The 127,091-nt window shown below is 40.0% G+C and overlaps 1 protein-coding gene and 2 long non-coding RNA genes across 9 annotated transcripts; 2 read left to right on the top strand and 1 right to left on the bottom strand.

Annotated features, from left to right (window-relative positions):
* Positions 1–8,460: 8,460 nt before the first annotated feature.
* LOC137205611 (uncharacterized) lies at positions 8,461–13,414 on the top strand. Its single transcript, XR_010934219.1, has 2 exons — positions 8,461–9,675; positions 12,848–13,414. It is a non-coding gene; the product is annotated as an uncharacterized lncRNA (long non-coding RNA).
* Positions 13,415–38,484: 25,070 nt separating this feature from the next.
* EVA1A (eva-1 homolog A, regulator of programmed cell death) lies at positions 38,485–116,118 on the bottom strand. Of its 7 annotated transcripts, none has more exons than XM_067704559.1 (6): positions 115,831–116,118; positions 113,499–113,560; positions 75,241–75,363; positions 67,067–67,185; positions 65,706–65,877; positions 38,485–47,284 (listed from the first exon to the last, which is right to left on the bottom strand). In XM_067704559.1, the coding sequence occupies exons 5-6, from the start codon at positions 65,749–65,751 to the stop codon at positions 46,911–46,913; spliced, it is 420 nt and encodes a 139-aa protein (XP_067560660.1). In that variant the 5' UTR covers positions 65,752–65,877; positions 67,067–67,185; positions 75,241–75,363; positions 113,499–113,560; positions 115,831–116,118; the 3' UTR covers positions 38,485–46,910. The 7 variants fall into 7 exon arrangements, with proteins under 7 accessions (XP_067560660.1, XP_067560659.1, XP_067560656.1 ...); XM_067704558.1 differs by lacking the exon at positions 113,499–113,560 and adding an exon at positions 77,141–77,173; XM_067704555.1 differs by lacking the exon at positions 113,499–113,560.
* On the top strand, positions 115,215–125,990 carry LOC137206031 (uncharacterized). Its single transcript, XR_010934412.1, has 3 exons — positions 115,215–115,386; positions 120,505–120,574; positions 125,309–125,990. It is a non-coding gene; the product is annotated as an uncharacterized lncRNA (long non-coding RNA).
* Positions 125,991–127,091: the final 1,101 nt, after the last annotated feature.

Raw genomic sequence — 127,091 nt, 5'->3', positions numbered from 1 at the left:
GCTTCAGCTTTGGTTTTGGCCCCTCCTCTGCCTGTAGGCCACCCTCAGGCATGTTATTAGGGCTCTCTTGCTCACTCAGGCCAGGGAGAGGGAGGGGTATGGTAGTCGTAATTGGAATGCCGTGCAAGCCTGCAGTGGCAGAGGCTGGTTTGACATTGCAATGGCCTGAGGCATGCCATGTGTTATCCCGGGGAAGTTGTCCCTTGGTCTCGGGACCCTGGCAGTGGCATGCTGCACAGGTTCCCAGCGGGATGTGGTTAGTGACCTGCACTTGCACACAGGATTCTTGTTGGTGGCGGTTGTAAGGTTAACAGTTCATGCCCATCTCTGTGGTCTGAGCTGATAGCTGTGGCTCATGTCTATCTCTGGAGCTTGCTTAGGCAGAGCTCTGCCTTCTGTGGGCACATGGAGTACAAATTCCCTCTCCTCATGCACCCCAAAACAATGATCTCTTGCCTCTTCAGCAGCTCCAGACTTTTCCCCTGACTCCCTCCTGGCTAGCTGTGGCACACTAACCCCCTTCAGGCTGTCTTAATGCAGCCAACCCCAGTCCTCTACCTGGGGTCTGACCTCTGAAGCCAGAGCCTCAGTTCCCAGCGCCCACCCGACCCAAGCAGACAAGCGTCTCAGGTTGGTGAGTGCTGGTCAGCACTGATCTCCTGTTGCTGTTCTCTCCTCTGTGGCTCTGAAGCTTCTGCCCTGCCCACACCCTGTCCCCACCAGTGAAGGGGCTCCCTAGTGTGTGGAAATTTTTCCTCCTTCACAGCTCCCTCCCAGAGGTGCAGGTCCTGTCCCTATTCTTTTGTCTCTGTTTTTCCTTTTTTCTTTTGCCCTACCCAGGTACGTTGGGATTTTCTGGCCTTTGGGGAAGTCTGGGGTCTTCTGCCAGCATTCAGTAGGTGTTCTGTAAGAGTTGTTCCACATGTAGATGTATTTTTGATGTATTTGTGGGGAGGAAGGTGATCTCCACATCTTACTCCTCTGCCATCTTGAAGGTCTCCCCTTTGATATTTTGGATATTAACCCCTTGTCAGATATATTGTTTGCAAATATCTTCTCCTATTCAGTAGGCTGCCTTTTCATTTTATTGATAGTTTCCTTTGCTATGCAAAAGGTTTATAGCTTGATAGAGTCCCATTTGTTTATTTTTGCTTTTGTTTACCTTGACATATCCAAAAAAAATACTGCTAAGACCAATGTCAAGGAGTATACTGCCTGTGTTTTCTTTTAGACATTTATGACCTTACATTTAACTCTTTAATCCATTTTGAGTTTATTTTTGTATACGGTGATAGAAAGTAGTCCAGTATGATTGTTTTGCATGTAGCTCTCCAGTTTTCCCAACACAATTTATTGAAGATTGTCTTTTCTCTATTATATATTCTTGCCTCTTTTGTCATAGATTAATTGCCCATATAAGTGTGGGTTCATTTCTGTCTGTCTATCCTGTTCCATTTTTCTATGTGCTTGTTTTTGTGCCAATGCCATACAGTTCCAATAAGAGTAGCTTTGTAGTATAGATTAAATTAGGGTGTGTGGTACCTTCAATTTTGTTCATCTTTCTCAAGATCATTTAGTCTATTTGGGGTTTTTTGTGCTTCCATAGAAATTTTAGAATTATTTTTTCGAAATCCATGGGGAAAAAAATGTCCTTGATATTTTGATAGGAGGAATTGCCTTGAATCTCTATATTGCCTTGGGTAGTATGGTCATTTTAACAATAGTAATTATTCCAATTTATAAACATTATATCTTTTTATTTTGGGTGTCTTCTTCAGTTTCTTTCATCAATGTGTGATAGTTTTCTGAGTACACGCCTTTTACCTACTTGGTTAAGTTGATTCCTAGATATTTTATTCTTTTTGATGCAGTTGTAGATCAGATTGTTTTCTTGATTTCTCTTTCTGATTGTTAATATATAGCAATGAAACAGATTCCTGTACATTAATTTTGTAACCCTGAAACCTTACTGAATTCATTTATTAGTTCTAATAGTTCTTTGGTAGAGTCTATAGAATTTTCTATATATAATATCATGTCATCTGCAAATAATGACAGTTTCAATCCTCTCTTCCAATTTGGGTCCTTTTATTTTTTCTTGCTTATTGCTGTGGCGGGGACTTTCAATACTATGTTGAACAAAATTTGAGTGAGTGGGCATCCTTATCTTTTTCCTGATCTTAGAGGAAATGCATTCAGCTTTTCACCATTGAGTAACGTGTTGTCACATATGGCTTTTATGTTAAGTATGAGTAACATATTAAGATATGTTTCTATACCCACTTTTTTGAGAGTTTTAAAAATCATAAATGTATGTTGAATTTTGTCATAAGGTTTCTCTGCATCTATTGAGGTAACCATAAGATTTTTATTCTTCAATTTGTTAAGGTAGTGTATCACATCAATTGATTTGCAGATATGGAACCATCCTTGCATCCTGGGATAGATGCCACTTGATCGTGGTGTATGACCCTTTTAATGTATTGTTGAATTCAGTTTGCTAATATTTTGTTGAGGCTTTTTGCTTCTATGCTCATTAGTGATATTGGCCTATACTTTTCTTTTTCTGTAGTATCTTTGTCTAGTTTTGGTACCAGGGTGATGCTGGCTCTGTAGAATGAGTTTGTAAGCATTATTTACCCATCAATTTTTTGAAATGGTTTGAGAAGGATAGGTGCTAATTCTTCTTTAAATGTTTTATAGAATTCACCTGTGAAGCTGTCTGGTCCTGGACTTTTGTTTGTTGAGCATTTTTTGATTACTAATTCAACCTCAATTACTGGTAATTGATCTGTTCACATTTTCTATTTCTTTTTGACTCAGTAGTGGGAGATTGTATATTTATAAATTTATCCACTTCTTCTAGGTTGTCCATTTTATTGGCATATAATTATTCATAATAAATCTCTTATGATCTTTGAATTTCTGTGGTTTTGGTTGTAACCTCTCTTTCATTTCTGTTTTTATTTATTTCAGCCTTCTCTCTTTCTTCATGTCTGGCTAGAGGTCTGTCAATTTTGTTTATCTTTTCAAAGAACCAGCTCTTAGTTTCATTTTCATTTTTAATCTTTATTTTATTTATTTCTGCTCTGATATTTATTATTTCTTTTCTTCTACTACTTTTGGGTTTTATTTGTTCTTTTTCTAGCTCTTTTAGGTGTAATGTTAGATTGTTTATTTTGAATTTTTGTTTTTCCTGAGGTAGGCTTGTATCCCTATAAACTTTCTTAGAACTGCTTTTTCTATATTCCACATGTTTTTGGATCATTGTCTTTCCATTTTCATTTGTCCCCAGGTATTTTTTAAATTTCCCTTTGATTTCTTCAGTGACCCATTCGTTGTTTAGCATGTTGTTTAGCCTCCATGAGTTTGTGTTTTTTGTAGTATTTTTCTTGTGGTTGATTTCTAGTCTTATACCATTGTGGTTGAAAAATGTGCTTGATAGAATTTCAATCTTCTTAAATTTGAGACTTGTTTTGGGGTTTAACTTGTGATATATCCTGGAGAATACACCATGTGCCCTTGAAAAGAATGTGTATTCTGCTACTTTTGGATGGAATGTTATATATATATAAAGTTTTATATATATATATATATATATATATATATATATAAAGTAAGTCCACCTGGTGTAAAATGTCATTTAAGGCCAGAGTATACTTATTAATTTTCTATCTAGATGATCTGTCCATTGATGTAAGTGGGGTGTTATGTAATGTCCTTCTTTGTCTCTTGTTACAGTCTTTGTTTTAAAGTCTACTTTGTCCGATATAAGTATAGCTACCCCACCTTTCTTTCCATTTTCATTTGCAGGGAGTATCGTTTCCCATTCCCTCGCTTTCAGTCTGTGTGTGTCTTTAGCTCTGAAGTTTTATTTTTGTTTGTTTTGGTTTTTTTTGCAGGCAGCATATATACAGGTCTTATTCTTGTATCCATTCAGCCACTCTATGTCTTTTGGTTGGAGAATTTAGTTCATTTACATTTAAAGTAATTATTGGTAGGTATGCATTTATTGCTATTTTGTTACTTGTTTTCTAGTTGTTTTTGTTGTTCTTTTTTGTTCCTTTCTTTTTATTTTGCTCTCTTCCCTTGTGATTTGATGACAATCTTTAGTGTTATGTTTGTATTCCTTTTTCTTTGTGTGTGTGTATGTATCTAATATGTATATATATATGATTATTTTAAGTCGATCTCTTAATTTTGAATGCATTTGAGCAACCCAGCATTTTTACTGTTACACCCCACATTTAAAGTTTTTGACATCATATTTTACATCTTTTTTGTGTGTGCACACCTTAACTACTTATTGTGCCTATAGATGGATTACTGTTTTTTTCTCTTAACCTTCCTATTAGCTTTATAAGTGGTTGATCTACTTCCTTTGCTTATATTTTCCTTTACCAGTGAGATTTTTCCTTTCATAATTTTCATATTCTAGTTGAGGTCTTTTCTTTTTCACTTAGAGGAGTCCTTTTAACATTTCTTTGAAAGCTGATTTAGTAGGCAGAATTCTTTTAGCTTTTGCTTGTTTGTAAAACTCTTCATCTCTCCTTCAATTCTGAATGATAACTTTTCAAGGTAGAGTATTCTTGGTTAAATGTTTTTTTCTTCTCCTTTTATCACTTTGAACATATTATGCCACTTTTTCTGGTGAAAAAATTTCTGCTTAATAGTCAGCTGATAGTCTTATGTGAGTTTCCATTATTAACTAATTGTTTACTGCTTTTTGATGTTGTCATATTTTTCACTTTCTCCAGAGGTCAGGTCAGATCCATGACAGACACCCTGGGAGTAAGAAGACCATGTCAGTGATCTTTCTGTTCAGCTCATAGAGGTCCTTCCCACAGCCTTGACAGTACCAGTGGATGTTCTGAGAAGAACCCCAGCCATCATGCCAGTTTTCCAGAGGAGATATGTAAAGCTTTTGATATGGCAATAATAGCATGGATATAGTTACCAATCTCCCTAAAATGCCAATGTTGTCATGGTGACCTAGGCCAGGGAGGCCAAGACTTCTGCTGGAGGCATTACTGATCATCTTGAGGGAGTGGTCATACATCATGTTTCACTGCCATCACATTGAAACATCAGCTAGGCAGCATCAGCAGAAGGGGCAGAGGTGATGATCCTTTGGTATCTATACTTTAAGTGAACCCCAGGCTTCTATAAGGTAAGGAAGACACCAGTGGATTCCACATCATATTCAGCACTAGCATCACCCCCATTTGATATTTTAAGATGGAGATTTACTGCCATTGATCACAAGCTTTCCTGTCTCAGCTTAGACACTGCCATTGAACTTTCCATGGACACTAAAACCACAGATCATGTGGTTGAGGTCAAAGAGAGGACCAATGATGGTGACAATATTGCCTTTCCAGTGTTGAAAGAAGTACTCCCTGGTAATCATGCACCCTGTATGGCCAAATCTGTTTATTTTGACTTTCATCATCATGTCTTAGTGGAAAAGAACTTTCTCTTAAGGAGGCAAGATAGCAACATGATTCTATGTACCTAGTCTCTCCTTTCTCACATTTTCAATGAAGTAACCAAAGAGGAATTCATCTATATTAGCACTAGAACCTGGGGGTGGGTGTCAACACATGCACATGAAGAAATCTCTTAGATATATTGCGCAGACGGAACCATTGAGTATTGACATGAGATCCTCAGAGTAAACATAGTGGAGAGAATGAAAACGTGATGAAAAAAGTTCTCAAGGGCTTCCCTGGTGGTGCAGTGGTTGAGAGTCCACCTGCCGATGCAGGGGACACGGGTTCATGCCCCAGTCTGGGAAGATCCCACATGCCGTGGAGAGGCTAGGCCCGTGAGCCATGGCCGCTGAGCCTGCACGTCCGTAGCCTGTGCTCCACAATGGGAGAGGCCACAACAGTGAGAGGCCTGCGTACCGCAAGAAAAAAAAAAAGTTCCCAAGGCCAAAGCATTCAACCCCTAGTGGTTCATAGGAAATGTGTTTTACTTGTCTATTGAGTATCAGCTGAAAATTTTTAACCAGGGGTGTAATGGATATTTTTAACAGATTGAGAGACCAGTTATAAAACTTGGACTAGTAGAAATTTCTACTAATACTTGGTAGTAGAAATGGAATAAAATGGATGAATTTCCCAAATATATTGACAGTACAATGATAGGATTTAGTATTGGATTGAATGTTGAAAGTAGCTGTCTCTGGGTGATGGATTAAAGGATGATTTTTAGCCACCTCTTTTTTCTTTTATACATTTTACAATTTTTCTAACTGAACATTATTTCCATAATTTTTAAAAACTTTAAAAAAAATTTTCTTGAATACACCAAAAATGGATAACTAAATTATGTACAAGGCAGTTCCTAGAGAAACAACTTCCAAAGAATAAAAGTCCATAAGAGAAAAGCAAAACAGAAGAAACAAAGCAAGACTAGCAGATGGTAGGAATCTCTGTATCTCTGTATTTGGCTAGGCTGTTGTCAGAGTTTTTCTTCAGCAATGGAATGCTTTTCTTCTAATAAAATCTACACAGAGGCCCTGTATGTAACAGAAATCACAAGAGTACTATTCTGATTGAAGTGTTAGTAGACCCTGAGCCCCAACTACTTTACTTATGCTTGAGGTCACCCTCCCCTATTTCTCCCCTTCCCCAGGAACAAAAGACAAGGCAGTGTCTTTTGAGAGTGATATCAACAATGGTTGGCTTTTTCTTTTTTGTTTCCTTGGCTTTAGGGATTTAAGCAGAGGCAGGTCTCTTTGATGTAAGTGATGTACGGGTGACAGACAAAGCTGAGTGGAAGCCTGATTTCAAACTTTCATTGATCACAGCAATTATTGTGCACTGGATAGAAAAATGTATTTTGAAGGCAGTGCAGCACTGACTAGAAAATGCCTTAGATAGGACAACATTTTAGATGGAAAAACAAGAAAAAGAAATCTTTTATTTTTCAAGGAAAGAAAAGGCAAATGAGAGATGAGACCATGACTTACAAACAAAATGTTTGCACCAGGTTGGGCTTCCACCATATGTTTCTTTGATCTTCTGTGTGTACCTGGACACTTAAACAAGTCACAATGCTAAGGGAGCAGGGCCAATCCAGCGAAGGTAAGTGAGCTGGGCCATATGATCCACAAGCAGTCACTGCCCCTTGTCTGTTACCACTCAGACAATGAAGGAATGTAATTGTTCCTACCAAATTGAGTTTGCAACACAGCTCTAACAGTTTATGAATCAAGGTTGGCAAACCATACCTTTTAGACCAATTTATCTGGGAAGAAGTTTAATGAAAAACAAGTTTATGAGGTAATTGGTTAAGAATGCATTTTTTTTCACCCCTCACTCCTCTTCCTCTTCATCCTTATGGTTTCTGTGGCAGCTGCCTTGTTCTCTTAATAGTGTGCCCTTGTGGTCGAAGATGAAACAATAGGACTGAGCATAGACCCAAGTTAGACCAGTTCAACACCTTATCCTGAATTCTAACTGATTTCTCCAGGGATGGTGATCTAATTCATGATAGGCCTGTTAGTAACTCACAAGGGTTTCTGGATTTGAAACCAAGAACATCAATTAGTTATTTTCTTGCAACTAAAGAGATAAGCATTAAAACTTCATCTCATTCTACAGTAGCTGGATGGATTAAACAAAATTTGGTACATTCACACAATGGAATAATATACCTCTGTAACAAGGAAGAAACTAGTGATACATACATCAACTTGAGTTAATCACAAAGACACTATGGCGATTGAAGGAAGCCAGTTCTCCAAATTTACATACTGTATGATTCTGCTTATATTACATTCTCAAAAAGACAAAACTATAGTGATGGAGAACATATCAGTGGTTGCCAGGGGTTATGGATGGGGGCAAAGTGTGACTGAAAAGGGATAGCATGTGATAGTTTGGGAGGTTATGAAACCGTTCTGTATCCTGATGTGATAGTGGTTACACAAATTTATATGTGCATTAAAATTCACAAAATTCATAAGTATTTTTCAAAAGAAAAAAGTTCATTTTGCTATGATACTTTTAAAAATTAAAAAAAAATTAAATTATTACAAAGAAACTCTCTCACCTGCAAGGAGAAAGCAGAGATGGCTGATCTACAGAAGATAGAAAGTAGAGGCTACAACTGGTGAGGGGAGAGAAGATACGAGAGATGAACCAGGGCACTTTGAGGCCCTGCTTTTCCAGCAGGTGTGTTCTCATTCTTGGGTTCCATGAGACAATCTTATATTCCCCTTTTGTGTTTAAGCTAGTTCATCTAGGCTATTTCACTTGCAATCCAGAATCCTAATTTCTTAGGGACTGTCTGGTTAAATTTTGCATTAGCTGTTCTGGAGCTGGAGAGTAGCTTTACTCTCTATAAGTGTAGTAGTGAATGGAGAGCTACTTTACAGATAATGTCACCTCAGTATTTAAAGGTGACATTACTACTTGGACAATAAAACCCACATTCCCAATTGCTGACCCACTAAGTCCTAACCCTTTCCAAAAAGTCTCTCTCCCTAAGGTTGGCACACAACACCGGAAGTGCTCATTAAATCTAAGAAAATTAAGTGATATTTATTGTTTTACACAGTTTAGTTGACTACATGGTGGTAATTTTCACAAAACATGCCAAGAAAATTCCATGTTACTACATTGTTGGTGGAGTTTCCTTCCAAGGTGAAGGTTGAGGTGAGTGAAATCCAGAATACTTAGAGACCAGACATTCTTTTTGTCTAATCCCTAGAGTGACAAATACCTGGCATCTCCAACAAGATTATTTTTTTTTTCTCATGGAGATCTGTTCTATCTAATTCCACTAGGCAAATGCAGTGAGCATCTCCTTTATTCAGGACTGCAGTTTTCCTTGCTAGCAAAAGGGATAAAAGAGGGAACTATGCTAGGGACATTCATTCATATGATTACATCAACCATTAATAATGTTTTATTTCTCTCAGTGTGGCCAGCACTTTGCTTTAGTTTAGGAAACTAAAACTAGGATCAAGGAGATCACAACCATACAGGGAAATAGACTCTCCAATAAATATTTACATACTCGCAGCAGATCAATATTCCAAAATGACACCCAGGAAGAAGTGAAGAATTGAGGGTGGTACAGGGCAACTTCTGGGAGAAAGTGACACATGGGTTTTAAAGGATGAGAAGGAGTTTGCCATGCTTCCAAGTGGGGAAGCTGTATATACTGAGAGAACACATGCAATGCAAGGGGGCATGAAAATAGGCAGTGGATTTGGAGGCTCAAAGGAGTCTGATACATGGAGAGAGGGGAGCTGAAGAGACCAGAGGGTTCAAGGTAAAAAGCTTGGACTTTTTATCCTGAAGGAGATGAGCAACTGGGTGGAGTTTTAGACAGGCAAATGACATACACAGATTTGCAATTTAGAAATGTCATTTTGGTGGCAGTGTGGATGGCTGATGAAAATAGGGCTGAATCTAATGGGAGGAAGATAAATTGGAAGTCCTAGACTATAATCCAGGTGAAAGAATCCAGTGGTAGTATGGGCAAAATTGGGAGGATAAATTTAGAAGACAGAATTGATAATGTGTGGTGACCAATACTGTGTAGAGTTGGAAAAGAAAGAGACTAGGATGCTGCTCACATTTATGATTTGGCATTACAGGTGGACAGGGAATGATGGTGTTAAGGAACAAGAGGGAAGACAGAAGGAGGAACAAGGTGGGTAAGTTTAGGTGGGTATGAGAAACATTGAATTCAAGAGGGAAGCTCTCTCTTTCAAGACAAATAAATCAGTAGGGAGGTCTGCCATTGGAATCAGAATTTTATTTTGTCAACAGAGCAGTGCCCTGCACCATGTTTTATCTCTTGAAATTCATGTAGAAGAAACAAAGAGAGGCAGGATGAGGAACCCAGGGAATTTTTAACAGACTGAAAATTAAAGCTTTATCATCTTAAACACTCCTGGACAGCTAGTGAAAGGTGAAGCCACTCTGATTATGAGCAGCACACAAAGGTGAACACAAACTACTAAAAGAGGCTGATTATGCCCAGCTCAATGCAGCGATTTTCAAACTCAGCAATCTAACCACCCCCTGTGCATAAGATTAGATTTGGGAAAAGTTCAAAACATTTCAGAAACAGCAGAAAAGGCAAAGGTTCTCTTGACTATGAAATTTGCTCTTGGTCACCAAGATTTCGTGTAACATTAAGATCACTGTTTTAATATGAAATTTCACTTTTTACTAGAAAAAATGGGAAAGATAGGCTTTGTTAATGCCTTATTGCTCCTATTATAAACCAAAAGACAGGGGCAGCAATTCTGATAGATGGAGAAATAAATGTTTTATTTTAAATGTTGATGTTGCAAAACAGAATTCATGATTTAAAGGCAAGCATCACTAATTTATATTCTTAGGATTTATGTTATACCTCTCTTAAACAGTCTCAACTAATTAGCAAATAAAGCAATATACCTCACTTTCTTTGTAAAACACTCTGACCCACACTCAGTCTGCTCAGTTACTCTGTAAAATGTCCCCTCCCATTGAGTTGTGTACTTACAACAATGAGTATTTCTTCCTCATCTAATTCCACTTGTTATGTTATATGCGCTATAATTAAATATTCCATAATTTGACAAGTGTGACTTCATAAAGAAAATGTTTAATGCTTTAGAAAGATTCAGGACAAAGCTGCTTAATAAAAAAGAAGAAGAAGAAGAATTAGGTTGACAGAAACAACTATAAATAACCAAAAGGAAAAGTGAATCTCTAGAGAGAATATATATATAGATTCTTCGCAAGCATTTTTTGGCCTTCATTCCACTTTATAGAAGCTGAAAACTGGGAATTGCAGGTGCTTCATTCCAAGTATGAACTCAGCAAGAAATACCATGTAAAACTCTAATCACTAGACCTAAGTTTTTGAAAAGCCATAATTTTATATCAAAGATTGTCATGTGAATATATTTATTTTTTGAGTTAACACAAAATGTTTGGTAATTTTACATAAAATATGCCCTTTTGTTCTTCACCTTAATCAACATTTTGATTCTTGTCTACCTGCTGGTCCCATGACAACTATTGAGAGAGCACCTGCTAAATACTTTGCCCATTGGCTCATATAGCTTCAGTTATCATCAGAATACTGTCTCCAATCTCCTAACTTAAGATCCATTTATCAAATAGCTTATTGGCTACTTCCCTTTGTATATTTAGGGTATTAAAATAATAAACATAATATACCAAACATATACCAAAACATATTCACCCCCCACCCTCCACCTCAAAACTTCTCCCCATCCTGTGTCTCTTATCTCAGTAGACCCAACACTGTCCACATGAAGACTTCATCTCTGAATTCTTCCTAGCCCACTGTCACTAATCAATTCCTGAAGGTTGTGTGTGTATGAGAGAGAGAGGACTCCAAAATAATTTACATCTACCACACTACCACTTTTTTATTCAGGGCCAATTTAAACTCTCCTGGATTATGGCAACAAGTTCCTAATTGATCCTTCTGCTTCAATCCTGTTCCAATTCAATCATTCTCTTTTCCACAAAGTGACCTTTCAAAAATGTAAGTGTGATCATGTTAATCCTTTGATGAATATCTTGATAAAAATTATATGGTTTCCCTTTGTTCTTATAATAAAGTCTAAACTCCTCAACGTGGTTATAAGACCCCACAAGATCTATCCTCTAATTGTGGCTCCAGCCTCAGATATTACTACTCCCCTTTCACATTCTAAACACCAGCTAGAATAAACTTCTTCCCTTCTAGGAACATACGAGGCTCCCTCTTGTCTCCTGGGCTTTGAATAGATCCTTCCTTCTTGGTGCACCTTCCTGCCCTCTCCACCCCATCTCCCCCCAAAACATCTTCTCCTGGATTACTTCCACTCATCCTATAACTCTCATCCTATAACAGGCATCACATCCACAAAACACCTTTAGCACGAACCCACGTCCCCTGCACTGGCAGGCACACTCTCAACCACTGCGCTACCAGGGAAGCCCCAGACTTCCTTTTCAATTCAGTACTCCATCTGTTCCTACAGGGAAGTTTTGTTCTTTTTATTTTGAATAAAAAAGAAAGCTGGCATTTAATCCTGCTTCTTGCTTGCTTCTATTTGACAGCAAGTTTATGAAAATTGTCCCTTTTTTTCCCCTGGCTACTAGAAAATTCCAAGCTAAAGTCAATGCTCAGTCAAAATAACCAGATTTTCTTGGGCATTTAGTAAATTTGTTTCCTGTTCCCTCTCCTTATTTCAAACTATTTTTATTTCTACTTTAACAACTGTACTGCAATTGTTTCTATTCTTGAAAGCTGCCTTAAACTTTCTGGAAGTTTTATGTCGATATAAATTATGAATAAATAGAACTCCTGTGTCCATTTTCTCCCTCACAGCAATCTCTTAACCTTTGCCCTTACTATAGTCACATTGCCTCCTCCTTTGGCCTTTCCACAGTCTCCATAATTATCCTTTGTTACTGTTTGCTGCAGGCACCAACATACTCCTGGAACCTCTCATTCCCTTCATTTTCTCCTTGATTTCCACTTGCTGGCCTTGAAACTGGTTCCCATGCCTGCCCTGACCCCTAAGTTTAGTGTTCATTGTTCTTCCCTGGCTCTGATGCCTCAACTCTGTGTCCCAGATCTTGGCCACCATGACACCCATTCCACTTGAGTGGAATCAGAGTCACCTTTCTTTCCACAAAGAATTCCCCAAGAGAAATTGAGAACTTAGTTGAGGGGACCTAAGAAGGACTTAGTTCAAAGATCTTACACCTTGGTCCCAAACTCCAGGCAATAAAATAATTAAGGTTTCCCTTTGGATGCTGAAGAAAAAGAGGTGAAAAGTTGTGCTGAGTTTTTGTCTCTTCCAAAGATCAGGATTGAAGAATATGAGAAAGACATGGAGAAGATGAAGAACATAATTCCATTTGATAAGATGACCATTGAGGACTTGAATGAAATCTTCCCAGAAACCAAATTAGGCAAGAAGAAGTACCCCTACCAGCCTCACAAGCCAAGTGAAAATTTATAAACTCAACCCTGAGAGAAAGCTCTGGCCCTCGAATTATAAACTCTGCACATTAAAAAATAATTATATACTGCAAATAGTCATTTAAAATAATTTCAAAGAGACAGAAAGCCTGGATCAGATGGGCATTTTCTGTTAATCTTGGATGATAGATTTCTGTCTTATAAGATTCTCTCATATAAGAGAACACCTTAGTTACCCACAAAAGGCTCTGGTAAACAATAAATAATCCAGTGTGTTGGTGCAGGGAGCATCAATAAAACATTAAAGTGAGCATTACTGGTAACTAGAATGTACTTTGGTAAGGCCTCCCTTTGTATGAAGAATATTATGAGCACATGCTGTTCCACAAACAGCAATGAGGTGTTCTACTTTAAGAAAAGATTATTAATAAATGTGTGTTATTTTGAATGTGTATTTATCTGGCTTTCCGGCGCCATTGAGTCTTCATTCTCCCTAAGACTGAACACTTGAGGGATATGGACGTAGCTCCATGGCTGTTTTTCCCCAGCTGCCAGTGATCTCTTCATCCTTGGAAGTTCTAGCACATTGTATCTTTCAGTTTTACTCTTTTCATATTATACTTTGCAAAGCAGCCATTATGTACTTTCTTATCTCCTCTGGCAGACTCAGGTAGAGGACACAATTCTCTTGCTGTCTTGAACATACTAAATACTCAGTAAATATTTGTTGAAATGATGCCAGTGGAATCTCCAAAATCTATCCCAGTGAATCTCAGGGGTAAAAAAAAAAATGGATGCTTTATAAACATTCTACTCTTTCATATATTTTTCTCATGTTAACAGAATCTTCAGATACAACCAGATGTTATTTTACTTATTTGTTCATTTTCACCAAAATAAGACATTTTCCCTCTATTGGCAACTAAAACAGCCTGGCAGAAAATAACTCACAATAATACAATTAGTATTACATCCTTGTATAGCAATAGCAACAACACCAAAATTGCCTCTGAATTTCAGAAGAGCTTTTGGATGCTAAAAGTTAACATTTAGTCACAATGCATGTGTACTGAGCACATACTAAGGAAAGGCATTGTGTTAGGAATATTGAAAAGAAATTTTTTTTTTTACCTCATAGAACTTGGAATCTAGTGGAGGACACAGACAATAAGATATTACCTGTCAAATATCCTTTAAGTACTCAATGCATAAGAGAGGTTAAACTCAATTAACAAATTGCCTGCCTCTCCATTTGCCATATGTCAAGGTTGATCCTAGGGGTTCTGTTCCATATCCAACCAGGAAACACCAGCATTCTTGCATTCTTCACACATTCAATGTTAGGCAAAAGGGAAGAGTTGGGCATCCTGCATGTCAAGATCTTTAGCAACACCTGCTGCCTTCCTGGTCTCCAGAGAAGTATTGCATATGGTCCCCATCACCTAGAAGGAACCAATTATTGAGAGCTGCAGGCATCTTGGGAAAAGGGACATTGTGGGTCATTGCACCCACATGCAAGTTGGTTCAGGAAGTTCAAAAACTGCTCACATATCTGGAGAGAACCTCCAAAAGTAGCCTTGGATTTTCATGTTTTTATATTCATACTGTTCATAGATAATTTTGAATTGTAGGGTCTATTCTAGTATGGACCCAAATTTCTGAGAAAGCCTCAGGTATTGCATGTACTGGTATTTCTTCCAAGCCCTGGAACACTACTAAGAACTCACTCCAAATTGCAGGGATTTTAAAATTAATTTTTATTGGAGTATGGTTGCCTTACAATGTTGTGTTATTTTCTATTGTACAGCAAAATGAATCAGCTACACGTATACATATATACCCTTTTGTATTTCCTTCCCATTTAGGTCACCACAGTACATTAAGTAGAGTTCCCTGTGCTATACAGTATGTTCTCATTAGTTGTCTATTTTATACATAGTATCAAAAGCATATATGTGTCAATCTCAATCTCCCAATTCCCAAATTTCAGTTTTAATCTGTGTTTTACATTCTGTTTTAATGACTTAAAGAGATGTTTTCCAAACTGTGTTTTATGGACCTCTAGTTCCAAGGTGTAGTAATTGGTGATCTCAAATTGGACATAATTTGAGAAATGTTGTATTAAGAGATATTGGTCTATTTAGTGAATAGTTTCTAGAGTGAGGACATCATTTTGAACTCTAAGAGCTGTATCTGCAACAAATGACTGGTCACCAAGGTTACCACTGTGTGCAAATTACGGAAAACATAATAGGGAGATGGATTGTTAGTCGGAGGAAGGAAATTTCATTTGAATTAAGAGGCAGGTGGAGATAAATATTCCGTTTGGTAAGGAAGTCACAGGGCTTATATGGCTGACATAAAACACAACCTTAATAATTTTAAGAACTTTCTTCCCTTTTGTTTTTCTACCAATGGTGGCATCATTAGATTTCAGAGAGACACCTGGATAGCGGCCATTCAAAACCTGAGGTTAGCTAATGCAACTATGTCTCAACTCCCAGTTCCTTCAATCATTTACCTTCCCTTGACTTTCAGTCACATTCCACTCTACAGTTCTTCCTTCCCTGATTACAACTGAGTTCTTCCTTGGGTGCCTTTTCCAAATACTCTCTAAAACCAAAAATGTGCAATCAGCTACACTAAATTTCTCTCACAACTTTACCTCTACCTCTTGCCCAGCTTGCCTATAGGCACTCAATATATTTTGGGAGACTCTATGGTGAAGCCTAAAATTCTACCACCCAAGGAGCACAGGGCTGATAGATGTATTGGCTTCCTATTACAGCTGTGACACATTAATATTAAAAACTTGGTGGCTTAAAACAACACAAATTTATTATCTTATAGTTCTGGAGTTGAGAAGTCCAAAATGAGTCTTATGGAGCTAAAATCAAAATGTTGGCAGGGCTGGCTGTATCTGAAGACTCCAGGGGAGCATCTGTTTCCTTGCCAAGAGGAAGGCTCATTGAAACCTCTACTTCTGTCATCACATATCCTGTCTGACTTTGACCCTTCTGCCTCCCTATTAGATTGACCCTTGTGATTATATTGTCCATCCCCAGATAACTTAGAATAATATCCTATCTCAATATCCTTAATTTAATCACATCTGTAAAATCCTTCTTGCCATGTAAAGTAACATATTCACATATTCCAAGGATTTGGATGTTGATATCTTAGGATTAGGGTTAGGGTCAACCTACCACAGTTGGGGAGGAGAAAGAGTCCTGCATTACTCATATTCTCTACTGATATTTCAAGACCATTACTCTATAACAGGTGAAAGCAAACTTTTTCCATAATGGGCCAGATAGTAAATATTTTAGGATTTGTGGTCCAAGAGGCAAAATTGAGGATATTACATAGGTGCTTACATTTAAAATGTAACTATTTTAAGTTGTAAAATCAACCATTCTTAGCTTGAAAGTGGTAGGTATATAAACAGGTGATGGGCTGTATTTGGCCCATGGGTTGTAGTTTGCCAAATCCTGCTCTACAATCTCTTATAAAATACTTTCTTAGATGCTAATGCCATTCAGCTAATCGCCTCTACTTTACTTGATTTTTTACTTACAGATATCCTGGTCACTATTCAATACACATTGATGAACCACCCACTTGGAGAAGTATCCAAATAGGTAGAAACAGTCTCTTGAGTCCTGGATATGCAAAAGGCTAATTCCACAATGGAACAGCAACATCATAAAGAGAAAATATATTCCTGTTTATGCATCTCCCCTATCAAAAGTTCCTGATTCAGAAATGCATTCTTGGGACTTCCCTTGTGGTCCAGTGGTTAAGACTCCATGCTCCCAATGCAGAGGACCTGGGTTCGATCCCTGGTCAAAGAACTAGATCCCGCATGCTGCAACTAAGACCCAGTGCAGCCAAACAAACAAATAAATAAATATTTTCTAAAAATACATTCTTCACATTCAAGGAACTCACTTGGAAATACCTGATATTGCACTGAGTGGCAACAGTTTTTCCATTCCAAAGACATATATAAGACTTGGTGTAGTAACATGGTATAAAAGTCACTGTCCCTGAAAAGACCAGAGACTATGGATAAAAACACAAACTTTCAGGAATTCAAACGAAAAGTTTTAGCTCATCACTTGGTCTTTTAAAAATGTTTTTACTGAAGTATAGTTGATGTACAATATTATATGTTACAGGTGTATAATATAATGACTCACAATTTTTTAAAGTTATATTCCATTTATAGTTATTATAAAATATTAGCAAAATTACCTGTGTTGTACAATATATCCTGGTAGCTTATCTTATACATTATACTTTCTACCTCTGAGTCCCTTATCCCTTATTACCCCTCTCTCCTTCCCTCTCCCCACTGGTAACCACTAGTTTGTTCTCTATAAATATGTCTGCTTCCTTTTTGCTACATTCACTAGTTTATTGTATTTTTTAGATTCCACGTATAAACACCGCCTTTTCTTTTTGACTATGTGAGCTAGTTGCACCTTTCTGAGTCTGAATGGACTCCCAAATATGGGGCCTGAACTGTGGTCCAGAGAAATCTTTCTTCTTAGAAACTCAGAGGTTTCTTGTACTCTTCAAATGGGAGCTGGAAGTGTGAATCATTTTTAATTTCATTATCTTCACTGTTAGGCTCAGATCTCTGCCTACTGCCAAGAAAAAAAACAAAAAGGAACACATGGCAAAGAAAAGAGACTTTCATATGACAGTTTCCTCTCTCAGTGACTAAATGATGGTTATTCCTATAGAACAGAGATATTATTTTATTTTTTTAAATTTGTTTTATTGAAGTACAGTGGATTTACAATGCTGTTAATTTCTACTATACAGCAAAGTGATTCAGTTGTATATATATTTATATATACATTTTTTCATATTCTTTTCCATTATGGTTTATCACAGGATACTGAATATAGTTCCTTGTGGTATACAATAGGAACTTGTTGTTTGTCCATTCTATATATAATAGTTTGCATCTGCTAATCCCAGACTCCCAATCCATCCCTCCCTCACCTCATGCCCCCTTGGCAACCACAGGTCTGTTCTCTATGTCTGTGAGTTTGTTTCTGTTTGGAGATAAGCTCTTTTGTGTCATATTTTATTTATTTATTTATTTTTATTTTACATCTTTATTGGAGTATAATTGCTTTACAATGGTGTGTTAGTTTCTTTATAACAAAGTGAATCAGTTATACATATACATATGTTCCCATATCTCTTCCCTCTTGCGTCTCCCTCCCTCCCACCCTCCCTATACCACCCCTCCAGGCGGTCACAAAGCACAGAGCTGATCTCCCTGTGCTATGCGGCTGCTTCTCACTAGCTATCTACCTTACGTTTGGTAGTGTATATATGTCCATGCCTCTCTCTCGCTTTGTCACAGCTTACCCTTCCCCCTCCCCATATCCGCAGGTCCATTCTCTAGTAGGTCTGTGTCTTTATTCCTGTCTTACCCCTAGGTTCTTCATGACATTTTTTTTCTTAAATTCCATATATATGTGTTAGTGTACGGTATTTGTCTTTCTCTTTCTGACTTACTTTACTCTGTATGACAGACTCTAGGTCTATCCACCTCATTACAAATAGCTCAATTTCATTTCTTTTTATGCCTGAGTAATATTCCATTGTACACATGTGCCACAACTTCTTTATCCATTCATCCGATGATGGACACTTAGGTTGTTTCCATCTCTGGGCTATTGTAAATAGAGCTGCAATGAACATTTTGGTACATGACTCTTTGAATTATGGTTTTCTCAGGGTATATGCCCAGTAGTGGGATTGCTGGGTCATATGGTAATTCTATTTGTAGTTTTTTAAGGAAACTCCATACTGTTCTCCATAGTGGCTGTACCAATTCACATTCCCACCAGCAGTGCAAGAGTGTTCCCTTTTCTCCACACCCTCTCCAGCATTTATTGTTTCTAGATTTTTTGATGATGGCCATTCTGACCGGTGTGAGATAATATCTCATTGTAGTTTAGATTTGCATTTCTCTAATGATTAATGATGTTGAGCATTCTTTCATGTGTTTGTTGGCAGTCTGTATATCTTCTTTGGAGAAATGTCTATTTAGGTCTTCTGCCCATTTTTGGATTGGGTTGTTTGTTTTTTTGTTATTGAGCTGCATGAGCTGCTTATAAATTTTGGAGATTAATCCTTTGTCAGTTGCTTAATTTGCAAATATTTTCTCCCATTCTGAGGGCTGTCTTTTGGTCTTGTTTATGGTTTCCTTTGCTGTTCAGAAGCTTTGAAGTTTCATTAGGTCCCATTTGTTTATTTTTGTTTTTATTTCCATTTCTCTAGGAGGTGGGTCAAAAAGGATCTTGCTGTGATTTATGTCATAGAGTGTCCTGCCTGTGTTTTCCTCTAAGAGTTTGATAGTTTCTGGCCTTACGTTTAGGTCTTTAATCCATTTTGAGCTTATTTTTGTGTCTGGTGTTAGGGAGTGATCTAATCTCATACTTTTACATGTACCTGTCCAGTTTTCCCAGCACCACTTATTGAAGAGGCTGTCCTTTCTCCACTGTACATTCCTGCCTCCTTTATCAAAGATAAGGTGACCATATGTGCATGAGTTTATCTCTGGGTGTGTCATATTTTAGATTCCACATATAAATGATATCATATGGTATTTCTCTTTCTCTTTCTGACTTATTTAACTTAGTGTGATAATCTGTAAGTCCATCCATGTTGTTGCAAATGGCATGATTTCTTTCTTTTTTATGGCTGAGTAGTATTCCATTGCATATGTATACCACATCTTTTTTATCCATTCTTCTGTCACTAGACATTTAGGTCATTTCAATGTCTTGGTTGTTGTAAATAGTGCCACAATGAACACTGGGGTGCCTGTGTTTTTTAGAATTATAGTTTTCTAAAATGGAGATTTTAAAATGCATCTAAGGATCAAATGCCTTAGATCAAGTGAGACCAAGATGATCTTGAGAGCAGGAATAATAAAAGATATCTGATGTGACTATTTTAGAGGCACACTCCCAAGGTAAAGTTTCCCTTTACTTTTTCAATTCTGAGGGGCTAGAAAATTGGTAATCAGCTTAAGAACAATCATTGTAATTTCAAGAAGGAACACTCATTCTTTATTAATTTGTAAGAATTTCGTAAGATTCTCAGTGCTGAATTGAACTTAGAAAGTGCGCTGAAAGCCTGACCACTTCTGAGATAATATAGAAGATGGAAGAGATTCAAGTTAAAAGAGAAAAGGAAATGGTTAACTGTAAAGGAAAAAATAAATGAAGGCAGATAAAGCAGACCTTCATAAACTTAAGAAAATCATCTTTGTCACAAACAAGGTTTTGAGGCTCTATAGATCAGCACACTGCAATAAGCCCTATTTCCCATTCTCTGAGACTTTGTGTTGCTTTATTAATACAAAACTATTAAGGAAGAAGCTACTATTAGACAGATCTTGCATGCAACACTGAGTATACCAAGGTGGTTAAGGTATGATACACGTGTCAGTGGCTCAAAGATTAGGCACAGACAATAACAAGTGCAGAAAAATCACATACAGTGTGAGTGCATAGGGAACAGTGGGGACACCAAGGGATATTTGACTCTCATTTGAAAAGTGGAGGCATATATTCTTATCCTAGGGTGAAAGAGCAATTTATATCTTTAAAACTTAAAAAAAATTCATGAATTTTCAAATCTACAATTGTTTAGTGATAAAATGAGGTCATGATGCAGATTTTCAAGATGACATTGCAGGCTGATACTTCTGTACTGTATTTTTCTGTTAAATCCAATATTTAAGGCAAAGAAATAATGTATCCTAATCTATAAAGACCAATTTGGCTGTCAAACAATTAGAATATTGATACCCTTTTTCTGACCACAATTTTCAAGACGAGTCCATTTTGTGTCAATTTGTGCAATCTCAATATAGGTGAGAAGATGAGGAAATATTGAAGCAAGGTGTTTCTTTCATTTTGTGTCCTTATATTTGAGTGATGTAAATCAAGAAGTGCCAAAGAGAGATCAAGATGGCAGAGGAGTAGGAAGCAGAGTTCATCTCCTTCCATAGAAACATTGAAAATACATCTACAAGTGGAACGATTCACACAGAACAGCTACTGAGTGCCAACAAAAGACCTCAGACATCTGAAAAGACAAGAAAACACAGGACCAAAGGAAAAAGAAAAAGGAATCAAGAGGACAATCATGTGCTCCCCAACCTGAGACATTCCTCTGTTGGTGGAGATGGGGGTCAGGTGCTGAAGCTCAAACTCCAGAGCTTGGTCCCAGGGAGAGGACCAGGGTTAGGTGTGGAAAGAGCCTGAAGAGGTCAGGCTGTGGCAATTGAGGGTGTACTAGGAAGAAACCTGGGCCCACCAGAGAGGCAAGGCACAACACAAGGAGAGGAGTAGGACCACCATAAGAGCTTCTTTCCCTGTGAGTGCTCCCAGGCAACAGGACACAAATTACAGGACCTCCAGGGTGGGCACGTGTCACTGCTGCCATCTTGGGCTCCAGAGGGAGGCACTGGCCGCATCTTCCAGACCGATGGGCAGACACCAGCCCCATCCCCCACTGGCTCTGTGGAAGGTCATGGACAGCTCCTGTGATTAGGAATTCCACCAGTGGGCCACAGGACCTGCCTCTGCTGACCCAGAAAGGTGAAGACAGCTCCAGCCACTAGAAATTCTCCCAGTGAGCCCCTGAGAGTCACCAGGGCCAATTGCTGGTATACCCATAGTTAAGGCAGGACTAAGGGCAGTGGCAAAAACAGTGTACCTTGTGAACCTGCAAAATGGACGAAAGGAGACACAACAGAGCTCATTCACAGTTGAATAGCTCCAGAGGAGGAATACTCAGTGGCTTCTCTCCCAGAAGGAGTGCTCCAATCCCACCTACAGATGAGAATCACAGCTGTGAAACAGATCTGGGGGCCTCTGCTCCAACAACTAGGGATCAGACCCTGCCCCTAACAGGGCAGTGACAACAACAGAGCAAAGGGAGGCCCCACTCAATATCTAGGGTTGGCTCTGGTCACCACAAAACCAATCAAACCCCCTATCAAGGAAATAATGGCAGAAGCCTCTGGACCAACCTCATCCACCAAGGAGCAGACATCTGAAACAAAAGGAATTACGATCCTGCAGCCTGTGGAAAGGAGACCACAAACACAATAAGTTTCACAAAACGAGATGAAAAAGAAATATGTTGAAGACAAAGGAGCAAGATAATAACCTACAAGAACAACTAAAGGAAGAGGAGATAGGCAATCTACCTGAAAAAGAATTCAGAGTAATGATAATAAAGATGATCCAAGATCTCGGAAATAGAATGGAGGTAAGGATCGAGAAGATACAAGTCCAACAAAGACTTAGAAGAATTAAAGAACAAACAAACCGAGATGAACAAGACAATAACTGAAATGGAAAATAAACTAGAAGGAATAAATAGCAGAATAACTGAGGCAGAAGTAGATAAGTGACCTGGAAGACAGAATTGTGGAAATCTCTGTGCAAGACAGAAAAATAATTTAAAAAAAAAGAATGAAGAGAAATGAGGACAGTCTCAGAGTCACTGGGACACCATTATAGGCACCAACATTCGAATTATATGAGTCCCAGAAGAGAAAGTGTCTGAGAAAAGAGATGCAAAGAGATAACAGTCAAAAACTTCCCTAACATGGGAAAGGAAGTAGTCACCCATGTCTAGGAAATGCAGAGAGCCCCATACAGGATAAACCCAAGGAGGAACACATGGAGACACATGTTAATCAAACTAACAAACATTAAATGCAAAGAAAAAAAATAAAAGCAACAAGGGAAAAGCAACAAATAACATATAAGTGAATCCCCATAAGGTTATCAGCTGATTTTTTCAGCAGAAACTCTGCAGGCCAAGAGGGAGTGGCATAATATATTTAAAGTGATGAAAGGGAAAAAACTACACCAAAGAATACTCTAACAAGCAAGGTTCTTATTCATATTTGATGGAGAAATCAAAAGCTTTACAGAGAAGCAAAAGCTATGAGAATTCAGCACCACCAAACCAGATTTACAACGACTGCTACAAAAACTTCTCTAGGCAGGAAACACAAGAGAAGAGAACAAAAGAGGAAGGGAAGAAGAAAGACATACAAAAAGAAACCCAAAACAATTAAGAAAATGGAAATAGGAACATACATATCAATAATTATCTTAAATGTAAATGGATTAAATGCTCCAACCAAAAGACACAAACTGGCTAAATGGATAAAAAAAAAAAAATGACCCATATATATGCTGTCTGCAAGAGACCCACTTCAGACCTAGGGACACATACAGACTGAAAGTGAGAGGATGGAAAAAGATATTCCACACAAATGGAAATCAAAAGGAATCTGGAGGAGATATACTCATATCAGACAAAATAGGCTTTAAAATAAAGACTGTTACAAAAGACAAGGAAAAACACAACATAATGATAAAGTGTTCAATGCAAGAAGAAGATACAGCAATTGTAAATATATATGCACGCAACATAGGAGCACCTCAATATATAAGGCAAATGCTAACAGCCATGAAAGGGGAAATTGACAGTAACACAATAATAGTGGGGGACTTTAACACCCCACATACACCAAAGGACAGATCATCCAGACAGAAAATGAATAAGGAAAACACAACCCTTAAATGACACATAGACCAGGTAGTCTTAATTGATATTTATAGGACATTCCATCTGAAAGCAGCAGAATACACTTTCTTCTCAAGTGCACAGTCTCCAGGATAGATCACATCATGGGTCACAAATCAAGTCTCAGTAAATTAAAGAAAATTGAAATCATATCAAGCATCTTTTCTGACCACAATGCTATGAGATTAGAAATCAATTACAGGGGAAAAAAACCTGTAAAAAACACAAACACATGGAGGTTAAACAATATGATACTAAATAACCAATGGATCACTGAAGAAATCAACGAGGAAAAAAAAACACCTAGAGAAAAATGACAAAGAAAAAAACGATGAGCCAAAACCTATGGGATGCAGCAAAAGCAGTTATGAGAGAGAAGTTTATGGCAATACAATCTTACCTAAGAAACAAGAAAAATCTCAAATAAACAACCTAACCTTACACCTAAACAGAGAAAGAAGAACAAACAAAACCCAAAGTTAGTTGAAGGAAAGAAGTCATAAAGATCAGAGCAGATATAAATGAAATAGAGATGAAGAAAACAATAGCAGAGATCAATGAAAGTAAAAGCTGTTCTTTGAGAAGATAAAGAAAATTGATAAACCGTTAGCCAGACTCGTGAAGAAAAATAGGGAAAGGACTCAAATCAATAAAATTAGAAATGAAAAAGGAAAAGTTACAACTGACACCACAGAAATACAAAGGATCATAAGATACTATTACAAGCAATTATATGCCAATAAAATGGACAAGCTTGAAGAAATGGACAAATTCTTAGAAAAGTACAATCTTCCAACACTGAACCAGGAAGAAACAGAAGATATGAGCAGAAAAATCACAAGTACTGAAATTGAAACTGTTATTTAAAAAATTTCCAAAAAACAGAAATCCAGGACCAGATGGCTTCGCAGGTGAATTCTATCAAAAATTTAGAGAAGAGCTAACACCTGTCCTTCTCAAACTCTTCCAAAAAATTGCACAGGAAGACTCCCAAGCTCATTCTACGAGGTCACCATCACCCTGATACCAAAACCAGACAAAGATATCACAAAAAAGAAAATTACAGGCCAATATCACTGATGAACATAGATGTAAAAATCCTCAACAAAATATTAGCACACTGAATCCAACAACACACTAAAAGGATCATACACCATGATCAAGTGGGATTTATCCCAGGGAGGCAAGGATTCTTTAATATACATAAATCAATCAACATGATATGGCACATCAACAAATTGAAGAATAAAAGTCATAGGATAAGCTCAATAGATGCAGAAAAATCTTTTGACAAAATTCAACACCCATTAATAATAAAAACTCTCCAGAAAATGGGCATAGAGGGAGCCTATCTCAACATAAAAAGGCCACATATGACAAACCCACAGCAAAATCATTATCGATGGTGAAAAACTGAAGGCATTTCCCCTAAGATCAGGAATAAGACAAGGATGTCCACTCTCACCACTTTTATTCAACATAATTTTGGAAGTCCTAACCATGGTAAATAGAGAATAAAAAGAAATAAAAGGAATCCAAATTGGAAAACAAGAAGTAAAACTGTCACCATTTCCAGATGACATGATACTATACATAGAAAATCCTAAAGATTTTCTTAGGATTTTCTGAACTCCAGAAAACTACTGGAGTTCAGCAAAGAATCTGGTAAAGTTTCAGGATACAAAATTAATACACAGAAAGCTCTTGCATTCCTATATGCTAACAACAAAAGTTCAGAAAGAGAAATCAAGGAAACAAACTCATTTACCATTGCAACAAAAAGAATAAAACAGCTAGGAATAAACCTACCTAAGGAGGCAAAAACCTGTACTCAGAAAACTATAAGATACTGATGAACAATATAAAAGATGACACAAACAGATGGAGAGACATACCATGTACTTGGATTGCAAGAATCAATATTGTTAAAATGACTATACTACCCAAAGTAATCTACAGATTTAATGCAATCTCTATCAAATTACCAAAGGCATTTTTCACAGAATTAGAACAAAAAATTTTACGGTTTGTTTGGAAACACAACAGACACCGAATAGCCAAAGTGATCTTGAGAGAGAAAAACAGAGCTGGAGGTATCAGGCTCGATGACTTCAGACTATACTACAAAGCTACAGTCATCAAAACAGTATGGTACTGGCACAAAAACAGAAATATAGATCAATGGAACAACATAGAAAGCCCAGAAATGAACCCATGCACCTATGATCAACTAATGTATGATAACGGAGGCAAGACTATAAAATAGAGGAAAGACAGTCTCTTCAATAAATGGTGCTTGGAAAACTGGACAGCCACTTGTAAAACAAATGAAATTGTGGGGGGGGCTTGCCTGGTGGCACAGTGATTGAGAGTCCGCCTGTCAATGCAGGGGACACGGGCTCGTGACCCGGTCCGGGAAGATCCCACATGCCACGGAGCGGCTAGGCCCATGAGCCATGGCCGCTGAGCCTGTGCATCCAGAGCCTGTGCTCCGCAAAGGGAGAAGACACAACAGTGAGAGGCCTGCGTACGGCAAAAAAAAAAAAAAAAAAAAAATTGGAACACTTTTATCACTACACACAAAAATGAACTCAAAATCGATTAAAGACCTAAATGTAAGACTGAATACTATAAAACTCATAGGGAAAAACATAGGCAGAACACTCTCTGACATAAATCGCAGCAATATATTTTTTGACCCATCTCCCAGAGTAATAGAAGTAAAAGCAAAAAGCAAGGAGTGGGACCTAATTAAACTCAAAAGCTTTTGCACAGCAAAAGAAGCCATAATCAAAATGAAAAGGCAACCAACTAAATGGGAGAAAATATTTGCAAGTGATGCGACCAAGAAAGGATTAGTCTCCAAATTTTACAAGCAGCTCCTGTGACTCAATACCATAAAAACAAACAACCCAAGCAAAAAAATAGGCAGAAGACCTAAAAAGATATTTCTCCAAAGAAGACATGCAGATGGCCAAGAGGCACATGAAAATATGTTCAACATCACTCATTATTAGAGAAATGCAAATCAGAACTACAATATCACCTCACATCAGTCAGAATGGCCATCATAAAAAAGTCTACAAAACAATAAATGCTGGAAAGGGTATGAAGAAAAGGGAACCCTCCTACACTGTTGGTGGGAATGTAAATTGGTACAGCCACTGTGGAGAACAGTATGGAGGTTCCCTGAAAAACTAAAAATAGAGCTACCATATGAACCAGCTCCCACTCCTGGGCAAATATCTGGAGAAAACCAAGGTTCAAAAGGATTCATGCACCCTGATGTTCACTGCAGTGCTGTTTACAGTAGCCAAGATTTGGAAACAACCTAAATGTCTATTGACAGATGAATGGATATACATATATACAATGGAATATTACTCAACCACTAATAAGAATGAAGTAATGTTGAATCTTTTTTTTCTTAGGATCATGTTGGCTATTTGGGGCCTTTTGCCGTTTGATACATATTTTAGGTTATTTTTGCTCTGGTTCTGTGACAAGTGCCATTGATATTTTAATACAGTTTGCATTGAATCAGTAGATTGCTTTGGGTAGTATGAACATTTTAACGGTAGTATTCTTCCACTCCATGAGCACAATATATCTTTCTATTTATGTCATCTTCAAATTCTTTCATAAATGTCTTATAGTTTTCAGCGTACAGGTGATTCAAGTACTTGGTTTAATTTATTACTAGGTATAGAATTCTTTTTGATGCAATTCATAAATGGGATTTTCTTAATTTCTCTTTTTGATAGTTCATTATTAGTGTATATCAACACAACAGATTATATATATATATATATATATATAGTTTATTATCCTGCAAATTTATACTGAATTCATTATTAGTTCTAATAGTTTTGTGTGTGTGTGTGTGTGTGTGTGTGGAGTCCTTAGGGTTTTCTATATAAAGTATCTTGTCATCTGCAAGTAGTGACTGTTTTAATTTTCCTTTCCAATTCATCTCTTCCTTCTCTAATTGCTGTGGCTAGGACTTTGACTAATATGTTGAATAAAAGTGGCATGAGTGGGCATCCTTGTCTTATTCATGGTCTTAGAAGAAATACTTTCAGCTTTCCACCATTGAGTATCATGTTAGTTGTGGGTTTCTCATATATGACCTTTATTATGTTGAGGTATGTTCCCTCTTACACCCACTTTCTTGATAGTTTTATCATAAATGAATGTTGTATTTTGTCAAATGCTTTTTCTGCATCTATTGAAATGATCGTGTTTTTATCTTTTGTTTTGTTAATGTGGAGTCATGTTGACTGATTTGCAGATTCTGAGCCAGCCTGCATCCTTGGGATAGATCCCACTTGATCATGGTGTATGATCCTTTTAATGTATTGTTGAACTCCGTTTGGTAATGTTTTATTGAGGATTTTTGCATCTGTGTTCTTTAGGGATATTGGCCTTTAATTTTTTTTTTTGTAGTGTCTTTATCTGATTTTGGTTATCATGGTAATGTTGGCCTCATAGAATAAGTTTGTAAGTTTTCCTTCCTGTTCAATATTTAGTAATAGTTTGGAAAGATAAGTATTAAATGATTTAAAATTTTATAAAATTTACCTGTGAAGTCATCTCTGGTCCTGGACTTTGGTTTGTTGAGAGTTTTTTGATTAATGATTCAATTTTATTAGTAGTGATAAGTCTGTACAGATTTTTTTCTATTTCTTAGTGATTCAATCTTGGAAGATTGTACATTTCTAGGAATTTATCTATTTCTTCTAAGTTGTCCAATATTGGTGTAGATTTGTTTGTAGTAATCTCTTGTGATCCTTTGTATTTCAGTGGTGTCAGTAGTAACTTATCCTATATCTGATTTTATTTATTTGGACCCTCTCTCTTTTTTCTTGATGAGTCTGGATAAAAGTTTATCAATTTTGATTACATTTTCTAAGAACCAGTTCTTAGTTTCATTTATTGTTTATTTTAGTCTCTATTTCATTTATTTCTACTCTGATTTTTTTTTTTTTTTTTTTTTTTTGCGGTATGCAGGCCTCTCACTGTTGTGGCCTCTCCCATTGCAGAGCACAGGCTCTGGACGCACAGGCTCAGCAGCCATGGCTCATGGGCCCAGCCACTCGGCGGCATGTGGGATCCTCCCGGATTGGGGCATGAACCCGTGTCCCCTGCATTGGCAGGCGGGCTCTCAACCACTGCACCACCAGGGAAGCCCTCTACTCTGATGTTTATTACTTCCTTCCTTCTATTAACTTTGGGATTTGTCTGTTATTTTCTTCTAGTTCCTTTAGGTGTAAGGTTAAATTATTTATTTGACATTTTTCTTGTTTCCTGAGGTAGGCCTATATTGTTATAGGCCTATATAAAATTCCCTCATAGAACTGCTTTTGCTGTGTCCCATAGAGTTTGGAACATGGTATTTCCATTTTTTTATTTGTCTCCAGGGATTTTTTAATTTCCTTTTTTATCTCTTCAGTGGCCCATTTGTTGTTTAGTAGCATGTAGTTTAGCCTCCATGCGTTTGTTTTTTGCAGTATTTTTTTTCTTGTAATTGATTTCTAGTCTCATAGTGTTGAGGTTGGAAAAGATGTTCAATAAGATTTCAGTCTTCTTAAATTAACTGAGACTTGTTTTGTGGTCTAACATGTGATCTATTCTAGAGAATATACCATGTGCACTTGAAGGAAAATTCGTATTCTGCCATTTTGGGGTAGAATGTTCTGTAGATATCTATTTAGTTCATCTGGCCAAATGTGTCATTTAAGGCTAGTGTTTCCTTACTGATTTTCTCTCTGGATGATATATCCTTTGATGTAAGTGGGATGTTAAAACCCCCTACCATCATTGTATTACTGTAAATATGTCCCTTTATGTCTGTTAATATTTGCTTTATTTTGATGTGCCCCTATGTGGGTGCAAGGAAGAGCCTCTTAAGGGATGTTGTTGGGAGCTTCCAAAGGTACCTACACTTCCTAATGTCTTCTCAGATGTTTAACTGTTAGCTACTGCTTGTCTGTGGAACCATGGAAGACCAGGGAAACTGCACCAAAAATATCCTTTCCTTGCTGTCTTCTGAGCTCCGTAAGCTATGAAACTGTGACACACACACACACACACACACACACAGCCTGTGAGCTGTATGGGACTTTGATCAGTGGTGAGCAATTCAGTGCACTATAATGGTACATGTGTGCTACAGTTTCATCTGGTAGAAGAAAATTAGAACAGCAACAGAGTGAAGCAGAGATGAGAGCTGAGAGAGACAAACCTTCTGATAGCATTTGAGCCTCTGGAGCCAGTTATCTCTGAAGCAAGATCCAAGTCTGCCCTTCTCAGTTATATGAATAAACAAATGTTCTTAAGTTAGATATATTTCTGTTGCAAATGAAGGTGTCTTAACACAGAAACTGGAACCAAACTGTGAGTGACAGACCTAATGTGTAGAACTGCTTAAGTCAAGATAGGAAAGTTTTCCCTATGTTTGACTAAAAATAGGAACTTCACGAACTTGGTAGAAAGGTGTCAGAATATTGGAGTGTGAACTGGGAAAGCCTGATGCCCCAAAGCCTTTCCACACACTTACACCACTGCAACCCCTGTAGCCTCTGCCTAACATGTCGGTTCCTATCCCTCCTCATTACCAGCTTTGGACACATCTTGGGGGTAAAGGAAGCTCCACATTGTTATACTTTTTCTAAGAGATGTAGTTGGAGGAAGGATCAAGATGGTGGAGTAAGAGGACATGGAGCTCACCTCCCCCCACAAATACATCAAAAATACATCTACATGTGGAATAATTCTCACTGAAAACTAACTGGAAGCTCACAAAAGTACTCCTGTACAACCTAGGCTGTAAGAAAGATACACACATAATCAGTAAGAAAGGAAGAAAAACACTTGAGTTGGAACCCCTGCCCCTAGGAGGGGACTCAGAGGAAAAGGGAGATTACACAGGTGGACATCTGCCCTGGGGAGTGAGCGTTTCAAGCCACATATTAGGCATCCCAATCCTGGAGGCCTAGGCAAAAGAGATAAGCCCCCTTCCCTGCTTGAAGGACCACTGGGACAAATAAAAGGGCTGGGGGAAGGCTGGATTTTGCTAGTGAGGAGCATGCATGCACTGGCTAGCCCCTGAGGCATGGAAGAGAGAGATCTGCTCTAGTGGTTGCCAGTTTCCTATGACTATCTTGCCATGCACCTCAGCCCAAGCCAAAGGAACACTTCAGCCTTGCTCACTCCATGCCACAGTGCAACACTGGATCTGGGGCACCCACTATGAGGGAAAAGACTCAACTACAGGACACAGAGGTGAGTTGGTCCCAGGATAGAACCTGGATGGGACAGTGGCAGCCATTGTTGGTGTTTACTCAAGCAGCACCTCAAAAGAAGGCCAGATCTCTGATGGTGGCCACTCCAACACAGCTCACCTCCTGATACATGCCATGAGTCCACGTGGGCCCCTGCCAGCCCTGTGGAGTGGTTTCACAATAGGCCAGGGACATTGGAAATAGAGGGAAGTGATTGGTTGTGAGGGACAGAGGGGACTGGCACCTGAGGCTGCATCTGAGCAGAGCCACAGGTGCCTACATAAACAACACATCTGACCTCTGTCTGTACATGGGACCCACTTGCTTCAGCACTTCCCTATTCTGGGACAGAGTTTTCAGTATGGGGAGGGGAAAAACAGACACTTAAAGGGAACAGGACTACCTCAGGCCCGACCCTCAGGGTTTCTGATCCAGCAACTTGGGATCAGACTCCATCCATGACAGGGCAGTGATGGTCACTTAGCAGAAAAAGTCCCACCTCATACCCAGCACTGGCTTTAGATCCTCTATTTCCAGCCCTACCCCCTACCAAGGTGATAGCTGCCAGCACATCCTGAGAAAAAGGTGACTTATTTCACATCAAATCCAGCTCTTCCACCAATAGCATTAGAAGCACACAGTCTGTATAGGGACACTCCCACATAAGACACCCCTTCAAGACTGCATAGGTAACTGTTTTACCTAAACTCTTAGAGGCAAGAAAGTTAAGAAAAATGAAAAGGCAGAGGAACTACTCTCAATAGAAAGAGCAAGAGAAAAGCCCTGAAAAAATAAACAATGAAACAGAAATAAACAATTTACCAAATAAAGAATTCAAAACATTGGGCTTCCCTGGTGGCGCAGTGTTTGAGAGTCCGCCTGCCAATGAAGTGGACACAGGTTCGTGCCCCGGTCCAGGAAGATCCCACATGCCTTGGAGCAGCTAGGCCCGTGAGCCATGGCCACTGAGTCTGCATGTCTGGAGTCTATGTTCTGCAATGGGAGAGGGCACAACAGTGAGAGGCTCACGTACCGCAAAGAAACAAAAACCAAAACCCAAAAAAACATTGGTAATAAAAATGTTAACTGAATTAAGGAAAAGAATTGATGTAAACAGTGAACATTTTAACAAGGAACTAGAAAATATGATAAAGATCCAATCAGAAATGAACACCTCAGTAGCTGAAATAAAAAGCACTCTAGAAGAAATGAATGGCAGACTAAGTGATACAGAAAAACAAAGAAGTGATCTGGAAGATAGAATAATGGAAATCACTCAATCAGAACAGCAGAAAGAAAAACAAAATTTTTAAAAATAGAAAGCAATTTAAGAGATCTCTCGGATAATATTAAGCATACTAATATTCGCATTATAGGAGTCTCAGAAGAAGAGAGAGTAAGGGGATCAAAAAAGTATTTAAGGAAATTAAGGCTGAAAACATCCCAAACCTAAAGAAGAAAAGATTTCAGGCACAGGAAGCACAGAGGGTCCCAAACAAGATGAACACAAACAGATCCATACCAAGCCACATCATAATTAACTGGCAAGAGTTAAAGATAAAGATTCTAAAGGCAGCAAGAGAAAAACAAAGAATCATATACAAGAGAATCCTCATAAGGCTATCAGCTGGTTTCTGTACAAGTCAGAAGGAAGTGAAATGATATATTCAAAGTCTGAAAGGGAAAACCTTGCAACTTAGGATACTCTACCCAGCAAGACTGTCATTTAGAATAGAAGGAGAGATAAAGAACTTTCCACACAAGCAGAAACTAAAAGAGCTCATCAATACTAAACGTACCCTAAAAGAAGTGTTGAAGAGTCTTCTCTAAGTGGAAAAGAAGTAAGAATCTATAGGAAAGGGAAAATCTCACTAGAAAAGGGAAATATATAGTAAGGACTGAGGATCAACCACTGAAATAAGCCATTTTGTAGATTAAAAGACAAAAAAATTGTATAAGCAATTATAACTATAATAAACAGTTAAAGATTAAGCATGAAGATATAAAACATGGCACAAAAACACAAAATGTGGGGAAAGGGGTTAAAAATGTACCTTTTTTAGAGTTTGTTTGAACTTAAGTGACTACCAGTTTAAAACAAGCAGATATAATTATAGGTAAACATATATGAACCACATGGTAACCACAAATCAAAAACCTATAATAGATAAACAGAAACTAAAAAGAAAGGAGCACAAGCATACTACCAAAGAAAATTATCAAACCTCAAAGAAGAAAAGAAAAAGAACTACAAAATAACCAGAGAGCAAGTAATAAAATGACAATATGTACCTACCTATCAATAATTACTTTAAAGGTCAATGAACTAAATGCTCTGATCAAAAGACATATGCTGGATGACTGGATTAAAAAAAAAAGACCCTTCCATATGTGGCCTATAACAGACATCTTAGGACAAAAGACAGAGACAGACTGAAAGTGAGGGGACGGAAAAAGATATTTCATGCAAACAGAAACAACAAGAAAGCAAGAGAAGCAGTACTCACATCAGATAAAATAGACTTTAAAACAAAATCTATAATAAAAGGCAAAGAAGGGCATTATATAATGATAAAAGGATAAATACAAGAAGAGGATATAACAATCTTTAACATATATGCACCTAATATAGGAGCACCTAATTACATAAAGCAAATGCTAACAGACATAAAGGGAGAAATTGGCAATAATACAATAATAGTAGGGGACTTTAACACCTCACTGACATCAGTGGACAGACTATCCAGAAATCTGGACAGAAAATTAATAAGGAAAGAGTGATCTTAAATGATACAGTAGACCAACTGGATTTAATAGATATGTACAGGATATTCAATCCAAAAACAGCATAATACATATTCTTTTCAAGTGCACACCTTCTCCAGGGTAGATCACATGCTAGGCCACAAAAAAATTTCAACAAATTTCAAAGGATAGAAATTATATCAAACATTTTTTCAAACAAAAATGGTATAAAACTGGAAATCAATTACAGAAAGAAAAAACAAACATGTGGAGACTAAGCATGCTACTAAAAAACCAATGGGTAAATGAAGAAATCAAAGAGGAAATCAGAAAATACCTTGAGACAAATGAAAATGGAAACAGAACACTTCAAAATCTATGGGATGCCACAAAATCAGTTCTAAGAGGGACGTGTATAGCAATTCAGGCTTTCCTCTAGAAACAAGAAACATCTCAAGTAAACAACCTAACCTATCACTTAAAGGAATCAGAAAAAGGAAAAAAAAAAAGCCAAAGGCCAAAGTCAGCAGAAGGAAGGAAATAATAAAGATCAGAAAGGAAATAGAGATCAAAAAAGAAAAGACCAATGAAACCAAGAACTGGTTTTTTGAAAAGATAAAGTTGATAAACCTCTAGCCAGGTTCACCAAAAAGAAAAGAGAGGACTCAAACAAAATAAGAAATGAAAGAAAAATAATGACTAATACCACAGAGATATAAAAATATTATAAGAGAATACTAAGAACAGTTATAGGCCAACAAATTGGACAACCTAGAAGAACTGGACAAATTTCTAGAAATATACAACCAGCCAAGACTGAATCAAGAAGAAACAGACAATTGGAACAGACCGATTGCTACTAGTGAAATTGAATTTGTAGTAATTAAAAAAAAAACCTCCCAGCAAACAAAAGTTCAGAACCATATGGTTTCATAGAGGAATTCTACCAAACATATAAGGAAGAACTAGTACCTAACCTTCTCAAGCTAGTCTGAAAAATTGAAGAGGCCACCATTACCCTGATACCAAACCAAAGACACTACAAACAAACAAACAAAAAAAATTACAAGCCAATATCTTTGATGAATATAGATGCAAAAACCCTCAATAAAATATTAGCAAAGCAAATTCAATAATATATAAAAAGGATCATATATGATGATCAAGTGGGATTTATTCCAGGGATGGAATATTCACAAATCAATCAATGTAATACACCACGGTAACAAAAGGAAGGATAAAATCACATGATCATCTCAATAGATGCAGAGAAAGCATTTGACAAAATTCAACACCAATTCATGATAAAAACTCTCATCAAAGTTGGTATAGCAGGAACACACCTCAACATAATAAAGTCCATTTATGACAAATTCACAGCTAATATCATACTCTGGTAAAATGCTGAAAGTCTTTCTTCTAAATTCATGATCAAGATGCCCAGTCTTGCCACTCCTGTTTAACATAGTATTGGAAGTCCTAGCCACAATAATCAGACAAGAAAAAGAAATAAAAGGCATCCAAATTGGAAGGGAAGAAGTAAAACTGTCACTATTTGCAGATGACATAACACTTTATATAGAGAACCCTAAAGTCTCCACCCCAAAACTATTAGAACTAATAAATAAATTCAGCAATGTCACAGGATACAAGATTAATATACAAAAATCTGTTGTTTTTCTATGCACTAATAATGAACTATCAGAAAGAGAAAGTAAAAAAAAATCCTGTTTAAAATTGCATCAAAGAGAATAAAATACCTAGGAATAAACTTAAACAAGGAGTTAAAAGGCCTATACTCTGAAAACTATAAAACACTGATGAAGGAAATTGAATATGTTACAAAGAAATGAAAGATATCCCATGCTCTTAGATTGGAAGAATTAATAATGTCAAAAGTGCCATACTGCCCAAAGCAATCTACAGCTACAATGTGATTCCTATCAAAATACCCATGACATTTTTCACAGTATTAGAACAAATAATCCTAAAGTTCATGTGGAACCATAAAGGCCCCAAATTACCAAAGCAATCTTGAGAAAAAGAACAGAGTTGGAGGTATCATGCTCACAGACTTCAGACTATACTGCATGGTACTGGCACAAAAACAGACATATAGATAAATGGAACAGAATAGAAGGCCCAAGAATAAACCAACACACCTACGGTCAATTAATCTATGACAAAGGAAGCAAGAATATACAATGGAAAAAAGACAGTGGTCTTCAATAAATTGTGCAGGGAAAACTGGACAGCTACATATAAAAGAATAAAATTAGAACACTTCCACACACCACATACAAAAATAAACTCAAAGTAGATTAAATACCTAAATGGAAGACCATACACCATAAAACTCCCAGAAGAGAACATAGGCAGAACACTCTTTGACATAAATGATAGTAATATTTTTTGGACCTGTCTGTCTCCTAAGGCAAAATAAATAAAAGCAAAAATAAACAAATAGGACCTAATTAAATTTAAAAGCTTTGGCACAGCAAAGGAAACCATCAAAAAAAAATGAAAAGACAACCTATGCAATGGGAGAAAATATTTGCAAATGATATGACTGACAAGCAGTTAACATCCAAAATATACAAACAGTTCATACAACTCAATAAAAAAAAAACCCAAACAACCCATTCAAAAAATGGGCAGAAAATCTGAATAGATATTTTTCTAAAGAAGACACACAGATAGCAAAAAGGCACGTGAAAAGATGCTTGACATCAATAATTATTTGAGAAATGCAAAACAAAAATGAGATATCACCTAACACCTGTCAGAATGGCTATCACCAAAAAGCCTACAAATAAATGTTGGAGAGAATTGGGAGAAAAGGGAACACTTGTACACTGTTGGTGGACTGTAAATTGGTGCAGCCACTATAGGAAACAGGATGGTGGTTCCTAAATAAACTAAAAATAGGACTACCATATGATCCAGCAATTCCATTCCTGGGTATATATCCAGAAAAAAATGAAAACACTAATTCGAAAAGATACATGCAGCCCAATGTTCACAGCAACACTATTAAAATAGCCAAGATATGTAAGCAACCCCAGTGCCCCTCAACAGATGAATGGATTAAGAAAAGAATAATACTCCATTTTTTATACATATATATATATATATATATATATATAAAACGGAGTATTATTCAGTCATAAAGGACAATAAAATTCTGCCACTTGCAGCAATGCAGATGAACCTAGAGAATATTATGTTTAGTGAAATAAGTCAGACAGAAAAGACAAATACATATAAGATAGAACTTATATGTGGAATCTAAAAATAATACATAAATGTGTATATATATACATATGTATATGTTGGAATTACATATGCGAAACAAAAACAGACTCACAGATACAGAAAACAAACCAGTGGTTACTAGAGGGGAGAGAAAAGGGGGGAGTGGCAAATTAGAGGTATGGAATTAAGAGATACAAACTACTATTTGTAAAATAGGTAAGCAACAATGATATATTGTATAGTAAAGGGAACTGCAGACATTATCTTGCAATAACTTTTAATGGAGTATAATCAGTAAAAATACTGAATCACTATGCTGTACACCTGAAACTAATGTAAACCAAGTATACTTCAATTTTAAAAAAGAGGCAGAATTGCAACCCTCTTCCCCACCTGTTGGCCCCTGCCTCTGCAGAAACTGAGAGGGGTGCACATCAGAGCAAGCTCGCCCCCCACCCCATAAGCCAAGGCCTCCTTTTGCTGTGCAGACCCCAGCATGCCTGCATGCCACCCCTGCCAGGGCCTCCTGGGAAGTCAGCCCTAGGCACCCCAGCTTGATATGGGTGTCCACCAGTGCTGGCGGGGGCTGGGTGCTAAAGGGTGGAGTTAAGAGAGTGGACCTCGGAAGACGACAGCTGTTGGCTGCATGGAGACAGCCTGAAGGGATGGGAGTGATGAGATTGGCTGCATGGGGACAGCCTGAGGAGACAGAAGTGAGGACCTCCAGGGCTGGGAATGCTCCTGGAGGAAGCGTGGTCTGCCTTGGAAGTGAGGCACCATTGTTGAGTGGCATGCAAGGGGCAGGGCTGCCATCACAGACTCTCTCCCCACACGCCAGCCCCTGCCTCCGTGGGCACATGGAAGGACTCCCATCAGAGCGAGCACACCCCAGTCTGCTGGTCTCTGCTGCCATGGGCACTAGAGGGGGATCCCAGCAGAGTGAGTGCATGCGCCCCAGTCGTGGCTGCCTTGACCCTCCCCTGCCTGAGTGAGCACGTGCCCCCCAGTCTGTTACTGCTTCTTGCCCCTCCCACCTAAGTGAGCAAGCATGCCCCAGTCAGTCCTGCTTTCACCCCCTATCACCTGGAAGGGGAACAGATGCATGAGGGTGACTCATATGCAGAGGTGGGGTCAAAAGTAAAGCTGAGCCCCAGGGGCTGTGCAACTAAGGAAGAGGAACTGAAATTTCTCCGTGCAGCTGCACAAGCTACAGACTAAACCCTCACAATTGACTTGAGAAACCCAGCATCTGTGGAGCATCTGAATGGACAAAGAGTGCTCCCACAACTGCGACCTGTTTAGCTTTAGCAGCTGTGGACTTTGGGGGCAAGTACATGTGGGAGTTGGGCCAGGACAGAGTCTGAGATGCCCCCAAAGTGGGTACAGAGAACTACCTAAAGGTCTTGTAAGGTCTCCTGGGGAGGCAAGGGTTGGCTGTGGCTCACTGTAGGGGCAAGGACACTTATAGCAGAGGCCCCAGAAACATTTTATTTATTTTTTATTTTATTAAAAATTTTTTTCTTAATTTTTATTTTTCTATGTTTTATTTTATTTTATTTTACTTTTTGTTGTCTTGTTTGGGTTTTTTTGCTTGCTTCTTTTTGCTATTTTTTTAATTTTTCTTCTGGTTTTGTTTGTTTCTTTTTGGTTTTTATCATTTTTTGTCATTTTTGTTTTTTGTTTTCTTTGCTTTGCTTCTTAGTTTGCTTTCTGTTTTTTTTTTTTTTTTACTGTTTTGGTTTTTGAGTTCTTTTGTTTGGTTGTTTTCTTGTTTTTTGTTTCTTTGATTTTTTCATTTGATTTTGTTGTTTTTCTGTTTGTATTTTTGTTTTTGTTTGGTTTTGTTTTTATTATTTGTCTTGGGTTTTGTTTGGTTTCTTTGTTTTGTTTTTTCTTGTTTGTTTTTGTTATTTGTCTTGGGTTTAGTTTGTCTCTTTGTTTTATTTTCCTTTTTTTTTTTTTTTTTTGTCCATGCCACTTGACTTACAGCATCCTGGTTCCCAGGCCAGGGGCTGTGCCTGAGTCCCCAGGGTGGGAGCGCCAAATCCCAGCCCCAGGGAATATTAGTCAGTGTGGTCTCTCCCAGAGGTCCCCATCTCAGCACCAAGATCTGGATCCACTGAACTGCCTGCAGGCTCCAGTGATGGACACCTCAGGCCAAACAACCAGTAAGACAGGATACAGCCCCACCCATCAGCAGACAGGCTGCCTAAATTCATACTAAGCTCACAGACACCCCAAAACACACCCCCTGTCGTGGCCCTGCCCATCAGAGGGACACAACTCAGCTCCACCCACCAGAGCACAGGAACCAGTCCCCCCCACCAGGGGGGATTATACAAGTCCCTGGACCAACCTCAACCACCAGGGAGCAGACACCAGAAGCAAGAGGAACTATGACCCTGCAGCCTGTGGAAAGGAGACCACAAACACAGTAAGTTAGACAAAATGAGATGACAGTGAAATATATTGCAAACGAAGGAGCAAGTTGAAAACCCAAAAAAACAAATAAATGAAGAGGAAGTAGACAATCTACCTGAAAAAGAATTCAGAGTAATGATAATAAAGATGATCCAAGATCTCGGAAATACAGTGGAGGCATGGACTGAGATGATATAAGAAATGTTTAATATGGACATAGAAGAACTAAAAAACAAACAAACAGTGATGAACAATACAATAACTAAATGAAAAATGAACTAGAAGGAATCAATAGCAGAATAACTGAGGCAGGAGAATGGATAAGTGACCTGGAAGACAGGATGGTGGAAATAATTGCTGAGGAGCAGAATAAAGAAAAAACAATGAAAAGAAATGAAGACGGGGATTTCCCCATCCAGTGGTTAAGAATTCACCTTCCAACGCAGGGGATGCAGGTTTGACCCCTGGTTGGGGACTATATCCCATATGCCACAGGGCAACTAAGCCCATGTGCCACAACTACTGGGCCTGCACACGACTCAAGAGCCAGTGTGCCGCAACTACTGAGCCCATGTGCTCTGGAGCCCATGCACCACAACTAGAGAGCCCGTGTGCCACAACTACTCAGTGTACGCATGCTGGAGCCCACGGGCCACAACTAGAGAAGCGCGCACACCACAATGAAGAGCCCGTGTGCCACAATGAAATATCCCACGTGTCACAACTAAGACCTAATGCAGCCAAGTAAATAAATGAATAAATAAATATTTTTTTAAAAAGAAATTAGGACAGTCTCAGAGACCTCTGGGATAACATTAAATGCACCAACATTTGAATTACAGGGATCCCAGAAGAACAGAAAGAGAAAGGGTCTGAGAAAATATTTGAAGTGATTATAGTTGAAAACTCTCCTAACATGGGAAAGGAAACAACCACCCACATCCAGGAAGTGCAGAGAATCCAATACATGATTAACCCAAGAAGAAACATGCAGAGACACATATTAATCAAACTAAAGAAAGTTAAATACAAAGAAAGAATATTAAAAGCAGCAAGGGAAAACAAACAACATAGAAGGGAATCTCCATAAGGTTATCAGCTGATTTTTCAGCAGAAACTTTGCAGGCCAGAAGGGAATGGCAAGATATATTTAAAGTGATGAAAGGGAAAAACTTACAACCAAGACTACTCTACCCAGCAAAGACCTCATTCAAAGGAGAAATCAAAAGCTTTACAGACAAGGAAAAGTTAAGAGAATACAGCACCACTAAACCAGCTTTACAACAAATGCTAAAGGAACTTCTCTAGGTGGAAAAGACAAAAGAAGAAGAAGACCTATAAAAACAAACCCCAAACAATTAAGAAAATGTCAATAGGAGCATTCATATCAATAATTACCTTAAATGTAAATGGATTAAACGCTCCAACCAAAAGACACAGACTGGCTGAATGGATACAAGAACAAGATCTGTATATATGCTGTCTACAAGAAACCCACTTCAGACCTAGGGACACATGCAGACTGAAAGTTAGGGGATGGGAAAACATTACTCCATGCAAACTGAAATCAAAAGAAAGCCAGAATAGCAATATCAGACAAAATAGACTTTAAAATAAAGACTGTTAGAAGAGACAAGGAGGACACTACATAATGATCAAGGGATCAGTCCAAGAAGAAGACATAACAATTCTAAACATGTTACTAAATAGTCAATGGATCACTGAAGAAATCAAAGAGAAAATCCAAAAAATACCTAAAGACAAATGACTATGAAAACACAACAATTGAAAACCTATGGCATGCAGCAAAAGCAGTTCTAAGAGGGAAGTTATAGCAATACAATCCTACCTCAAGAAACAAGGAAAAGGACTTTCATGGTGGCACACTAGTTAAGAATCTGCCTGACAATACAGGGGACATGGGTTTGACACCTGGTCCAGGAAGATCCCACAGGCTGTGGAGCAACTAATCCTGGGCACCACAACTACTGAGCCTGCACTCTAGAGCCCGCAAGCCACAACTACTGAGCCTGTGCACCACAATTACTGAAGCCTGTGTGCCCTAGAGCCCATGCACTACAACTACTGAGCCCACGTGCTGAAACTACTGAAATCCACGTACACTAGGGCCTGCATGCTGCAACTACTGAGCCCAGGTGCTGCAACTACTGAAGCCTGTGCACCTAGAGCCTCTGCTTTGCAACGAGAAGCAACTGCAATGAGAAGCCCACACACCACAACGAAGAGTAACTCCCACTTGCCACAACTAGAGAAAGCCCGCATGCAGCAATGAAGACCCAATGCAGCCAAAAGAAACCCAAACAAACAAGAAAATTTTCAAATAAACAACTATCCTTACACCTAAAGCAACTAGAGAAAGAAGAACAAAAAAAATCCAAAGTTAGTAGAAGGAAAGAAGTCATAAAGATCAGACCAGAAATAAATGAAATGGACACAAAGAAAACAATAGCAAAGATCAATGAAACTAAAAGCTGATTCTTTCAGAAGATAAAATTGATAAACCTTTAGCCAGACTCATCAAGAATAAAAGGGAGAGGATGCAAATCAATGAAATTGGAAATGAAAAAGAAGTTACAATGGACACCACAGAAATACAAAGGATCATAAGATATTACTACAAGCAATAATATGCCAATAAAATGGACAACCTAGAAGAAATGGACAAATTCTTAGAAAGATACAACCTTCCAAGGCCGAACCAGGAAGAAATAGAAAATATGAACAGACTAATCACAAGTACTGAAATTGAAACTGTGATTAAAAATCTTCCAAAAGGGACTACCTTGGTGGTCCAGTGGTTAAGAATCTTCCTTCCAATGCAGGAGACGTGGGTTCAATCCCTAGTCGGGGAACTAAGATCCCACATGCCATGGGGCAAATAAGCGCACACGCCACAACTACTGAGCCCGCATGCTTTTCTGCCACAACTAGAAAAGCCCACACACCGCAGCTACTGACCTCATGCACTCTAGAGCCTCCGTACTGCAACTAGAGAAGCCCATGTGCCAGAACTAGAGAGAAGCCCGTGTGCCACAACAAAGACCCAGCACAGACAAAATTTTAAAAAAAACCTTACAACAAACAAAAGCCCAGGGCCAGATGGCTTCACAGGAGAGTTCTATCAAACACTTATAGAAGAGCTAATACCCGTCCTTCTCAAACTCTTCCAAAAAATTACAGAGGGAGGAAGACTCCCAAGCTCATTCTACGAGGCCACCATCACCGTGATACCAAAACCAGAAAAAGCTATCACAAAAAAGAAAATTATAGGCCAATATCACTGATTAACATAGACACAAAAATCCTCAACAAAATACTAATAAACCCAATCCAACAACACATTAAAAGGATCATACACCATGATCAAGTGGAATGTATCCCAGGGATGCAAGGATTCTTCAATATATGCAAATCAATCAATATGATACACCACATCAACAAACTGAAGAATAAAATCCATATGATCATCTCAATAGATGCAGAAAAAGCTTCTGACAAAATTCAACACCATTTTTGATTAAAAAAACTCTCCAGAAAGTGGGCATAGGAGAACCTATCTCAACATGAAAAGGCCACATATGACAAACCCACAGCAAACATCATTCTCAATGGTGAAAAACTGAAAGCCTTTCCTCTAAGATCAGGAACAAGACAAGGATGTCCACTCTCACTGCTTTTATTCAACGTAGTTTTGGAAGTCCTAGCCACAGCAATCAGAAAAGAAAAGGAAATAAAAGGAATCTAAGTTGGAAAAGAAGAAATAAAACTGTCACTGTTTGCAAATAACATGATACTATACATAGAATATCCTAAAGATGCTACCAGAAATCTACTGGAGTTCAGCAATGAATTTGGTAAAGTTGCAGGATACAAAATTAGTACACAGAAGTCTCTTGAATTCCTATACACTAACAGTGAAAGATCAGAAAGAGAGATTAAGGAAACAATCCCATTTACCATTGCATCAAAAAGAATAAAATACCTAGGAATAAACCTACCTAAAGAGGCAAAAGACCTGTACTCAGAAAACACTGATGAAAGTAATCAAAGATGTCACGAACAGATGGAGAGATGTACCATGTTCTTGGATTGGAAGAATCAATATTGTGAAAATGACTATACTACTCAAAGCATTCTACAGATTCAGTGCAATCCCTATCAAATTACCAATGGCATTTTTCACAGAATTAGAACAAAAAAATTTTACACTTTGTATGGAAAGACAAAGACTCCAAATAGCAAAAGCTATCTTGAGAAAGAAGAATGCAGCTGGAGAAATCAGGCTCCCTGACTTCAGATTATACTACAAAACTACAGCCATCAAAACAGTATGGTACTGGAACAAACACAGAATTATAGATCAATGGAACAGGATAGAAACTCCAGAGATAAACCCATACACCTATGGTCACCTAATCTATGACAAAGGAGGCAAGAATATACAAAGGAGAAAAGGCAGGCTCTTCAGTAAGTTGTGCTGGGAAAATAGGACAACTACATGTAAAAAAACGAAATTAGAACACTCCCTAGCACCACACACAAAAATAAACTCAAAATGGATTAAAGACCTAAATGTATGGCCACATACTATAAAACTCGTAGAGGAAATGTAGGCAGAACACTCTCTGACATAAATCACAGCAAGTTCTTTTTCAATACACCACCTAGAGTAATGGAAATAAAAACAAAAATAAATAAATGGGACTTAATTAAACGTAAAGGCTTTTGCACAGCAAAGGAACCATAAACAAAACAAAAAGATAACCTTCAGAATGGGAGAATATATTTGCAAATGAAGCAACTGACAAGGGATTAATCTCCAAAATATATAAATAGCACATGCATCTCAATATCAAGAAAACAAACAACCCAATCACAAAATGGGAGGAAGACCTAAATAGATATTTCTCCAAAGAAGACATACAGTGGCCAACAGACACATGAAAAGATGCTCAACATCACTAATTATTAGAGAAATGCAAATCAAAACTGCAATGAGGTATCACCTCACACTGGTCAGAACGGCCATCATCAAAAAATCTAGAAAAAATAAATGCTGGAGAGGGTGTGGAGAAAAGGGAACCCTCCTCACTGTTGGTGGGAATGTAAACTGATACAGCCACTATGAAGAACAGTATGGAGATTCCTTAAAAAACTAAAAATAGAGCTACTATATGATCCAGCAATCCCTCTCCCAGGCATATATCTGCAGAAAGCCATAATTCTAAAGGATACATGCATCCTGTTGTTCATTGCAGCACTATTTACTATAGCCAGGACATGGAAGCAACCTAAATGTTCATCGAGAGAGGAATGGATAAAGATGTAGTACATATATACAATGGAATATTACTCAGCCATAGAAAGGAACAAAATAGTGCCATTTGCAGAGAACTGGATGGACCAGATGATAGACTCTCATACAGAGTGAAGTAAGTCAGAAAGAGAAAAACAAATATTGTATAATATCACTTATATGTGGAACCTAGAAAAATGGTAGAGATGAACTTATTTGCAAAGCAGAAATAGAGTCACAGATGTAGAGAACAAACTTATGGTTACCAAGCAGGGGAGGGGGGTGGATGAATTGGGAGATTAGGGCTGACATATATACACTACTATGTATAAATTAGATAACAAATGAGAACCTAGTATATAGCACAGGGAACTCTACTCAGGGCTCTGTGGTGACCTAAATGGGAAGGAAATCGAAAAAAGAGCGGATATATTTATATGTATAACTGATTCTCTTTGCTGTACAGCAAGAAACTAACACAACAGTGTAAAGAAACTATACTCCAATAAAAATTAATTTAAAAAAATAAAAACTTGAAAAAGTAGCACAAGCCAATATAGATGGTGTTAATCTAAAGCCCAGGGGAATGGGATGATCCCTGCACTTGTTACCAAGGGACTGAAACCACAAGGGTAAGAACCCAGATTCAGACAGGCAGATTTAACAAGATTTTTGGCAGTTGTTACTAGCCAATGAGATCACTCAAAAAGGTATAATCAAGCCAGCCATTGAGGGTTTCAAGCAAACTACTGCCTCCTTGGGAAACAGATATCTGTAACCGTTCAGTTCTTAAGACAGACTTCCAAGCCCCTATCACAGATAGTGAGTTCCCAAAGTAATAGAGTGTCCAGCTGAGGAAGTCTCCCAACCGTCTTCTCAGGTATGATGACAAAGCCAATGAACGGGGGAAATCCACTAGGAAGGCTCTGGAGCATCCAGACAGGCTGACTAAGCAACCCACTGCATGGCCAGAGAAGCGATCTGACAGACTGATAGAATGCATTATTGCCGTCTATCAGGCTGTAGGATGCTGCTTCCTCCTCTGTAACCCATTTCTAAATGTGGTTCAGCCTTGCCCCTCTTCCTTCCTTACCAACTTCCCCTCTCAGTATGAGGCCACCATATTATTTCTAGCCTTAGGTAAGTCTTCTATTCCTCTATCAGCTTAACAATCACTCAACTATACTGTAATCATAACAGAAACATACAGAAAATGAAAAGCCCCTAGGGGCCATTTCTCCATTCTCCAGTTTCTCACAATTCTCCAGCTATTTGAAGGGCCTGGCAAAAGACCATACCCAACTATATAAAAGGGCTGCTGTTTAGGGTAAGTGTAACCACAGAGATAAACATAAAACAAAAAAAGATCTTATGTAACATTTATTTTTTATCCCAACTTCATTTTGGCTTTATTCCTCACCTCCCATTCCCATTCTTTTATTAGAAATCCAAACGGGATTTTTTTTAAAACAAATTGTTTAAAATCATGATTACCTAGAGTCATAACAAAATTTTCTTCTCTCCAAAAGGGGGAAAAACACAGCTTTTATTCTTGTGCTGCATTTTCAAATGCATGTAGCATTAATTGCATGTTAATATATTCTTTATAAGCTATTTAAAATAAAACCTTCATCCTTTGAGGTTATTGACATTTTTCTAGTTCACTGACACATCTCCTATAATACATTATTCATTTTCATGAGTGAAGTGGGAACTTTAATAAAAAATAGGATTTTAATCCCTGAGGTTGCCATTGCAACACAAGATTGAAAGAATAGACCTTAAACAATATAAGCATTGATCATGCTATCTGGATCAAAATCACCTCCATAGCATGGAGTCATTTAGAAAGTTGCATTTACTGGGTTAAGTTAACCCTGCACTTCCTAGCCCTCATGCTGTAATAATATTTCCTTTTGTAAAGAAATAACACATAGCAATGAAGTCTGCAGAAACTTCTGAGATCCTCAGAAATCAAGAGAAACCACAAGTTCCATTTCTCTAATCTCCATCCACATTGCTGGAGAAGGGTTTTCAGCACCATTCCAAGACCTGGAAAAGTTGATGAACCAACTTGTTTTTTCTACTTCTCCATAAATTTAGTAAAAAGGGAGAAATCAGTCCTCCTGGCTAGAAAATGGGAATGTCCTGCTTATTTCTGCCACCATAACATTAGCAGAGCTGCGTTCAACTCTTTGTGCCTGCCCTCCTTGTGGAACCCTTTCTCTACCAGGCGGCTAACAGCGGGGTGTGGATTCCTGCTCCTGTCCCTAGTAGTAGCGGTTCAGGCTCCTGGTGCCAGGAACCTCGGGCTGGCCATTCATCCAAATCTCCCTGATGATGCGTTCCCGCTCCTCTAGCCGCTGGGCACGCTCCAGCTCCTCCGCTGAGGTGAAGACGTTCTTGTTCAAAGTCCTCTCGAAGCGACGATGTCTCCTGACTGAGATGTCGGATGCCGCGTAGGAGCTGCCATCCTCGCTGTCGCTGCTGTTGCTGCTGCTTTCTTGGTCCTGCAGGAACTTCTTCTGGGGATGCTGCCGGCAGTCTGTGTGGCAAGAGATCCTCATCACCAGGGCAGCTACGGTGAGGACCAGCCCGATGCACACACCAGAGACAAAGTACAGGGCTGCTCGCTCAGGATTTTCTGGAGGAGGAGGAAGAAGAGAACATTTGAGAGATGACCACTATATATGCAGAGAGCAAATATGACTCCAGCACAGGATGCACGCCTCTCACCAGACCTCAAAGCTTTGATGGTTACAAATATTGCCTTTCCATGTGACAAACTGCATAATGTTTTTAAAATATAATTTTCAACAAATGGTGAATGTGGGTAAAGAGTGTATGGAATTCTCTTACTATTCCTGTAACTTAACTTCAAAATTATTTCAAAATGAAAAGTTAAAAAGAAAATATTATTTAGCATTTACTAGAAGCAAGTAACTGTGCCGTTTGCTTATACCAGAAAAATCTTTGCTTCTGAATTTGCTCCTGCAACCCCTTGAATTACCTTTTAATCATAGTTGTAGGTAACTTCTGAGATGACCCCCCACCTCTTGGTATTCATACTCTTACGCAAGCCCTTCCCTCCAAGGGCTGGACATAGTGGGCTGGACCTAGTGACTTACTTCTAACAAAAGTGATGGATGACTCGAGATCAGGTAACCCAAGACTGACTTCTAACTTACTCATGTTCTCTCTCTCTAACTTACTCACTTGCTTGCTCTGATGCAGTCAGTTCCCATGCTATGATCTGTACTACAGAGAGGACTGCATAGCGAGGAACTAAGGGTGGCCTCTAACAGCCTTCAAAGCTTGGAAGTGTATGAATATGTTTTGTGTATTTTAAATTTTATTTTGCTTAGCTGTATTTTTAAGTATTCTATTCTCATTGACATTACTTTTGTAATAAATAACGTTATTTTACTGGAATTTAAAATTTTGAAGTGAATCCTCTCCTGGTGGAGCATTGAGGTGGCCACAACCCTGGTCATGCAGTAGCCTTGTGGGACACCTTGAACCAGAGAACCCAGCTATGCCAATCCCAGATTCCTGACTTACAGAAACAGAGAGATAATTAATATGTGTTGTTTTGAGGTACAGATGGTCCCTGAGTTGCAATGGCTAGACTTATGATTTTTTAACTTTACAATTTAGTGAAAGCAATATGCACTCAAGTAGAAATTATACTTCTAATTTTAAATTTTGATCTTTCCCTGTGCTATCAATATGCAGTACAATACTCTCTTCTGATGCTGGGCAGCAGCAGTGAGCTGTACTTCCAGTCAGCCACATGATCACTTAAGCCATTCTGAACGTAGACAACCATTCAGTTTTTCACTTTCAGTACAGTAGTCAATAAATTACATGAGATATTAAAGACTTTATTAAAAAATAGGGTTTGTGTTAGATGATTTTGCCCCACTGCAGATTAATGTAAGTGTTCTGAACACATTTGAGGTAGGTCAGGCCAAGCTATGATGTTCCACAGGTTAGGTGTATTAAATGCATTTTTGTCAATATCAAAAGAAAAATCACAATCAAACAATGGGTAGAAGACCTAAATGAGCCACTTTTCCATAGAAGACCTTCAGATGGCCAAGAGGCACATGAAAAGATGCTCAACATCACTAATTATCAGAGATATAATTACATTGAGATATCACCTCACACCAGTCAGAATGGCCATCATCAAAATGTCTACAAACAATAAATGCTGGAAAGGGTGTGGAGAAAAGGGAACCCTCCTACACTGTTGGTGGGAATGTAAACTGGTACAGCTACTATGGAGAACAGTATGGAAGTTCCTTAAAAAACTAAAAATAGAGCTACCAATGAATCAGCAATCCCACTCCTGGGCATATATCTGGAGAAAACCATGGTTCGAAACGATGCATGCACCCCAATGTTCATTGCAGTGCTGCTTATAATAGCCAAGACTTGGAAGCAACCTAAATGTCCATTGACAGATGAATGGATATATATATATATATATATATATATACACACACACACACACACACAATGGAATATTAATCATTACAAAGAATGAAATAATGCCATTTGCAGCAATATGGATGGACTTGGAGATTATCATACTAAGTAAAGGTAAGTCAGACAGAGAAAAGACAAATATCATATGATATCGCTTATATGTAGAAGCAAAAAAATACGATACAAATGAGCTTATTTACAAAACAGAAACAGACACACAGACTTAGAAAAAAACTTATGGTTACTAAAGGGGAAAGGTAGAGGGGAGGGATAAATTGGAAGTGTGGGAATGACATATACAAATTACTATATTTAAAATAGATAACCAACAAGGACCTCCTGTATAGCACAGGAAACTCTGGTTAATATTCCACAATAACCTAAATGGGAAAAGAATTTGAAAAAGGATAGATATATGTATACATATAACTGAATCACTTTGCTGTACACCTGAATCTGATTCAACATTGTAAATCAACTATAGTCCAATACAAAATAAAAATTTTTTTAAATGCATTTTTGACATGATATTTTAAATTTACAATGGGTAAGTTGAGGAAGATCTGTAATTTGCTGTGCAGCAACAGATAACTTATACAATCACAGATTGAAAGCCAGTGTGGGCATTTTTGCAAACACTCATCAGGTTAATTTGTGGGGGAGTAATTTAAGCCCTTTCGTGGTGAGAGAAGAAAATAATCATTCTGCTGATGAGTAATATACTTAGTGGGCCCAGTGATGATCCCTGTATGATGTGTTCAACAGAATGAGCGCCTCTGAATGAAGAGCTCTCACCTTCCACATGTGAGAGCACTGGGACATGCCTGGCCTTGAGTCAAAGGGCGTGGTCAATCTGACCAGACCCAAGATTGACATCAGTAAATTAGATCCATAATCTATATTCACCTGTAAGTATGAATCAAAATGTATATATTGTTTTGTGGGTTTTTAAAGAATATAAATGGAATCATATATGATTTATATTTGCTTTTTAAATTTAAGAATATATCTTAGAGAGGTTTCAACATATGTCAATAGTATTCTTTCTGACTGCTGCATATTCTTCTGTAGTATAGACATCAAAGTTTAACCTTTTCCTTGTTGATAGCATATAAATTGTTTCCTATTTTTCACTATTACAATCAATGCTAAAGTCAGTATCTTTTTGTCCTTGTATATATCTCTTTATGCATTGCAGAATTATTTCTACAGTTTAGTTAATCTAGAAACAGAACAGCTGTATCAAAGGGCTTAGGCATTTTCAGGTTTTATACGTTTCAAATTGTACCCAAAAAACGTTCTATCAGTCTGAACACAGTATACTGAACACATGTGTTTATGATCCCTCCTTCTCTCTGAAACCTCCACTGAAATGACAGTGATGTGAGTAAAATAGATACAAAGTATAGGTACAAAGAAAAGAATAGAGAAAAAAATAGAAAACACGAATAGTCCAATGTTTACTGCAAGGGAAGAAATGTACGCATATGATTGAATACAAAAAGGGACGATGTGAAATAAAAACTGTTTAAAGAAGAAAAAAGAAAACACGAAGAGTCAACATAAGAGTAGTCAACAATGAAACATAGTAAAAAGGGACTGACATTAACATCATGGTAGTGTAAGACATCCTTACTTTTTGTACAACTAATGAGGTATCTATCCATAAACCACAGTGCCTCCGTGGGAATTGTGTGATCTAATATCATATGCCAAGGGACCAGGGAGAAATCTTGCTTACCTGTTCATCTGGTAATAGACAGACAAACACTGGTTTGGGCTGCAGAATCAGCAGAGCGAGCAAACCTGCCTCAACAACTCCCAGCCGTGATTGGGGAAAACCTGGAGAATGCTGACTTGGGCAAATACCCACAGATGAGAGAGAATTTGTAGAATTCCAGCCCCCTGGAGGTGATTAGAGCACACCACTGGAAGGAAAACACACACACACATACACACACACACATGAGTTTGAATGCAGCAGAGAGGGAAAGAGGAACTTTTTCAGCTTTGCCCCCTCCACAAGTTGACACAGTAACAAACTGAACTATCCCGTGGTGACCTGTCCACAGGTAAAAAGGAGAGTACAGTGTGAGTGCCCGGCTACCCCAGCTACGCTGGACGCTGCAAGAGAAACCCATTTTTCTCCAGCAACACTAGGAGTACTGGAAACAGGACCTCTATGACTGGGGGAAGGGAGAAGATCAGAAAAGGCTAATAAGAACATCAAAAGGCATTAAAGGGGCATGGTTCCTGCTGTCTGTGCTCAGGGCTTCAGCAGGAAGTCCACTCAAGAGCCCCTGGGATAACTTCAGCCAAGGATATCCCCACCAGCTGGTGGTTACCCCCAATGCCCCAAGTACTAAACCCACACCCCCCCTCACTCTGTGGTGGCTCCTTGTTTGCACTCAGAGATTGGCAGCAGGAGTGAGCAGGGTGAATGCAGTGCTATTAGAAAAACAGACTAGTATCTGTGGGCAAGAGAGAAAACACAAACTTGAGCTGTAGTGCTACCTTCTGGAAAACAAGAGAGATTTCCAGCAGCCAGCCAGGTGAGTTGTAAGAACCGCAGAAGACATAAAAGCTTAAGAATTCTGCCACAAGAGGGAGCAAGAAGTACAGAGCAGGTGTATAAATACAAGATCAGAGAGAACCCCAGATAGAACAGGATCAACAAACAGTATACCCTATCTGAGAGCAACTAGTAAAGATGTGAGGAGGTGTCTGAACTACAAGAAAGAGGAAGAATCAAGAAAACACATCATCACCAAAAGATAATAATCCTTCAATAACTGAACTCAAAAGCAAAAAATCTTATAATCTAGCTGATAAAGAATTCAAAATAGCTGTTTTGAGGAAACAGTGAGCTACAAGAAACACAGAAGACAATTCAATAAAATCAGGAAAAAAATACATGTACAAAGTGAGAAATTTAGCAAAAAGTTAAAAACCATAAAAAGGAACCAAACAGAAATTCTGGAGCTGAAGAATTTGATGATTAAAATGAAAAATGAAACAGAGAGAATCTGCAGCAGGGTAGATCAAATGGAAGACAAAATAAGCAACCAGGAAGACAGTAATTTTGAAATAACCCAATCAGTGGTGAACATAGGAAAAAGAATGAAAAAGAGGGAAGAAAGTGTACATGATCTATGGGATTCAATCAAACACACAAATATAGCATAACTGGAGTTCCAGAGGAGAAGAGAGGGGCAGAAAGTATTTAAAGAAACGCTAGCTGAGAACTTCACAAACCTAGGGAGAGTCTTAGACATCCAAGTTTATGAAAGTAATAGATCATCCTACTATCTCAATGCAAAAGACCGCCAAGAACATTATAATGAAATTGTCAAAAATCAAGGAAGAAGAGAGAATCCTTAAAAAGCCAGAGGAAGAAAGATAATAAACTTACAAAGGAACCCTCATTAGGCTATCAGAGGATTTATCAGCAGAAATGCTACAGGCCAGGAGAGAGTGGAATGACCTATTCAAATTGTTGAAAGAAAAATTGCCAGCCAAGAATACTTTACCTGGCAAAATTATCCTTCAGATATGAAGGAGAAAATATGCTAATTAGTGACATGAAAACACATTAAAGTATACAACACACTGGTAAAGGTAAATATACAATAAATATACAGTTTCAGATTTAGAAAACTCTAATGCTGTACTGTGAAGCTGTGTTAACCACTTAACTACAGTATAAAGGTCAAAGGAAAAGGGTACTAAAAATAACCGAAACCACTATAGTCTGTTAAAAAATACACAATATAAAAACAGGCCAATTGTGACATCAAAAATGTAAAGGGGTTAGTAAAATGGTGGAGGTTTTGTGATCAAAAAGCTTTCACCTTTCACCAATTAGTATGCTGTTAGCTGTGGGCTTGTCATATATTGCCTTTATTAAACTGCGATATATTCCTTTTTATATCCAGTTTGAGGGTTTATCATTAAAGAAAGTTGTATTTTGTCAAATGCTTTTTCTGCATCTATTGGGTTATCAAGGAAACAGGAGATGACATCACCATCTTAAAGAGATAGCTGCATTCTCATGTTTATGGCAGCATTATTCACAATAACCAAAGTATGGAAACAACCTAAGTATCTATCAACAGATGAATGGATAAAGAAAATGTGATATATATTACAGCATTATTCAGCCATAAAAGAGAAGGAGATCCTGCCATTTATAACATGGATGGACCTCAAGGGCATTATGCTAAAATGAAATAAGTCAGACAAAAGCAAATAATATATGATATCAGTAACACGTGGAATCTAAAAAAGTTGAACTCATAAAAACAGAGTAGAACCCTTGTTACCAGGGGCTGTGGGGTGGAAGAACTGGGAATATGTTGTTTAAAGGTACACGCTAGCAACTAGTAGATAAATAAGTCCTGGAGACCTAATGCACAGCATAGTCATTATAGACAACAATATTGTATTATAGACTTCAAAGTTGCTAAGACACTATATCTTAATTGTTCTCACCACAAAAAAAGAAGATAGTAATTATATGACGTGAAAGGCGTTAGCTAATGCTACAATGGTGATCATACTGCAATACAGAAATGTATCAAAGCAGCATGTTCTCACCTTAAATCTATACAATGTTCTATGTCAAATTATATCTCATTTAAAGAAAGAAAGGAAGGGAGGGAGGGAGAGAGAGAGTAGGGAGGGAGGAAGAGAAGGGAAGGGAGAAAGAATGAAAAAGAAAGAAAGAAAAAAGAAAGAAAGAGAAAGAAAAAGAAAGGAAGGAAGGAAGGAGGGAAGGAAGGAAGAAAGAAGGAAAGAAAGAATGAAAGAGAGGAAGGAAGAAAGAAAGAAAGAGAGGAAGAAAGAAAGAAAAAGTAAGAAAGAAGGAAGGAAGGAAGGAAAGAAAGAAAAAAAGAAAGAAAGAAGGAAGGAAGGAAGGAAGAAAGAAAGAAAGAAAGAAAGAAAGAAAGAAAGAAAGAAAGAAAAGAGAAAGAAAGAAAGGAAGGAAGGAAGGAAGGAAGAAGGAAAGAAAGAAAGAAAGAAAGAAAGAAAGAAAGAAAGAAAGAAAGAAAGAAAGAAAGAAAGAAAGAAAAAGCAGGGAGGGAGGGAGGGAAGAAAAGAAAGAAAGGGAGAGAGAAGGAAGCTGAAACTGAACTCTGTCCAGCCAACATCGAGCAAACAGATATTCAGCAAACACTGAGCGTATTGAGTGAGCTCTTTGCCTGGAGGAGCTTAACAGCCCAGCAGGGAAGATGGCCTTATCCATTGCAGTACCAAAGGGAAGTCCAACTACAGAAACATGAAGAAGGATTTTTGGAAATGCAAAGGTGAGTGGAAAAGCTAAGTTCAAATATGGGAATCTGAAAAGGCTTTCTAGAAAAGATGTACAAATCCATGCTTTTACCAGGGTGGAAAACCATCAGGCAGACCTGTATTTGAAGCCTCATCTCAGACTCTTCTTTTAAACAATGATAACACTACCAACTCTGCTGAATTGTGGTAAAGATATTACAGATGACAAGCATAAAGGGATTATCCCAGATCCTGGCAACAACTGATAACTTACTCTCACTCTATTTATTTTGTTCCCCTCTCTCCCTTCCTTCCTTCCTTCCTTCCTTCCCTCCTTTCTCTCCCTCTCTCTCCCCCTTCCCTTCCCTCCCTCCCTCTCTCTCATTCCTCTATCCATCTATCTGTTTTCCTCCCTCTTTCCTTCTCTCCCTTATTCCCTTCCTTTCTTTTCTCATCCCATCTTCCCTTCCCTGTGAATTAATGTCTCTTTTTCACAACCTGCCCTCACCCCACCTATAACATAGGTTAACTTGAAGATGGTTACTGAACTGAATGTTGGAAACCACTATTCTCCCTCTAGCGTAACTAGTCCATCCTGTCCTGTCTTAACTTCCCAGATCAGAAAACATCTTTTTTTGCCTACAATTGTCTCAGACACGGATTCCCAGAGAAACCCAGTAAAAGCAACCAGAGAGGGCAAGGAGTTTTTATTGAGTCTCACTGGATCCTGAGCAGGTGACTCAGGACTGATTTTCACAGCTGATATAATTTGTGTTGTTTCTCTTCATCATTCTTTTACAAAAATCAAACTGTAGTTCTATTGTGGTTGCTTTATCTCTCTCTGTTCCAGGTCACTTCCTCTTAGGCAATGATCTAACCTGTCTTGAGGAGATCCAGATAGCTGTTAATTGACCAAGAAGCAGAATAGAGAGGGCTATTGATGGTAGTTTTCCCTCAATAAATAAAAATAAATGTATTGCTATATCTTGCTTCCTGCAGGGTCATTGTTTTCATTGGCAGGAAGAGGGCCTATGGGGAGGTCCTGGGGCTAATTTCATTTGCACCCTTGGAAGTCAGATCATGCCCAACAGACTCAGTAGGAGAGAACAGTAACACCAGTCCAGGCCAGCTCAGCTGAGGTCTGTGCAAACGTAATCTTTTCCCTGCATGGACTTTCTTGTTGGTCCTACAGCTTGCAATCCCTTGAGTGGAAAAGAAAAGATTTTAAAAAATAGGCTTTAAAGAGAACAGTGTGACTTGTGTAGAATCAGGGAGTATTCAGCACAAACTCTTCTCTGAATTCTTAAGGCACTGTGAAGATGTCTCTTTATGGGATTCTGCCCCTCCCTATAGAAAAACAAAGACTCCCATTAACAATTCTGCCTTCTCTGAAATGCTGGAGAAAGCTTCCTTCCTTCTCTTTCCAGCTCTGATTTTTTCTTCCCCAGGAAGGAGTATTGGAGAATCACTGTGCCCACTAGGCTGGCTCTGGTGCTCCTTCCTTCTGGTGCTGGTTCTCCTTTGCTTTCACTTCTTTCAGCTTCCCCTCTCTTCTCCTACTCCCCTTCTCTTGCCCCCAGGCAAAAAACACCCCAGAAGAGGCCTTTCATTATTCCACCTCATCCTAATCCACCCTACTCACTCTTCTTTACCTGCAGTGGGAAAGACCTGCAGCTCTATAGCCCAGGACTCAAGGGCAGCTAGGTAGAAGGCCCTGACACATTATCTGATCTGGCTTATTTACTGGGCAAGTTGATACTGTATTCTGATGCTTTTCTGGCTCCTTGAGTATGGAAGGGAGGAGTGTAATTAGCTCCTCCAATCTAGGCACACTTTATATAGTTGTATTATAATCAGTTATGTAACCACTATATTCCCCATACAACAGTGAGAAATTTGAGAAGAGAATCCGTATGATTCACTTTGGATTGCCACAGCATCCAGCCAGTTCTTTGCTCACGGTGCCCATCTCTTAAGTATTTATTGAATTAAATCATGAATACACAATTTCTAAAAGTTCAATTATTATATGTGGATAAATAGATATATGCCAGTAAGGATATATGCATATATATGTGACAAATGATTTATGTATAATAATACAATATTAAAAGAGTAGGGAATAGAAAAAAATCTATCAAATCACCATAATCTTACAACCTGAATATAACTACACACTATGAAGTGCAGTGAAGTACATTTTCTTCTGTTCTTTCTTTCTCTTATATAAATTTATATTTACTTGGTTATAATCAGTTTATATACAACTTATATTTTTTTCTCTGGATATACTTTTTGTTTATTTTTAAGATGATTTTTTTAGAGCAGTTTTAGGTTCACAGCAAAATTAAGTGGAAGGTACAGAGATTTCCCATATACCTCCCAACCCCACACATGCAATAGCTTCCGCCATTATCAACATCTCCCATCAGAGCAGTACATTTGTTACACTTGGTATAATTTGGTACAATTATTATATTTGACACATGAACCTAATAGACATATAATAACCCAAAGCCCAGAGTTTATATTCGGGTTCACTCTTGGTGGTGTACCTTCTATCAGTTTCAAAAAATGTATAATAACATGTATCCATCATACACAGTATTTTCACTGCCCTAAAAATCCTCTGTGCTCCACTTATTCATTCTTTGCCCCAAGGATACACATTTCATATAATGTAAATGTCTTTCTGTATTGCTCCACAGTCTTCCAGTCAATCCTACTTAACAATGGCTGCATAGTATTCTACCCAGTGAATGCACCATAGGCTATAAAAACAGTTTCCTACCTTTGGATACTTAGGTTGTTGCAAATTTCTTTTTTAGTAAAAATGATGGAAGGAACATTTTTGTGCTTAACACTACTTCCTTTTTTGCTTGTTTGTTTCACTTACTGCTTTTATAATGGATTCTCAGAATAGAAATCTTCATGTCAAAAGGGTATATATTCTTATACCTCTTGATAGAAATTGCTAAATGAATGTTCAAAAATGGTACATTACTTTATCTTGCCAACAGCTGTGTATGAAAGTACCACTTTCACCAAACTCTCCGAAAGGGGATATTCCAACTGTTGGATTTTTTTTATTTTATAAGTCAATAAATGATTACTTTATTCCACAAAAATTTACTGTGAGTCAACAGTGCCTTTGGCCTGGAGACATAAAGGTTCTCAGCCTTCACCAGATTCCCATATAAATAATAGAATAATAATAATAGAAAACAGAAATTACAATACTTTCTTAAATCTCCAAATTTGTGACTATTAATTGAGTAATGTTGGTCTACTCTCCCTCATTGCTGAGACCACCTCCCTCATGCCAATCTCATAGGAAAAGTGATTCAAATTCTGGTTAAATACTACATGGTCTGCACAGCTATAGTGGCAGTTAAACATCCAAAGAATATTGGTTAAGTAAAAAAATAATCCCCCAAAACTTATTCAATGAAAAAAATTACTGTAAGCAAAGTTAAATGACAAATTGGGAAAAATATTTGAAATATGTAACAGAGACCTAATATATAAAGAGCACATAGAAAGAGCAAAAAAGACACCAATAAAGTAAATTGACCAAAAAAAGAAAAAAAAAAAAATCGGGCTGGCCAAAAATTTCGTTCGTGTTTTTCCATTGCATTTTACAGAAAAACCTGTACGAACTTTTTTGCCAACCCAATATTAATAGTTCACAGAAAAGTAATGGCTCTTAAACATATGAAAAGATGCTCACCGAAAGCAGGGGTTGGCACACTATGGCTCACAAGCCAAATCTGGCCAGCTGTCTGTTTTGTTATTGGCACATAGCCATGCCCATTCATTTATGTTTTGTCTATGTCTGCTTGCATGCTACAACACAGAGTTGAGAGTTAGAATAGAAACTGTATGGCCTACAAAGCTGAGAATATTTACTATCTAGCTCTTTAAAGAAAAAGTTTCCTGACCTATGACCTAGAGAAACAAAAATTAAATAACATTTAGATATTATTTTTTATCTACCAGACTGTCAAAAATCCAACAGTTTGAAAATACTATAACAGGGTTTTCTCATACATCTTATAAGCAGTAAATCTGTGAAACTCTTTAAATGCCAATTTGGTAATACTTATCATAAATAATAATTATTGTACACTTGATCCAGCAATTCTACTTTTGAGAATTTATTCTGCAAATGCACTTGAACACGTATGTATGCCACGGTTATTTATTGCAGGCTTGTTGTCCTGTTTGAAAAGATTTGAACCATTCCCACTGGCCATGACTGGTTAAACTATGATTCATCTGTACAATGGAACAGTGTGTAGTTGTCTAAAAGAATGAGGAAGCTCTCTATACACTGATATTAAATACAATATTTTCAAAATACATTTTTCAGTGAAAAAAGTGAAGTACAAAACAGTATATAGGATATGCTACCTGTGTATAACAGTGGGGAAGGTGAGACTGTATGCTCATATTTTCTTATATCTGCACAAAGAACTCTGGAAAGATGCAGAGAAGCCTGGTATGGATCAAATTTGGGGACTAGAAGTAGGAGACAGCTCTGGAGTAAGACCTCTTACTACATGTCATTTTGTACTGTTTGATCACTGAGCAACATTTATTCACTAACTTGTTGAGCATCTAATAGGTGCCAGGCACTATTCTAGATGCTGAGGATATGGCAGTAAATAAACGAAACACAAATCTCTGTGCTCTTGGGAGTTTACATTCTAGTAAGCTAGTAAGGAGATGGATGATAAAAAAGATAAATAAATAAAATAGGTGGTATGTTAGGTGGTGATAAGGAGAAAACAGAAAAAATAGGAAGGAAGATATGATATGTTAAATGTGTGCTGGAGGGAAGGAGGTAGACAAAGTGACCAAAAGGAATCTCACTGAGAAGGTGATTTTTAAAGAAAAATCTAAAAAGAATGGAAGAGTGAGGCTGGAGAATGTATTATCAATTCAAAACATTAAATTAAAAAGAGCAATCATTCAGCTTAATCTTTCTAACAACCTTCCTAGAAGTTATTAATGAGGTTATTATTATTAATGAGATTATCCTCATTTTAAATTGTTATATTATGATACCAAGGGGTTGCTTTCAAGTAGTTAGAACAAGAAGTGTTTACTGCTCCAATCCAAGTGCTGAGATAGAGGAAACCAAACACGTGTAGGGAGAACACATGGATGATTCTTAGGTGGATGGGCACCTAAGCCAGAGTAGGGAATAAGGGGAGAAGATGACTGAGAGAACTTTAAAGACTGGGAAGGAGTTAGCCAGTCCAAGACTGAATGGAAGAGTTCCTGGATAAGGAAATAACTGTGCAAAAGAGATGAGAAAAGGCTAGGCAGGTGGTTTAGAATAGTTGAAGTGAGGCCTTAGTCAGGGAGGACTATAATTAAATAAGAGCATGGAGAAGTCAAGGTTAGACAATAAAAGCCCTGGTAAGCCACATAAAAAACTGCATATTGGAGTACCTCAAACCATCCCTAAGTCCGTTGCCTCTTGCTTGTCTCTATTCTAGCATGTTTCCTAAACCTTGGCACGACCTACATCTTGAAAAGTTAATTCTTTGTCACAGGGGTTGTCCTATGCATTGTAGTATGTTTCTCCACCCACTAGATGATACTAGCAGCAACCCTCACCTGTTGTTATAGCCAAAAATGTGTCCAGACATAGACAGAAATCCCCCTACTGTGCAAAATCACCCCTGATTATGAACCTGGTCTGGAAGTTGAAAAGCCTAGAATTCTCATTTTTCCAGCCTCTCTTACAGCTAGAAATGGCCATATGACACAGGTCTAGCCTATGAAACATGAGATGAGGTCGGCTGGAACCTCCTTCCTTTTTCATATGTCTTTCAATCTTGAATCAAAAGGCAAGAGCAACAGCAGCCATTTTGCAGCCACGAGATGAAAAGCATAAAAAAAAGGTCATGAGAATCACAGAGAATCTGGCCCCTACATTTTTGAGCTAATGCTAGCAACCACCTACCTCCTTGTTATGTGGGTAAGATAACTCCTATGTGTTTAGGCCACCAAATTGAAGGTTTCTACTATTTGCAGCTGAAAACAACTCTAACTGTTAAACCATAAAAAAGTGTTTGGATTTTATCCTTGATACAACGAGGATCCACAAAGAGATTCTAAAAAGTAAAAAGAATTGCATCATCACAGCTACATTTTAGAAACATCGTTTCACTACAAAACACGGATTGGAGGTTGGTAGACCATAGAAAATGCCATTATGGCAAAGCAGGCAAAAACATGAATGAGCTTAAACCAACTCAGTTACAGTGGGAATAAAGTAGAAGGGAGGCATTTCAGGGACATTGAAAGGTGAAATGGACCAACTGTAAGTGATTGGATATGGGCAGTGAAGAAGATGCATCAAAGGCTAAAAATCATATTTCTAGTATAGGTGATGCCCTAGATGGTACACAAAATAAGGAGTATGTTTAATTTGCAAACAATGCTACTGATAAGGGATTAATTTCCAAAATATACAAACAGCTCATACAGCTTAATATCAAAAAAACAAAAACCCAATCAAAAAACGGGCAGAAGACCTAAATAGACATTTCTCCAAAGAAGACATACAGATGGCCAACAGACACATGAAAAGATACTCCACATCACTAATTATTAGAGAAGTGCAAATCAAAACTCTAATGAGGTATCACCTCACACCAGTCAGAATGGCCATCATTAAAAAGTCTATAAATAATAAATGCTAGAGAGAGTGTGGAGAAAAAAGAACCCTCCTACCCTGTTGATGAGAATGTTAGTTGGTACAGCCACTATGGAGAACATTATGGAGGTTCCTTAAAAAACTAAAAATAGTTACCATGTGATCCTGCAATCCCACTCTTGGGCACATATCCGGAGAAAACTCTAATCAAAAAGATATATGCACCCCAGTGTTCATAGCAGCACTGTTTACAATAGCCAACACATGGAAGCAACCTAAATGTCCACTGACAGATGAATGGATAAAGATGTGGCATATATATATACATATATATACATATGTATATATATACACAATGGGATATTACTCAGCCATAAAAAAAGAATGAAATGATGCTATTTGCAGCAACATGGATGGACCTAGAAATCATCATACTAGTGAAGCAAATCAGAAAGAGAAAGACAAATATATGATATCACTTATATGTGGAATCTAAAAAAATGATACAAATGAACTTATTTACAAAACAGAAATAGACTCACAGACATAGAAAACAAACTTATTACCAAAGGGGAAAGGTGGGGAGGGATAAATGAGAAGTCTGGGATTAACATATACACACTACTATATATAAAATAGGTAAACAACAAGGTCCTACTGTATAGCACAGGGAACTATACTCAATATCTTGTGATAACCTATAATGGAAAAGAATCTGAAAAAGAACATATATATATATTCTTTTTATATATATAAAATATATACATTCTTTTACATGTAAAAGTATATATTTAAATATATATTTTTTATACATTACATATATTATACATATAATATATATATCTGAATCACTTTATGGTATACTTGAAACTAACACAAAATTGTAAATTAACTATAGTTCAATTTTTAAAAAAGAAGCATATTTAAAGGGGACAATGTTCCATTCCAGGTCAGGTTCAATTTGAAACACTTATGGCACATCTAAGTGGTAACGTTCAGGTCATTTAGATACTCAGCTAGAGAAGTCAGAAAAGAGTAAGGCAGTGGTAATTTTACATATATATATATATATATATATATATATATATATTTATTTATTTATTTATTTATTTATATATACACACATATATATATTTCAAATTTTAAAATTTCAATAAAATAACATTACTTATTACAAAACTAATATCAATGAAGTATAGAACACTTATAAATACATCTAAGCAAAAGAGAATTAAAAATACACAGACACATACTCATACAATCCCAGCATCCAGATATAGTTTGTAGTAAAATGTGGTTATATATACATATGAATATACACACATAATGGGATTATACTGTATATGCTGTGTGGTAACAGGTTTTGTTTACTTAACAGCACATCATAAACATCTTTCTACTTAAATTAATATTCACCTACATTTTTTTTTTACTATTATAAACAGTTCTGAGATAAACTGTCTTCACAGTAAAATTTTGACCCATATCCCTAATTATTTCATTAGGATAAATTCCTAGTTGTGGAATTGCTGGCTAAATTCTATATGTAGTTTTAAGGCTTTTGACATTTGTTCCCAAATCATTTTCTAGAGAGGCTATAGCAATTTATAATCCCATCAACAATATGTGCAAGTACTCATCTCCCTACACTTTCTCCAAAATTGAAATTATAAATGTAATCGCTCAAATATTTGAGAATTTTATAAAATTAAAATGTTAACCTTGGGGGCTTCCCTGGTGGCGCAGTGGTTGAGAGTCTGCCTGCCGATGCAGGGGACACGGGTTCGTGCTCCGGTCCGGGAAGATCCCACATGCCACGGAGCGGCTAGGCCCGTGAGCCATGGCCGCTGAGGCCGAGCCTGTGCATCCGGAGCCTGTGCTCCTCAACGGGAGAGGCCATAACAGTGAGAGGCCCGCGTACCGCAAAAAAAGAAAAAAGTTAACCTCACTGTTGGTTTCATTTTGCATTTGTTTAATTGCTAGACATTGAGCTGCTTATGTTTTACCAGTAATCTGTAGTTTTTCTTTGGCAAACTGCTGATTCTTATCCTTTGTCCACTTTTCTTTTGGGACACTTATCCTTTGTTGATTTGTAAGAGCTCTTTATATATTAACTTTAACCCTTCTTCATTAATGCTGCCTTTTTTTCTTAGTTTGCATTTGCCAAATACGGGTACATTTTGATAAACAAATATTTTAAATCATACCTTGGTCAAGGTTTAAAATGGGTATTGTGAAGAATGGGAGCAAGATGTATCCAAAAGCAAATAGAAAGAATGACGCAGTATTACAAAGCCTCAGCTAAGGCCAAATTCCATGAATTTCTTAATGGTTTCAACCTGCAAAGTTGTAACAGTGTTTGGTTACTTGAGTGCAGAGGGAGAAAGGGGAGAAAGAAGGGTTTACTTAAGAGTTGGGATTTTGCCTGTTGGTTTAACCAGAAACTAGACAAAGGAATAAAGGAGTTATGTGTATTAGCAAGTGTGTTCCTGAAATGATGGACCACATGGATGAAGCAACTGATAAAGTGGAAGAAAATAGGAGCAGTTAGGAGCTGTTATCTTCACCTTCATATTTTAATTTTTTTTTATTTTTTTCTGTGGTACGCAGGCCTCTCACTGATGTGGCCTCTCCCGTTGCGGAGCACAGGCTCCAGACGTGCAGGCTCAGCGGCCATGGCTCACGGGCCCAGCCGCTGTGCGGCATATGGGATCTTCCCGACCGGGGCACGAACCCGTGTCCCCTGCATTGGCAGGCAGACTCTCAACCACTGCGCCACCAGGGAAGCCCCCCATATTTTAAATTTTTTAATTCATTTCCTTTATAGTCAGGCAGTGTTCTGAATCACACTCAGAATGAATTTTTAGCCACCAAGTCTATTTACTTGATCTAATGCATTTTATTTTAGCCACTCCACTTTCCATTTCCTTTCCTTCTCTTTTTATCTCAGCCCATATTTACTTAAAAGAAGCATTATCTTCCTGCATCCTAAGCAATATTTAATTCCAGAATATGGAGTGGGAAGGAAAAAGGTTGAAGGGGAGAGAAAAACAGGGCCATGTACCCTTTCACCTTAACAAGATCATAAGACACATGGTAAACACCAGGGCATTCAATGATCACAACTCAGGGTCATCCTGGTCAAAATGGAAAGCCGCCAGGTACTTCTTGTGCTGAGTAGAGTTCCAAAGTCCAGAAGCCTGTTTGCTCTCACCCAAGATATTTTCTTACAACAGCTTATTTGCAAGTGTCATCTGAGGCCTGGAAACTCCAGACCCCCCCTGCCACACCCCACTTCATTTTGGGGTGTCCTCACTATAGAACTGAGGAGATCATCAATTTAATTGCTTGTGAAAACATGATACCAGAGTTTCAAACATCTCTTTTCTAGCTCCAGTGTCCTTTCTCTCCCGAATAGCCTAGAAGAATGGGCAGAACTGAGATTTCTCTGATGTGTGGGTGCCCAGGTAAGGAGGCCCCAGGCACTGAACTTCCTTTGGGAGGTGAGGAGCTGACTGATGACCTGAGCCTTTGCTGATCTGAAAAGAGAGAACCCTGGACTTGAGGCATGTGAAGACTACATGCTGCATCTTGCCAACCACAAAGGAGCCAGCCAGGCTCCTGAGAAGTCCTCCTTTCTAAAATCAGGTTGCATGTCATCCAAGATGCTCTCTCAACAAAAAGCCATGAACTGCCTTTATCCTCAGCCCTAGCTCAGATTTGCCATTGTAAATAGAAGTGTCAGGTTTTGCACCTGAACTCTGAGGTCACCACATATCAAGCCTGACCAGAGAACTAGAAAGTAAAACCAGTCCCCCAGGGGAAACCTAAGCAGAACCTCAGTCCCTTCCTTTTATACAACAAACATAGACATAAGGCCAAATAAAATAAAGAAAAGCAAACTAACAAAACCTTAAAAACTCACTCAAGCAGAAGAAAATCAATTTGGTCATTCAAACTATTCAGCATTTTCATGTATTTTTTAAAATTTCAGCTTTATTGGGTATATTTAAATGACTCCTTTTATGTGAACAGCACCTGTTCTCAAGAAATGATCTTGAGGAGAAAGTCAGCCATCTTTCTAAAAGAAACAACTGTGAACCAAGGAGGGAGCAAATATCAGACTCTCCCAGACTCACATACTTTCTGTCTCCATGTCTCCCAGAAGGTTATCAAACTTCTCACACAACCCCCCAAACACAGACTACACATAAACACACACACGCACACACACACACACACACACACACACACAACCTGGGAGGAGTTGAGAACCACTGCATAGAAATAATCAGGCTGAGGATACTTCATTCTGGCCTTACATATCAGAGTTAAATGCTTAATGACAGAAGCCAACAGTAGCCCCAGGCTATTTCATTCACCCGAGCCCAAAAGGAAACCAAATATTTTTCAGCAAGATAAAGCTCTTAGAACCCCCCATTTGCCAAATTAGAGAAAGCTTAAGTTTCAAACCAGAAAACGTTTCATCTCAAAACTCAGTACCACAGAGCCCCTCTGTTATGAGAGGCATTTCTCTCCTGAGTATAAGACCAGAGATGGCCACCCAGGAGATGGCTCTACCCAGCCCCAGGCCTCAGACCTGGCCCAGCTGAGACTGAACAACTACCTGAGACAAAGGAATAGGCCTCTAGGATATTGCTGAGCAAAGCCATGTCCACGAACTCGGGGATCACCAGCTCCGTGTTGTGGTAGAAGGACAGCCTCGATGTGACATCCAGAAAAGGCCTCCTGGAGATGCTTCAGCTGGATCAAGGTGGCCACCCTCCCTCTCTTCTCTTCTGTTTGGGAACACAAAGTGAGTGATGAGAACACATTCTGATTTCCTGAGGCTGTGCTCCAGGTAGCCTGGGCTCAAGAACAAAATCCAGTCCAACCTTCCCAGCCAGGGGGCTGCAAAGATCTGAGATCTTGTACTCTTTGCTCTAACAGCTTCTTGGCTTTCAAAGAAGCAGCAACTCCTTAAATCTGTTTTTCCTGGCCTTTCTCCTTTCTCTTTCCCCATCTCCTCCCAATTTCCCATTTAAACATTTCTCCCTCACCTTTCCTTGATCCTTTTTATTGCATTCTTCCCGGTTTGCCTATGAGGTTCAGTCCATCATCACTTTAATCACTGCATTTTTACCCCAAGCCACAGCCTGCTTTTCACCTGGCTCTGCTTTCCCCTGTACTGATGGCACTTGTGTACTTTGATCAGCTTGCTTCATCCCACGTATCACCAAATGTGCATTCTTGGCAATGGGTCAGAGCTGACTATTTCAGAACTCCCAAAGTGGTTCCTGTTCTAAAATGCCCCCAAGAACTTGGGAGCTCGAGGCTGCTACCTGCCCCTAGCTCCATGACTCCACCTGTGACTGTGATGGGCCAACCAAACACACATGCACTGCCACAAACGGCCCATCAAAGGAACTGATCATCAGGGTTCAGAACAGGAACTTGGGATCTCAGTATTCAGTATTCAGCCTCTGGCTGGGGAGCACATTCTTTCCCCAGCTGCTGCTGCTGTTTAGAACCAGCATTATCATTACCCATTCAGTGAAGCCCTAGCAGAGAGCTGAGGATTTCAACTGGCAGAGATCTTAATGACTCCTATTCAGTGCCACTCTATCTGAAGACAGGGAACTGAGTCACAGGGTATGGAAGGATGTCAGGTTAGGGAAAGCTAGGGAAGCAGAAGGTTCCAGTCCTTTCAGAAGAAACAGGTTCTCAGGTGGGTCACAGACATTGGTAACATGGATCACATTCAGAGGGCCTGGAGAGCTGCAATTCCATAGGTGGATGGAATGGGTCACAACAGATAAGACAACTCTCACTTTGGTGAATTCCAGTGGGCTCAGGGAAGACCAAAGCAAGAAAAGACAGACCAACCCATAGGTAGGACAGAAACAAACACAAGGTCCTTGGAGCAGCCAGAGGCCCAGATAGTGGCAGATGAGGAGCGGGCTAGCTATTGCTGAGGGACCCCTGTACCTCTGAGTCTTCAACAGCCATTTGAGTTCCTAAAAGGTGACAACTGATGATACAGGTGAAGACTTGGAACCACCACCCTGAGTTCAGAAACTGCTCTGCAGGTCTGAGGACTTCAGGACCTAGGAAGAGAGTGAAGCCACTGGAATATTTCTGAGTATATAGTAGGACAAAGCTGTTTCAGGTCCATTCCCTCCTTTCTATCCCCACTAATCCTACTATAGTGCAAGTCTCATCATTTTATTTCTGTGAGTTTTCCAACAGTCTCCTATCTGATGCTTCTGCAAATACCTCTTCCTATTCAATCTAGCACCCACTTTTACCATCAGGGTTATCTTTTATAAAGTACAAATCTGATCACTTCACTCCATAAGTCCAACCCTTCATTAATGTTAAGAAGTTTAATCCCCATTAAACTTCTTAACACAAAACACATCCACTTTCACAATATCTGACCTCTATTTTGGCTCTTAATTCATCTCCTACCCAAGTCTACACTCTTACACATATACACAGAGATACAAGTATGCCTAATGCTTCAACAATACCAGATTACTTTCAGTTCCCCAAATACACTAAACGCTTTTATCTTTTCATGCTTTTGGTTGTGCCCTTCCTTTTGCCTAAATGTCCCTCCTCCCTGGCTAACGTTTCCTGTAAGAGGTTCTACTGTAGTCTCAAAATCCCAAAGACTTCCTTTTTTTCAGAAATAGAAAAATCCATACTAAAATTCATATGGAATATCAAGCAATCCAAATTACTAAAACAATCCTAATAAAAAAAAACAAAGCTGGAAGTCTCACACTTCCTCATTTCAAAACGTATTACAAAGCTACAGGAATCAAAACAGTGTTGTACTTGCATAAAGACAGGCATATGGATAAATGGAATAAAACAGAGAGCCCAGAAATAAAACCTTACATATATGGTTAAATTATTTTCAACAAGAGACCATTCAATTTGGAGAGAATAGTCTTGTTGAGAAAACTGGATATCCACATGCAAGAGAATGAAGTTCAACCCTTATCTTACACCATATTAAAAAAAAAATTAAAAATGGATAAAAGACCTAAGTGGAAGAGCTAAAACTATAAAGCTCTTAGAAGAAAACATGGAGGAAGAGCTTCATGACACTGGATTTGGAAATGATTTCTTGGACTTGACACCAAAAGCACAGGCAACAAAATAAAAATAGATAAGTTGGACTACATCAAAACTTAAGACTTCTGTGCATCAAAGGATACAATCAACAGAGTGAAAAGCAACCAATGGAATGGGAGAAAATATTTGCAAATCATATATCTGATGAGGGATTAATATCTAGATTATAGAGAACTCCTACAACACAACAACAGCAAAAAACAAACAACCTGATTAAAAAATGGGCAAAGGATTTGAATAGACCTTTCTTCAAGGAAGATTCATGAATGGCCAATAAACATATGAAAAGATGCTCAACGTCACTAATCATTAGGGAAACACAAATCAAAAACACAATGAGATACGACCCCACATCCATTAGGATGGCTACTATCAAAAAAACACAAAACAAAACAGAAAATAGCAAGTGTTGGAGAGAATTGGAGAGGAACCCTTGTACTGTTGATGGGAAGGTAAAATTGTGGAGGCACTATGGAAAACAGTGTGGCAGTTTCTCAAAAACTTAAAAATAGAATTACCATATGATTCAGCAATTCACCTCTGGGTCTACACCCAAAAGAATTGAAAGCAGGGACTTGAACAGATATTTGTACACAAATTATGATGAAGCATTATTATGGCAGCCTAAAGATAAATCAATCAAAGTGTCCATCCACAGACAAATGGATAAACAAAATGTGGTATATGCATACAATGGAGTATTACAGCCTTTTTTTTTTAACATCTTTATTGGAGTATAATTGCTTTACAATGGTGTGTTAGTTTCTGCTTTATAACAAAGTGAATCAGTTATACATATACATATGTTCCCATATCTCTTCCCTCTTGCATCTCCCTCCCTCCCACCCTCCCTATTCCACCCTTCCAGGTGGTCACAAAGCACCGAGCTGATCTCCCTGTGCTATGCGGCTGCTTCCCACTAGCTATCTATTTTATGTTTGGTAGTGTATATATGTCCATGCCTCTCTCTCGCTTTGTCACAGCTCACCCTTTCCCCTGCCCATATACTCAAGTCCATTCTCTAGTAGGTCTGTGTCTTTATTCCCATCTTACCCCTACGTTCTTCATGACATTTTTTTTTTCTTAGATTCCATATATATGTGTTCGCATACAGTATTTGTCTTTCTCTTTCTGACTTACTTCATTCTGTATGACAGACTCTAGGTCCATCCACCTCACTACAAATAACTCAGTTTCGTTTCTTTTTATGGCTGAGTAATATTCCATTGTATATATGTGCCACATCTTCTTTATCCATTCATCCGATGATGGACACTTAGGTTGTTTCCATCTCCTGGCTATTGTAAATAGAGCTGCAATGAACATTGTGGTACATGACTCTTTTTGAATTATGGGTTTCTCAGGGAATATGCCCAGTAGTGGGATTGCTGGGTCGTATGGTCGTTCTGTTGTAGTTTTTTAAGGAACCTCCATACTGTTCTCCATAGTGGCTGTACCAATTCACATTCCCACCAGCAGTGCAAGAGTGTTCCCTTTTCTCGACACCCTCTCCAGCATTTATTGTTTCTAGATTTTTTGATGATGGCCATTCTGACCGGTGTGAGATGATATCTCATTGTAGTTTTGATTTGATTTCTCTAATGATTAATGATGTTGAGCATTCTTTCATGTGTTTGTTGGCAATCTGTATATCTTCTTTGGAGAAATGTCTATTTAGGTCTTCTGCCCATTTTTGGATTGGGTTGTTTGTTTTTTTGTTATTGAGCTGCATAAGCTGCTTGTAAATTTTGGAGAGTAATGCTTTGTCAGTTGTTTCATTTGCAAATATTTTCTCGCATTCTGAGGGTTGTCTTTTGGTCTTGTTTATGGTTTCCTTTGCTGTGCAAAAGCTTTTAAGTTTCATTAGGTCTCATTTGTTTATTTTTGTTTTTATTTCCATTTCTCTAGGAGGTGGGTCAAAAAGGATCTTGCTGTGATTTATGTCATAGAGTGTTCTGCCTAAGTTTTCCTCTAAGAGTTTGATAGTGTCTGACCTTACATTTAGGTCTTTAATCCATTTTAAGCTTATTTCTGTGTATGGTGTTAGGGAGTGTTCTAATCTCATACTTTTACATGTACCTGTGAAATTCTGACACATGCACAACATGGATGAACCTTGAGGACATTATGCTAAGTGAAGCAAGCCAGTCACAAAAGAAGAAATATGGTATGATTCCACTTATATGAAGTACCTAGAGTAGTCAAATTCATAGACAGAAGGCAGAATGGTGGTTGTCAGGGGTTGGGAGAAGGGAGAAATAAGAAATGATTGTTTAATTGGTACAGAGTACAAAGTTTCAGTTTTGCAAGATGAAAAGTGTTCTGGACATGGATAATGATAATGGTTGCACAACAAAGTAAATGTACTTGATGCCACTGAGCTGTACACTTAAAAATGGTTAAAATAGCAAATTTTATGTTATATGTATTTTACCACAATTTTTAAAATTAATAATAATAAATATAAGATGTTGATGAGGTACAACAATGAATTTTAAAGGTTAATTTTTAAAGATTCTTTAGAGAATCCAGCAATCAAATATTGATTTTCAGTTAATAGGAATGGTAGCAGAATTATAGAGATATTAAAATTAAAGTCAAAATACTATATGATATCACTTATATGTGGAATCTAAAAAATACAACAAACTAGTGAATATAACAAAAAAGAAGACTTGCAGATATAGAGAACAAACTAGTGCATCAGTGGAGAGAGGAAGCGGGGAGGGGCAATATACAGTAGGGGATTCAGAAGTACAAACTATTATGTATAAAATAAGCTACAAGGATATCTTGTACAATGCAGGGAATATAGCCGATATTTTATAATAATTAAAAATGGAGTATAACCTTTAAAAACTGTGGGGACTTCCCTGGTGGCAGTGTGGTTAAGAATCCACCTGCCAATTCAGAGGACACAGGTTCAATCCCTGGTCCAGGAAGATCCCACGTGCCATGGAGCAACTAAGCCCATGAGCCACAACTACTGAGCCTGCTCTTGAGAGCCCGTGAGCCACAATTACTGAAGCCTGCACGCCTAGAGAAATCAAGTCTAAAAAAATAAAGAAAGAAAAAAAAGAAAAGACTAACACCTCTTGGCTCTCCATTAAAAAAACAAACAAACTGTGAATCACTATATTGTACACCTGTAATTTACAGAATATTGTACATCAACTACACTTTGATTTAAAAAATTGAAGTCAACAAAATTCTAATTTATATCAAATTATGGATATTGCTTAATTTTAAGTAAAAGATGTTATTATCTCACTTATAAAAACATTGAATGTAAATAATTGTAATCTATCACATTTATAGATTAAGAGGAAAAACATATCATGTCAATGGATGCAAAAATGAGTTTGTGTAAAAATTAATAAAAATTCATGTTTTATTTAAAAAGAAAGGTCTAATGCAGTAAAGCTCCAAATCCTCCAGATTCTTTTTTTGTCTATCAAAGTATTAGAATATTTTTCTGATATTGCACCTATGATATTGCAATTGGAATTATTGGTTTACTGAAGAGACTTCTTACAAGTCCTTATTACCCTGGTACCTAGCATGGTGCCTGATGAAAGGAGGTTCTCAGTCAATTCTGGCTGGCTGAAAAACAGAAAGAGCAATTAGGCATGAGCTTTGTATGCATGAGGAAGTCCCAGAGAGTATTTCTGAACAGGTCTTAGAGTGAGCCACTTTGAAGACTAAAAGGACACCAGGGCTGACTGGCTCTGAGTGGGGTGCCAAGCAGGGTACTTCTTCAGGACTATGAAAGGACCACATGCAAGACGGAAGCTTAACCGTGGCACAGAAATTCCTCCTGCAAGTCTCTCCATGCCCCAGGCACTAATGGAGAGGGTTGCAGGAGCCAGAGGTAAAAGAAAGGGGGACAAAGAAGGCAGGCTGACGGTCAGGAAAAACCACTGCTGGTGGGCCATCCTACAGAGTGAACAGGAAAACCCCCTATGGTCCATGTAGCACAAGTCAACGTAAAGTGGGGGTCAGTACACATTTATAACTTTACTATGAAAGGGCTCTGAGGGCTATATGCTCTCTGTCTCAACTACTCAGCTTTTGCCATCATGGTGTCAAAACCACCACAAACAACCACAAAAGAATGAATGTGGCTGTGTTACAATAAAACCTTATTTTCAAAACTAGGTGGTGGACCCAGATTGGCCCACGGACCCATACATAGTCTGCAGCCCTCTGGCCTAGATTCTTACTATTCAAATTATGGTACAAGGACCAGCAGGATTGACATCACTTAGGAGCTTGTTAGATCTGCATAATCCTGGGCACCCAGACCTTTGGAATCAGACTCTCATTTTGTAAGATGCCCAATAGAGTTTGCAAAATGCTCTGCCTGACTTCTGTGATCCCCTTCAGCCTGAGCACTCAGATATTATAACAGCATAGGCTTAGGAGGAGTTTCACTTAATGCATCCTTTATAAATCTGATCTAGGGTAGGAGGGCAAGTCCTTCATGAGGACACTGAGACAGAGGGCAGGACTCAGCATAGGAGATTCTGTTCAGGGCAGCTGCCAATGAGACAAGGTCTGCAGAAGTTAGATACGTGATGACTCCCAGAGCGAAACTCCCTGAGCCCTCCACTAATAGTGATGAAACTACTCCAGGTAGTTCTAGACACTCTCCACTGGTGATTTGCCCTGTAATTAAAACATTTCTGCATCTCCTACTATGATGCTTAATTTGATGACTGGCCATGGGATGTCCAGATTAAACATTATGTCTGGGTGTGTCTATGAAGGTGTTTCCAGATTAGATTAGCAATAGGTAGACTAACTAAAGTAGATTGCCCTCCCCAATATGAATGGGCATTACCCAATCCATTGAGAGCTTGAATAGAACAAAAGGCAGAGGAAGGACGAACTTGCCTCTTTCTTCCTGCCTCACTGCTGAGTTGGAGCATCACATCTCATCTTGTATTCTCTGGCCTCAGACTGAGATTTACACCATTCGCTCTCCTGGTTTTCAGGCTTTTGGACTTGGACTGAACTACACCACTGGCTTTCCTGTGTCTCCATATTGCAAGGTTGTGTATGGCAAATCATGGGACTTCTCAACCTCTATGATTATGTGAGCCGATTCTTCATAATAATAATAATCTATTGTTATATATTTATGTAAAAAATATGTATGTTTCTGTTTCTGTTTCTCTGGAGAACCCTAATACACTTAACCAATATAAAGGTAAGAGGCATGAAGAACTCATCCACCTACAAGTGAAATTTTACGCTCTAGTCCTCAAGGAAATCCCTTATCACTGGTTAGTTCCTAAAATAATGATCCTCAACCTTGGGCAGTGTGCTCCCCAGGGTACAGTTGGTTGTCACAACTCCAGTGGAGGTTGATATTGGCATCTAGTAGGAGGCAAGGATACTGCTAAAATCCTACAATGTATAGAACAGCACCCCCACAACAAAGAACTATCTGGCCCCAAATGTTAATGCATTGAGGTTGAGAAACCCTGCTCTAGAACAAACATCATTACCTCATTGATCAACCTAAGAAACTCTCAGTGTTTGTGAACCTCATGCACATCACCATTACAGCAAGAAAGGTGTCAGAGAGAGGTCTGCTTGGCAGCTCCTAGCGGCCTTGCTCAGAACACCACAGGTCCAAGCCCTGGGCCACCAATTCAATGTTCCATGACCAGAAGTAAACAGACTCTGGGAGAACAAATCACATCAACCAAGCCCTCAAGAAAATACAACATCAGGGGACTTCCCTGGTGGCGCAGTGGTTAAGAATCCACCTACCAATGCAGGGGACACGGGTTCAAGCCCTGGTCCGGGAAGATCTCACATGCCGTGGAACAACTAAGCCTGTGCGCCACAACTACTGAAGCCCATATGCCTAGAGCCCGTGCTCTGCAACAGAGAAGGCACCTCAACAGAGAAGGCACCGCAACAGAAAGCCACCACAACAAGAGAAGCCACCGCAATGAGAAGCCCATGCACCGCAATGAAGAGTAGCCCCCCTTGCTGCAAGTAGAGAAACCCCACGTGCAGCAATGAAGACCCAATGCAAAAATAAAATAAATAAATTTATTTTTAAAAAAGAAAGAAAAAAGAAAATACAACATCAACCAATACCAGTTTATTAATTCATAACTGGAGAGCCACCTGGCATAAGATCTAGATCAGATTCTCTTCTAGACAAGTTGACCCTGGGGATTATCTTGGCTAGGGCAGAATTACAACTAAGCAGCCATATATTTTCAAAGCCAGGGTTTTCTCCCTGTGATTATCCATTGGATTAACCCCACACCGTTCTAGGGGAAAATGATGTGTAGAGAACACTCTAGGGCCAGTAAACAAGAATTGCAGCATACTTTCTTTGGACAGCACCTACTAATTCTTATACTTCTTACTCTTTGACAGCTTTTTTTCATCTATGACCCAAAGCTCCTTCACCTAATTACTGAAAATCTGTGGCACAATTGAGGAGACAGCTTCTTTCCATCACCTACCTCTCAGAATTTTGTCTTCCTGTACACATGCTGGCCTCCTGATGAAGATGACAAGCTGGCTTATAAGCACCATCTCTTAAACTGAATGACTAATTGCATGCATTGCATGCCATTTTCACTGGTTTCCATATTAGAGATAACCTATTTCCCAGTGCTGCAAATTCATATTCTCTGGAACCTTGAGTCTACCCACCTATACTGAGTGTAACCACTGGATATACAAAATGAAGTATGCCTGGTGATAGTACATTTCATCTTATATTTCAGTAGCAGCAGTGCACATCCCTGGTATATAAGCCACCATGCAGATGACCATCTCATCACACGGTGTGCAAAGGGTCATAAAAAAGTCTTATTATCAGGACTTCCCTGGTAGTCCATTGGTTAATACTCTGCACTTCCAATGCAGGGGGCGCCAGTTCAATCAACGGTCAGGGAACTAAGATCCCACATGCCACGCAGCACAGCTTAAAAAACAAAACGAAAAACAAAACAAAAAAATCTTATTATCCCCTTAGCTACCTGGGGAGAAGTGTACTCTTAAGAGTAGAGGAGTATCTGGTTAGAATGGTTCATCCTTGGAGATGCTAGTACCAGACAGTAGAGGTTCTGAAACTTGGTTGGCCTCAGTTGGCTTCTCAGGCTCTGAAAGAAGAGAAAAATGGCATAAAAAATATCAGAGAGCCATCACATGGCTGAGAGATCACATCATGCCTTAGACCTGGTGTTGTTATGAACTGCTTAGCAGAGAAACCTTGGTGGTCTTTGTCTGGACCCCTGAAGATATGAAATAGCATTCCCTGAAAGGATAAAGCCCACTGCCAGAGTTTAATCTGGAATTTGAACCAGACAGCCAGAGAAACCAATCTCCCAAGGTCAGAGCAAAAAGGGAAGCTAAGGGTAAGAAATCAAAAGATGTACGCTTCCTCTTCCCTTCTGTCAGCCAAAACCCACAAAATAGCTACAGCGGCTCCTGTGTGGCTCCTCATCAGTGAAGTTTGCAAGCCAGCCTCTCTGGAAGAGGAAGGGAGGAAATTTAGTTTCCAGATAGTAATGCCCAGATGGGCCATGAAATGAAGTCTCATGCAGCTCTGTGGGCACAAAAAACCTGGACATGCTGCCAAGTGGATTCCCACAGCCTGTATCTTCCATGGAGAAATCTCAAGGCCTCTGTTCAACCCAGCTAGAGAAGCCACCAGGGGTCTCTGAAAGACCTAGATTATACACAGCTCCTTTAGGTTGCCAGTTTCATTTAGAATTGTGTAGAAAAAAAATGAAATCAGTCACAGAGGTCCCGGAGCCCTAAGCAGTCTCCTCGCTCCATGCATACACACTCATTCATTATCACTGCTTCCTACCAGCTCCTGCAGCATCCGACTTTTGCTTATTTATTTACATCTTTACTTATCCCAGCTGCCTCTGCCTCACAAAGGATTTGTGGCATCTTCCTATCTCCATTTTACTGGTAAGGGCAAAAAAGCACAAGATCAGTAGTTCTTTAGAGACTCATTGCACCAAAGCATGGAATCAGTTCTTTGAGTCCCACTCGCTCTCCACTCTACACTAAAGAAAACCATGCAAGGACTGACCTCATTGTGGTCACATGGAGTCTGAGATGCAAAAGCTTGAAAGGAAAAATAACTCCCAGGGACTTCCCTGGGGACTTCCCTTCCCCAGCGGTTAGGACTTCGTGCTTCCACTGTGGGGGCACGGGTTTGATCCCTGGTCAGGGAACTAAGATCCCACAAGCCACGCAGCATGGCCAAAAAAGAAAAAAAAGAAAAGAAAAATAGCTCCCACCTCAGAGGATGGTAAGAGGATACACACGGCCCTGGAGAAATGACTGAGCAGAGAGAAACCCTGACTTTCTCTACAGGACTGATAAACTCCTGTGGATGACACATCCAACACGCTAGCCTACCAGCTGTGTGGCTTCCTTTGCTCCACCAACCCTCCCCTCCAACCTACTGCAGTAAACCACTTCCAAGAGCATATCCTGGACTTTAGTTTTCACTTAGAAAGGCACCACCTCTGAAGTCTGGGCTGTGAGCTCCTTAAGGGCAGGAACCACCTGGTCTCCATTCTTCTCTTTGTTCCTAGAGCCTCCCACAGTAAATGGACAAAGCCGATGTTCAGTGACTGTTGGATGAATGACTCACACTCAGAAATCCCACTCTTCAACCAGATCTTTCTGTCTTCCTACTACCCTCATCGCTACAGTCAAAGTAAATGTGCTCTCCAACCTCTCTGGTTCCTCAAGCTTCTTATACTCTCCAGCTCACCCAGTTAAGTCTCATCCTCCATTCACTTTTCTCTACACAGCCTGGCTACTATAACTACACTACACTTGGCTCTTACCAGGACCTTTCTGCTGCCCTCCCACCATCCCCAGGCCTAACCCCAAGACCACTGTAACCCTCACCTGCCAGCTTTCTTGTCCAAAGGCTAAGTGTTTCTGAAAAAAAAAATCATTCATATTAGCACCATTGTAAATGTTTGGTTTACACCCTCAGTGAGGCCCTTATATTGGTAGGAAAACTTCTAAGTCCCTTGCATTGTCCTTTCTCAATTCCAAGAGAAAATGTACCAAACCACTACCCCTTTCTTTTAGCCCCCTTCTCCATCCTCAGCCTTCTTGTGCTTCCCATCTTCCCAGAGGAAACAGCAGCCAGCTTACATGAACTGTAACTCCCTTCTCTTCCATCTGATCCTGACCTTCCTCCCTCATTTCTCTAAGGGAGTTTTACCTGTGCTTTTGATCAAATCTTTTCCTCCTCCTTCCTATAAGATTTCATTCCATCAGTGATTCATCCTTCTTTTACCTTTCTTGTTTGACTGATCTCCATCTCTATCTATACAGAGGTAGGCAGATAGAAAGATATACTTTACTATATATTATTCACACAGAAAGACAGAGAGAGAAGGAGAGAAAGAGAGATTATATATGTGTATAATTCTCTCTCAAGCTTGCAGTTTCTCCCTTTCTCCTTCCCTTCTCTCCCCCACCTCCTCCGTGTGTGTGTGTGTGAGAGAGAGAGAGAGGTATGTATATATGTCATATATTTACATATATACACACAAGATGTGTTTATGCAAAAAACATGCATATATGTGCACATATATGTATGTATACACACACACATGTCTTTCTCCTTCAAACATTTTCTCATTCTTTCCTAATCACTGTCAAAATCTCTCTCTTTCAATTTGCTGGTCTTATCCACAATAAACTTGCTTAATTGCCCTCACCCTTTCTAAAAAAAAAACTTTTTTTTTTTTGGCTGAGTTGTGTCTTCGTTGCTGTGTGCAAGCTTTCTCTGGTGAGTGGGGGCTACTCTTCATTGTGGTGCGCAGGCTTCTCATTGCAGTGGCTTCTCTTGTTGTGGAGCATGGGCTCTAGGTGCGCAGGCTTCAGTAGTCGCAGCATGCGGGCTCAGTAGTTGTGGCTTGCAGGCTCTAGAGCACAGGCTCAGTAGTTGTGGCACATGGGCTTAGTTGCTCTGCCACATGTGGGATCTTCCTAGACCAGGGATCAAACCCGTGTCCCCTGCAGTGGCAGGTGGATTCTTAACCACTGCACCAACAGGGAAGTCCTGCCCTCACCCTTACATGACCTTCCCTTTATTCAGCCTCCCTGCTAAACTTATACTTCCTCTCTCCATTTTTTTTTTTTTACCATCATTCAATCCTTAGGGATCTAATGTCCCATCCTTCTCCATTTATGCTGCCTAGCACAGTGCCTGAGCACATAAGTTCTTTAAAATAAATTCTGTCATGGATATGAGTCAATGTCTTAGACACCTCTGTGATCTAGTGTTTGACTCATAGTGAATGCTTCCATTGACTGAATGAATCTAAAAATGAACAAACATGGTTAGTGAGAGAGATCTGCAACCTAGCTAAGCAAACAGAATGAAGTATAAAAGCAATGTAAGTTAAGTGGCGTGGGTGCAGATGGGAAAGAGTAATTAATTCCAATAATGGGAGAGCAGTGGGCAGAACTCATAAAAACTTCATAGAGAGGTAAGATTTAAATTGAAGCACTGAGTATTAATTTAATACAAATTATACTAATAACTCATATTTATGGGGACCTTCCTCTGTAACCAGGCAATGCTTTATGTAGAATATTTAATTTAAGAATATTAATTTATAACAATCCTGTGCTATTATTATTCCCATTTTTCAGATGGGAAAATTGAGGCACAGAGAGGTAGTGCTATACAAGATCACTCAGCTAGAAAATATTGGAGATGGAATTTAAACTCAGGCAGCCTATCTCTAGTGCTTTTAACTTCTAAACCATACTTCCCAGAGTAAAGAAATGTACTAGAGACAAAGGAATAATGTGAGGGAAGGTATATGGCATGTCTAGAGCAAGAAAGTAGGCAGAAGGATTTACTAGAAATTAAAGATGGAAAGGCAAAGTTGGAATTGGACCTTGGAGGATCTGCAGTGCCTTACAAAGGAGATGGAATTTTATTTTATGAACAATGGTATTAACAGAAGGGTGACATGGTCAGTTCTGCTTCCTAGGAAGAAAACACTGGCAGAAGCGGAGGCTATGTTGGAGAAGTCAGAGATTATAGGTTACAGTCTGAAAGACTCACTAGGGGTTAACTCAACAGTCCAGGTAAAGGATGAAAGTACCTGAAACCAAGATGGCTGAAATAAAATGGGGATGAAGCTGCTGAAGAAGTCGGCAACCCAGAAACCAAACCTAACAGGTGTAGACCAAAACAAACGAAAACAAAGCAAAAAACCACCAAATGCATGTTCTCTAGTCAAAAGACCAGTTAAGGGACAGTCTAGCAAGACAGAAAACTCTTAGACAATAACTACTCTACCCCAGCCAAACACCATAGGAAAAACTGTGGCCCCAGCTTACACCCATAACAGCAAAGGCTGAGTGGGGAGCATAGACTTCCATCCTCGAGAGACTAAAAGAAGACACCCCAACGTCTGCATCAGAGTGGCATTAGAGAAGACCAAGTAGGGAAAGGGGACTTTCATCCCAGACAGCTGGTAATGAGCCACTCTTCCTGGCAGTATCAGTGGAGAACACACAGGAAGCCTGGACTTCACCCCCACCCAGCTCCTCTCCCTCCTTGCTGGAGTAATGTAATAGGAGGCCTAGTGAAGGGTCAGGACTTTCACCAACCACCGTGGTTAGAAGCCCCACCGTCACCAACATCATGACAGTGGAGGCCACATGGGATCTGGAACTCTCATTCTCACCCAGCAGTAATAAGAAGCCAGTCAATAGATGCCAACACCAAGATGACAGAGATGTTATAATTATCTGACAAGGATTCTAAAGCAGCCATGATAAAAAAAAAACACTTCTAATAGCAATGATGAATATGCTTGAAATGAATTTTAAAAAATGGAATGCCTCAGCAAAGAAATAGAAAGCCTTAGCAAAGAAATGGAAGATATAAAGAAAAAAATGAAAATTTTAGGATTGAAAAATATAACCAAAATTAAAAACTAAGTAAATGAGATCAAAAGTAGAGTGGAAAGGACAAAGGAAAGAATCAGTGAACTGGAAGGTAGTACAACAGAACCTACACAGTTGGGCAATAGGGAGAAAATAGATTAAAAAAAATTGAACAGAGCCTTAGGGACCTGTGAGACTATAACAAAAGATCTAACATTCGTGTCATTAGAATCCAAGGAGAGGAAAAAAACAGGCAGAAATGAAAAAGTGTTTCAAAAAATAAAGAAATAATGGCTGTAAAATCCCCCTATTTAGGAAGAGATAAAAATCTACAGATATGAGAAGCTGACCAAATCTCAAAAGGATAGACTCAAAGAAATCCATGCCAATCCAAAGGATCAAGACGGCGGAGGAGTAGAAGGACGTGGAGTTCATCTGTCCCACAAATGCATCAAGAAAACATCTACTAATGAAATAGTTCTCACAGAGCACCTGCTGAACACTAGCAGAGCACCTCAGACACCTAAAAGGGCAAGAAGAATCCCCATGTAACCAGGTAGGATGAAAGAAAGAAGAAGGGAAAAGGAAGAGGAGAGGAAGCAGGATGGGACCTGCACCCCTAGAAGGGAGCTGAAGATGAGGAGAGCTTCATGCATCTGGGGAAGCCCCCTCACCAGTGGGGAGATCACCTGGGACAGAAGGGGAGCTTCGGAGTCTTGGAGGAGAGCACAGCAACCGGTCTGTGGCAGGAAGGACAGACTGAAACCTACCCAAATGGTCCATGCCACAGCCCTGCATGCCCCAGCCTGAGACATGTGTCCATCAGGGTGGATGGGGGCTGGGTGCTAAAACGTGGGGTTTGGGGAGCAGACCCGGGAAAGGGACTGCTGTTGGCTGTGAGGAGACAGCCTGCGGGGACGGGAGTGAGGAGCTTTGCAACCTGGAATGCTCCTGGAGGAAGCCCAGACCATGATAGAGGAAAAGCGCCATCGTTGAGTGACGTGCAAAGGGCAGGGCAGCCATTGCAGTCTCTCTCCTCACATGCGGGCCCTGCCTCCACAGGCACTAGGCGGGGCTCCCGCCAGAGCAGGCTCACACATCTCCGGTCATTGCCTCCTTTGCACCCACCCCACCTGGGTAACTTGCTCGCCCCAATCGCCTGGGCGGCCCACTCACCCAGATTGCTGCCTCGGCTCCCTCCCACCTGACAGGCTCAGTGTGCTCTGGCAGCCTCAGGAGCAGAGGCTGGTGGGTGGCCCACACTCAGAGGTGGGGCTGAAACAAAAGCTGAGCCCCAGGGGTTCTGTGACTAAGAAAGAAGAGCTGAAATCTCTCCTTGTGGCTGTGCAAATTGCGGAGTTAGACCTCCACAGACAGCTTCCTAAATTCAGTGTCTGCAGAACATCCAAATGGACAAGTGCTCCTGCAGCTGAGACGGGTCTGGCTTTAGGACCTGTGGGCTTTATGGGCACATACAGGGGATGGGCAAGGCCAGAGTCTGAGCTGCCTCCATAGCAGGTCCAGGTACACAGTTACTGCAGTCCTGAGACATGACCTCAGTGGATCTGTGATGGTGGCCTGGTGAAAACAACACGTGAGAGTCACCAGGGCCAACTGACAGCATACCCACAGTTAAGGTAGGACAGAGAGCAGTACCAACAACAGTGTACCGTGTGTGCCCACACAATGAATGAAAGGGGACACAACAGAGCACACTCACAGGTAAACAGCTACAGAGGAGGAATATTCAGTGGATTCTCTCCCAGTGGGAGTGCTCCAATCCCACCTAACTCACACCACAGATCAGAATCACAGCTAAGAAACAGATCTGGGGTCCTCTACTCCAACAAGTAGGGAGCAGAACACACCCCTGACAGGGCAGTGACCATCACAGAGCAAAAGGGAGGCTGCACTCCATATCCAGGGCAGGCTCTGGCCATGAAAACACCAGTCAAACCCCTTATTCAGGGGGATAACAGCCAGCATACACTGAGGAAAGAGGTGGCAGTCATCCATACTAAAACCAGACCTTGGACCAAAAAAAGAAAAATATATATATATATATTTAACCAACGAAGGCTACATAAGGACCTTCCCATATAAAAATAGCTCTCCAAGACAGTCTGACAGTCTGGCATCAGGAGGGAGAACTCCCAGAGCATTTAGCCTTGAAGGCCAGCAGGGCTTGAGTGCAGGAGCTCCACAGGGCTGGGGGAAACAGAGACTCCACTCTTGGAGGGCACACACAAGGTGTCAGCACAAAGCAGTACCTCCATAGGAACCTGGGATACACCTATACCTAGGGGTCTTGGAGGGCCTCCTGGGGAACCAGGCATTGGCAGTAGCTCAACGTGTGGCAAGGGGACTGGTAGCAGAGGCCCCAGGGAATATGAATTGGCATGTGCTCTCCTGGAGGTCCCCATTTCGACACCAACACCTGGCTCCACCCAACAGCCTGCAGGCTCCAGTGCTGGAACAGCTCAGGCCAAACAACCAGCAGGACAGGAACACAGCACCACCCATCAGCAGACAGGCTGCCTAAAGTCATAATAAGCTCACAGACACACCAAAACACACTGCTTGACATGGCCCAGCCCACCAGAGGGACAAGACCCAGCTCCACCCAACAGAGGCAGGAACCTGGCCCTCCCACCAGAAAGCCTGCACAAGCCCCTGGACCAAACTCACCCACCAGGAGGCAGACACCAGAAGCAAGAGGAAATACGATCCTACCACCTGTGGAAAGGAGACCACAACACCATAAGTTAGAGAAAACGAGATGACAGAGGAATATGTTGCAGATGAAGGAGCTAGGTAAAAACCTACAAGAACAACTAAATGAAGAGAAGATAGGCAATCTACCTGAAAAAGAATTCAGAGTAATGATAGTAAAGATGATCCAATATCTCAGAAAAAGAATGGAGGAACGGATCAAGAAGATACAAGAAATGTTTAAGAAAGACCTAGAAGAACTAAAGAACAAACAGAGAGGAACAATACAATAACTAAAATGAAGAATACACTAGAAGGAATCAATAGCAGAATGAGGCAGAAGAATGGATAAGTGAGCAGGAAGATACAATGGTGGAAATCACTGCCACAGAACAGAATGAAGAAAAAAGAATGAAAAGAAATGAGGACTGTCTCAGAGACCTCTGGGACAACATTAAATACACCAACATTTGAATTATAGGGGTCCCAAGGAAGAAGAGAAAAAGAAGGGCCTGAGAAAATATTTGAAGAGATTATAGCCAAAAACTTCCTTAACATAGGAAAGGAAATAATCACCCAAGTCCAGGAAGTGTAGACAGTCCCATACAGGATAAACCCAAGGATAAACATGCTGAGATACATAGTAATCAAACTAACAAAAATTAAATACAAAGACAAAACATTAAAAGCAACAAATAACATATAAGGGAATCCCCATAAGGTTATCAGCTGACTTTTCAGCAGAAACTCTGCAGGCCAGAAGGGAGTGCCATAATTTATTTAAAGTGATGAAAGGGAAAAAATACAACCAAGAATACTCTACCCAGCAAGGCTCTCATTCAGATTCAACAGAGAAATCAAAAGCTTTACAGACAAGTAAAAGCTAAGAGACTTCAGGACCACCAAACCAGCTTTATGACGAATGATACAGTAACTTCTCTAGGTAAAGAAAAAAAAAAAGAGGCCACAACTAGAAACAAGAAAATCACAAATGGGAAAGCTCACTGGTAAAAGCAAACACACAGTAACAGCAGGAAATCATCCATACACAAATATGATATCAAAACCAGCAACAGTAAGAAGACAAGAGTACAAATGCAGGAAATGGGAACTGCATTTGAAATTAAGAGACCAGCAACTTAAAACAACCTTGTATAAATAAAGACTGCTATATCAAAACCTCATGGGAGGGACTTCCCTTGTGGCACAGTGGTTAAGAATCTGCCTGCCAATGGAGGGGACATGGGTTTGAGTCCTGGTCTGGGAAGATACCACATGCCACAGAGCAACTAAGCCTATGTGCCACAACTACTGAGCCTGTGCTCTACAGCCCATGAGCCACAACTACTTAGCTTGCATGCCACAACTACTGAAGCCCGTGTGCCTAAAGCCCGTGCGCTGCAATAATAGAAGCCACCACGAGAAGCCCATGCACTGCAATGAAGACGAGCCCCTGCTCACTGCAACTAGAGAAAGCCCGTGTACAGCAACAAAGACCCAACACAGCCAAAAATAAATTAATTAATTAATTAAAAAAAAACTCATGGGAAATGCAAACCAAAAAACTACAACAGATACACACACACAAAAGAAAAAGCAACCCAAACACAGCACTAAAGATGGTCATCAAACCAAAAGAGAAGAGAGCAAAGAACAAAAGAGGAAGGGAAGAAAAAAGACCTGCAAAAACAAACCTAAAACAATTAAGAAAATGGCAATAGTAATATGCATATCAATAATTACCTTAAGTGTAAATGGATTAAATTCTCCAACCAAAAGACACAGACTCGCTGAATGGATACAACAATAAGAACTGTATATATGCTGTCTACAAGAGACCCACTTCAGACCTAAGGACACATGTAGACTGAAAGTGAGGGGATGGAAAAAGATATTCCATGCAAATGGAAATCAAAAGAAAGCTGGAGTAGCAATACTCATTTCGGACAAAATAGACTTTAAAATAAAGACTGTTACAAGAGACAAGGAAGGACATGACATAATGATCAGTGCAAGGGTTGAATGGGTTCAATGCAAGAAAAAGGCATAGCAATTCAATGCAAGAAAAAGACATAGCAATTCTAATATATATGCACCCAACATAGAATCACCTGAATATATAAGGCAATTGCTAACAGCCATAAAAGGGGAAGTCAACAGTAACACAGTAACAGTGGGGGACTTTCACCCCTCACTTACACCAAAGGACAGATCATCCAGACAGAAAACAAAGAAGGAAACACAACCCTTAAATGACACATTAGACCAGATGGACTTAATTGATATTTATAAGACATTCCATCCAAAAGCAGCAGAATACATTTTTTTCTCAAGTGCACACGAAACATTCTCCAGGACAGATCACATCTTGGGTCACAAATCAAGCCTTGGTAAATTTAAGAAAATTGAAATCATATCAAGCATCTTTTCTGACCACAATGCTATGAGATTAGAAATCAATTACAGGAAAAAACTGTAAAAAACAGAAACACATGGAGGCTAAACAATATGTTACTAAACAACCAATGAATTGCTGAAGAAATCAAAGAGAAAATCCAAAATTACCTAGAGAAAAATGACAATGAAAACACCATAATTAAAAACCTATGGGACATGGGACTTCCCTGGTGGCACAGTGGTTAAGAATCTGCTTGCCAATGCAGGGGATATGGGCTCGATCCCTGGTCTGGGAAGATCCCACGTACCATGGAGCAACTAAGCCCATGTGCCACAACTACTGAGCCTGCACACTAGAGTCTGCAAGCCACAACTACTGAGCCCACGTGCTACAACTACTGAAGCCTGCGTGCCTAGAGCCCATGCTCCACAACAAGAGAAGCCACCACGATGAGAAGCTCACACACTGCAATGAAGAATAGCCCCTGCTCGCCACAACCAGAGAAAGTGAGCAACAAAGACCCAACACAGCCAAAAATGAATTAACCAATTCATTTTTAAAAATAAACAGAACCTATGGGACACCACAGCAAAAGCAGTTCTAAGAGGGAAGTTTATAGCAATACAACTTTACCTCAAGAAACAAGAAAAATCTCAAATAAACAACATAACCTTACACCTAAAGCAGAGAAAAAGAACAAAACCCAAAGTTGGTAGAAGGAATTAAATCATAAAAATCAGAGCAGAAATAAATGAAACAGAGACAAAGAAAACAAGACAAAAGATCAATGAAAATAAAAGGTGGTTCTTTGAGAAGATAAACAAAATTGTTAACCTTTAGCCAGACTTATCAAAAAAAAAGAGGACTCAAATCAATAAAATTAGAAATAAAAAGGAAAAGTTACAACTGACACCACAGAAATACAAAGGACCATAAGAGACTACTATATACAAGCAACTATATGTCAATAAAACGGACAACCTAGAAGAAATGGACAAATTCTTAGAAGAGTACAAACTTCCAACACTGAACCAGGAAGAAATAGAAGATATGAACAGATCAACCACAAGTACTGAAACTGAAACTGTTAATAAAACAACTTCCAACAAACAAAAATCCAGGACCAGATGGCTTCGCAGGTGAATTCTATCAAACATTTAGAGAAGAGATAACACCTATCCTTCCGAAACTCTTCCAAAGAAATTGCAGAGGAAGGAACACTCCCAAGCTAATTTATGAGGCCACCATCACGCTGTTACTAAAACCAGACAGAGATATCACAAAAGAAGAAAATTACACGCCAATATCACTGATGAACATAGATGTAAAAATGCTCAACAAAATACTAGCAAACCAAAGCTAACCACACATTAAAAGGATAATACAGCATGATCAAGTGGAATTTATCCCAGGGATGCAAGGATTCTTCAGTACATGCAAATCAATCAATGTGATACCTCACATGAACAAACTGAAGAATAAAAACCATATGATCATCTCAATAGATGCAGAAAAAGCTTTACACAAAATTCAACATCCATTTATGTTAAAAAAAAAAAATCTCCAGAAAGTGGGCACAGAGGGAATTACCTCAAAATAATAAAGGCCATATATGGTAAACCCACAGCAAACATCATTCTCAATGGTGAAAAACTGAAAGCATTTCCTCTAAGATCAGGAATAAGACAAGGATGTCCACTCTCACCACTTTTATTCAACATAGTTTTGGAAGTCCTTTCCATGGCAATCAGAGAAGAAAAAGAAATAAAAGGAATACAAACTGGAAAAGAAGAAGTAAAACTGTCACTGTTTGCAGATGACACGATACTATATATAGAAAATCCTAAAGATGCTACCAGAAAACTACTAGAGCTTGTCAGTGAATTTGGTAAAGTTGCAGGATAAAAAATTAATACACAGAAATCTCTAGCATTCCTATACACCACAACAAAAGATCAGAAAGAGAAATTAAGGAAAAAATCCCATTTACCATTGCATCAAAAAGGATAAAATACCTAGGAATAAATCTACCTGAGAGGGCAAAATACCTATACTTAGAAAACTATAAGATACTGATGAAAGTAATCAAAGATGATACAAACAGATGGAGAGATATACCATGTTCTTAGATTGGAAGAATCAATATTGTCAAAATGACTATTCTACCCAATGCAATCTACAGACTCAATGCAATCCTTACCAAATGGCCGATAGTATTTTTCACAGAATTAGAACAAAAATTTTTACAATTTGTATGGAAACACAAAAGATGCCAAGTAGCCAAAGCGATCTTGAGAAAGAAAAACGGAGCTGAGGAATCAGGCTCCCTGATTTCAGACTGTACTACAAAGCTACAGTCATCAAAACTGTAAGGTCTGGCACAAAAACAGAAATACAGATCAATGGAACAGGATAGAAAGTCCAGAGATAAACCCACGCACCTATGGTTACCTAATCTATGAAAAAGGAGGCCAGAATATACAATGGAGAAAAGACAGTCTCTTCAATAAGTGGTGCTGGGAAAACAGGACAGCTACATGGAAAAGAATGAAATTAGAATACTCCCTAATACCATACACAAAAATAAGCTCAAAATGGATTAAAGACCTAAATGCAAGGCCAGATATTATAAAACTCTTAGAGGAAAACATAGGTAGAACACTCTATGACATAAGTTGCAGCAAGATCTTTTTTGATCCACCTCCTAGAGTAATGAAAATAAAAACAAAAATAAACCAATGGACCTAATTAAACTTAAAAGCTTTTGCACTGCAAAGGAATCCATAAGCAAAATGAAGACAACCCTCAGAATGGGAGAAAATATTTTCAAATGAAGCAACCAACATGGGATTAATCTCCAAAATATAGAAACAGGTAATACAGCTCCATATCAAAAACAAACAACCCAGTTAAAAACTGGGGAGAAGATCTAAATAGACATTTCTCAGAAGAAGACATATAGATGTCCAAAAAGCACATGAAAAGATGCTCAACATCACTAATGATTAGAGAAATGCAAATCAGAACTATACCTCACACTGGTCGGAATGCCTATCATCAAAAAATCTACAACCAATAAATGCTGGAGAGGGTGTGGAGAAAAGAGAACCCTCCTACACTGTTGGTGGCAATGTAAATTGGTACAGTCACTATGGAGAACAGTATGGAGGTTCCTTAAAAAATGAAAAGAAGAGCTACCATATGATCCAGTGATCCCACTCCTGAGCATATATCCAGAGAAAACCATAATTCAAAAAGATACATGCACCCCAACGTTCACTGCGGCACTATTTACAGTAGCCAGGACATGGAAGCAACCTAAATATCCATCAACAAAGGAATGGATAAAGAAGATGTGTACATATATAGCATGCAATATTACTCAGCCATAAAAAGAACAAACTAATGCCACTTGCAGCAACACGGATGGGCATAGAGATTGTCATACTGAGTGAAGTTAGTCAGACAGAGAAAGACAGATATCACTTGATATCACATATATGTGGAATCTAAAAAAAAAAAAATGGTACAAATGACCTTATTTACAAAACAGAAATAGAGTCACAGATGTAGAAAACAAACTTACCAGGGGGAAAGGAGTGGGAGGGAAAAATTGAGAGATTGGGATTGACATATGCACATGACTATATATAAAACAGATAACTAATAAGGACCTACTGTATATTATAGGGAACTCTACTCAATACTGTGTAATGGTCTATATGGGAAAAGAATCTAAAAAAGAGCAGACATATGTATATATATAACCTATTCACATTGCAGTACAACTGAAACTAACACAACATTGTAAATCAACTATACTCTAAAAAAATTTTAAACATCAATCAATCAATAAATAAAAATAGCTATTATCAAAAAAAAAGAGAAAGTCATCCCAAAACACATTTTAATTAAACTTCTGAAAATTAAAAACAAAGAAAGAAATCTTGAAAGCAGACTGAGCTACAGCTATAGATCCTTAGGTATAGATCAGATACAGGTCAGAAAGAAGAAAGAGAACTGTCCCTATCTGCAGATGACATGATGGTCTACATAGACCATACCAAGGAATCTAAAAACCCAAAACAAAAACAAAAAATCAAACAACAGCAACAAACCCCTAAAACTAATAAGTGAGTTCAGCAAGGTCACAGGGAAGATAAACAGAGAAAATATACAAAAATCAAGTTTATTTCTATATGCTAGTAATGAACATGTGGACACTGAAATTAAAAATACAATACCATTTACAATTGCTCAAAAAATGAAACACTTAGATATAAATGTAACATAATATAATCAGAACTTGAATGCTGAAAACTACATAATCCTATGGAGAGAAATCAAAGATCTAAATAAATGAAAGGGGACCATGGCTGTGGATTGAAAGACTCAACATAGTGTAGATACTAATTTTCCCCAAAGTGATATACAAGTATAATGCAATTCTTATTGAAACCCCAGCCAAAAAACCCCAAAACCAACAAAAGAAAATGAAAAAACCAGCAAGATTTCTGGTAGATATAAATAAGATTATGCTAAAATTGATATAAAAATGCAATGGAACTAGAATGGTTAAAATAAGTTTAAAAAGAATAAAGTGGGAGGAATAAGTCCTCCTAATTTCAAAGCTTACTAGTATACAGCTACATCAATCAAGACTGTGTGTTACTTCTGAAAGACAGAAACATAGATCTATGGAGCAGAACAGATAACCCAGAAATAGACCCATGCAAATATGCCCAACTGGTTTTTGACAAAGGTGCTTTGCAATTCATTGGAGGAAAATGGCTTTTCAACAAATGGTGCTGGAGAAACTGGACAGCCATAGGAAAGAAAGTGAACCTTGACCTAAGCCTGACATCTTATCTAAAAATTTACTCAGAGTAGATCAGAAACCAAATGTAAAACATAAAACTACAAAACTTTTAGAAAAAAAAAAGAAAATCTTTGGGATCTAGCACTAGGCAAAGAATTCTTAGACTTGACACCAAAATCACAATGCATAACAGGGCAAATTGATAACCTGGACTTCATCAAAATTAAAAACATTTTTTCTGGGTTAAGAGGATGAAAAGACAAGCTAGAGAGTGGGAAAAAATGTGCAAATCATATATCTGCCAAAGGGACTAGTATCTAGAATAGATAAAGAATCCTCAAAACTCAACAGTAAAAAAAAGCAAAGAATCCATTTAGAACAGGGATAAAGTCATGAAGAGACATTTCACCAAGGAAGATACTGAAGTAGCAAACAAGCACATGAAAAGATATTCAACATCATTAGTCACTAGGAAAATGCAAATTTAAAACAATGAGATACCACTACTCATCTACCAGAATGGCTAAACTGAAAAATAGAGACAACACCAATTGTTGACAAAGATATGGAGAAACTGGATCACTCATACACTGCTAATGGGAATGTAAAATGAAGGAGCCACTCTGGAAAACACTTTGATAGTTTCTCAAAAAACTGGATGTTGCAACTATCACAAAACCCAGCAATTGCACTAATCCTGGGCACTTATTTCCAAATAAATGAAGACTTATATTCACACAAAAACCCACACAAATATTTAAAGCAGTTTTATTTGCAATATCTAAAAACTGTTAACAACCCAAATTTCCTTCAAGGGGAGAAGGTTCAAACAACTGTGGTATTTTCATGCCACAGACCACTACTCAGCAAGAAAAAAGGAACAGATTTTTAATGTACACAACAACCGGTATAAATCTCCAGAAAATTATACTGAGTGAAAAACTCAATCCAAAAATGTTGCATATTTTATGACTTTATTTATATAACATTCTTAAAATGCCAAAATTATAGAAATGGTGAATAAATTAAATAAACGGTTTCAGGGATTAAGGAGGGATTAGAGTCAGAAAGGAAGTGAGTATAGCAATAAAAGGGCAACAGTGGGATTCTTCTGATAATGGAAATGTTCTGTATTTTGAGTGTATCATGTCAACATCCTGGTTGTGATATTGTACTATAGTTTTGCAAGAATTTATCATTGGGGAAACTGGGTAAATGGAACATGCGATCTCTGCATTATTTCTTGCAACTGCATCTAAATATAAAATTATAAACAAAAAAAGTCTAATTTAAAAAAATGTTAATGCATGATCTCCAGAGTTGTCCTGAATAATAATCTTCACATTAAAGTTTAAGAAGCACTAATCCAGAGGACTCAACCAAAATGTTAGGGAAATTCAAAATTCTTTTTCATGAGGAACAGTTGAAGAGACAGAACATTTCATCTGGGGAAATCTTGGAGAAGGTGGTTATGAGAGTTTTCTTTTTCCAGAATATGAAGGGATTATACAGGACAAATTCGACTCCATTCATGTGGCCGCAGGAAACAGAACACATGAGTATGTAGGGGAAAGGACACAAGCTTCAGGACTGATCAGGCCTGAGTTTAAACCAAAGCTCTACTCTTTCCTGTCTTTAAGACTGAGCAAGTTAGTTTACCTCTCTGATCCTCTGTTTCCTCATCCTTAAAATGAGGCTAATGATTCCAGCCTCAATCCATCAACCAGCTTCTAACCAGAGAAACAGAAACTCCTTCAAGTATTTACAACTAAAGAAATTTAATGCAGGGAACTGGTTGCATGTGATAAAGATAGAAATACAGGTTGAAAGTGATAGAGAAGCTGAGATTTGAAGACTGCTACAATAGATGACAAAGTCAAGAATTTAAAGATCTTTTCAAATTGGTATGAACTTTAAAAAGAGGAAATTAGGGGCATCCCTGGTGGCGCAGTGGTTGAGAGTCCGCCTGCCGATGCAGGGGACACGGGTTCGTGCCCTGGACCAGGAGGATCCCACGTGCCGCAGAGCAGCTGGGCCTGTGAGCCATGCCCGCTGGGCCTGAGCGTCCGGAGCCTGTGCTCCTTAAAGGAAGAGGCCACAGCAGTGGGAGGCCCGTGTACCACAAAAAAAAAAAAAAAAAAAAAAAAGAGGAAATTAGTTGGAGTAAGATTGTATGAGATGGGACCATAAGGTAAACCAGAGATTAGCAACAACAAGCAGAAGGCAACTGAAGGGGCAAAGGGAGGAGCCAGGGTCACCAGAAAGAATCTGGAACCATGGAGGACTCAAATAGTGGAAGCTGGAACCATGGAGATGCAGCCACTACTGGAGGAGATGCTTGAGGATAAGAGAGAGGAAGGAAATAATCTGCCTTCCTCCTTTCCTCACCCTCCAACCTCACAGGTGACTCTATTTGGCCAAACCTAGCAGGAATCCAGAGCACCCTTAAGCCTGAGAAAGGCAGCCTCCATTTAGTCCCTCCTACCCAGGGCAGAGTATGGATCAGAAGGCCAACAGGCCCAGGTTTGGCACACTCACAGGGTGTTTTTGAGGATGCAGAGCATGGTAAAATGTCTGGCACATAGTAGGTACTCAGTAAATGGTAATCCTAACTTTTATATGCCAATGCTATACAATGGGCATTTAGAAACTGCATTTTCTCATCACTTTATATCTGAGTATACAGAAACACAAGCTGGGATATTTGGCTCATGCCACATGGATTCTGCCAAGAATGCTTATTTTTTTCCAAATGAGCTACATAGCTGAGAAATGTAAAAAAAGAAACTCCTGTCCTAAAGTTTCATTGTACAAAGCAAATGTTGAATTTCCACAGCTGCTGGCGTCAGCCTATCCAGAGGAATAGTTTCAGTGAAATATTAATGTGTGAGAAAGTCACACTGGGGTAAATGCATAGTAATTCAAGCAGCATGTGCAAAATTTATTTGGTGTTGGCCGGGAATGGTTTTACTTATGTGAAGTCTTCAGAAGGAGAAGAAAGTAACTGAAGATGTTTGACGAAGTCAGTCACAGAGGCTCTGGATACTCCCAGATCCCTCCCCAGTTTCAGTTCATTTCTGAAGTCCCCAAACCATAAACACAAAGGAAGTGCCCACAGAATTGGATGATGACACTGTCAGAACCAAGGGGCAACCAGCAGCAAAAACAATCAATGTAGGAAATATCAGGACCAGCAATCCAAAGACCCAGTGTACCATGAAGGTCAGGTGTCCAGTTGTGTGGAAGGACAACCAGGGTAGGAGAGAGGAGTGATAATCTAAAGGAATGTTCAAAACTTGGGAGGCAGGATGCAAGATGCTTTCATAAAAGGTCCCAGATAGGTACAAGATGCAGACTGTGCCATGCACATGTTGGACACCTCACATTTCCTAGAAGTCACTGGTGAGATGTGGTGCTGGATTCGAAGTAGCACCTGAGAGTGGGGAGAGAACCAGGGCCCATCCCTAAGGATGATATAGGCACTGAAGATTTGACCTTGCAGAGAGAAGAACTGAGTCAACCCTATGGGCCTTAAAAATGGTCAAAATCCAGGAAGTTACCTTTAAAAACTAGCTTTCAGTCTCTGGGTTCTGTCCCTGGATATCAGAACTCTGGCAATAGCCTGGGAGCAGGGGTTTCTGTCCCAGGAGGGCCTACATGAGTGAGAACATAAGAAAGGGGACAAGAATTTGAAAAGGAGACAAACAAAAACTCGTCCTGTGAAGCAGAGCACATGGGTTGAAGATGGGCTGCAAAGTTCTCATGATCAGCTCTAGGTTGACCTATTAGGATTGATGCCCCAATATATATGCCCAGGGGATCAGAGGACCCTCTTAAGTATTTACCGCCTCAAGTCAGATAGGCCTGGGCATACCAAGGTGGGGCTGATCCTAGCTGGGAGGAGCGGGGCAGGAAGCCAGACCATTTTAACCTGAAAGGGAGTCTAGAGTACTGAGGATGGATGAGGTGGGATGGGAGTCTCCACTTGGATTTCCCAGAGATCTCTCCAGCCCAATGTGTCCTAAGTTCATTACCCCACCTAACTACTTCCAATTTTCTCTACAGTGTTCACAATATCCTGAGCCTCCCAATCACTCACACTTAAACTTGGGAGTCATCTTAGGCCCTTCCTCTCCCTTGCCCTGAAGATTCTACCTCATATCCCTTCTAACTATTTTGTGCCCATTGTCACTCACCTAACTTAAGAGTGCTTCCCTTTTCTTCTTCTCCTACCCCAAGATCATATATTGGTGCCAGACTGAGCATTCAGAAACAATGTTCTAATAATGCCACTCCTCTGTTCTAAAATCATCACCTACAGACTAAAATTCAAGTGTGAGCCTGTAAATAAAGGCCCTTCAGGGCTTCCCTGGTGGTGCAGTGGTTGAGAGTCTGCCTGCCGATGCAGGGGACACGGGTTCGTGCCCTGGTCCGGGAAGATCCCACATGCTGCGGAGCAGCTGGGCCCGTGAGCCATGGCCGTTGAGCCTGCGCGTCCGGAGCCTGTGCTCCGCAACCGGAGAGGCCACAACAGTGAGAGGCCCGTGTACAGCAAAAAAAAAAAAAAAAAAAAAAAAGGCTCTTCATATGTTCTTCCCAACCTACCTTTCCAACACAGCCAAAGTCCAAGCAAATGGAATCATGTTCTTCTTCATATACTTCCCACCCAGTTCTACCTCTGTGTTTTGCTCTGCTGAATGTACTTCTTCATATTAATGCATTTCTGAGTCCTACCCACCCTTCAAGATCCATGTCACATCACCTCCTGTAAGAACGTTCTCTGATTCTCCCCTCCATACATAATTGCTCCCTCTTTTGCAGCCCTGTAACCCTGTGTGCCAATCTTTTGCATATGGTAAGAGTATGCATTACATATGCATTACAATGCATTACATTGCATTACACTATGATTTCTTCAAAATTAGGGGCCTTACATCAGATTCTCCTTCATGAAGGAAGTGTAGGGAGACTCAAGAACATTGAATTTGGCCAGCTTGTAAGAAATGTAAAGAGGTTTGGGGGAATAACATTCTAAAGGAAGTCTGGAGTCATATTGTGATCCTGGAGTGATAATTAGAGGCATTTGAGAGTCATCAGCTGAAGTATAAAAATAGATGAGGTAACCCTGACAAAGTATACCAAAGGTAGAGGAAAAAGATCATGGCTGAACCCTAGCCTGCCAGTGTCAGATGGAGAAAGAAGAAACTGTCATGGAGACTGGCAGGAAGTAGTCAAACAAATCACAGCATTCATATCACACTGGGCATGAAAAGAATTTCAGCCCTAATGGTCAACAACCAACATGTGCTTGAATAATTCTGAACAAATCCTGTGTGATTTTCTCTCTAGAATTGCAAGTAGGGCAGGACATGACAGCAAACTTGGGGATCCCTAATCCAGGACATTAAAAAAGGTGACCCACTTGCCATTTTATTCTTCACCAGTATTCCTCAAGCAACTGCTTCAGTCTGTCACTAGTGGGGCCTCCCAAGACCAGTATATCTGAGGCATCTGCAAATGTGGAGAACTCACAAAAATAATGCCCTACCGAGGAACACGCAAATGGGAACAAGAAGCATTCCTGGTCATCTGATTCTTTCCCATTTTGGCCTCCCAGTCCCAAGCCGACTTCTAAATCCATTATAATTATTAAAACCAGAGCATAAGCACAGGGACACTGAGGAAATCAGAAAGAGTAGCTCAAAAACAAGGCAGAGTCTGGAAACCCAGGGATGTCCCTCAGGGAGCCAGAGAAAATGGAAATTCTAGGTAGGGGTGTGCCAGCCTTCCTTGGCAGGAGCTGTGTAGATCCTTGAGAAGATGGATAGCTTCCACCTGAGACCTTCCTGATGGTTCCTCACCAGGGGGAGCTAGTCCATAGCCACACAGGACCTGCTTTGTGCCAATTCAATTCAATGCAAAGCAGATAAACTGCTGAGCACCTGGGAGATGAAAAGCCATGAGTCGGGCAGACATTTATCTGATGCTAACAGGGAGGCCCTCTCAAGTCAGTTCTGCAGCTTCCTTGAAACCACCATTGTCTTACACCATACTCCAATATACTGGAGTTCAATCTATTTGTTTCAAGGGTTCTACAAATGTTTGATTCAGATTACATTTTTTTAAGTATTTTTTAAACCATAAACAGATATATTCAGTGTGTGATATGCCAAACGTGAACAATCATAGAATAAAGGTTCTCTTGCCAAAACCATGAATATGTTTGAACACATTAGATATGTCATTAATGAGGAAAGCTGTAGTTCTGAAGACGTCATTAAATGATTCAGATCAATGCAAGTCTTAGGCTATAAAACTCTGGCTCAAGCATGCCATGTTCAATTAAACGTCAGGCAAGACTCAGGGATATCCACTGAGTGCATGCTCACATAAAGATATAATAGTAAACTATACAATAATAAGTGACCACATTACCTGTTGCATTGTGGCATTATTGGTATTATTACTGTTTGTTTTATTCTTAGAGTGCTTGGAAGGTTTTTATAAATCCAAATAAGACCAACTCAGCAATGCAGGGCCAGAGTGCCAGTGATGAAAATGACAACTGAAGTTTGGACTCAACATGCCAAATTAAATATTTTTTGCTGTGTTAAAGGCTTTAAGTGATTACTAAAGAGAAACAGGCACTGGAGTTTCTCACAATAGTTTTAATAACATAATTAACATCTCATAATGGCACTATATATTTCACGGAAGAATTTTCTATCAAAGGAAGACAAAAATTCGTTGAAGAACTTGTTCATCTATTCCTTTCAATTAGATTCCTTATAATTAAAGAATGCCAACAGCTGTTACATAGTATTAATGAGTCAACATTAAAACCAAATTTTCCTATATTCTTCTTTCCAGTTTCTGGATCATTTTAATCAGAATAACCCACATCTGCAAGGTATCCTGTTTAAAAACGCTATCACTTTGAATGTCTGGCTGCCATAATTTTCTCAAGGCTGTACAGCCAATACAAAATATGTATAACTATATGTTATAAACTAAAATTATCACATAAAATAATTACATATATACAATAAAATTTTGGCTTCTTCTTTTACTCATTGATATTCCATATAAGATTTCATTTGAAGAGTATCAATGCTAAAAAAAAATTGAAAATCACTGTGTTATTCAATACATAGGAGAAACCCAATATACTAAGCAGGAAGGAGTAAAAGAAGCAGGTCTTTTTTATCAGAACTGCAGAAACTAGGTAAGAGTTAATGTGCTTCAAGCATAACTGAGGTATAAACTTGGGGCTCAAAAAAATACTTGTTGAAATAATCACTGTAGCAGAAATGCTATGTCCCTTGCTTTTAGAATTGAGAGAGGGGGAAACTTTGGAAATGAAGAAACAGAGAAGACCATGGAAGAAGTTCTGCTTTTCCTATGAGAATCATCTTCCTGCATGCAAGTAAGTAGGACTTGCTTTGTGTGAAGCAGGACAGACCAAAGAGATGGTGGTCAATGGGTAGCCAAATGTATCCACTGACCATAAAGGCCAGCATAGCTGAAGTGTCAGCATATTGGAAAGAATGCCATGAGCTACTGCTCTGGACATGTGGTAGAAAAAAAGTGGTGACTAGACATGATTTTGAGGGAAGGATGCCAAAGGAAAAGTACAGCCTGGAAAGCAGAAGCAAAGTCCAGTCTAGGAATCATTCATTCATTCACTTGTTTATCAATAAAGCACCTATTAACAGAGGCATGATACTAGTACTGGGGATATGAAGACAAACAAGCCTTGGTCAGTGTCTCTTTGGGGGAAAGGAGTACTGTTTCCAAAGGTAAGCACAGGGAGCGAAGAGAGGATGGTAGGGGGGCATAGTCAGCTCCCTGGAAGAGGAAGCCCCAGAGATGAGTCTCAAAGAAGAAACATGAGTTAATCAACTGGATAATGGCTGAGGATGGGGGAGGGGAACACATTAAACAGAGACAGTATTCACGTAGAAAGACAAGATTTGAGATGGAAAACTATATAGTTGGAGAAAAGCATGTGGATCAAAATGGGTGAAGGACAAAGTGAACGGAAAGGAACAGCAAGCAGATGAAGCTGTTGAAGTGACCTGGGGTGCTCTTGTCAGCACTAAGGAGACAAGGCAGACGCTATGCTGGGGATAGCACAGTATTCAGAATCCGCACACACACTTCCCTCTTCAACAGTTTCACACTATTTGCTTGTGTAGCCTCCCATGAGAACTCCGAGAGCAGAAACTGTCTTTTTCACCTTTTTCATCCTTATATCCTTGGAGCTTAGCATAGTTCCTGGAATGCAACAGGAACTCAACACTTACTGTTATATGAACACTTACTGTTAAATGAACAAAGTTCAAAGTAAGGAAAGGAGAGGCTGGAAGGACAAATGCAGTGAGTGTGGCCTAAAGAACACTGACAAGTGCAAAGGCTGAGAAGCCATCTGAAATATAATAAACTAGGAATAAACAGAAACAGAATCCCTATGTCCTAAGCAGCATATAGAGGAAGTGAACAGCAAAATGACCACAGATGAAGATAACTTAGAGTAGATGCACTCAATCACCTTGGTAAGAGGAAGGAGTCCTGAACTCTCCCTGAGAAAGGGCTGTGTTATAGGTTGAATTGTGTCCCTCAGAAAAGATATGGTGAAGTCCCAGAATGTGACCTTATTTGGAAGTAGGATCTTTACAGATGTAACCAGGTTAAAATGAGGTCATCACGGTGGGCCCTTCCAGATGACTAGTGTCCTTATAAAATGGGGAAATTTAAATGCAGACATACACAGAGGGAGGGCAATGTGGAGAGACACAAAAATGTGTCTAAAACAAAAATGTCTAAGGCTACCAGATGCCAGGGGAGAAACCTGGCACAGATACTTCCCTAGTACCTTCAGAGGGAGCATGACCCTGCTGATATCTTTTCTATCCACCCCAACTGTGAGACAATAAATTTCTGTTGTTATAAGACATCCAGTTTGTGATACTTTTTTATGGCAGCCCTATGAAACTAATACAGGCTGGTGGTCAAAACAGATCAACAACTGTGGCAGGCACTGGTGTTTAACTCCAGCATGCATTCCTCCTTACCCCTTGCTGGAAGAGCCCCACGTTGTTTGTGTGTCTATCCTCCCTGGCCCAAGGTATGGGTCATGCAACTGATTCACTTCAATCACAGAGGTCTCTTTGCCCTTCCGTGTACCACGTGACCCAATGCTGTCCAATAGGTATCACTAAAAGGACTGCTGTATCCATCATATAATTCAGTTGTTCTAGGATATTTCTCTGTCCTGTTTGAAATATTTGATGTAGAGACTGTCTCTTACTGAACCTGGACAAGGCACTAAAGTAATGATCAGTGGTGTTACTAGACAACCTGAGGGAGAATGGTAACTGAATTGACTTCCTTGACCACAATTGTCAAGTTTGCCGTTTCAGAAGCTAATCTTGACCTCCAGGGTTTAAATCAACAAGTTCTCCCTTATCAGATATTATTACCTGAATTTGACAGTTATCTCCTGGGTGATTAGGCAGGGAATAGGACAACGTTCTAATCTAGACACTTAAATTCAGGGATTCCCTAATCCACAACCTAATACCACACTATCTTCTCCAAATTGTAACATGCAAAAATCATCAGGTTAGAACCTCAAGATGGGGTCTGAGTTTTGATTCATGTCCTTTGTCAAACACAGAAGAATAATCTCATACCTAACAGTTTTTTTCAGCTAAAACACAGCTCTAGTCCTTGTTATGCCAGCTGATTGAGAAACTTAAAGGGCTGGGTGGGTCTTAGCAGGGACTGAGAGAAGAGAGAGGAGGGAGTTGCATAGGCTTATGGAGTGGGGCTTCATGACATACCCTGAGAGGTGGGGAGAAGACTCTACATTTTAGGAATGGCACAGGCTTTGATGCCATATCCAGGTTCAATCTCAGCTCCACCATTTACCAGCTAGATGACTTTGGACAAACAACTTAGCATTTCCAAACCTCAGTCTGAAAAATAGGAAATGAAACTTAATATTCTTAAGAATTCTTAAGAATTATGCTTAATAGTCTATATCTATGCACCCAGCATAGTGTCTTGTGACCAACAGGTGACCTCCCAGGATGTGCACATGATTCTGAGTCCCAAATACAGAATGTCTACAATTTTTTTTCTTCACTGGAAGAATCACTCCACTGAGCAACAAAGAAACAACTAGACATGTTCCCATCAAATTGGTTATGTAGTCCTGTCATTTTTACCTTGGAGCATGTCACAAACCATTTCTCTTCATGGTCCCTCCTTCTTAGTTCCCCTGAATTAAAGCAATGGCTCCTAAGTGGCCTCCCTGCCTCCATTCTCTCCCCATGCTCCAGTCCAATCTCCAGTGAGCCCCAAGAATTATCATTCTAGAACAGGGATTGGTAAGCTCACAGGTAAATCAAGCCCACTGCCTGTTTGTGTCAATAAAATTTTATTGGAACAGAGCCATGCTCATTTGTTCATGTATCATCTATAACTGCTTTCACACTATAGGGGCAGAGATGAGTAGTTGCAACAGAAACTGTATGGCCTGCAAAGCTTAAAATATTTACTATCTGATCCTTCACCGAAAAAGTTTGCTGCACCCTTGGTAATTGTTCTAGAACACTCCCCTTGGAACTCATCACTCCCTCCAGTGACTTACCTCCAAGATAAAGTCTAATCTGTGTTAGTTGGCCCTTACCAATCTTTCCTGATGCATCTCTCACTATTCCCCTACTTGAAGCCCAAACTCCTTGCTGAATGAGGGTCCTATAAACACACCAGGTTCTCTTCACGCAGAACACCACTACTCCCTTTCCACATAAAAACAAAAACAAAAAACAAAAAAAAAACAACTTCCATCTATTCTTCAAGATTCTTCTTAAATATCCCTTCCTTTATGAAGCTTTCTAGAACTGCCCCCTCAGACCTATACAAGGGTCAGGCACTCCTTCCTTGGAAACAGTATCCTACCAATAAATGGCATGTCATATACAGTAGATATGGGTCTACATACCTGTCTTCCTCACTAGACACACCCAAGCTAAACTGTCTCCTCTCTTTCCCTCCTGGAGCACCCTGTTCTTTTCCAACATAGCGCTTACCATAGTTTGTAATCATGTATTTCTTTGTGTAATTATTTCTTTAATGTCTGTCCCCTAATAAAGTGAGCTCCAAGAAGACAGGAACTAAGACTGTTGGATTCACCACCACATTACCATCACATATCCTGGAGCCAGCCACATAGTAGTTGTTCAGTCTGTTGAATGAACGAATGATTGGATGAATGAAAAAAAAAGACAGAGAGAGAGATTTTACTAATGAATCAAATATCAATGAAATAACCTAAGGAATCAGAAAGTGCTGTTGCTTTCTGAGCACACCAGATACTGCCCCTCAGACCCTTCTGGTACTCCCATGGTCCACAAGGTTGGGCATAAGCACCACTAATAGCTTTGATATGGATGTTTGGAGCATGTATACAGCCCTATTCACTCATTCTTGGGATATGTGTGGAACATTTACATAGCCCTTTCCATGAGATCAAATTCAGACCCCATGAAACTAGAATAAAGCCATATGTACATTTATATCATTGAGTCCACATTTTCACTGAAGCATACAGTGTCCTGACTATGCCCTCCTGGAGAAGGACATCCTCTACTCCTTTCTACTAGGAAAAGGTGGGCAAGACTACTACAACTTCTTCCCTCTGTCCCTAAGGACAGTGTCCTGTCTGTGCATCACACCCATACCCAGCCAAAGGCACTCCACACTACGCCTACATCCAGATGAAAGACCTGCGTGGGAAAGTTTGAGGAGGGAGTTAGGCTGGAATGATTCTTCCTTGACTCATACAGAGGGAATCTTCAAGCTCAAAATGTGACTCTTGAAAGTTTTACTGTTCATTTTTCCTAATACCTGAAGCTCAAGATCAAGCAAATAATTCAGCTGAGTTGCTGCTTCATGTGGAAAAAAATATCCCAAGGCCATTTCCTGTGTGGGCTTTCTGATTTTTGACAGTGTCTCTTTGAGAGACAGCCCCATCCATAAAGGCCTTCTGTGGAGGTGTGTGTGCATTTCACTGAGATGTTTCCAAGAAGATTCCAACCATTCCAACCAAGGCAACTTTATGAAGTTGGCAGCCAAATCCTATTTCCAGCCTGCAGCCTCAGGGATGTCAGTTCCGTGAACGAAGAAAAAGCTGAATTTCATGTTTAAGTCAAACTTTTAACCCTCTGTGGCATCTACCTCTGGTCTGAATGACAAAAGAATCCTATGTATTAAAACACAGAGATTGTCTTTGGATCTAGATAAACACTTCTTCTCAGAGCTTGCTGGACTTGTCCTTTAAGCCTGGTAACAAACCATTCATAAGGAAATGTCAGTCTTTCCCATTATTAAGAACTGAAATTGCAGCAGCCAAATTATCTAGATTCATTTTAAGCATAGGGTTGTTGCCCTAGCAAGCCTCCTTACAAAATATGCCTTCCATTTCCTATAAAATCCAAGCAAATCTCTGTTTCCTTCTATAGATTTATCTTAATCTCCAATCACCTTTCCCTCTGCTCACAGGATCATAGGTCTCATGTCCAGTTCAAAATCAGTGTCCCCCTCTCCCAGGCTGCAGTCCTCATTTTGACCCAAATAAAACTTAACTCACACACACATACACAAAGATCAGTGTCCCCTCCCTTCCACCCACTGTGCTGTGAGTCACTTTCCTTCCTCTCAAGGCTTACTGCCACCCATCATTCTTACTACTCTGGTATCTATAGAGCAGACACCCCAATTCCACATGATTGACAGGGAGCTCTAGCACACTGTGCTCTCTTGGAATATTTCAAAGATAAATTCAGTAGATGATGTACTGTACATAAATTTGATATGGTCTGGATTTAACAACATGTGATAATGATTCATCATTGGGTACTATGAAAGAAATTTTCTCTACTCCACCTAATAAAAGCTGAAGATCTGAAACACATTTCAGGGGCTTATTTATTGAGTCCTAACCATCTACATGGAAACTGTCCAGAACATGGGGAGAGATATTAAAAATCTGTATAAAAAAGAAAAGTGAACATAGAGATACTTTCCCCAGTGTGCATAGTGCATTTGTGGCCACTCTGTGAGGCCTCCTCTGGTTCTGTCCCTCCCCATAGATATTGACAGGTCTTTTCCATCTCTAAAATGTTCCCTCTACCTAATACCTTTAGTTATCATCTTCCCTTTCTTGTTGCTTCCACAGCCAAGCATCTGGAAAGAACTGCCTATGTTTGGTATCTCTACCTACTCACCTCACATTTGGTCCTCAACCCGCCTCATCTTTCAAATTCCCCTCACCAAGTCATCAATAACTTCCTTATTCCCAAATCCATGGATATTTCTTTTCTTTTCTTAATGATTTCCAGATAATTTGATGCTACTGATCCCTCCTTCCTGGAAACTCTCCTGTATTCCAGTCTCCCATTTCCTCCTACTTTTCTGCCCAGGTCCTACTCCTGTTGCCTTCACTAGAGCCTCTCCTTGCCCTCCCTCAGAGGTCACTGTTGCGCCCTAGTCCCCCCACTCTCAGAGGCAGTCTGGCAAAGCCATAAATAGCACAGGCTCCCAATCCTGACTGCCTTGCCTAAAATCCTAGGTCCATTACTATAGTTTAATGACCTTGGGCAAGTTACTTACTATCCCTGTGCGTCAGTTTATTCATTTGTAAAGTAGGTATAATAGTCTTCTCTGGCAATGGTTATTCAGGGCATTAATACACTTAAAATATTTACAAAAAACACATAGTACACACTCAATAAGCACTGGCCATCATAATTCCTCTTCCCATGCTTTATACTCTCCTTGAACACCATGACTTCATTACCTCTTGTTAAAAGTTTGCCCTTGAATCTTCTTTAAGACTTCTCTCCTGGATGCCAAATCTGCTAAACCATTTGCCCACTAGACATGTCTCTCTGGCTGTCCCTAAAATTCTTCAAATTCAGTTTGTCTGAAACTGAGCTCATCATCTTTTCCTGCAAATGCTTCTCCTCCTCCATAACCTCTCCTGATGAATAGCTCCACTATACTTACTCTTGGTTGCCCAGGCCAAAATCCCAGACAGTCCTAGACTCCTGCCTCTGCCCCCAAACTCCACTACACAATCAGTCACCAAATGGTGTCAACTTTATTGCCAAAATATTTCTTGAGTCTGTGCCCAATTCTCCACTCCTATTACCAGTGTCTTAGATAGAGCCTCATTTTTTTTTCACCTAGATGATAAGTAACAATAATATTCACCACTATTTTCTCATGCCCATTATGGATCAATTACTGCAGTAGACACTTCACATACTTCATCGTCCATAGTCTCGACAGTCATCTCTCCATGAGGGAGGGGATCATCCATCCCTGTTTTCAGACTGAGAGAGACAGAAGCTCAGAGGCACTTAATAAATAGCCTAAGTTCCACAAAGATGTTATGGGGCTGCTGTGTGGACTGAGGTCGGTCTGACTCCAAACCCCAGGTCTTTTCTACTCTCTAAACTACAGTGGTGTCCTGACATGGTCTTCCTGCCACCTGTCTCATTCTTCTCCAACATCTACTGCCAGAGGGGTCTATTTCTACAATGAAACTCTGACCTAGTCTCTCCTCTGTGTGAAATCCTGTAGTAGCTCCCCCGTGCCTTCAGAGTAAAATTCAAACCCTTTAGCAAGGCTTTTCCTGGTGTGCCACTTTGCCCATTTAGAGATCCGCCTCCCTCCTCTCCAACCACGCCTACCTCTCTTCCCTTCCTGGAGCACACCTTGCCTGCTCACCTGGCCATGCTGTATTTCTCGCTGGCCCCTCTGCCTGTGATTCTCTTCTCATCAGCCTAGATGCCTCCATCTCAGCCTCCTAGATGCTCTTGGACCCACCTGCTGTCTAAGCTGAGTTTAGCTGTGCCTCCTCTGGACACACAAAGCACTCTGTCTTGCCTCTAGTGCTGAATTTTAGAGTGATGCAACAGTCATTGATTGAATGCTACAATATGTAAGAATTCATGGTGGACTCTAGTGATTTAGGAATCAATAAGACATGTCTTGCTTTCAGAGAACTCACTTTAATGAGAGAGATGGATAGCAAAATGTCTCATTACTATCTTTGATTCCCCTGTCTGCACACTGGATTTCAGAGATTCTTGGGCAGGAAGAGTACTTGTTCATCTCTGTGTTTCCAGGGCCTAGAACTATGCCTGGCACACAAGGCAGTCGGTAAACACTAACAGCTTGAGCTAAAGAGACAAACCAAGGCCACCAAGCTATCTCTGTGAACACACAATACCATCTACAGGCACCATCTTCACTTTCATGTGTATCTTTTCCAGACTCTAATATGTCCAAGTCATTGTTTTCTGATTTTCACGAGGTCCTCAAAGTTCACTCCAGCGAGGAAGGAAACTAATGTCAGAGGTTGTTCAGCCAAGTGGAACACAGGATAGGCGCTTCAGTAAAGTATTGTATGTGTCTCCCAATAACAGGTCCTTCCAGCCCCTTCTCGTGGGCTGCTGTGGCCTATCTTGCCAAGATAAGTGAGTAAAAGGACAAGTCAGCCATATTTGTGTAGGTCCTTAGGGTAAGACAGGTTTGGGCAGCTCTTCTGAAGGGGGGGGTCCCTGTGTAGAAACAAGACCCCCTGAAGTCAGTTCCCTCCGGCTACTGACCATCTGAGTGACACAGGCAGGAGGGCACAGGGCAAAGGGAAAAGGCTTAGATTACGGCAGGTTTTTTTGTAAAAAAGACTTCTTTCCTTCAAAAGCTTATGGTTACTTCTCTGCTGAGCAGTATTTCTGCCTCCTCTCACCTTGGAGGACAAGGTACAAGCTGTCTCGGAGATCAAAGAGGGAGCAAGAGGAGGAAGAGAGAGTTGCTGACCTCCAGAGCAGACAGCTTCTAACTGCTTCTAAGTTCTGACAAGGCAAGACCTCAGACATCAGGCAGAGGAGAGGGAAAGAGGAAAAACATGGAGGAAAAGGCCACTCCCACCTGGACCACAGCAACCCACACACCTGTACTTTCCTTTGTGAAAGCTAGATTTTCTAAAAGTGTCTCTGATGATAATATGACCATCCCGACACTGTCTGAAGCAATGGTGAAGGGCTTAGAGTCTGGTGGCCTGGATCTGATCCCAGGTCTGTCTTTTAGCTGAGGGTGGGATCCTGATTCCTCCTCTGATACTGACCTCAGAGGATGGTTGTGAGGATCAATGCAATAAAGGCATACAAAACCCTTACCATGGGTTCTGGCACCCACCCCAGGTGCTCCTATTGTAACTGGCCACTGGAAACCACCTATGGGACCACTTTCTGTGGAGGAAGGATGTTCCTCAAAAGAGACCTCCCTTCTCACTGCCTCTATTCCCTGACCCCTGACTGGATTGAGTCTTCCTCTGCATCTGTATCTTCTCTGTCACAGAACTACTCCTCTGTTTTGTGCTGGTTTTCTTGTCTATCTCCCCATTCAGGCCATGAGCATCTTGAGGGTCAAGATGTGACTTTCATGCTAGGGCATTCATTCACTTGTTTATCACTTACTAAGTGTTTCCTACATGACATGGGGGTCACTAAGTGGTAAATAAATTACTGAAGTCTGGGAATGACCTATAGAATCACCTATATAAATTGTCCAGTCAACAAGCATATGTACCTATCACCTGTGGTGAGCTTTGGCAAAAGACTTTGGGATCAAAGAAAAGGACTGCAACTGTGAACGTGATTCCCAGGAAATGTATCAGTCATGACAGTTGATCTGCTAGGTCACATGCTGGATTTTATGTAAAACAGACCCAAATGATCAAGTACACTCTCACTGTCTGTCTCTGTCTCTGTCTCTGTCTCTGTCTCTCTGCCCCTGCTTTCTTCCTCCCTCTCTAAGTCCAGAGAAACTTAGCAATTACTTACCAATTCATACAGACTTTTGGCTGCTCTAAAGATAATGTTCAAAAGCCCAGAATCGGGAGGAGCCATCAGTACAGTTCATCAGCCAGGGTATTATCTTCCTCGTGTTTGTCTCTCTGGCGCCCAGCACAGAGCTACTTACACCACGTGTATTCCAAACTCACCCTAATTCCTCAAGATACCATCACCAGTCTAGTCTAGTCTAATCTAGATTAAATGACCCTTTCAGAACCAAACAGGATTTCACATAGAGTCAAATAATCGAGGTACATTTCACAGAACACAGCTAAAGACCTGAATAGGGTGAGATGTCTCTCCTTAGAACCAGACACACAAGCAGAACCAGCTTCATTAGGAATCTGCCTGCTGGTCAGTTAAGAGGCAGCCAAACCATGACATCAGAGGCCTAAAAAGCTAGTGCCGGGTCTGACATTCCTCTCCTGGGCTAGTTTATCTTCTGGATCAGGCTTTAAATACCTCAGTGAAAATGCAAGTGATGCCCCCAAAATCTTGAGTCAGACTTTTACTCCAGTCATTAATACCCTAGGAGAATCTGTTTCTCAGATCAGCCATCTGGTGACCCAGGAGAGAGGATAATGCCAGAGGCAGTAAGAGTCTGGTATCTGAAGGGGGAAGGCAGTGCGACAGGGGATCTGAGTGGTCTCTGATGTGTTGATGGACAGGGAAGTTCTCACTCTGCTCCATCCTCAAAAGCAGACTTACTAGAGTATTTCTGTGACCCCCCCCCAACAAAACCTCAAGGTCTTGCACACCCAGCTAACCTCATTCCACTAAAATTTGGGAGACAACTTGCCAAAACAAGCAAACTCAGGGGGATTACAACTGTGTGAGTCAGCTGTGGAAGAAGCCAGAGTACACAAATGTGCAGGTGTTTGTGCAAGGTAGTCTGGCCTATACAGCAAGTGGCCAATGGACCAGCAAGGAAGGGGTTCGGCTTTCAAAGGCAGGGCTGCATTCAGGGAAAAAGATTTCAAGTTAGTGAAGTGATCACCTGTAACCTAGTATCCAGTGTCATGCATAACTCAGATAGGGGGTCAGTGACAGGTTCCAAACCTGGTTCTCGAAAACTCCATATGAGTCATTAAATTCTCTTAACAAGTTTTACCTTTAATATATAACAGCAGTCCCCAAATTTTTGGCACCAGGGACTGGTTTCGTGGAAGACAATTCTTCCACAGACTGGGGAAGGGGGATGACCAGTTTCTGGATGATTCAAGTGCATTACATTTATTGTGCACTTTTTTTCTATTATTATTACATTTTAATATATAATGAAATAATTATACAACTCACCATAATGCAGAATCAGTGGAGCCCTGAAGTTGTTTTCCTGCAACTAGATGGTTCCATCTGGGGGTGATGGGAGACAGTGACACCCAAAGTGTGTTGCTTATGTCCAGTCTACTCCGTAATCTTGTCTTGGTTTCTATCACTACATAAAAGCCTGCTTCACAAGGATAGGATGCTGGAAATGAAAGCAGGTTTTTCAGTGCTTTTGTGGCAAACTCAGGATATTCTGCCTTGACTTTAACCCAGAACGTATGGAGATTTGAAGTTGCCTCAAACATACTTTTAAGGTCACTGTCATTTGCGATCTCAAGAAGTTGCTCCTCTTCTAGCACGGACAAAGCTGATTCACCTGGTTTATTCACAAATGGGTCACAGATCCATTCCTTCCTAGGTCAGGGGTCTTTTGTGATTGGGAAGTAATGCTCAAACTCTTTTGAAAGATGAGATAGGTGATCATGCACCAGCTGGGAGAAAGAAGGCCCTGGCTCAGCCTCTTTCAAAATCTCTGCTAATGTTTGAAATATGTTAAACATCCCAGTGTTCACTCATCGCCCCCATAATTCCAGTTTGGCTTTGAATGCAGCCACTTTATCTGCCGACTTGAACACAGCTGTCGTCCTCCCTTGAAGTGACAGATTGAGTTCATTGAGGAGGTTGAATATGTCACACAGGTAAGCAAGTTTTGCAACCCATTCTGTGTCACTGAAATGTGCTGTCAGTGGTGACTCTTTTTCTAAAAGAAATCTCTGGAGCAGCTCTTATAACTCAAAAACTCTGGCCAGTGATCTACCTTTAGAAAGCCATCTGACTTCTGTGTATAAGAGAAGACGTGTGCGCTCTGCGTCCATCTCCTCACAAAGCTGCATGAACAGACATGAGTTAAGAGCATGTACTTTACTTATTTATTTATTTTGAGAATGAGGTCTAATTTTTTTTTAATTTTTATTTTTTTATACAGCAGGTTCTTATTAGTTATATATTTTATACATATTAGTGTATATATGTCAATCCCAGTATCCCAATTCATCCCACCCCCCACCAACCCACTTCCCCCCTTTATGTCCATGTGTTTGTTCTCTATATCTGTGTCACTGTTTCTGCCTTGCAAACCGATTCATCTGTACCATTTTTCTGGATTCCACATATATGCATTAATACACGACATTTGTTTTTCTCTTTCTGACTTACCTCACTCTGTGGGACAGTCTCTAGGTCCATCCACATCTCTACAAATGACCCAGTTTTGTTCCTTTTTACGGCTGAGTGATATTCCATCATATGTATATACCACATTTTCTTTATCCATTCATCTCTCAATGGGCATTTAGGTTGCTTCCATGACCTGGCTATTGTAAATAGTGCTGCAATGAACATTGGGGTGCATGTGTCTTTTTGAATTATGGTTTTCTCTGGGTATATGCCCAGTAGTGGGATTGCTGGGTCATATGGTAGTTCTATTTGTAGTTTTTTAAGGAACCTCCATACTGTTCTCCATAGTGGCTGGATCAATTTACATTCCCACCAACAGTGCAAGAGGGTTCCCTTTTCATCATACCCTCTCCAGCATTTGTTGGTTGTAGATTTTCTGATGATGCCTATTCTAACTGGCATGAGGTGATACCTCATTGTAGTTTTGATTTGCATTTCTCTAATAATTAGTGATGTTGAGCAGCTTTTCATGTGCCTCTTGGCCATCTGTATGTCTTCTTTGGAGAAATGTCTATTCAGGTCTTCTGCACATTTTTGGATTGGGTTGCTTGTTTTTTTAATATTGAGCTGCATGATCTGTTTATATATTCTGGAGATTAATCCTTTGTCCGTTGATTCATCTGCAAATATTTTCTGAGGGTTATCTTTTCATCTTGCATATAGTTTCCTTTGCTGTGCAAAAGATTTTAAGTTTCATTAGGTGCCATTTGTTTATTTTTGTTTTTATTTCCATTACTCTGGGAGGTGGGTAAAATAAGATCTTGCTGTGATTTATGTCAAAGAGTGTTCTTCCTATGTTTTCCTCTTAAGAGCTTTATAGTGTCTGGTCTTACATTTAGGTCTTTAATCCATTTTGAGTTTATTTTTGTGTATGGTGTTAAGGAGTGTTCTAATTTCATTCTTTTACATGTAGCTGTCCAGTTTTCCCAGCACCACTTATTGGAGAGAATGTCTTTTCTCCATTGTATACCCTTGCCTCCTTTGTCATAGATTAGTTGGCCATAGGTGCGTGGGTTTATCTCTGGGCTTTCTATCCTGTTCCATTGATCTATATTTCTGTTTTTGTGCCAGTACCATATTGTCTTGATTACTGTAGCTTTGTAGTATAATCTTAAGTCAGGGAGTCTGATTCCTCCAGCTCCGTTTTTTTCCCTCAAGATTGCTTTGGCTATTCGGGGTCTTTTGTGTCTCCATACAAATTTTCAGATTTTTGCTTCTAGTTCTGTTAAAAATGTCAGTGGTAGTTTGATAGGGATTGCATTGAATCTGTAGATTGCTTTGGGTAGTATAGTCATTTTCACAATATTGATTCTTCCAATCCAAGAACATGGTACATCTCTCCATCTGTTTGTGACATCTTTGATTTCTTTCATCAGTGTCTTATAGTTTTTTGAGTACTGGTCTTTTACCTCCTTAGCTGGGTTTATTCCTAGGTATTTTATTCTTTTTGTTGCAATGGTAAATGGGATTGTTTCCTTAATTTCTCTTTCTGATCTTTTGTAGTTATTGTATAGGAATGCAAGAGAATTCTGTGCATTAATCTTGTATCCTGCAACTTTACCAAATTCATTGATAAGCTCTAGTAGTTTTCTGATGACAACTTTAGGATTCTCTATGTATAGTATCATGTCATCTGCAAACAGTGACAGTTTAACTTCTTCTTTTCCAATTTATATTCCTTTTATTTTTTTTTCTTCTCTGATTGCCGTGGCTAGGACTTCCAAAACTATGTTGAATAACAGTGGCGAGAGTGGACATCCTTGTCTTCTTCCTGATCTTAGAGGAAATGCTTTCAGTTTTTCACCACTGAGAATGATGTTTGCTGTGGGTTTGTCATATATGGCCTTTATTATGTTGAGGTATGTTCCCTCTATGCCAACTTTCTGGAGAGCTTTTATCATAAGTGGTGTTGAATTTTGTCAAAAGCTTTTTCTGCATCTATTGAGATGACCATAGGGGACATGTACTTTAATGTGGTTGATAATTTTAATCACATCCTGCAAAACGTTGTTAAGTTCAGGTGACATTTTTTGGCTAGCCAGCATTTCTCTATGGATGACACAGTGCATAGATTCACATTCAGAGGCAACTTCTTTGACCTGAGTAGTGAAACAAGAAAGATCTCCAGTCGTGGTAGCCACTCTGTCTGTGCATATACCAACACAAAAGGACCAATTCAGTTTTCCTTATATGTAATAATTCAAAGACTTGAATAGTTCTGCAGCTGTGGTATTGGTTGGCAACAAAAGTGCACATAACATATTCTCATGCACATCCTCCTGGAAAATATATCGCACAAAACCAAGCAATTGTTGCCTTGTTGTCAACGTCGGTAGACTCGTCAACCTGGATTGCATACCATGGTGACTCATTAATTCTCTCCAACAGTTGTGCCTCAATATCCTCTGCTATTTCATCAATTTGTCTACTTATGGTGTTGGCCGAAAGAGGAACACATGCCACCTTTTGAACTGCAGCCTCTCCTAAAAGTTCACAACAAATGTCCTTAGCAGCAGGCAGGATCAACTTTTCACCAATAGTAAAGGGCTTCTTAGCTTTAGCAATGCAGTTACTCACTAAGAATGATGCTCTCAGTGCCGACACATTTGATGAAGTGGTGGCTTTCAATAATCGCTTCTGTTCTTTGTGTTCACGTTTGTTTCTTTTGAAAAACTCCAAAGGCTTGTCTTTTAATGCATGGTGCTTGGTCTCCACGTTTGGCTAGGGTTAGCTTGTGGACTTACCAAAACTGTGACTGAGACAAGTGTGCAGTGTGGGAAAGAGGTGTGGATGTTAGTGGTAAATAAAATAATGGGCAAGCCACACGCAGACTAAAATAAGTGTCGGATTCTGACTTAAAGCCTGCCACCAGATGCAGTTGTACTATTGAAGTACATCAACTCACTTGCCCCTATAAAGCCTGCCACCAGATGCAGCTTAATTGTCACTTGCCACTCAGTGATAGGGCTTTGATATGAGTCTGCAAGCAACTGATTTATTATGGTCTCTGTGCAGTCAAACCTCTCTGCTAATGATAATCTGTATTTGCAGCCACTCCCCAGTGCTAGCATCACCACCTCAGCTCCACCTCAGATCATCAGGCATTATATTCTCATAAGAAGTGCACAACCTAGATCCCTCACGTGTGCAGTTGACGGTAGGGTTTGCACTCATATGAGAATCTAATGCCACTGTTGATCTGACATGAGGCGGAGCTCAGGCAGTAATGCAAGTGATGGGGAGAGGCTGTAAATACAGATGAAGCTTAGCTCGCTCGCCTGCTGTTCACCTCTTGCTATGTGGCCCTGTTCCTAACAGGCCATGGACCAGTACCATTCTGTGGCCCAGGGGTTGGGGACCCCTGCCATATAACACTTGGAGAGAAAACATACTCTGCATCATCAAGTATAAGGCAAGAGACCCACCTGGTGCCATTCATCCATCCATCCCACATTCGTTGATTGATTTAACTCAGTATTTCTGTGCTAGGTGCACATTGCAAAGGGCACATGCTTAGAAAGGACAAAGCTGGAGTCAGGTAGCTCCTGACCCCTCGTCTGCACCTCTAACCTCAAGCAGGTGTGTTGATTCCATAGGCCCACCCCCAAAGAGTTAATGCCATTCTGACTGACCTGGCACACATAAAGCTCCATTTAGCATCAAGTTCATTGGTGCTGACCTAGAACTGTGACAGGAGACTGACCCCCATGTCCTGTCCCTCTGCGACTGGGTTAGGGGCAAGAAGGAGAGGGAAGGAACAGGATTGTAAAAATAATGGCACAGTCTTAGATCACAAGTGTGATGCAGTTGAAAAACCCAAGGGACTTTGGCTTTTATCAATGTACACAACAAACTCCAGCTCATATTTATGGAGCACTTACTTTATGTGGGGCACTGGTTTAAGCCCTTTACCTGCATAGTGTGAAGAGTGTGTGTTTTGCAGTTCAGATGTCTGTGTGAATACTGGCTTACCACTCATTAGCTGTGTGACTTTGGGCAAACTGCTTAGTCTCTCTGTGCCTCCATTTCTTTGCCTGGAAAATAGGGTAATACCAGTACTAACTTAATAAGGTCCTCATAAAAGTTAAATGACTAAAAATATAAAATGCTAAAATTGAGCCATGTCTTGGCACAGAGTAGCCACTCAGTACTAAGATGAACAATCATTATCCTATTAGTTAATCACACTTCTCTGCAGAGAAGGCAGACTATTTCTTCCTGTTTTGTTAATAAGGCTTTGAGAGACTGAGTCAATGTGCTCAAGGTCACAGAGTTAAGTGGCAGAACTAGGATTTGAATGCAGGCAGACTGACTCCAAAGTCAGCAAGCTTAACCACCAGCATGAGGACAGCACTGTGCTAGGTCCAGGTACAAAGAAACAAGTCAGGGGATGAACAAGAGATCCCTATACAGAACAGTAAACACTGTAAGAAAGATACACTGAAAGAAAAAATGGGGGAGGATGGCTGGTGCTAGGGTAGCAGGGAGGGACAGAACCGAACCATCTGCAGGAACTGAATAATGCTTCATCCAGCAGGGGACTTGAGCTCTAGTCTCAAAGAATAATAAGCAATTTGTCAGCCATGGAGGAAGAAGGGCATTTCAAAAAGTCAACACCTAGAATACCAGAAGAATAGTGAGTTGGGTGGAATGGAAAGTGCATACAGGAAGTGTCATAAGGTGAGGCTGGGAAGGTAAGTTGAGGCCAGTGTGAACAGGCATGTAGGCCAATGTCTGTGGTTAGATTTTATTCTGTAAGACAGTGATTCTCAAACATTAATATGCACAGGATCTACCTCTGGTGCTTGTAAAACATGTTCACATGTGCAGATTCCCATCCCTTCTGTTGGGGGGTAGGGGCAACACTTAACATGTTGACATGTTAACAGTCAAAAATGTTTCCAGACTTTGCCAGATGTCATTTGGGAGGCAAAATCAAAACCCCAGTTAAGAGCCACTTCTCCCATCCCTACTTTACAGATGAGGAAATCCAGCCACAGAAAACTACAGAAAGTCCTCATCCAGGATTCAAATGCTGGAGGTCCCACTCCAGGGTCTGGGTTAGCCAACAAGCCTAATAGCCTTTTGGGGAGAAAGACTCAAGCCAGGCTTCTGGGGAAGAATTACATATTTGCTGACAGACTGGATGATGGGTAGAGGATGAAAGAGTAAGGCTCCAAGGTGAAACTTCAGAGCTTGTCACTGAATTGTGAGGATAGTAGGTACTAAATAAATCATTTGGATTTGAATAGAACCAAGACGTATTTGCTCAAAATGGAAAAAGCCTGGCTCCTCATGGTATGACCCAGCGGTAGGTGTTGGGATTCTGCTCAGACTGCACAGAGGAACTCTCTGTAGGGCTGGGTGTGGGTTGTACGGTACAAACCAGCTGATTCACAAATCCTGGCTGGGCCCCTTCCCAGGTATGTGACCCTGGTAGCGTTATTTAACCTCTGTGCGCCTCATTTTGCCCCTACTCAGAGGGGCACAGAGTAAAGTAGGGATAGGAGTCCCTACTCAGAGCCTTAATGTGAGCACTCAGGCAGTTAATAAGAGCAAAATGGCAAGCTAGCACGAAGTTTCCTCGCCTATCCTTCCAAGCCAGCCTCATTACCGTCACGCGAGTCCCCTATCCAGCGCTCCTACCCACCCCCACACCCCAATCCTTGGGAAGCCCAGTCAGAGCTGCAAGAAGCTGACCGCGTCCCTCTCCACGAGCAGAGCGTCCCCCTGAGGATTTAAGGGGCGCCAACGACTTTGTCACTCCCCAATCCGCTTTGATTTCGGGGTCCCGGGGGTCGCCAAAAGCACGCGGCCAGCTGAGTGCCTCGAAAGGTGAATGAGATTGAAGAGAGCCATGGTAATTTCGGACAGATCCGCCTCCGGCAGGCCCGGGGTCAAAGCCAGTCACTGTCGCGGGCCCGCACGCTCAGCCTCTGGTCCCAGGGGCGGAGGAGGAGAGAGGCGCTGAGATTAGGGAAGAACTCGCTCTCGGAAGCCAGGCTGCATTAGCAAGGAGCAGAGTTGTTGGGTCCAGAAAAAGGAGCCGGGGGGGGGGGGGCGAGGGGGCGGGGGAAGCAACAGGAAAGTAAGAGGAAGAGAGAGAGTAAAAACAAGCGCTGGGAAGCAAAGTTCCCTGGGGGACCCAGGCTACAACACCTGGCAGGGGGTCAGGAACAAAGCAGAGGCTTCAGGTCAGAAGTGCTCTGGGTGTTTCCGAAGAAGGGGTGTTCCGGGCAGACCAGGGCCCGCTGGGGATGCCAGGAGCGCCTACGCCCTTAGCGCTCTCACCGGCGCCGCTTACCTTCGCCAGAGCCACCGACGCGCACTTCCGGGGTCCTTGCTCTGGGACCAGAAGCCGATCACTAAGGCGAGCACGCAACAAAGCTGTGGCCAGGCTTTGGACCGGCACTGGCGCCTCGGAAAGAAATCCCACGGGAGACACGCTGAGGCGGGCGCGGGGCGCTGGGTCTCGGCCTGGGCGCTCACGGGCAGCGGTAGTGAGCCCCGCAGACGCTGGAGAAGCACGAGTCAGTGGGAGGAAAAGCTTGTCTCATTTCCTTCGGTCTTCCCCCTCCACTCCACCCACTCCGCTCCGGACCTGCCCTCCCTCCCCCCTCCCCCCTCCCCAAGCCAGTGGCCTGTGTGGGCTCTGGAAAGACACGAAACTTCAATGGCTGCCGCAAGCGGCGCCTCCCTCCGCGTCAAGTTAGTTCTAGCTCCGGAACTCCAGCCTGACCCGCGCACTTCTATGGAAGTTTCTCCATCGGCTGTCCGCGGGCTCTTGCCTTTTCCGCTGCGGGGACGAGCCCACATTTGAAAGCAGACCTCCAAGCTGCTTCCAGCATCCATCCTCTCCTTCCTGTCCCATCACCTGCTCCGAGCCCTTTTTTTGTTGTTTGTTTTTTTGGTTTTTGTTTTGTTTTGGCCGTGCTGCAGAGCATGCGGTATCTTAGTTCCTCCCAGGAGGGATGGAAACCAGTGCCCCCTGCAGTGGAAGCTTGGAGTCTTAACCACTGGACCGCCGGGAAGTCCCTGAGCCTGCCTTTATTAAGCTACAGGAAATACTACTTACTTTGTTGAATTTGATCGACTTTTTTTCTCCAACTGGAGAATTTAAAACCTAAAACATAATTTCGAAGGAATGTTCATTTTGATCCGAAGGAGAGCAGCTGAGGTCTTTGGCCTTACTCATTCAGAGTTGGGGTTTTCTTTCTTAAATTGAACACCTACTTTATTTAAGAGCCTGATAGGTGCTGAGCTGGGCTCTGGGAACTTAGAAAAGAACCAATAGGGCATGTTGCTCCTAGACAATCGTCATATGTAACTAGTGCAGGCAGAGAAGAGGTCCAGGGATTCTGTGGTCTCTTAAGGGATAGGTCAAGGACTGGAAGAGGTTTCCACAGAGTAAAAACGGCATGCACAGAGCCAAGGAGGAATGGGAAAGCCCCATCAGGAGGTGGTCTAGCAGGGAACACAGCCAGGATGGGGAGTGATGGTGGGTGAACATGGAAGAGAATGTTGACCAGTCTACCAAGAAAGGATAGGAGCTGCAGAGAACAGTGGGGTGGAGTTGACAAGAAATAGTGACCAAGAGCTGGTAGGGTGCAGATGAGTGGATGAAGGAAAGAGGTAATTTCCAGGCCTCTGGCTGGAGTACCTAGTGAGTGACCAGTGGATAACCAGAATCCAGAGCATCTTCTGGAGATACTATTCCAAGTGTGGTCTGGGGACTGGCAGTATTTTTTTTTTTTTTTTTTTTTGCAGTATGCGGGCCTCTCACTGTTGTGGCCTCTCCCGTTGCGGAGCACAGGCTCCGGAAGCGCAGGCTCAGCGGCCATGGCTCACGGGCCCAGCCGCTCCGCGGCATGTGGGATGTTCCCGGACCCGTGTCCCCTGCATCAGCAGGCAGACTCCCAACCACTGTGCCACCAGGGAAGCCCAGGACTGGCAGTATTAACATGAACTTGGAGCTTGATAGAAGTGGGAACTTTCCAGCCCCACTTAACCTACTGAATCAGAATCTGAATTTTAACAAGATCCCCAGATAATTCAAATGTGCATTAGAGTTTTGGAAGCACTGATCTCTGGACCACTGACTGTGTATTAGAATGACTGGATATTAGACTGTGGAGCCCTGACCATACTTTAGAAACACGTGGAGAGCTTTAAAAACCAATATGAGTGGGCTTCCCTGGTGGCACAGTGGTTGAGAGTCCGCCTGCCGATGCAGCAGACACGGGTTCGTGCCTTGGTCTGGGAAGATCCCACGTGCTGCGGAGCAGCTGGGCCCGTGAACCATGGCCGCTGAGCCTGCGCGTCCGGAGCCTGTGCTCCGCAATGGGAGAGGCCACAACAGTGAGAGGCCTGCGTACCGCAAAAAAGGAAAAAAAAAAAAAAAAAACCAATATGAGCCCCCTGGTCCCACAAATGCATATTTAATTGGTCTGGGGTAGGGCTCCAAAATCAGTATTCTCAAAATGATGTTCAGATGATCTAATGCAATTACAGTTAAGAACCACTGTTCTAGGCTTATTCAAATGCTATTTCATTTAACGTTAAAATGCACCTCTTCAGAAAGAAAAAGAACACCTATGTGTAAGTGAAAATGTAAAGACTAGTTATCTCCCTCTCATACAGAGGCAAGTGGTCTGCTGGAAAGGGCCCTTTTTTCCTAAACTAATTAGAACCAGATTCTAGCCTCAGATGCCCACTAAAGTACTGTCTGAACTTGGGGCAAGTACTCCCCTCTCAGGCCTCAGTTTTCTTATATGTAAAATGCACTCATGACCAACTCCAGATTTCACCCACAAGGTGCCATGATCAGAGCTCCTCCTAACTCTCTAGCTTTATCAGAAGGCAGATGGAAAAGTGATATTGAGAAGTGGGTTTTCCTGGTGTAACACTATTCGTACCAGCCTGGTGCAACTGTCATGCATAAACACCAGAGATCAGAGAATTGTGTGCTGAGCAAGGGCAACACACATAAGTGATGCTCGGTAAATGTGTACTAAGTATATAAATAAATACATGAATGAATAAATAACAGTCGGTGGCATAGACTTTCCATGGATTGGCCCTAACCCAGAACATATTCACTTGCTTCCTAATCTAGAGGAAGGAGTCTGAAATTTGGAAGCACTCTGACCCATGAACCTAGCTTTGGGTTTAAAACTACTACTATTAATAACTACTAACATTTGTTGAATGCCTAGTACACACCAGGCATTGGGCTAAATGCTCTGCTTAGGATAACCTCATTTCATTATAATGAAGAAGATACTGTTGAACCTCTGCTGTCCAACTGGTTTCAGGAATCACAGATATAACAGGATGAGAGCTGCCATCTAGGACAGCCTCTGCCTCTGGTTCTGCAACTGGGCATAAGTGGCCAGAGAGCCCTCTTGGGGGTCTTTGGGGTCATTCTCCAGAGACATCAACCTGAGGGAAGGGCTTTGGAGTGACTGCTCCAGGGTCCTATAGAAACCAGTGCTCCCAGAAGCTATCTAAGGGGACCTGTGGACTATTTAAGCCTTGGACAGGAACTCTTCAAAGCTACCCACTTCATGGTTGCATGTGTGTGCATTTACTGCCTTACTTACTTATAAGAGCCAAACCCGGCACCAGTCCTTTTCATGTATATTTCTCTTAACCCTCACAGCATCCTGACATGTTAAGTACTCTTGTTTTCATTTTTTATAAATGAGAAAACTGAGATGTCATGAAGTGAAAATCTGTTTGTCCCTGCAATCCAAGTTTCTCAAGTGGAACACTTTGCTACCACCACTGTCTGCATTTACCACCACCGTTTTGCCGCCACCCTGCCACTTTGATAGAAAGGAGAGTCCTCATTTCAGGTCCCATCCACTTATTACAGTTACACATCATCAAAACTCTCTGTGACCCATTTTCCCACCTGTAAAATAAGTTGTCCTTGATTGCCCTTTTAATAAGACACTATGTGTGCTTTGATCCTCCATAGCCTGAGATGAGATGACAAGAGGTAAACCATAGACTATTACGAGAAACCAAATGTAGGGGGGAGATTTATCCCAAAATGAGAGGGGCCAGTGCTTCACTAATACCACAACTATCATAAAAGAGGGAATCCTCTATTTTCCATCTCTAGGGGGATATAACTAAAGCATAGCATTACATAGCATTTCAGACTTTAGATCAGATGTAAGGAGGAGCATTAAGTCCCTCTGCTAGACCGTGGCAGATGCTCAGGGGCTATCTTGTGAAGTTTCCCCTGGCTATGGGAGAGCTGGCTGGCCTTACGGCTGAAGTGGATAGGAACACAATCTGGGATTGAGATCCACAGGATAAGCCAGGCAGGAACAGAGGCAGGAGGGAGTCTGTGTGCACAGGAACAGCCTCAGCTCCAGTTATAGGCAGGGGTGGGGAATTAGAAGTGGAAGAGTGTTCATCCCAGGAAACCAGGATCTGAAGTAACTACTTCATGCCTGGGTCCAGGCCCAGGGCTGTGAACTAAGCTCTCAGTGTAAGCATTCTTGCTGATGTGTCAGCAGGCTTGGGCCTCCCTGCAGAGTGTGCAGGGCTCCCACGGCGCTGGTGGTAAGAGCAGGGCTCCACCGTCCTGCACACTGGTGTCCTGGCCAGCAGCAGGACCTCTGACTAATGGAAGAGGTCTAGTCCCCAGAGCCCCTTCATTTAACACAAAAGAGAAGTGGTAGTTTTAACCCTCAGTGGCATTTCTTCAGCAGCACTAATGTCATGATGCTGGGATTTGGTAGGAGAATCCCTAAGTCCACATCATTGCTGAACCCTATCGATCAACTTTGACAAGTACCCCAGACACATTTCTGCTGCTTCCACTTCCTAAACTCCCATTTGTGTTTGCATGACAGCAATTTGATGATTTTACACAAAGCTCATTGCGGCGAATTTTTACTGGTACTGGTTTTTGCCTCAAACAAAAATATGACCCCAAACTTTGGTTATTTCCATTTTACAGATGACGAAACTAAGGCACAGCACCCAAAAGGGGGACAACAAAACAAAACTGATCTACCAACTCAACCAAGGTAAGACCTTCAGGCCCCTGTGGTTTTACCCCAAAATTATGAGCCACTTAAGGTACTACACAATTCCTGCAGCGGAATATGTCCAGATATGTCCTCACCCAAAATCTTATGGCCCTGTGTAGCCTGTTTATCAATGCAGTTCAGTTTAACTGCCATTTCCTGGAGACCACCTGCCCTTCACAAGGAATTGTCCTAGACGTTGTAGGTGACCTTGCTGCATGTTACACTCAATCCTAACCTGGGGAATATTTTGAAATTACAAGCTGGGCTCTAGACCAGATCAATTGAATCATAATCTCTAGGTGTGGAGCCCATTTTTTTTAACCTCTGCAGATAATTAAAATGTACAGTCAGGATTAAGAACCACTTCCGTAGGAAATGCAGAGACAAAGCCTAGGTCCTAACAGATGAGGAGTTTGCAAAGTAAGTAAGGCGCTCAGTTTAGTAATGGATGATCGCCAAAAGTCATCAGGAAAAGGAAAATATCAAAATCTCTCTCTTGACCAAAGCATGTTAAGATAATACCAAACTAACAAAAATCCCTGGATTTATCTCAGCCTTGAGCGGATAATGTCATCATCACATGGTCAAGAGTAGGAAATCTGGTTCTGTCCCAAGAAAGTACAAATGATTGAAACCAGAATTCTTGTCCCTTCTCTTATAGCACTGCTATTTACAAGAAGCAATTCAAACATCAAGCACTTATGGATTCCAGAAGTAGTAAATGATCTCTAGGAGCTCAGAGCAAGGCACTCATGTAAACCAAATAATGAAAGACAAAGGAAATTGCCTCATGGCCTGATGAGAGGCTAATGGATGCGCAGACAGAGACATCAACGTGTCACCATTAATGATGTCACTTTAGGAAAATCAGGAGGCTGAGTTTTTTTTTAAAATGTTCTATCTTACAGTCATTTCATATTTATTCATCTTAACAAAAGTGAGCCTGAAAATATCGTTTAAAATATTAGGGGAAGCAGGACAATTTCTCTCTCTCTTTGCTTCTTTGTTTCTTCCTTCCTTTCATTAACCACGTGGCATTTAAATTCATTCACTTCACAATTACCTGCTGAAATGACACTAGTCGTAAGATAGTATTAGCTACTAACACCTCCTAGACACCAAAGGTTGAAGAATGCAGCACCATACATTTACAGCCAGACCTTTCACCAACTTTTTACAAGGTCTAATGGATGCCTTTAATCACCAAATAAATCAGGATTGACGGTTATGCTCTCCTTAGTTTCCAGAGGTAGATAATAAAATTAACGTTCCCAGGCCTTCTCTTCCTTTTCAAAAAGCGAAGTTTTTCCTGTACAGAGGAATATAAGGGGGTGCTGGACACACTAGTCAAAAAAATTTTTAATAAAACCAGAAAGCACAGGGAACTTGAGCCACACAGCTGAGCACCCCCCCAACTGGCCCCCCAGTGTTCTAATCACCTCCCCCACCTTTCTTAAAATGTTATGTGTCCAAAAGGGATGAAATAATGAGGAAAAAGCATCAACTAAGCATGTCTTTATTCTATTGCGAAGTGGAAGCTTATCTCTCATTGAATTAATTCCTCATGGGCCCAGTCAGAAGAGTAGAAATCTAAATCCTTTTGGCTCAACCACTTTACCTTGCTTGAGGCAACAGAGTAGAAATCAAAATATTTCTCTCGCCAGTTTCCTGCCCAATACAACATTACGTGTGATTAGTGATAGGTTTTTTTTTTTAATTGAGGTAAAGTTGTTTTGTGATGTTGTGTTGGTTTCTACTGTACAGCAAAGTGAAGTAGAGTCCCCTGTGCTATCCAGCAGGTTCTCATTAGTTATCTATTTTATATATATTAGTGTATATATGTCAATCCTAGAGTGAAGTAAGTCAGAGAAAAACAAATATCATATATTAATACATATATGTGGAATCTAGAAAAATGGTACAGATGAACCAGTTTGCCAGGCAGAAATAATGATAGGTTTTGAATCAAAACATATTCACCAGTTAAACCATAAACATAGCTGAGTGCAAATTTTGCTTCTTTTATTCCCTCTGTTTTCCATAGGGAGATTCTCATCCTTTTGCTGAAACCTCCTTTACTTTTTTCATCTTGGTTAACAAGGTTAAATAAGTCTGAGTATAACTTTACTAAATCATTCATACAAAACACTCTCTTTCTAACCTACAGGAAGTCGCTGTAAAACTGAGAGGTTTTAATTATAAGGAATGAGACAATGGAATCATGAAACATGGCTAGTAAAGTTGCTAATAGTTGTGCTTTAAGAAAAAGCAAGTTATGTCTCTATCCACAACTTATATGACCCTAAACAATTGTCTATAATATAAATGTCTTTTTTATATTGAAAATACCATTGACTCATTATAAAATTAAGACATTCTGCTATAAGTAATTTTAGTCCCACAACCTATTAAAAAGTACACTTCATATGTAGCAAACTACTAAAAGTCATTTTTAGAGGAATAAAAAACAGTAGAGCTCAAAATAAAGTATAAAGTTTGTGTTACAGTAGCTCAATCTAACAGCATAACTGAACTAAACTCTGAGCCTTATTCAGTACTCCTTTACGAGACTGCCTACAACTCTTCCAAATTCCTCAAAGACTTGTCTCCTGTAACTCTGTGAAAGGTGTGAGCTTGAGAAATTAGTAGAGTGATTTGGTCTGAAAGATAAATAGGCAAACACAGGACAGATGACAAAACATACCAAACTATACATTTCTTTGAAGACTGTGCACTAACCAGAGCAGATGGTTGAGGTAACCCTGAACTTCTTAAAACCCTACAGTACATTCATTTAATCAGCTCTCTGATTCATAAATTTCATAGTAGCAAGTTCTGGAACATGGTGTCCTTATGCACGGGTGTGCTAGATCTAATCAAACCAAATGGATGACACTCTGTTCATTACCCCAGTGCCCAAATTGGAGTGATTTCCATTCTTAAACTGATGCCAGTATCCAGCAACCAGTCAGCCTCCTGTGTCTGGACACAGCTAATGGAGTTGATGTGAACAACTACTTTGGATGTGAACAAAGAGTCTAAGATTATGGTCCCTAACAGAAGAAGAGATAATAAATGAAAAGCTGATTCATTTGTTTCAACAGAAGGTCCATACTAGGAATCCTTTAAATTAGCAAGTTTGATTAATGCATTTAAAATATGACCCATTTGATTTATGTTTAAATGGTTTACTATACTTCTCAGAAGCATAGAGTTTAGTTGTACTGAGATGTGCAGAGTAACAGCTTCCACACAGATGTATGACCTCAACCCCTTGGGCACTTGGGAGGTTTGGTCAGTCAGGGGGTTCTTCTCTGTGCTTCAAGCCTCTGCTTGCCAGACTTCTTCCCTTGCTCTCATTTCTCTTCCCTCATCTCTGATCTTCCCATTCCCTCCTTCCCTTAAATCTTGAAGATGCTTAAGCCCTCCTCATCATTTGAAATACATAAATAAATCACCCATTTATAGGTATTTTTCCATATCTTTATTTCTTTTCCAAATTTCTCAAACACATGGGTGTATTTATTATCACTTTCTCAACCTCCATTCAATTGTCAACTCACTGTAGTCTGGTTTCTGACCCCCAACACACCACTGAAATTGCCCTCATTCGAGACAAAAATAGCCTCCAAATTTCAAAATCCAGTGGCTGTCCCTGAGCTTGTGTTGGTACCTCTCTGCAGTATTGTCCACCGTTGGCTACTTTCTTCTTCACAAACTCTTCTCCCTTCACTTCTGCACGTTCCCATCTCCTAGAGTCCTTCCTACCTTTGTGGTCATTCCTCCTTTGTGACCTTCCTTAACTGGCTTTGATTCATAATAAATGCACATATTCACATTACTATCATCGTTTGGGGGTTGCCCACCTCTTACAGGATAGAGTCTAGACTTCTTAGCATGGGATTCAAAGCCCTTCAGGGTCAGCCTCCACCCATTCTATAACAGTCTATCATGCTTCAGCTGTATCAACCTCTTTACCGTCTCCCAAACATGTCATGCTATTTCACACTTCTGTACCTTTGTACAGAATGTTCTCAACTCCACCCCCATCCTCCACCGAGGAATTCCAGCTCATCTTTTAAGACTCAGAATAAAGATGAGCAATTCTGGAAACACTTCCTTGCCTCCAAATAGAGGCAGTGCTTCCTCCTGATTCCCTGGCATCTGTGACATGTCTTCATTGTGAACTCTGCAATGTGTTTCCTCACCCGTGAGGGCAACAGGTGCTTGTTCATCTCTTTGTCTCCAGAGTTTTCACAGTGCCTAGCACCTAGTAGGTGCTACTACATGATTAGGATGCAAGAACTATCACACTTCTCTTATTTCTCTAAATAGAATTTAATTTTCCCTGAGCGCTTTACTCCCTCCATAGGGAAATTTAATCTCAGTCATTATTAGGTACTTCCCAGGGTCAGGGGTAGGTCCCTGGTGACTTGTACCATACAGAACATGCAAAGAGGGGCCTCTTCTGTCTATACTGATTACCACATCCAGGCTTATTTTCCAAGCCTGCATGGAACTAGGGGACAGGTACTTCTGAGGCCTGGGACTTAAGATTATTTTCACAGGGGTTCTCAAGGCCACAGCCTCTAATGTTTGGTTGTTTCTACTCTACCCCTCTCCCCTCCTGCCCTTCAGCAGCCCTTGTTGTGAGTGCTGTGGGAAAGCAGGGTCCAGGCATTCATACTTGATGAACACCCTCTGTAATCTTGTTCTTTCTTTCCTTTACAGGGACTTCCTTAGCCTCCAGTCAGGATGTGTACCCTCAGAAACCCAAAGCTCCCACTCCAGCCCCAGCGCAATTCCCCTCAATCAGCATAGATGACCAAAGCAAAACCAAAAAACATGGGCTTCTTCTTCTACTAGAAAGTCTGTTTGCAACCAGCAACAAAAAAGCCCCCAAAGACAAGGATCTTCCTACCTTCTTGAGGCAGAGGAGAGAAGAGCACTGACAACAAAGAGAAGAAGACACGAAAAAATTTCTCAATAAATTATCATGCCACATAACACTCAATGAATTTGTTCAATTAATTAAAAGCAGAAATGTCCATGAAGAAAACATTAATGAAATTGCTCTCCCAAAGAAAGACACCTCCACTTAGCAGGCCTCCTCACTTAGCCTAAGCCTCTTCATTGCTTCCCTGGGGATGGAGGCCTAAAATCTCTGGATCCCCGCATCTATGGCACAGGGACACCACTCACATGGCTGAGTTAATTTAAGCTGCTGACTTGGATTGCTGACATGGGCATTTGTAACAGCTGTATTAACCTACTTTCTCTCATGGTTGATTTTAATCTTTTTAAATTTTGCCCAGCCAGTGAGAAAACTGAAAGCATAGTTGAGAGGGGATGGGAGATAGAAGTTGCAGGTCATAAGCTGAGTGGTGGTTAAATCCTATGGAAGGAAGCAAACACGTGTATAATCCTTTCAGGAAAACAAGTATTACTGGAGAGGAGAAAGCTGCCAATGTAACTTTGTTCTAAGAATAAATAGCACATTTTTTCCTCAGTGTTTGCTTTTCTCTCTTTGATCCCCTTGAAGCCCTCTGGAACTGCTGACCCAGAAATTTTTCTCCCCTCTGAGGCTGGAGAGAAGGAACCACAAACCCTCTCTTGAGATTCCTCAAATGGAGACATAAATAGGGGCTCCCAGGCAATGCTGGAGCCAAGAGGCCTATGGAAGCCTAGGATCCAGACATTTTAGTGAAGTTTAATCACCACAAATATGCCACTGTGTTTCCAAACATGCTGTCATGATACCGAGAAGCTGTTTAAAAGGGAATAATAATGGAAAGGGTCTATGACCAAGGCCACTGAGAGTCATGGGAGTTTGAAAAACAAAAAGAAAAAGCAGATCTCAAGTGGGTTAATGTTTAGCTTTAGTCCTAGGCAGTAGTAAATGTCTGCACGCAGATAAGCTGACTAGAGCATACCCTCACCGTGGGAGTTTATGATTCAAATACTCTAGAAACCACAGACCCTAGTTACATAGTTTTCCCCTTTTTTCCCAGACAGCTTCATTTCAAGGGGGTTGTAGGCAGGATGTTACCAGTGAAAGATAAGGGCCTTGGCCTCAAATAGATCTGCATTCAGTTCTGGTTTTTCTACTTACTGGTTGTAAAATAAAGCAAATTAAGTACTCGATTTCCTTGTCAGATGGGAATAATAATACTTATAGAATGGTCATCAAAAATATATGAAATGATATATGTAAACTTAGCATTGTGGTTGGCTCTAAGTGTTCAATAAATACCAATTCCCTTCCATCACTCCTCCCCACAATATAACATTCAAATCAGAAAATACTTACTAAGCACTGATCAACGCTCAAAGCCAAGACATATAAATCCCACTCAGTGAGAAACTACATACAAAATGAGTATTCAGATCTGGAAAGTGTCAAGTAACAGGTACACTCAGCCTTCCACATCCACAAGTTCCATATCTGTGGATTCAACCAACTGCAGATTGAAAATACTAAAAAAAAAAAAAAAATTCCACAATGTTCCAAAAA

Source organism: Pseudorca crassidens, chromosome 14, assembly GCF_039906515.1.
Source record: "Pseudorca crassidens isolate mPseCra1 chromosome 14, mPseCra1.hap1, whole genome shotgun sequence".
In the NCBI taxonomy this organism is placed as follows: domain Eukaryota; kingdom Metazoa; phylum Chordata; class Mammalia; order Artiodactyla; family Delphinidae; genus Pseudorca; species Pseudorca crassidens.
The sequence above is the reverse complement of the archived record's forward strand: the minus strand, read 5'-3'. Positions and strand labels throughout refer to the sequence as shown.

Bases quoted from the DNA above. Each gene is read 5' to 3' on its own strand.
- EVA1A (XM_067704559.1), bottom strand. From the start codon at position 65,751: ATGGCTTTGCTCAGCAATATCCTAGAGGCCTATTCCTTTGTCTCAG. The intron at 47,285-65,705 runs GTAGTTGTTCAG...CTCCTCCTCCAG, and splicing joins GGCCTATTCCTTTGTCTCAG to AAAATCCTGAGCGAGCAGCC.